The sequence below is a fragment of the Aythya fuligula genome, chromosome 1 (assembly GCF_009819795.1).
Source record: "Aythya fuligula isolate bAytFul2 chromosome 1, bAytFul2.pri, whole genome shotgun sequence".
In the NCBI taxonomy this organism is placed as follows: domain Eukaryota; kingdom Metazoa; phylum Chordata; class Aves; order Anseriformes; family Anatidae; genus Aythya; species Aythya fuligula.
Window position 1 is genome coordinate 104,338,606 of NC_045559.1, and position 143,568 is coordinate 104,482,173.

General features: G+C 38.7%; 6 protein-coding genes across 8 annotated transcripts; 4 read left to right on the forward strand and 2 right to left on the reverse strand.

Annotated features, from left to right (window-relative positions):
* The first annotated feature begins 16,037 nt into the window (after positions 1-16,037).
* LOC116493870 (heat shock transcription factor, Y-linked-like) lies at positions 16,038-17,756 on the forward strand. Its single transcript, XM_032195531.1, has 2 exons — positions 16,038-16,598; positions 17,079-17,756. The coding sequence occupies exons 1-2, from the start codon at positions 16,038-16,040 to the stop codon at positions 17,754-17,756; spliced, it is 1,239 nt and encodes a 412-aa protein (XP_032051422.1).
* A 6,274-nt stretch (positions 17,757-24,030) lies between these two features.
* CCT8 (chaperonin containing TCP1 subunit 8) lies at positions 24,031-33,965 on the forward strand. The gene is made up of 15 exons (XM_032202584.1): positions 24,031-24,163; positions 25,683-25,773; positions 26,313-26,392; positions 26,805-26,954; positions 27,225-27,405; positions 28,127-28,188; positions 28,506-28,643; positions 29,131-29,309; positions 29,999-30,065; positions 30,146-30,233; positions 30,338-30,453; positions 31,550-31,621; positions 31,815-31,979; positions 32,408-32,527; positions 33,736-33,965. Exons 1-15 carry the CDS (start codon positions 24,104-24,106, stop codon positions 33,811-33,813), a joined length of 1,647 nt encoding a protein of 548 aa, XP_032058475.1. The 5' UTR covers positions 24,031-24,103; the 3' UTR covers positions 33,814-33,965.
* A 2,815-nt stretch (positions 33,966-36,780) lies between these two features.
* USP16 (ubiquitin specific peptidase 16) lies at positions 36,781-56,914 on the reverse strand. Of its 3 annotated transcripts, none has more exons than XM_032204267.1 (18): positions 56,813-56,914; positions 54,046-54,144; positions 52,189-52,367; positions 51,401-51,504; positions 48,898-49,001; positions 47,676-47,854; positions 46,626-46,718; positions 45,907-46,037; positions 45,440-45,527; positions 43,512-43,590; positions 42,499-42,590; positions 41,641-41,697; positions 40,646-40,816; positions 39,548-40,217; positions 38,736-38,830; positions 37,664-37,750; positions 37,207-37,363; positions 36,781-37,095 (listed from the first exon to the last, which is right to left on the reverse strand). In XM_032204267.1, exons 2-18 carry the CDS (start codon positions 54,104-54,106, stop codon positions 36,971-36,973), a joined length of 2,472 nt encoding a protein of 823 aa, XP_032060158.1. In that variant the 5' UTR covers positions 54,107-54,144; positions 56,813-56,914; the 3' UTR covers positions 36,781-36,970. The 3 variants fall into 3 exon arrangements, with proteins under 3 accessions (XP_032060158.1, XP_032060142.1, XP_032060150.1); XM_032204251.1 differs by having other exon boundaries at positions 47,676-47,857; XM_032204259.1 differs by lacking the exon at positions 56,813-56,914 and adding an exon at positions 56,440-56,512 and having other exon boundaries at positions 47,676-47,857.
* A 240-nt stretch (positions 56,915-57,154) lies between these two features.
* RWDD2B (RWD domain containing 2B) lies at positions 57,155-60,351 on the forward strand. Its single transcript, XM_032195708.1, has 4 exons — positions 57,155-57,517; positions 57,634-57,701; positions 58,349-58,714; positions 59,439-60,351. Exons 1-4 carry the CDS (start codon positions 57,311-57,313, stop codon positions 59,674-59,676), a joined length of 879 nt encoding a protein of 292 aa, XP_032051599.1. The 5' UTR covers positions 57,155-57,310; the 3' UTR covers positions 59,677-60,351.
* Positions 60,352-60,485: 134 nt separating this feature from the next.
* On the forward strand, positions 60,486-88,377 carry LTN1 (listerin E3 ubiquitin protein ligase 1). The gene is made up of 30 exons (XM_032186231.1): positions 60,486-60,544; positions 61,646-61,849; positions 62,183-62,281; positions 63,812-64,042; positions 64,669-64,721; positions 65,056-65,236; positions 65,914-66,087; positions 67,181-67,371; positions 68,439-68,586; positions 68,952-69,740; positions 70,339-70,380; positions 70,882-71,074; positions 71,811-72,050; positions 72,248-72,404; positions 72,639-72,789; positions 73,477-73,678; positions 74,586-74,745; positions 74,938-75,042; positions 75,318-75,460; positions 77,322-77,457; positions 78,398-78,542; positions 80,191-80,404; positions 80,698-80,935; positions 82,417-82,491; positions 83,466-83,652; positions 84,109-84,280; positions 84,981-85,201; positions 85,649-85,843; positions 86,436-86,603; positions 87,352-88,377. Exons 1-30 carry the CDS (start codon positions 60,503-60,505, stop codon positions 87,412-87,414), a joined length of 5,319 nt encoding a protein of 1,772 aa, XP_032042122.1. The 5' UTR covers positions 60,486-60,502; the 3' UTR covers positions 87,415-88,377.
* A 1,957-nt stretch (positions 88,378-90,334) lies between these two features.
* Positions 90,335-94,751, reverse strand: N6AMT1 (N-6 adenine-specific DNA methyltransferase 1). The gene is made up of 6 exons (XM_032207833.1): positions 94,588-94,751; positions 93,861-93,947; positions 93,139-93,229; positions 92,315-92,398; positions 91,456-91,597; positions 90,335-90,771 (listed from the first exon to the last, which is right to left on the reverse strand). The coding sequence occupies exons 1-6, from the start codon at positions 94,728-94,730 to the stop codon at positions 90,662-90,664; spliced, it is 657 nt and encodes a 218-aa protein (XP_032063724.1). The 5' UTR covers positions 94,731-94,751; the 3' UTR covers positions 90,335-90,661.
* Between the last annotated feature and the right edge of the window lie 48,817 nt (positions 94,752-143,568).

The window sequence follows — 143,568 nt, forward strand, 5'->3', positions numbered from 1 at the left end:
ATTTGGAGCTGTGAATTTCTCTTTCTACTGATACATGAAAGATATCAGGAATTATTCCCTATTCTGTATTACTAATCTTTAAGACACACACAAAAAAATTGAACTGATATCTTTTGGGCATAGACAAATAAAGGTCAAATAACTGCTCCAGTGTATGTTTTTGGTCTCAGGAAAAGATTTCTGGAGTTGACCGAAATATTCTATTTTGAAGTACACTGCATCAGACTAAATAACTTTTACCTTTTTGGCATTATTGATTTCTTATTTTTCCCCCGGACACCCACTTTATGAGAAACATCTGAGACATCTCACTATTTTAAAAAATCAACAGAACTACTAATCCAAAATTCTTTAATCATATTTCCTTTCTGTATCTCCCAATACAAGGTAAAGGGGAAGAAAAAAAAAAAAAAAAAAGAGAGAGAGAGAGAGAAAGATTCTAAATGATAAGAATATCCTTGAAACAAGGCTGTTCCCTATTCTGCATCAGTTCTCCTGATACCTGCTATCACAAGTGGTCTTCCACATAACAGTATACTTCACAATTCATATCATAGTCTAAGAAATTAAAGTATTCTGCCAGAGGATTTAAATTTGCCACAGCACATTGGCAGGAATAAATCTGTTGTCCTATCCCAGTCACATATTCTGTGGTCTTCAATATCTTTAAATTACCTCTCTTAACTACCTGCTATGTGAGGGCAAAAATCAATAGCTCTTCAGTAAGTAATGGCGAATTCTATCATAACACAAGTGTTTGCATTTTATTCTAATTCACATAATTCACCAAAAAAAAAAATAAATAAATAAATAAAAGGGAAAAAAAATAAAAAGCAAAGAAATCTCATCTTTATCCACAGTCATTACCATGCTATCTGGTTTCTTATCGTACATTTGTACCTTTACTCAATTGTGTGCAGAATCCTCAAGCTCTTCATCACAAAAAAAAACAAACAAACAAAAAAGCAATCAGACAGAAAAGAGAGGGGTGGAAGCATTCTGTGTGCAAACAAGGTGATGCAGGAAACACAGCCTGACTGCCCCCCATCCCACCTGCCTCCTCCACACATGATGAACAGGATCTCTGCAGACAGAGATGAGTGTGAGTGGGCAACCTGGAATTTAATGAGATTTAATGAGCAGCCCTCTTGATCGTGGCAATTGCCTATAGCACTGGCTGCTGCTCCTGCTTCATAAAAAGCCTGTAGCAGAACTCAGATAATCTAAGTGTTGTTACAGCTCTATCAGTTTAGTTCAGTTTTCACACCTGTTGCCTTACCTCACTTAGTGGAGTGTCTGCACTTGTATAATCCAGGGCCAGCCACTGCCTTGGCTTGTCGTTGCCTTTATGGAGTAAAGCTTCAATAAAAGAAAAGGCTGCACCTGCTGCATAGCAACAAACTGACAAGGTCTGAGAAGCTGAGACAGCTGTCAGGGCAACATGCTGCTACCTGCACTTCCCATAGGCTTTGCCGTCCCAAAAGATCGCCCTTTTCCGCTTTTCTCCACAATTCCGTTTTCCTTCCTCTCCTTTCCAGTGGCGAGGGATTATGATGCTGTCATGCTTCAGGGTGGAAAAAATCCTTCTGTCACAGGCATTATTAAGCAGCAAACTGTGGCGAGCCCAAGATTTTTAATTCATTAGTCCTGGCAAACCTAAAATACAAACAGACTTGCTTCATAGGACAGGAATGTTTTCAGCATGACCCAATCAGTGTCTGTGTCTATTCCAGCAAACTGGCAAAGATAGCATGACTCCAGTCAGCAAAAATGTCTGTGGCTCCAATCAGCTTGGGGTGACATTGCCAACTTGGACCGGCTACAAGCGAACTATCAAATGATAGCAGCAACTATCAGAGCGAGCAGCAAGGGATGGGCTCGGTGTTTTAGGCTCGGTTCATGCTGGCTTTGGTAAAGCGAGGCTCGGCTCATAACAGGCGATAGCAGGGCCGCTTTGGAGAGGCAATGGGCGAATTTCAGAATGCATACGCTGTGAAAGCAGATGTATTTATAGATGAACTGATGAGGATGGTGATAACTGAAGCTGACTAATTCAGAGACTGCACTGAACTCAGAGATTTCCTGACTAACTAGGTTTCCTAGTGTGATTTCTGACAGCATTTCTCAGCCTTGAAACCACAGGCAAGTAATTAATAGAGAAATCTTGAACTACCACAAAAAAGAACTTCTTCAGCTTGAACATTTATTTTCTGTAGCTGTATCCGGCACAAGTCCTGCATATGTGACTTTTTTATTTTGATTGACTGCTATCACAGACATTAAAACAAATGGAGAAAAATGGAAAACAGTTACAAAATGGTTAGACATAGTATCTTTATATTTACTGTTCTGTGATTGAAAAAGGGGTTCATCTTTTTTTTTTTTTTAAATATATATAATTCAAAATATGTTTTGAAGATCTATTTTTTTTTTAATTCCATATGGAAAAGTTTTATCTACCCTAAATCTCCTGTACAGGGACACTGCTAGATTCTTCCGTTGGCTCAGCCAAGATAGCACAAGGTTGCAGGACAGATTGACAAGTAAAGGTTGTCTGAAGTCAAATTTTCATCCTCACCTTCTCACCCTTCCTCACCTTCTGGCCCCAGCCCAGGATTGGTCTAATCAGTGCAAATCTCAGGAACCCAGCAGTTGCCCTTGTGGCCTCAAAAGACCTTTTTCATACTTTGAAATGACTAAACTGCAAAGATATTCTACCCACACCGCCTTTCCGCCAGCAATGACCCGGGAGGGCATCAGACAGCTACACCATTAACTAGGTATCTGGTGAGGCCAGCTTTTTAACTGCACTGTGAACTCAGAACAAGTTATAGGCTCTGGCCCAAAAAGTTACTCAAAAGCAGGCATTTTCTCTTCTCTTCATGTGTTTGTGAGAAAAAAAAAAAAAAAAAAAAGAAAAAAAAAAAAAAAAGAAAAAAAAAAGAGTGTTCCTCCCTGTATGTCTCCTTTGGAAGGGGAAGGAAAGAGATTTGTCTCCAATCACAGCCACTATTGCTGATAACATTCTACAGCTCAATACCGTCAGCAGTTGATGTTGATCTCTAACTCTAGGTCCAACTATGGTGAAAGTGTTTGTTTGAAGATACAGAAAATCCTGGCTCCACTGAAGTTAGTAAAAAATATTTTGCTTCTGTTTCCACGTAGCCAGGGTTTCCCTCAAATCATATATCCTCTTCTCCCTTGTGTGGACAGATGGTATTTAGATGGTATGAGAGTCTTCATTACATGCCATGACAGTAAAGCCTAAAAAAAGGCTCTCGATGTAAAACCTTAAGGCGTGCAAAATCTTCAATAGCCATAACAGCGAGGGTCTTGGATAGAAATGATGGCTGAATAGTTCAGGAGTGTTTTTTCCAGATGGCTCTGACACTCCACATTTCCAGGCTGACACTTCAGTTGTACTGAGTTTAAACAGTATATGCATTCAGAAATTGAGTTCATAATCATTTGTATCCATTGTGCATATATTTTTTACACATCAGTGTTTCTAGTTAAATCTGTATTATTATACACACTTTACCCCCCAAAAAAAAGAAAAAAAAAGAAAAAAGAAAGATGGAATCACCTGTGCTTCACTTAATATGTGCACTCCTCTTCTAAGGAGGCTGCTGCTTCCAAAGATTATGAACCATGAGCTAAGATACCAAAACTGCACAAACCAAAAAGCCCCTGATTTGCATTTAAATATCAGTTCCGTGCTTTACACAATGATTAGTCACCTGTATGGAAGGTAGTGTATTTTAAAACTGAGACCATTATGGCATTCTGTATATTGAACATTAAATCTGAAACATCGGGATAAATGATTTGACTGTAACTATTTTATCATCTGTTTACTATTGGGGCTATGGTAGTAAAAATAACAATATGGATTTAAGCAACATATTTCAAAAAGTTTTCTAAATAACTTTATAGCAATAAACTAGGGAAGAGCTCTGTTTTAAGCAAGGGGGAAATTGAAGTCCAGAGTACTTCACTACTGTGATTTGCTGAAGCTAGTAGTCGAAGACATTGTAAATTTGGGGAAGACATAAATCCCACTTGTTCACTCCATAGGCTAATTATGCATCTAAGAAAATTATTCTCCCATTTATCACAAAACAAAAAATACTTTTTTATAACAGGCTGCTCATACACCTTATAGGTATCCTTGTGAAAATTACAGGATGTTGATAACTCCTTTATTTTTTTATTATTTTTTATTTTTTAGGATCACAGTCTGCCCCATTTCCTTTCCAGAATACTCTTAGTCACTGGATGTTTGGTACCCAAGCAATTTTTTTTTTTTTAATTATCACATTATGAAACTGGTGATAAACTAGAGGAGGATATCATGCTTTATTCATCAAAAACACCTTGAAAAAGTGTGTGCTAAATTAGGAACACTGGAACTTGTTGATATTCTGTAGCAGAAACATGCAAATTTGTAACAACTTTTAGGGTGAAGTATAAGTTATTCTACAGATGTAAAAAAAGCCAATATCTGCTATCTAATAAAACACCTGTTGCCTTACTTTTTTTAGTTGTGCTACTCTCAATTCATCTCAGTTTCCTAGTATAAGTGGTATTTTAGTAACATATGACTTCATTCATGCTAAAATGGTGTTTCACAGATTGTCAGTCACTATTTAAAAATATACTTTAAATATTCCAACATATGGAAGATGTTCCAAGGAGAAATAAAAAAAAAAAAAAAAGCTTTCCCTATAATTGTACATAGAGTGAAATTTCCATTTTAATAATTCCCCTGAGTACTAACAGAATCACATTTTTGACAATTTCTGATTTTGTTGCAGATTATTTTTGCAGAAAAAAAAAAAAAATGTTAAAACAAACCACTGCAGGAGGCATTTGATCCACTTTACTCACATTGAGGCTGATCAGGGTGAAGCTGCTCCATGCCATAGAAAATTGACTTTAAAGGCATAAACATTGGTGAGCTACATCCTTCAGCTTCACATTACCTGTAGAATTTCCAAAAACACCTAGATTGTAAAGCTCAGAATTTGCCAGATATTAAAATCTAGATGGTATATTCCATTTGTCTGTCATGGTAATTTAAAAAGTGCCTTCACACCAGCCACAAAAATAAGTTATTTGTTGATCCAATCTCATATTGCAGTCAGTCCATAAAGATAAGCATCTCAAGTCTGCATGAAACTGAGTACAGAAAAGTTTTTTTCTTCAGCCGGTTTCATCCTCGGTGAGATCAGAACATCCAATATGATGAATTCAAACTACAATTTTTCCAGACAGAAATCCAAAGGCAGAGGTCAATACTTCTCTTTTGTCTTTTGGATGATAGAAAGGTATGGATAAAATATACATTACTTAGTTTCATCTCATTCACAACCTTATATCCCAAGTTCTAATGACTGGAGCAGCCAACAGATTACTTCATTATTCTTCTTAGATACTGCCTCCAGTCTCCTTGCCTGGGTAATATTTTAACATGGGTAAAATAACATACTTTCCCCCAAGCTCTACAATCATAAATGTCTGAACCCTGTCAGATAAAATTAATTAATTAAAAACAACCTGATGCAGACATTGAACAGTGGCAAAAAATAGCACATAAATGTTATAATTAATGGGAAATAGATGTGCAGTAGCTGAATTCAGTTATATAGGGTCATACCGATCTAATGAAGGAGATTGTTCCAGAGAAATTTAAAAAATTGGCTTAGTCGAGGTGATGTGGAATTACAGGAGCTGACTCAACATTTTTTCACCTGCTTGATGACCATCTGGAAATAACAGCATCTTGAATCATTTGACAGTCTGACTGGTGAAAAGCTCTGTCTCTTCCACAGCAACCTCTAGAGAAAAATTGTGGGAAGCTAATGCTGATGACAGGAAGAAAACTTAAGCCTTTGAGATAGGATGCTGCTTTGGCATCCTCTCATATCTCTTGGGTGGAAAATAAGATGAAAGCTGAAGTTAGAAATATTATTGGAAAAGGATCACTGTTGTCAGAAATCAACAGGTGCAAACTTGTACACTTCACTCACATCAGCACAGAGATTCAAATAACCTTTAGAAATTAAATACAGGAAGAATGGTGGCAGGTCATCTCAACAGGGAATGATGGAGGATATAGAAAGACAGGGTGCAATGCACTAGGAGATCACCAGCCAAATGTTCAAAGCTATCACTGGCTAGTTCTGGCTAGCTGGAAACACCAGCACTTTCTTGAAAGCACTAAAACCAAAATACATCAATTTTGTTTATTGATTTTGTCACTAAACCGCATCCAACTGTCCTAGTACAGAAAGATAATTCTCTCGCAGCCACATACAAATGTAGTCGCTCCATTTCAATTGGACTTGCCATGTCCCAAGGGAAAGTTTAGTCTACCTTGCATAAGATCTTACTGGAAGGGAATACTGCAAGACATTACAGCCTCACTTGTAGATGATGGCTGAGGTTGTCATACTCTTATGGATATAGGCATAAGACTTTTAAGCCAAACACTTTTTCATCAAACTTTCCTGTTACCAGGAAGAAATCAGCCTCCAGAAGAGCCTGTGGCAAAATTCTCACCTGCAAACATGGAGGAGAAATTAAGAAACAATACACGCTAGAATGCTTATTAGCAAAACTTCTTCATTATGAAGCACTGCTTACAAACCAAAGTCTTGAAAGTCCTCACACCTCCTCTAGATATTTATTTTCCCTCTCTCCTTGAAGAGAAAGCATATGGCACTATAACCAGCAAGAGTAGAACAGACAGTTCTGCAGTGGTGTGCATGTATCAGGCCCAGGACTATCACACAATGACAGGATGCATGTGCATGAATTTATCTTGATCTATAGAATGAGCTACACTAAACAGGATATCATTATTGTTACAAAGTCAAACACTTTCAGGCTTATGAACAGCCTGCCTATTCACATATGGTTCAAAACCCTTGTGTATCTGTGGTATGATCTTTAACAATGGATGCTTACACCACTTCCCCCCAGCAACCCAAATTCAGCCAAAATGCTTTGCCCCAATTAAAGGTATTATATTTTTAAATTGGCACATCAAGAAAAAAAAAAAAAAAAAAGTGTTTGCTGTGGCAGATGAATTGCAGAAGACACATTCACAGACCAGCTTGCCCAGGGATGGCTCTTGCCCAGAAAACAAGGCTGTTTGTACTGAGACACTAGCAAGGCAAAGTGGGGCAAGGACAGTAAACCGCTTCTTTATCTTTTGGGGAAAAAGGTACTTGAATGTCATTCTTCCTAAAAGATGACCCTTGTGCCTGAGGCTGACTCTAAGTGAAGGACCAACCACAACCATTTTCTCATTATTAATGCCATACTCTTCCTCTTATCACCAATTATTTATAATGAACAAGCAGATATTCTTTTGATTTAATATAGAGGATTAAGCCAGTGATATTAATACTTCAGAATATTCCCATATTAAGACACCTACACAATACTAAGTATAAGTATACTGCCAGGAAAACTTGGCACTACCTTATTAACATTAGTCAAGATGACATATTGCTTCTAGAAATGACATAATATTAATATTTCTCACATGAAAGAAATGTGCTGGATCTATCATCAGTTTCTCTTTCTCTCTCTCTCTAAGATTAACAAAATACCCAAATTGCTCATATGACTGTGAGTACTCCACAGGTGAGAATGCCAATGGTGAGAATGCACTTTAATTAAAACGTGTCTACTACAGGATTTTTGACAGATTGGCAGTAATGACCCCCAAACATATTGTTTACCTTTAAATCCCACAATTTCAGACAACAGAGAATAATCACTGATTTGGTAGTTATTCATTTACACCTACCTCTTATTACAAATAGAAGCCGACGTTTATGGAGAGATACCTGCTCTTCAATGCTGCCCCTTAGAGGACACATTCGAGAAATTCATCCATTCCCTGTAAAAGAGACTATGAAGACAAGACAGACAGAACTGTATCGAGACTACGTAATGCTGCACCATTTGAAACCTACTAATTATTAACCTATTAACCACTATGGCATATTAACACTCAAAACTCCTTAATCACTTTTAGAAATTGCCTTTTCTGCAGCTGTGTTTATCAAAAAACAAGCTTGATTCCCTGTATCACTTTTGTGCAAGTCCTTTAATAGTATCCCAGTTTTAACTTCATGATTTTCTTCATATGGTCATCCACAATAATCCAGTAATAAAATGAAATTTCCAAGCTAAACATGTACTGAGTCTTTTTTCTTTTCTTTTCTTTTCTTTTCTTTTCTTTTCTTTTCTTTTCTTTTCTTTTCTTTTCTTTTCTTTTCTTTTCTTTTCTTTTCTTTTCTTTTCTCCTCTTCTTTTCTTTTCTTTTCTTTTCTTTTCTTTTCTTTTCTTTTCTTTTCTTTTCTTTTCTTTTCTTTTCTTTTCTTTTCTTTTCTTTTCTTTTCTTTTCTTTTCTTTTCTTTTCTTTTCTCCTTTCCTTTCCTTTCCTTTCCTTTCCTTTCCTTTCCTTTCCTTTCCTTTCCTTTCCTTTCCTTTCCTTTCCTTTCCTTTCCTTTCCTTTCCTTTCCTTTCCTTTCCTTTCCTTTCCTTTCCTTTCCTTTCCTTTCCTTTCCTTTCCTTTCCTTTCCTTCCCTTCCCTTCCCTTCCCTTCCCTTCCCTTCCCTTCCCTTCCCTTCCCTTCCCTTCCCTTCCCTTCCCTTCCCTTCCCTTCCCTTCCCTTCCCGTCCCTTCCCTTCCCTTCCCTTCCCTTCCCGTCCCTTCCCGTCCCTTCCCGTCCCTTCCCTTTCCTCTTTTCACTTTTTTCCTTTTCCTTTTCCTTTTCCTTTCTTTTTCTTTTTCTTTTCTTTTTCTTTTTCTTTTTCTTTTTCCTTTTTCTTTTTCTTTTCCTTTTCCTTTTTCTTTTCCTTTTTCTTCTTCTTTTTCTTCTTCTTCTTTTTCTTTTTCTTCTTCTTCTTCTTCTTCTTCTTCTTCTTCTTCTTCTTCTTCTTCTTCTTCTTCTTCTTCTTCTTCTTCTTCTTCTTCTTCTTCTTCTTCTTCTTCTTCTTCTTTTTCTCCCTTCCTTTTATTAAGGTTTGTTGGTGGTACCAACTAATTGTTTTAATACCATGAACTATGCACAGGCTGCCACAGCTCCTGCTTGAGCTCTCTAAATCCTGATTCTCTTGTGAAAGTGACAGCAATGCCACTTTAGCAGGGAGGCAGAAGGGAATACTCATCTCTAAATTATCTGAAATAGGGGCTCCTGATTAAAATGTTTAATATTCTCATCTTGCAGAATGCATGATCTCTATCCATGTGTGACGCTTCATCATACCTTGAATACATATAGAAGAGCACAGTGAGATCTTAATATCTGGTAGCCATCCATTTCAGATGAAACATTACGAAACCCAAGACCGCAGTCTCATGTATTCTCTGATAGCATCAGAAGAAAAGCTGTAAGGTATGTGGTGTAGCACATTTGAGAGGACAAATTGCTCATTCCAGGTTACAGCTTAGATCATCAATCTGTCTACCATTTGAGTATTATGCCTTCAAATATAGTGCAAAACTAAAAAATTGCTATTGAAATACATAAAATGAAAATTACTCCTGTTCTATTCTTTTGGCTCCTCCAGTTTTACAGCCATAAATAAAATGACACTGATTTAAAAGCCCACATTTCTTGAAATGTTAAATCTAGCACAAGAGTGTTCTTTAGTAGTACCAGACCATTTCCATTACCACAGCTTAGTGGTTGATGAGATTGCAATTTTAAAACATTACTTTCAAGAGTTACAAAAAATATGGAATATAGACATGACAGAGTGGTTTTGAATTTTAAAAATGCAAAAGAGTAAGAAAAACAAACTTGCTTCATATATTTATTACCTTAAAACCATATTTACAAGACAAATTATGTCATTATTGCCATAGCAATTACAAAATACTGATTTTTTAAAAATATTATCTACTTTCACTTGCTGAGAATAATCTTTTTTTAACATTCTGAATATCCAAATATTAATTGTTTTTTGCTATTCATCTTTGCATTGCCACTTACAGTTCTCACCATAAACTCATTTACTCCTCCTAAAACCAAGAAAGACACCAAAATTTTAAGTGGTAAGCTTCTATGAGACTGTATGGTGACAAAGGATTCATTCTTTAATGGATTAAAGGGATAAATATTGAAAGTATTTATCTGGAATCCTTTAGCACAGGCATCTAGTGATAAGGCACAAGAAATTATTTTTATTTGTTTTTACAGTAAAAATGGCATCCTGAAAAACATACACTGTGTCTTACTATTCCTGTTTGGACTGTGATTCCAGTATGTAAAATCAATTATTGGATCTCAAATTCATAATGTTTCATAAGTCTCACCAGAATAGCACATTTTCTGTCATAGTTCATGCCAGTGATTCATGTCATAGTACATGCCAGTGATTACAGAAACTCAAGACTGAAGAGAAATTGCTGGTTAGACTGTATCATAGAGGATTGGAGACATGGAAACATAATGAAGTACCCCAGTAAGTGTGAGAGTTCAAACTTCAGGACTCTGAAGGCTTGAAAACCAGACATCAGACTGTCTGTGAGAGCAAAGGAAGTTATACTTGTGTCTTCAAAAGCACTGTAGATGGAATCACATACTGCTGAATGAATACTTGAGGCTTTCCATCTTTTCCACAGATTCCTTGCTGAACCCTATTCCACTGTATTTTTCTGAGTTCATGCACAAAGCAAGTTTAGTTGTCAAATGTCTTCTTTTATTTACAAAGAAAATGAAGCTTAAATGAAGCAAAAAGGTAGGACCATGGTTTGGAGTCCTGTAGGCACCACCTTCTGTGAAGGTGGTGTCTTCTGGGCCAACCTACCAAAGCCTTTGTAAGTGATCAAACAAGCTAATTGCTTTCTCAGACCTTCTGCAGGTGTTGGGAAAGATGACTTCCTCCTAAAGCATGGCATGCTGATGTTCAAAGTAAAAGAGAAAGCGGTGGTATGGCTTGCTGCCGTATATTGTCCTACTTCAAGCACTGGTTTAATGTCTTCTGTTGTTTCTTTGCCAGTTGGCTGACAACAAGGACATCTGTTAGTGGATCAAAATAACCAGTGTGAAGCTTTAACATATGTTTTGGACCATTTTTACACAAGAGAATGATTAACAGAGAATCTGTTGTGAATCTCACATGTGGCTTACTGATGCCCAGATTTTAGTCCATAGAATTCAGAACCTAGACCATAAAGATTCATAACAAACTTTTAGACGTTCATTTCACTGTATTATATTTAAAAATAAATAAATGATAGAAATGAAGAAGCTCAAATGCATCACAGATAAAATCAAGAGTTGGTAGGATATGCAATATCGGGAATGAAAAGAAGTTGTGACAATTATTATTCAAAAGTAAAAAAAAAAAAAAAAAAAAAAAAAAAAAAAAGGCAGAGATTTCTTTATTGCTTGATTATGGTTTCAAGAACCTTAACACCAACAGAGGATTCAGAATTAAATCTGGATGATAGCCAACATGGAAAACTACTGACACTGCTGAGTTGGGGATGTGTTTTCACCACCTTTGCCTTGTGACTTCAATGTCTAGAAACATAATTTTGTTTTCCTAAGCCTAGTTCTCTAGTTCTCATGTCACCCATTCATTGTGTAGTACACAAAGCTTCCAGAGACCAAATGCTTAATAAATACACAGAAATCCATACGAAAAAAAGTAATGCAGTGTTTTGGTAGCTTTACATATTGTCACAGCACAGTACAAACACTGGTTACTGCTGATCAGATGTACACTAGGGAGATTTTCTGGTTAAGTAAACCACCAGAACAATAATTTTGTGAACTATTACTTTTCTTTTAGATAGATTGAAGCACCGGACAATTGGCAACATTATGAAGTTCCAGAAAGGCAAATGCCAGGAGCTGCACCTTGGACAGAGAAGCACTGGCCACAAGCACAGCCTGGGAGAGGAGCGGCTGAGGAGTGGCTCAGCAGAAAGAGACCTGGGGGTGCCGGTCGACAGCTGGCTCAGCGTGAGCCAACAGTGTGCCCTGGCAGACAGGAGGGCAGACTGAATTTTGGGGTGTGTTACACACGGCACAGCCAGCCGCTCAAAAGGGGCGATTCTCCCGCTATAGTTAGTGCTGGTGCAGCCTCACCTTGAATGCTCTGTGCCGTTCTGCTTCCGCAATATAAAAAGGATGTTAAGATCCTTGAAAGTATCCAGAGGAGGGCAACGAAGCTGGCAGAAGGGCTGGCAGGCATGTCCTGTGAGGGACAGGTTCCTTGCAATCAAAGCCATTCTATGATTCCATGGTTTAGAGACAGCTGGGCAAGGAGCCTTCCTGAACCTGAGTTCTGGAGAATTTATGGATTTCTAAATGGGTATATTTGGATGATGTGTAGTCAAGAAACCTGAGATTAAGCCCAAATAAGAATGGGGGCAACACAAGAAACAAAATTTGCAGTTACTTGGACAACGTCTTTAAAATTGTTTGGGAGAGAAACAAAGTATTAAAAAAAATGGAAAAACCTTTGTCCCAGTCCTAAGAATCTAGTACTGTTTTAGACCATCCTTAGAAAATTCCAGATTGGTGAAGGCATGACACAATGAAGAAAGATTACAGACCTCAGTGGTCCAAGCACCAGCAAATTTAAGTTCTGGTCTTGATCTCAGAATCTACATTTTTCTACTTAGTGTCTGCAGAGCTGAAAGAAATGCAGATCAGGTGTAATAGTAATTTGTTTCTACAAGTCTACAAACAGTTCTGATTTCATTTACTCTAAACGACTTCTTTAGGGTGTGATTTCTGCATAAGTCTTTAGCTATTAGCTGAAAGCTCATGTTCTGGGGTAAGAATACACAAATGGTAAGAAAATTTTGCTTTCCTGTCTAGCTTGCTCCAACAAGTGAGATAAGCCCAGGATACTAGCAGTGCTTAGCCCAGGAGCTTTGCACTAATGACATAAGAAGTATCCATTAGAGTGCTCCTTTTCATTATGTGACAGGTGAGATAAGCAAAATCTGGGAAAAGCTGATGTAACTACTGCTGCTGTTACATACAGAATAATGTTCATCCATATTCCTCAAACCTATTTGTTTCACACTTCTGTTTGTCGGGTACAAGCATGATTCTCTGCAAAATAAGTATGGTCCTCAGGCTTCCCTCAACATGGCACTCACATTTTTTCATTGGCCAAACATCAATGTTGTTTGACAAACACAATCAGATGTAGTTACACTCACAGTTTCACCAAATACTTTTCTATTCCTTATTTTTCCTTATTTTTCCAATTGCTTATGTTCCCACTGCTGAATAAGTAAACAGAAATTAAGCCCTTTAACAGTCTGTCCTTTGTATGAACTTCCCAAGACATTGTTAAATCTTACCATCCCAGAATTTGACAAACATGTGCCTACGGATAAGCTGGGGATTTCCATGTGTACAGTAATAGATTTTGGCTGATGAAAGGACAGCCAACTGCCAATGGCCAACCCTCTGACCTTTGGATGGTCCTTTAGCATGGCAATATCTGTGCAGAATATAAATGGTGTATATGAATAGCTAAAAAAAGATCAAGGCCAACTCAAAGTCATGCTTAGGCACCGAGTCCCAAGTAACTCCTGATTATAACAGAAGAGGTGCTTCAGTGACAGTTTAATACAAATTAATATATGTATGTATATATTCATAATAATGCACATACATTTAGCACATACATATATTCTAGCTTTAGTGGTATTCTAAATTAAAAAATAAAATTAAAAAAAAAAAAAAAAGGAACCAGTACAAGCTTCATTGAAGGCATTGTACCAACAAGGCAGTTCCTGAAATAACTGAAGGTAAAGTAAAGCAGCAATGCCACAGAGAGACTCTGCCTTGTCTCCCTTCAGATCTCCTCATGCCAGCCCAAGATTTTGCACACCCATGTAAGGGAGTAGGAAAGCTGAAAGCTGACCAAACTTGATTGGGGTTAGCTTTAGTGGAGATCAGTTCTCAGTTGCTTCACTGCCTGGGTGATCAAAAAATAGGCAAGAGAGGATTTGAGTGGAGGAGAAGGGGAATGCAGAGGTGAAAGAAGCAGATAGACATGGGACTGCCTTTTTGGCCACTGTCCTTCAAAATAATGGACCTGGAGTGTGAAATCATTGACCAGCAGTGACTTCCTTTAGGAACCTGAAATACTATGAATGTAAACAAGCACTGAATAAATTTTCTTCTCCAAACAAAAGCAGCACTTAGGAAAATGCCTAAACTGAAATTAACTGGACTGCTGAAGTGGTAAGTAAGAAAAGAGGTTTTCACCTCCAGGTTGCTTACGTAATTCCAGAGCTGATCTAATAAGAAGCACCATGCAATGGTGCAGCTGTGGGCCTGCATGAGCTGACTTTGCTTTTTGCTGTAGTTCCAACATGACACAAGCTACACTTCCTGTATATAATCATAAAATCACAGAATATCCTGAGTTGGAAGCGACGCACAAGAATCATCAAGTCCAATTCTTGGCTCCACACAGGACCACCCAAAATTTAGACCATGTGTCTGAGAGCATTGTCCAAACGCTTCTTGTACTCTGTAGGCTCAGTGCTGTGCCCACTGTCCTGGGGAGCCTGTCCCAGTGCCCAACCACCCTCTGGGTGCAGGCCCTTTCCCTAACCCCCAGCCTGACCCTGCCCTGTCCCAGCTCCATGCCGTCCCCTCGGGTCCTGTCGCTGTCCCCAGAGAGCAGAGCTCAGCGCCTGCCCCTCCACTCCCCTCGTGAGGGAGCTGCAGGCTGCCATGAGGCCTCCCCTCAGCCTGCTCTGCTCGGGGCTGAGCAAACCAGGGGACCTCAGCCTCTCCTCGTACGTTTTGCCCTCTAGACCTTTTACCATTTTCCTAGCTTCCTTTGGACACTCTGTAACAGCTCTATGTACTTGGTATTTTGTGGCACCCAAAACTGCACACAGTGCTTGAGATGAAGCCACATCAGTGCAGAGCAGAGCAGGACAATCCTTTCCCTCAACTGGCTAGTAATGCTGTGCCTGATGCACCCCAGGGTATGGGTGGCCCTCCTGGCTGCAGGGTATGCTGTTGATACATATTCAACTTGCCACTGACCACAGTGCCCAGATCCCTTTCTGCAGGGCTGCTCATCCCCCACTCCGTATGCATAGGCAATGTTGCCCCAACCTACATGTAGGTGAAGAATCTGTCGCTTGTCCCTGTTAAACTTCATACATCAGTGATTGCCTGGCACTCTGACCTGTCAAGATCTCCCCACAAGGCCTGTCTATACAGAAGGGAGTTCACATCTCCTCATATTTAGTATGATTTGCAAACTTAGTATTTATTCCAGTCCTGCATCCAGACACTACCTCTACATCGAACCTTTCCTTTACAAAAAAGGACCCATTTGCCCCTGTAGAGAGGGGTGTGATTTAAAAGTCTTGGAGAACATCACTGATTTTGTTGAGTTGCTTTCCAAACTCCTAAAATATCAAATCAAAGCATAGGAACCAAATCAAAGAAACAAGGGGTTGTACATCTACTATTTTATGTCATCAGCAAAATCTGTATAGGTTTTATTCTGGTTGCACCTGCACAGCAGCCTCTGGGAGACTGCTGACCTTGAGGAGCATCGCCTGGGTATACGGCTATTCCCTTGCAGAAGCGGTGCTGTGGAAATCACAGAGCATTTTCAAGGAGTGGCAGGAAACTAGGTAGAGATTGCTACATTCTTTAGTTAACATTGCCTGGGAAACTGATTTCCCTCCCCAGCTGGAAAACATAGAGGGACATCAAGGAGGCCAGAAGGGAGCTATCACACGGGGAAGGGGAAGCAAGGTCTAGGTAAGAAGTGATCCCCTTTAAACACAGATTTAAGTGCTTCTTTTGAGTCGAAACACCCGTGGTACAGCACCAGCAACAAGTGCTGGACAGCAACATCTGCTCTGGCTGTTCCACTGTGATGTCACTGTGGTGACTGCGGGTGTCACGGTGATGTTCAAGCATCCCACCAGAACGCCCAGACAGAACAGCTGGGTCTCACTTGCTGACTGGCAGGACGAAGACTGAGCTGGCCACTGAAATGGCTTCAGGCGGAAGTTTCAGTGAAGATGAGACAAAAGAAATTAAAAGGGAGCCGCTTCCAGCAGAAACTTCACCCGTTTCTGCTCCAGACAAGCTGGGTGAATCCTCAGAGTCCCCTTCTGCTGAGACTCTGGGACAGGATCGAGGAGCGGCTTCTGATGGTGCTGCAGCATCAATAGAGGGAGGAAAGGATTGCCCAGCTTCCACTGATAACTGTGAGAGCAGACCCGGTAGTTCTTCTGAGGAGTGTGCTGTCAAAGCCAATGTCTTCTCCTTCCTCAGTTTCCCAAAGAAACTGTGGCAACTAGTTGAAAGCAACGAGTTTAAGACCATTTGGTGGGGTCACTGTGGAAACTGTATTGTGATCGATGAGGAAATGTTTAAAGTAGAAGTGCTGGGAAGGACCGGGCCTCAGAAAATTTTTGAGACTGAGAGTATGAAGAGTTTCATTCGTCAACTTAACCTGTACGGATTCACCAAAATGCAATGGGACTTCCAAAGATCTGCCTCGCTTCCCGAATTCCTGGCAGAAGAAGATGCATTTTCTGCTCATAGGAAGGTACATCACTTGCTCCACACATGAACCAACACTCACGATATCCTAGTGGGAGATAGGGGTGATTAAATAAAATAGGCCTTGGCAATAGAGGAGGTGAGGACGACAGTAAATGTTCTAAACTTAATGTCTTTCTCAGGCAGGTGTCGAGGTATTTTTCAGGTGGCATTGATGAGTGGTAGAAATGTGTATACAATATATTTGGGTTATACTCAATGAGCTTATATTAATGGAATGGAAATATAAATAAATTGGGCTATGAGGAGTCTACTCAGTTTAATATATTTGCAAGATCTCTTGCTGTGCAGTATCTGAATACTTGTTTCAACTGTAGGATGCATATTAGCAGTGTAGTGTTACCTATATGTTAATTCTACCCAGAAGCATCTGTCAGGTCATGGTACCTGGGTTTCTCAATCAATTATTTTTTATTATTTTTGGAAAATGTTAGCAAATAACTTTCCTCCTTTGCATTTATTTTAGTTACTCCTCTACCACAACCCCAACTTCAAGAGATATTCTCCCCACCTGCTCGTCAACTGCAAGCGCCGTGCCGCCCTGAAGAGGAAAGCCACGGCTGCCCCTGCAACACAGGCAGATCTGTATGAAAACTGCCCCAGCAGCAGCTCAGGCATCCAGCATGGGCGGGGAGCAGATGCTGGGCAGGAGAAGGACGTGATGGAAAAAGCTGCAGAAGAAGACACGCAGACAGCAGACCCCACAGGGTCCCCTCTCCCAAAGCGCCAGGCAAAAGCCACCCCCCAGGCTAGCGGTGCCCATCCAGCCTCATGCATGGATGCTCCCTCCCTGCCAGGCCCCGCTGCAGAGGCAGCAGGCAGGGACAATCAACAGCCTCCGGCCTCCCCCGAGCTGCCACCACGCAGCAGCCAGAGCTCATCTGCCTCTCCTACTCCCACACGGTACCACTTTCTGCCTCTCATGGGACCCGGCTTGGCACCAATGCACCGAAACGCGGCAGCTGCGCGGTTTCCCTGGGCTGCCATACCTCCCTTCCGTCCATTTGCAATTCCCGGGCTGGCAGCAGCCTCTGCCACGGCCATGCCAAATCCACGCAACTGGCAGCCCTCAGCAGCCCCACACTGCCCAACTTGCACCTGCAGCTCAGACAAGACAGCTGCAGGCGATGGGCTGGCACCCTAGCGCAGGACCCACTAGTGATAGCAGGGAGAGTGGCACCCAGTTACAGGTTCATAGTTGTTCATAGTTGTTCACAGTTCACAGGCTGATTGTTTTGAAAATAATTGTTTGCATAATAAACCTTTTACAGTTCTCCTGTGTCTTTTTCTTCTTATTATATCCATTTTTATGGTGTAATCTCAGATTGAGTTTGCATTTCATTCCTCAGAAGGAAGGACAAGCAACTGTTCTGACATCAATGTGATGGTTTTCTGTAACAGTCAAGCTCTAGGTACTTAGCTGTAGAGAGTAAAAGACTGGGTAATGTTGGCATGCTGCATGCACCGAGGATGCTCTTCCTACTGATGGCTTCTGAGGGCAAGTTGAGAAAGTCTAATTACAATTAAATAACAGCATTTTAATTATAGAAGACTCAGAAAGGGAATGTCACCTTCATAGCAGGATGAATGCTTACAAGGGAAACACCCTACATTGCCAGGCAGTAACAACCTGTGCTTAAATTTCTGAGCTAACATTCATGAAGGTGCTGAGAAATCAAGTGCTTTGGAGAGGCATCCCTGAAAAGCAAGAGAACAGAGTTCAGAAATGATGAAAAGATATATATTTAAAATATTTGTATTTATAGAAATGTTGGACCACTCGGTGGATAAGGAACTGGCTGGATGGTTGCACTTGAAGAATTGCAGTCAATGTCCAAGTGGAGAACAGTCATGAGTGGTGTTCCTCAGGGACCAGTATTGGGACCACTGCTTTTTAATGTCTTTCTTAGTGTCATGGGCAGTGGGATCAAGTGCACCCGCAGCAAGTTTGCCAATGACACCAAGCTGAGTGGTGTGGTCGACATGCTGGAGGGAAGGGATGCCATTTATAGGGACCCGGCTCAAGAGGTGGACCTGTGAGAACCTCATGGAGTTCAACAAGGCCAAGTGCAAGGCCCTGCACCTGGGCCCCGGGTGAAGGATGGATTGAGAGCAGCCCTGAGGAGAAGGCCCTGGGGCTGTTGGTTTGATAAGAAGCTCAGCATGAGCCAGCAGTGTGGGTTTGAGGCACAGAAAGCCAGCTGTATCCTGGGCTGCATCAAAAGCAGAGTGGCCAGCAGGGTGTGGGAGATGATTGTCTCCCTCTTCTCTGCTCTCATGAGATCCCACCTGGAGCCCTGTGCTCAGCTCTGGGGCCCCCAGCACAAGAAGGACATGAAAGTATTACAATGGGTCCAGAGGAGGGCCCCAAGGATGGATGGACCAAGGGGCTGGAGCACCTCTCCTGTGAAAACACACTGAGGCAGTTGGGGTTGTTCAGCCTGAAGAACAGAAGGCTCTGGGGAGACCTTACAGTGACCTTCCAGTGCCTAAAGGGGGCCTGCAGGAAAGCTGGGGAGGGACTCTTTGTCAGGGAGTGCAGTGACAGAACAAGGGGTAATGGTTTTAAAATAAAAGAGGGTTGATTTAAACGAGATATAAGGAGGAAATTCTATACTGTGAGGGTGGTGAGGCCCTGGCACAGGCTGCCCTGAGAAGCTGTGGGTGCCCCAACCCTGGAGGTGCTCAAGGCCAGGCTGGATGGGGCTTTGGGCAGCCTGGTCTGGTGGGAGGTGTCCCTGCCCATGGCAGGGTGGGGTTTGTTCATCATTATAAAAGAACTGATATTGTTGTGGCTCATTGGGAAGTAATAACATTTATTTGTAGCAGGAATGGGAAAATAATTGAATTTTATCTACTGAAACTTGGTAATGCTTTAATTCAAATGAGTAGAGAATAAAATACAACCTAATTACAAGCTTTAGAAGATTAACATGTAGAGCTTAGTCACTTCGGATATCTAAGGTGGGCAATCTTAAAGGACTTGATTTTCCACAGTTCTGTGCGAGGCTGGGAGCCCTCAGCCTGCTCTGCTCTGGGCTGGAGAAACCAAGGGACCTCAGCCGCTCCTCATATGTCTTGCCCTCCAGACCCTTCACCATCTTTGACACCTCCTTTTTCACCTCCTTTAGACATTCTCTAATAGTTTTATGTCCATCTTATATTGAGGTGCCCAGCACTGCACACAGTACTTGAGGGAAGGCCATGCCAGTGCACAGTTATTAAGGAATTGATTTTACATAACTTAGCAGCAATTCAGGATTTATTTTATACTTTTACAGTAAATAACAAGGTTAGATTGCATTTTTAACAGTGCTTAAACAGCATTAAATCATTGTCCAACTTACCACAATGATTTCGACAGGATTTGCTACAATAGGAACAGCGACTTCTATAAGTCCCTCTATATTCATAGCCAGCTCCCACACAGCCATTGTATATAAGCAGGATAAAGAGCTGGTGTGTAGTAAAGAATAAATATTTTAGGTTTGGTTGCAGAAGGGTGATGCACAGCTTGATCTTTCTTTGAAAATTTGTCCTTGACTTAGATTGGCATGAGAAGCAAATAAACTGTGGAAGAACACAGAACAGAGAAATGAAAAGTGAGTTCAGAGCTCTGTCCTGTCTTTCTTAACCTACTCAACTTTCAGACACAAAGACAGAAAATAATCACTAACTTACATCTCAAGACTACATGCATTTGAAAAGTTGCATAGGTAGAAATTCTGTTACCAGATAGGCTTTCCTTTCCTGTCAATAGGCTGTGACAAAGCTTTTTCCTGGAAGCATCTATTATTGTGTACATTTATACTCAAAGAAAAAAACCCTGTGTTCATAAAAGAACCTTTAGGAGCCTGAGAATATTTAGAAGCTGCTTCTCCTACATGGTTCCAGATTCTCTTGAGTGTGCACAGATTAGTCATAACTGTTCTAAGATCATTAATAACTTTTGTCACAGTTCAACAGCAGCTGTCATCTTGTACATTGGGGAAAGTGTGTTTTTCCTGTAAAGTAGTAATTGCTTTTATGCTGGCAGGCATTCTTTCTAAATTTTTCCTGAAGAATACTGAATGAAAAAAAAAAAAAAAAAAAAAGTAAATAATAGAAAAAAAGTTTCTAAGCAGAGTTGTTTAGGATAATAGCTAGTGCTGCTAAAGCTATTACAGTAAGTTCAAGAAAAAATCAGGAAGTGGCATATATATATTTTATATAGGAGAAGAAAAGTAAAGGAAACACCCATTTTTTAAAAAAATTATTTGGTTTTTGTTTGTTTTGTTTTGAAAAGTTTAGAAAGTATTACTGGGAGGAATTAAAATAGAAAAGTCATTTCTATATAGAGAATTTTCCACTGAATGAAATAAAAGTTTATATTTTGAGCAACTATTTTCATTTGCTTAAGCAACCTGTAAACCTTTTCTCCAGTTTAGAAATTTTCTAAGACTCCTTTTCTGAATTAGTGTTAGAGATGTGTTTGTTTTTTAATGTATAAAATTCCGTTTAATCTTGTTTTCAAGATAACATAAACAAGATTGATTATTTTTGTAGAATTTACTGATGATTTATATTCTTATCTAATATTTTAATAGATAGAACTTAATGCCTTTTATTTATTTATTTTTAATATATTTGGAAAGACAACACCCTTTCCCTACTAGATGGCAGAGTTTAAGTTCCTTTGTGAGAAAATTCTCCTGACTTCCCCTTGTGACTATCATTCACTTTCAAATGTTTTTGGTTTCTGAGCTGCTACTGTATTTATTTGCCTGATATCAGTATGGTCTTTTCCAGGAGTGATTTTTCTTTTCTTTTTCCCTCTACTTGCTATTCCTCTCCTCTTTTATATATGTGCCTCATAATTAAAAGTTTTATTCTTTCCTTCAAAAGTTTTCTTCTCAACTGGTAAGTTTTCCAATTGGTTCTCAAAAAATTGTCTTATAAATCAGTGATGAAATGTCTTTCATTCAAAAACTTAAGCAAATAAGACTAAGATGATGGCATGGAGAATGTAAACTATATGTTAAAAAATGACAAATTTTGAAGTGCTGATGAATCAATAGAGACTTGTCTGAGGTCATTCAGGGTGTTAGTCACAGAGAACTGAAATGCATCCTGTCGTTACTGATCTGCCATCTAACCACTTGAACCATCTTTATCCTGTGCCCTAAAATGGATGTCTCTAACTAGATGCACACAACTATTGATAATAATGCCCCTGACTTCAGTCTCGTAACTATGAAAAGTCTTCTGCATTGACTTAGTAGCAAGCGCCTCCTCTGAACTCCAGGGCTAAGAATATCTTACAGAAGTTGCTTTATAAAGTGCAATTCCTGGTATCTTGGCTGCAGAACAAGAATACATTCATTTCCTTATTCCCTAGCTGCACTGTGGTGTAGATAAACTGAAAAGGGGAAGAAAGCAATACATGGGGTGATGAACCTTTTGCCAAACCTGAGCATTTTCTTTTGCAGTGCCCACATCCCTTGCTCCAACACTCAGGGCTGAATAGATCCCCTCTACTGATTCAAGTGGCATCTACCTTTAAGTACTTCTAGAAAAACTGCATGCAGATTTTTGGAAGCTGATTCATGGGGTGCTTTATGTAGTGTTTTTTTTTTTTGTTTGTTTGTTTTTTGTTTTTTTTTTTTTACTGTGTCATGATGTGTTACAAGTTAAGAGTGACTAAGTTTTAAGAATTACAGAATGGTGAAACTAAATGAAGTTTGTTCTCTTGAGGTTGCTTAAACAGCGTGTATCAAGTGATGTCATTAACCTGCAGATGGTCTATCTGTGCTGCAGAGGTGGAGCAACTCTGTCTCTGCTGGGTTACAGGCTCAGATACTGTGTGACCTAAAGGCAGCCGTTATTAATTCTAAGGCCTTGAAGTTCTCACCTTGAAAAAGCACATTTGATTTTCTGTGGCAGCAACTTAATAAAATTTATCGAACATAAAGCAGCTCCATACAGAAGCAGCTCCATTGTCTCTTGTCTGGACCTCAGCTACTTGTAGAGATGTCAAGGTGAGCTTCCATAGTACTCCTCAGCATGTCCTGTAGCACACACACTACCTGGGATTACCCTGGATGATGAGGACTTGACTGTATACAGCCTTCCTATCAATACATTTCCCTTTCTTTTGAACAAGTCAGGTGTGTACCAAGCCAAATACTAGAATGGAGTCAGCAAATCTGTATGACCAATTTTTTCCCTCAGTGGCAATGATAGGTCTTAATTGTTTCTGGGATATGCCTCGCTGAATGTGCTCAGTGTATGCTGAACTCAGCAGTGAGAGAAAGATTCTGAAGGAGCCACCGCCCCAGTACTGTGCATCACTTCACAATGTGGACAACATTCCCTAGGAAAATCCACTGCCACGAAGCACCCATGTGTAGTGGGTTTATGTGGCAAGGTTTGGCAGTGGGGGACTGCTGGGGTGGCTTCTGTGAGAAGAATTCAGCAGCTGCCCCACGCTAGGTAAGGGCCAGTTTCAGTCAGCTCTGAAGGGACTGGCCAGAGATTAGCCAGTAGGTGATGTTGTTTGAGCCTCTGTGAGAGCAGATTTAAGAAAGGGGAACAAAAAATCTGCACAACAGTAGCTGGGAGAGAGAGGTGAGAAGCAGCCCTGCAGCCCCCAAGCTCAGTGCAGGAGGGCAGGAGGTGCTGCAGGCAGGCAGCAGCAGTTCCCCTGCGGCCTGTGCAGGGAGAGGCCCCTGGTGGAGCAAGCTGTCCCCCTGCAGCCCATGGGTCCCACATGGAGCAGATCTCCACGCTGCAGCCCCCCCATGGGTGGAGGAGCCCCCGGTGGAGCAGGGGCAGAGCGACCATGAAGGAATGGCGGAGATGAAGTGTCAGGGACTGACCACAGCCACTATTCCCCAATTCCCTGCACTGCTGGGGGATGGAGTGTCTTTAGTTTGCTTTCTTTGTTTCTCACTTCTGTAGCTTGTTAGCAATAGGCAGTAAATTTTACAAATCTCCCTATGCCGAGTCTGTTTTGCCCATGACGATAATTGTTGGGTGATCTCCCTGTCCTCTTTCTCTGTATTTTCTTCCCCTTTCCCTTTGAGGAGGGGGAGTGAGAGAGCGGCTGTGGTGGAGCTCGGCTGCCCAGTTGTGCAAAACCACCACACCTCAGCAAACAGGTGGACTGGAAATAGCACGGTGAACCAAGATATGCTCTGCTGTATTTAATAATAGGACGAATTGGGCCCTTTTAACCAAACGAACGCAACACAGACTTTAAAAATTATAAAAGCGAGGTGAACCAGCTTTCTTTTAATTTTGTTTTAATTTACAAAGGCAACGCACGGAGCACACGCCGGCCCGTAACAAACCCCCCCCCAATCCCTCCCCTCACAGCACCGCCATGACGGGGGCCGAGCACGCCCGGCCCCTCCCCGCGCCCATCGCGCAGGCGCCTGGCCCCGCTCCCGTGCTGCCCGTGGCGGCGGTTCCCGTCCCGAGCCGTGCTGTGCTGTGCCAAGCGGAGCGGCCATGGCGCTGCACGTCCCCAAGGCCCCGGGCTTCGCCCAGATGCTCAAGGAGGGCGCCAAGGTACGGGCGGGAGCCGCTGCCGGCCGTTAACGGCCGCACCGGGGCTGAGGGGGCGGGAGGAAGGGAAAGGGGGAGGGGGGCGTCTCGGCGTGGCGGCGCGGGGAAGGTTCTGGAAGGGCGGGGCGGAGCGGCGGCATGGCGGGCCGGGCCGGGCCGGGCCGGGTGTCCCCCTGCCACCAGCATCACCCCAAGCCGTGTCCCCAGGCACCGCGTCCAACCTCTCCTTGAGCACCCCCGGGACGGTGGCTCCACCACCTCCCCGGGCAGCCCGTCCCAGTGCCCGGCTGCTCCTTCTGAGCAGAAATGGCTCCTCACTGCCACCCGAAGCGTCTGGAAATGGGCTTAGGGAGGCGTTTTGGCAGGGGAGGTTCTGTAGGGGGTGCTCAGCGAACGTAAATTGGACCCTGCAGTATTATTACGTGTATTTTTTGAGTATTTTTTTTGTTATTGGGCCTGCAGGAGAAATACCCCTGTCAGTGCTGTAAAGCAACATGATGTTTTACCATATATAGCATTAATATAACGTCGGTCCTGATAGTAGTCAAGGACTGTGCCCGATTGAGCAGATGCTCTCTACAAAAGAGTGAGCAGAAAGGAATTAGTGGTTTTTTTTTTTTTTTTTTTTTGTGGAGGGAAAAGGGGAGGAAAATCCGGTAGCTGCTGCTGAATGGAAAGCGAAGTTAAGCACCTCGGTCCTCTCTTTGTTCCTTTCAAAATCTTCCTTGGAGACTAGGAATGGCCAATTTCAAGTGTGGGGAGGGAGTAGGGAAGCAGAATGGCATAAATGCTAATCCTCAAAAGAACCAAGGCAAAGGCAAGGCCACAGTGTTTGGGGCTACGTCCTACCAAATGAGGAGGCAGCTGGTGTTCAGAGATGCTTGTTTTGTATTTAGAGAGTAAGTGTTGTTAGAGAGCATCTTTCTCTTTCCTATCATAGGATACAAATACGGTGTGTCTGTTTTTTAAGTAAGGCCCTTTTGGGGAATCTGTTCTTACAAATGAAAACTGGACGATCAGCTTCTCAAACACAAATCTTTTCTGAATCATTCTACTTCCGAATTTTCAAACCACGTGTTTGAATGTAGAACCAAGTTAAATGATTTGGTGGAATACAGAGTTGCGAGTAAAGAAGCAGGTACAAAACCTTCATCCTCTCCCTCCATCACCAAACTAGTACTGGTTATATTCTACCTACTTTTGGTATGCTACTGACATTTTTTAGAGCAGTTAGAGATGCAAACTGTTAAAAACTGAGTCGCTTTTAAAGTGTTTTGTTCAAAAACGTGTGCTTGCTGAGCTGACTAGTGGAGTAGGATGACATGCTGGTTCTTGTCTCCTTGTCTTTGGTTAAAGTTTAGTTTGCTTTTAAACTTTTTTTTTGTGAAATACACTAAGTTGATCTGAAACTTTCTTGCACCTGCTAGGTTACTGCTGATTGGCTGAGAAGTGAGTAGTTCATCATCTTTTTTGTTAGAAAGTGTAATTCTGACCAGAACATTTAAAACTTTTTTTTTTTTAGCATTATTCTGGACTAGAAGAAGCTGTCTATAAGAACATCCAGGCATGCAAAGAACTTGCTCAAACCACCCGTACGGCTTATGGACCAAATGGTAAGTAAATTCTAAAACTATTGTAGTGATTTTGATCAAAATGGTATGTTTGAAGGCAAATCCTGCCTTGACCAAAAATCATCCATTCCTTTCTTGAGAAAATACTTAGGACTTGCTACAGACACCCCAGATACAGTCATTGCATCTGTGTTGCTGGTTGGGGACAGTTACTGTGTCCTCTTTTCTGTCTTACTGCTAAATGGAAGACCTACAAAAATTAAAGACATTAACTTGGTAGATAGTCATGATAAGCGTAATAATATTGTGTCCTGACAGATACACCGAGGCAAATTGTGTTCTTCAGGATTGATTAATTAAATTCACAATATTTATGAAGAGAAAACTGCTTATTCAGAACTGAATGTGTTCTACTTAATGTAACACACTTCTAAATGTTATTTCACAAAAATGTATTAGATTCTTAAGTTGTAAGCAGTGGTAATGTTTTGATGTGTGGGATAAACCCGAAAGCTATGGAAGCGGTATTTCTGTGCAAAACAATCCTTGCCTAATAACTAATTTTGTTTTTCCCCCCTCAGGAATGAACAAAATGGTTATTAATCATCTGGAGAAGCTTTTTGTTACGAATGATGCTGCTACTATCTTGAGAGAGCTGGAGGTGAGTGAGTGAAATAGCTGTTGTGTTAAAAACACAGCTGGAAGGCTTAATTTCGGTCTTCTCTCATGTTGCAGAATGTGATAGTGAAACCTTTGCATGCTGTAAATGTAGCTCAGAATCAGGAAGAAATATGTCTGATTTATGTTGTAGGGGAGCTGTTCAGGTCTTCATGATTTTTTTTCCATAGATACTTGTACTCTTGCTTATTACAGAAATTACCTAATTAAATTAATTGTACTGACTTCTTTTTCATACTTGGTGCATACAGTGTATCTTTAGATAGAACTTGAAGTAAGAGTGCTTCTACTGGATGCATGGTAAAACCTGAAGCTGCAGTCTAGGTGGGATGTTAGTGACTAAGAGGTGCAACTCTTTTTTTTTTTTTTTTTTTTTTTTTTTTTTTTTTTTAAAGGTCCAGCATCCGGCTGCAAAAATGCTTGTGATGGCTTCCCATATGCAAGAGCAAGAAGTTGGAGATGGAACCAACTTCGTCCTTGTTTTTGCTGGGGTCCTTCTGGAGTTAGCAGAAGACCTTCTGAGGATGGGATTATCAGTGTCAGAGGTAAATTCTGTTATTGCAGTTTATGAAGCTTGAGTTCAGGTTGCTATTACTCAGTATTCATGGGTCATAGTACTGTGAATAGTTGCTTTCTTCCAAATAATTTTTAGTCCGAGGTGTACAAAGAAGAACAATATATGCTTTCCTGCTTGTGATGGCTTGCTTTCCTTGCAAGCTTTTTCATTTGTTTATGTTTTAAGTCCCTTTTAAATGGATGTAGAAGCAGTTTGAATGTGTACCTAGGTAAAATAGTGTCTGTTGTTTGCTGAACAGGTGATTGAAGGATACGAAAAAGCTTGCAAGAAAGCCCTGGAAATTCTTCCAGACTTGGTGTGCTGTTCTGCAAAGAACCTTAGAGATGTCGAAGAAGTGGCATCTTTGTTGCATACTTCAGTAATGAGCAAACAGTATGGCAACGAAAGTTTCTTGTCCAAGCTCATTGCTCAGGCCTGTGGTAAGTGGATAAGAACACTTCTGTGCATGCATCTAGAAAACTGAGTGGGTTTGCTTATGATTAACATCTTCATACAAGAAAACATGGTTATTTTATCAGGTTAAATTGGTGACATAGATTAGCCTCTGAAGGTAGTGTAGCCTTCTTTCTCATGTCAAACGCTTCATTGATGTAGCTGAGAAAAATCCTGTGCTCTCTACTAAACATTTATAGAAATAGGTTACTACTTTCATCTTCCAAGCAGAAAAACATCCTTTTTGGTCATTAAGAGGATCATTACACTCCAGAAAAGTTGTTGCTAGTCTCAGCTACAGAACAATGAAGGCAAGATTGCAATTGTATTGAGCTGTTGGTTTCTCTCTGTAAAGAAAAAAAATTAGCATCTGGTTTAAGTGCTTTCTGAAATACTGTGGGTCAAGCTTCACTCTTGAAATACGAATGTGTAAATGGATGTTTGAACTTTTTTCAGGCCTGACATTATATTAATGTTGCTTTCTGATTATTACATTTTAAAAACAATTTAAAACGGTAAATTAGAGAGAAAAGGAAATTTATTTGGTGCAAGTTATCAGCAGATTATTTTTACCTTAAACTACGTGGGCAGTTCAAACCATAAAATTCTAGTGCTTAAGAAAAACTCTAGGCAGTATTTATGGTGTCATAGTTTTTACTCTATTCATTAAGCAACAAAAATACATTATTTTATTTTCCTCCCAAACAGTTTCTATTCTTCCTGAGTCTGGTCATTTCAACGTTGATAATATCAGAGTGTGCAAGATTGTGGTAAGTTGGGCATAGCTAGCTTTACTGTTATCTAAAAAATTTAATGAAAGGAGTTTAATTTTTAGATCTTTAAACTTTTGAAAGTGCCTTTTCATATGTCGTGTACCTTACTTTTGACCACCAACTGATCTTAAGATGGGAACCTGTAAGACACTGTTTGATGTTGCTAAATCAGCTTAAGATTTCTCTTGGTGTGATGATGAAGGTTGCCAGGCTCAGATGGATGTAGGGACTGCGTTTTATAAAGGGTACTGCAGCTTCCTGGCAGTAAATGGTCAGTAATATGACTTTCACCCGTTCCATCTTTCTTCTGCCAGGGTGCTGGTATCTCTGCTTCATCAGTGCTGCATGGTATGGTTTTTAAAAAAGAAACTGAAGGAGATGTTACTTCTGTCAAAGATGCAAAAATAGCTGTGTATTCCTGCCCTTTTGATTGTATGATAACTGAAACTAAGGTATGTAGGAGCTTAAAATAAGTTATGTATCTATATGTGCTTATATGTGGTTCTTAATCTCTTATTTTTAGCTTTAACTATAAATATTTTTGACACTTGGTGATTAAGATATATTTGATAAGATTGATTTCATTAGTTTAAAAAAGTTCATAGAAGACTTCTGAAGCTAATTTTGCTTTACGGGATTTTTGGAGGTGTGGGTGCTATTTTTATTTTTACTTTTTTTAAGACCAGCTATGTGCTATGATGTCTGTATCTTACGATTCTCTACAAATGCTAGAATTGCCTGTTTGTTTTTTTTTGTTTGTTTGTTTGCTTGCTTGTTTTTACTTTTAACGTGTTTTACTGACATTGCCTGAGAAGGGTTGGCGGTATAATCAAATGGGATCACTTGAGGTTTATGGATAGGTTGGGAGATAAAATGGTTTGCCAAAAACTTTTAGGCATGTAGATAACACCTTACTGATAAATGTATGTGTTCTACTAGGGCACTGTACTTATAAAGAATGCGGAGGAGCTGATGAACTTCAGTAAAGGAGAAGAAAATCTGATGGATTTGCAAGTCAAAGCTATTGCTGACAGTGGTGCAAACGTAGTAGTAACGGGTGGCAAAGTGGCAGACATGGCACTTCATTATGCCAACAAATACAATCTTATGTTAGTCAGGTAAGTACTGGAAGAGCATAAAACACTTGGTCTACCAGGTTTATAAAGTTGGCATATTGTTTCTTGCCTCTCAAATGACTTAAAATACCCAGTATTGCTGACTGGCTTTCTAGTAGATCAAAACCTGAGCTGGCAAGTGGTGGTTTCATAGGTTATGTTTTTTGATAGTGTTTCACCTCTATGTGGAAACCAAATGGGGAGTAATTTCATATGATACTGTTACTTTGGTATAAGGGTCTTTACAGCTTAACTGAAATGAACTGTGTAAAAATTTGTTGATTATGTGGCCACAAAGATTCATTGTACGGTAAGGGTTCTCCCTGGTCACAGTTGTCATGTGATACCTTAGCTATGGTGAGGTGCCTGTTTTCCCTATGTATCACCATTGCATTGATGGATGGAATAACTAATTCTTAATACTTTTCAGTTACTTCTGTGGACCTTAAATCTTTTTGCGTGTAATTAAGACATATTTGAATAGCTTTGGTAACTTCCATGTATTTGGGCTGCTTGTTTTAAAATTATTACAGAAATCATTGTATAGAGTCTTTTTAATTTGATGCAGTAATTTTTGATGGGTGTCTTTAGTTACAAAATGCTTGCTGAGTTAAGGAGAGAATGCTTATTCATGTGTATTAACATCTGTTCTGGAAACTCATGAATAGAAAAACTGTTCCTGTTTTTTAAAGGTTGAACTCAAAGTGGGATCTGAGAAGACTCTGCAAAACTGTTGGTGCAACAGCCCTACCCAGACTGGTATGGAGTTCTTAAATGAGGAGCAAGTGGGAGGGAACTGATGACCACGTTCATCTCTTGACCGTTCTTTTTCTTTTCAGACCCCTCCAACTCTAGAAGAAATGGGTCACTGCGACAGTGTATATTTGTCAGAGGTTGGAGATACTCAAGTTGTTGTATTTAAGCATGGTACGTATGTTCTATAGAAATCCTAATACCACTGTTCTGCAAGTATGAAACACGTATTTTTATATCCGAAAACAGTTCAGTAATGAGCATCTGTCTCTTAACAGAAAAGGAGGATGGTGCTGTTTCTACTATACTCATTCGTGGATCGACAGACAATCTGATGGATGATATAGAGAGAGCAGTGGATGATGGTGTAAATACATTCAAAGTACTTACAAGGGTAAGTAACCAGAACGTTTCAGTTACCAAAACTGAGATATGGACCAGTTAGAGGCAAAATCCATGCTTGCTTTGGGCTTATTCATTGTAGGGCTGTAACAGGTGCTTAAAATGTCAGTTCTGAGAGTTCCTGATATGTAGGAGAAGCTGTGTAGGGAAGATGGCTGCAGATGTCCTCGTGAGCACAGTGTGCATAACATGGTGCTCATCATGCACTGAATTCATTTTTTCAGGAATGAGGCAAATCCTTGAAGACAGATTAGTTGTACTGCTTTCTAGTGGCAGTCAGCTCTTTGACCTCTTGATAAGGCTTTTGTTTCAGTGTTCCTTGAAAACTAGGCATCAAAGAAAAGCTAGATGGCTTGTTTGTCTCTGGGAATCAGGAGAAAGCGACTAATTGCAAATAATATTTCTGGTTCATTGGTGACAAGACACACTTTTTCCACATACCACAGATATATCTTATAAGTAGAAAAACTTAGGTTTTTTTTTTTTTTTTGAGGGAGAAAGGAAATGTTTGAGTACTTACTAGGAAGGTGGCATGCAAAAAAAGAAAAGTAGAACTCTTGTCACTCTATGTATCAACAGATGCGCATTGATACGGAGTATGGAAACACATTAATTGTTCATTTTTGTTTGTCTCCTGAAGTTGCCTGAAGATAGGCATTAAGATGATTGTCTGTTTAAAAGACTGGGTGTTTTTAAGTGAATGCTGATTTGCCAAAGGATATTCAAAATTCTGAATTGTTTCTAAAGCAAAAAAAGTATCCTTGTGATACCTGCTGATATATTAAATCTTGTTTACAGCAGATTAGTCTCATTCATGTTGTCTCCAAACTACTTAACAGTTAATAGAAAAGATTCAAAAAAAAAAAAATCAACTCTTAGCTTATGAGTAATAGAAGTGACTTTTACAAATAGAAAATACCTGCTTTATTTTGATTTTTGATATTCTTCTTTTTACAAAAGAAGCTAATTTTTTTTCAGAGACATTTGGAAGGAATAAATAAATTCTGTTAAACTGATAAAGTGTTCTAAAAAGAAAAACGAACATGATACTTCAAGCAAAGCTTCATTTTAGTGTGGTTTGTTTGCAGGATAAACGTCTCGTTCCTGGAGGTGGTGCAACAGAGATTGAATTAGCCAAGCAGATCACATCTTATGGAGAGGTACAGCAAATTTTTTTTTAACTTTATCTATAAGTGTAGTTGCATATATTTTAATTTATATAGATACACATACTTTTATACAAAGGTACGTATGTATATTAGTGCATATAAATCAGTAGTAAAATGTGAAAAAGGTACTTTCCTATCTTGCTGTTTCTTTCAAATGCTTACGTGGTTTTCAACTTCACTTTAGACTTGTCCTGGGCTTGACCAGTATGCCATCAAGAAGTTTGCTGAAGCTTTTGAAGCCATTCCTCGGGCACTGGCAGAAAACTCTGGCATAAAGGCTAACGAAGTCATTTCCAAACTTTATGCTGTGCATCAGGAAGGCAACAAAAATGTTGGCTTTGATATTGAGGTAAGTAGTTCCTCACATTATTTGCTGCTCAGCAGTACCGGGTTATATTTAAAAGTACTTCTATTGCAGTAAGTATTTATAGCTTAATTCAAATCATTGAAGCTCTGTGTTTCACAGAGCTAGAAAAATACTTCTATTAGAATTCTAATACTGAAGGGTTTTTTTTATCAGCAGGCAGTTAAAGTGAATATAGTATAGCAGCCTCATGTACGAGGTGGAGAGAGATACTCAACTAGTATGTTACAGAACAGATCTTTTGTTTACTTATTTTGACTTCCTGCTAATGGATTAGAAATGAAAATCTTGTAAAGAGAGAAAACAAGATGAGAAAAGTGGTACTTTGTTGTAACCTTCAAAACCTAATAACTTGTTAAGTAGAAACCTGAGAAAACTTAAAAATAAATAAATGAATTCCTCCTGTCTGATAGGCTGAATCCGCTGCTGTGAAGGATATGTTGGAAGCTGGTATATTAGACACATACCTTGGAAAATCCTGGGGTATCAAGCTGGCTACAAACGCAGCAGTAACTGTCCTACGGGTCGATCAGGTAAGGGTAGAAATAATTTGGGTGATAAACTGAAACCTCTGCTTTAACTGAAGGTGCGGAACACTTGCAAAACATGTGAATGGTCTGGGAATACTAGGCATAAAAATCGATGTTGGGATCTTAGTTTAGAACTAAGACGACCAGGAAGTAGTTTTCCTTGGGAGCTCATATTCCAAAATATGAGTTCAATACTGCTGCTTCCATACCAAGTGCTGTAATGTTCATTTTTAAAGATTTGACAATGATAATTGATACCCACGAGCAGAAAGGAACCTTCTGTAGGAACAAGGCTTATCACAACAAAACCTTCTCACGTATATTGGTTTGTTTTATTTTTAATATGAAAAATCCCACTTAAGTAAAATGGGGGTTATAATCTTAATGGCAAAAAGCTTTACATATTTTGTGGAATTCCAGTGAAAGTGTATTTGCATGTAAAATTTCTGTAGATTATTATGGCAAAAACAGCAGGCGGTCCAAAAGCTCCTAAACAACAAGGACATTGGGATAAGGATGACTGGAAAGATGAGCCTGAGAAGTAGTATGCAGTAAGCTGGTTCTGTAGCAGTGATCAGTGTGTGAGCGCATGCATGACAATCACGTGTGGCAGATCTGCGTTTTCCTTGAGGGCACATAACACTGCTGGTCTTGTGCTGATTGCTACGTTTCTTACCGGTGCCACTGCAAGTTAATCTTGTTCCTAAAACCGAACTTTCATTGCAGTTTGTTTCATTGTACTCACAAGTTCAGTTTGAGCTTTACTTTGTCACTGTAATGAGTGCAGAAATGAGCCTCTAACAAGGTAGGATTAGTGGGCTAATTAGGCCTTAGAAGTGTGATGTCTAGGCTGGAGTTCAGAACAACAGCTCTGATAATTCTGCTTTCTGCTGTATGCACCCTGTGCAGCAGTCACTGGCTGGTTTATTTAAGCACTCACCTTTTCTTAGACTAACTGAAGTCACAATTTGCATGCAAAAATGAGGTAAAAGTCCTTTGTATATCAGGGCTCAGTTTCTGCCATTTTCAATAAAAAAAAATGACTTGTGAATCTCTCAACCAGATGTATAATATTAATCCCTGGTTTAGGTTCAGAGCAAGGACACTGCATGAGTCAGTGATTGTTTTCAGTCAGCATCAATGACTATAAATAAGATGTGGGGGGAAGTGATTCTAACCTTATCTTTTTCTCCTTCCCTATCACCTTCAAGATCATTATGGCAAAACCAGCAGGTGGCCCTAAGCCTCCATCAGGAAAGAAAGACTGGGATGAAGACCAAAATGACTGAACAATTTAACTGTGCTTCTGAAGTTACGTGATTGAGAGTTTTGTAAGGTTCCGCTTGGGGCCTGTCATGATGGTTTGGTCCCTTTAAGTTATGAACTGCGTCCACTAGGGTGAAGAACTTTGAACACTTCAATAAATGTACTTACTGTTAAAGTGTTTGCTGTCGCTTTATTTGGACTTGGAATGACATGTTTAGTCCTAGTATGCGAATGTGCAGGGATGTGCTGTGTCGGGATGAAGTGGGTGAGTGGGGTGGGGTGACCTTAGCTGGCTGCTAGCCACCCACCCAGTTGCTCTCTTATTCCCCCTTTCTCCACAAGATAGGGGAAGAAAAGATAAAAAGCTTGTGGGGGCATCACTGAGAGTTACAGTCTTGGAAATTATGTGATGAGGGGAGTGGTGATAAACTAAAACATCTTTCCCCTACCCCATCTCTCTTCTTCCTGAGTTTAACTTCATTCTGCACTCGTCTGCCTACCTGGGGTGGAGAGGATGAGGAGTGGGAGGTTAAGGTTGTAGAATGGCTTGGGGTGGAAGGGACCTTAAAGCTCATCTACTTCCAACCCCCCTGCTATAGGCAGGGATTCCATGCACTGGATCAGGTTGTTCAGGGCCCCAACCAGCCTGACCTCGAACACCCCCAGGGATGGGGCATCTACAGCTTCTCTGGGCAGCCTGTTCCAGTGCCTCACCACTCTCATGGTAAAGAATTTCCTCCTTGTATCTAATCTAACTCTACCCTTTTTTAGTTTAAGACCATTCCCCCTTGACCTATCATTACTTATCCCAGTACAGAGTCCTTCTCTTTTTTATAAGATCTGTTTAAGTACTGAAAGGTTGTAATGAGGCTTCCCCAGAGCCTTCTGTTCTCCAGGATGAACAGCTGCAGCTCTTTCAGCCTTTCTTCACAGGAGAGGTGCTCCAGCCCTCTGATAATCTTTGTGGCCCTCTGGACCTGCTCTAACAGCTCCATGTCCTTGTGCTGGGGGCCCCAGATATGGACGCAGCACTCCAGGTGGGGCCTCACAAGGGCAGAGCAGAGGGGGACAATCACCTACTTGGACCTGCTGGTCCCTCCTCTGTTGATGCAGCACAGGACACAGTTGGCCTTCTGGGCTGTAGGCACACACTGCTGGCTTATGTTGAGGTTTTTGTCCACCAGAACCCCCAAGTCCTTCTCCACTGGGCTTCTATCAATGAGTTCCTCTCCCAGTCTGTGCTCATCTCTGGGATTGCCCCAACCCAGCTGCAGCACCTTGCACTTGGATTTGTTGAACCTAACGCGGTTCACATGGGCCCACTTCTCCAGCCTATCCAGGGCCCTGTGGATGGCATCTCTTCCTTGGGTCAGCCCCATACATTTATTCTGTTACCCTACTCCCCACCCTTTTCTGCTGCTCTAGGATCCCTCCCATGGGTAACAGCTGTTCAGGAGCTGTTCAGGAGTTTATGGACCTTGATGAAAAATTGCTCCAGCATAGGTCCCTCTCCACTGAAGGCAGTTTCTTCAGGGCACATCTGTCTGCTCCAGAGCCTGGGCACCTCCTCTCCCCAGGGTGTCCATAGGGCCACTCCCCTCACCGCCCCCTGCCCTGCAGTTTGCCCTCCCTTCCCCAGGCTGCCCCCAGGTGAGGTGCGGGGCCTGGCCGTGCTGGGGCAGCCCTGGCATCACCTCACACAGTGGCTCCTGTTACCTGAGCTGGGTACAGGGGGTGAGTGACCATAAGCTTGTTGCAGGGAACAGACATCATCTATAAAAAACATACCTCACTGGGATCTTTACCAGTATTTGACTGTGAAAAGTCAAACGAGTTTCGAAGTAATTAAGAAGAGCAGCCAGGCTGTAGTCTGTGCCTAAGTTCACTGTTACATCATGCATCTGTTGCATCCTCGCACTTTAAGAGGCTCCAAACTCTCAAAATTTTTGTCAGTCTGACACTGGTGAAATGCATCTCATCCTAATAGCCTTAAAAATAAGAGCAGAGAGGGTTAGCTGTTGAGAACTGTCAAGTGCATCATTTGCAGAGCACTGGAACTCTTGCATACACTTAAGGGGAAAAGCTGAAGCCCTGTGTTAAGATTCCTTGTGGAAAGCAAACAGCTCATGTATCTCAGTCACTTTAAAGAACTGTGCTTGAAATTCAAGCCACTTCAATAATTAATCCTTTTATTACTTGCCAGTACTACTCCATTTCACAGCCAGGAGGGAGTGGAAGGCTAAATCAAGTCCCAAACTATCGTATGCCTAAATAAGGCTGCTGTACAACATCTACACTACTGCTTGCTTTATGGCCTGTAGCTGGCATGGTTGAAAAACTCAGCAAGTTTTCTGAAGGATTGGCATACTGATGAGTCAGCTGCACAAGTGCTGCTGCTGCTGACTTTAAGGGTAACGAGAACACATAAGGATACTCATTTTCTTAGTAAGGGTGTTGTGAAAAATTCATTGAATGAAAACAGCTGCTGCCTTAGCACAGGCAGCCAGAATTTTATTTATGTGAAACATTGCATGAAGCCTAGCCTGTGGAGAGGAGAACTTAAAAACCTCTAAGTCACTGGAGGACCAGCATTCTTAACTCTCCAGCACAAAAGGGCTGAACTGGAACACCTGTACTGAGAGGGAGAAAGAGCCAAGTTCTTAGCCCCATCAAAATACCAGTGAGATTCCTATATACAGAATTCCAAGTTTGCAAATTGAGGGTTCCCACATGGGAAATAAACCAACAGCAGAAAGATGGCCGATAATGCATTTGTCTCAGCTCTGTGAGGTGTAGAAAGAAAGAAGTGTGTTCTAAGTGTAAGAGGCTCTAAAATACATACAGATGTAACTGATCCAACTAGTTCAAAATTATTACTGGTCACTGTAAAGTGAAAGAATTGCTGAAATGTATGGCACTTGAAAGAGACTAAGAAAGCAGCAGTTGCTTGCCTGTAACAACACAAACATTACTCACTAGAAACTTGAAGCTGTAATTTTGAAAAAAGACTTTTATTTAAAAGTAGTGAAAACATTGGAAAAAGTATAAGTTAACCATTTGTCAGTGTGTTTAAGAAGCACAAAGTATATTCTTGTAGTTAGCCCCAACATGTTAACATGATTTGCAAGTTCCTGCCTTCTTTCAGGCTGTTTAAGATGGATACAAGAAGGTTTCTCTGATTTAGAGCAGTCGCTCATAGAACAGGAGATAGGCTTGTGAACTCAGCACTTTTGATAGAGACACAGCTTGTACGTGGGTATCACTGATGTGGAACCACTGTCCTTTTACTGGTTCAGTTTCTAAAGCTGTCAAAGTAACAATTTAGGAGATAAAGTTATTACTAGGAACTGAAGTACTTAATCCTGTTACTGTTTGGCAGTAAGAAGTAATTTGTGAAAATACTTGTAATTATTTACCTTCAGGAGATTGTCCTTTAAGGACAAGATCAGAGAGATGTTTGTTCATATTTCTCATTTTAGCATAAGCAGTGTAGTGCCCAGACCTCATTGTTCCACTGTGCTCAACAACTCCATAGAGAGAGTATAATACTTTTGTACTCCCTTCGGCCACATTCTGTAAAAGTGAAAGTTATGGTAGGTCAGTCAGGGACTGGATTCTAAACAGGCTAGAAAGTAAACACTTCTATTTGTTTGCCAGTGAAAGGGAAGTTGTCATTACAGGTCCATGCAAGGTGCTACAACTATAATCAATGGAAATACACTGACAGGTTCGAGTACAAGTTGCACTTCGAAGTTAAATTGTATTAGCACACAATAACGTGATGAGTGTTCTACACAGATTCTGCTAAGCAGCTTAACTGTGAAAGCATATTAAAACATGGGAAAGGAAAATTTGACTGTTTTTTCCACTTACTTTACATTTAACTGTGCAGAAAGGAGCCAAGTCAATCACTTCTGGAAACTTGATATGCCTGTTAACCTTCCGTAGATTAAATCCAGCCTTAAACAGACATAAAGGAGGGGAAAAATCCATAATGTTAAGTGTAGCACATTAAAACCACCAGGTACTATGTACTCATGAAACTATGAGGACATCTCTTGCTTTTCGGATACTGTAGCATGCCTGATGATCTAATTTTAGATTGCCAAAACTGACAAAACTTCTACTCTCACCTTATTCAAATAATCTTCCAGTAACAAACTGGAAAAGCAAAGTAAGAGATGACAAATGTTTTTTCCTTAGTTGTATGAGTCTCTTGAAATATCCTACACATTTAATTTTCTCTGTGGAATGCTTTTCATCTACTAAGTTACCTCCCTTATTTTATTTATTTAAAGCATTTCAGTCAAAATACTTAATGGCTTTAAACTGAGAAAAGGCAATGCTGTCTCCTAATCCTATTTATTTCCTATTTTTCTTCTTGAAAAGTTAAAGCCCTAAATTTAAAAATTTCTAGGAATTTGAGGAAAAAGGTAAGTCACTTTACTTTGGTGCCTATAAATAAGACTTCAGTTGTATTGTTTTCCATTCAACTGGCCTTTTTGTTAAATTCATTTAGTAAGGAATCCTATTCTATCTGTATGGAAATGCAAGAGTTAGGAATGGATGTAGTTGCAGGAAACAATGCTAACATACTACTTAATACAGTAAGTAGTAATCACAGTGAAGGAATACATTTCAAGTAAGCTCACAAAAAATGTTGCCTCAATTACTACTAGAACATTTTTTTTCCCTGGAAAAAAACACCCCAGTCCCTACCATCAAAAAAAGAAAACACAAAAACCTACCAAACAAAAACAACCCTGCACACAACTACCTCCCAAATGCTGAGGGAAAAAAAAAAAAAAAAAAAAAAAAAAAAAAAGAAGAAAAAAGCAGGCTTATAGGAAAATGGAAACATGCTAACATTAGATTTAAGTTAAGCTATATGCATATATACGTATTAGACACACACATTTTTTTTTAATAACAACCTGTTTGTTACCTGTTGAAATCTCTTTAAGTGAAGAGTTAAAATTGGAGGAGCAAGAGAGATTAGCATTTGCTTTTTGGCATTAGTATAAACATACTTCTTTTCACCTGCAGAACAGAAAAACCATCAATTAATATCTAAAGAAATGTTACAGCAATAATTTATTTTCACTATTTATACTGTTACAATGTCATCCACTATAGTGAATGAGAAACTGAACATTCCCCTTTGACACAATGAAATGTGAAACTGCCATCCTGCAGCTCCCATATCACAAAAGTAGCTGCTCACATCATGTCTAAGCAGCATCAGCAAAAGCAGGATGAATTCTCATATGCTCTCTACAACTCAGAAACTGCATGTAGCTTTCTTCCACTGGTCTTCTGAGCAAACATCAACATGATTTCCCTATGACTGTTACAAGAGAATTTTCATATTTGAGAAAGGAACAGAAGTCATCTGGTAAATAACCACTTCCTACATTCATCCACAAAATGAATTTCTAGATTGCAATGATCACGCTACCCCAAAACCCAAAACAAACCCACTCCTCTCTGACCACTCTTCTTTTCTAGTCCTCCATTATTCTGTATGCAAGCTTGTGAGCCCATTATTCTGCTCAATTAAGAATTTGTATTAGCATGTGTGGAAGAGGTTCTCACAACCTGCACAATAAATACTGCTCTGATCAAAGCTAAGTTTTAAGTTACATAAATGCTGTTTTAGGAACAGCCCCATCAACCACCCAAGCACTAGATATGAACCCATATAAGAGCAGATTACTAAATTTGTTAAAAACAAAAAAAAAAGATAATTTATCATACTTTTCATGTTCTTTGGTCCACAATGTCTCTGTGTACATACATCACAGAGTAGTTTATTCTTCTCACTAAGTTTCTCATTATGGGTGAATTGATACAAACAGTGATGTATTGAACCTTCTTCTGGGTTCAGGTCTTCCCTGTTTGCAAGAGTACAAAATGCCATTTCAGAATCTTCTGTCAGTACTTCACATGTCTTGGCTGGAACAGTTTGAAGGTCATTTAAGATGCTCATATCGGATTCAACATTATCATTCAAGTGTATTTTTGAAAAGTCAGTAGCAAGCCCTTCCTCATCTTTGTTTTCATCATCCTCATCCTTCAAAGATAGGTTGTCAAGGCCATTGACAAGCTTCACAGGAGAATCTAAAACTTCTGTGGGGAGATCCGTGAGAGACTCCTTTTCTGCACACTCTTGTTCTGGTTTTCCTGTATTTTCAAGCATGTTTTGAACTTCTCTTTCAGTTCCCTCTATACTTAAGTCTTTGTGAGTTAAGCAGTGATCTTTGCAATCATTTGATGATTCCTCTTCTTGCTTCACATCAGGAGTTTCAGAGTTAATATCTGCCTCTCTTTCCTGGTTATATTCTACATCTTTTTCTGACTGTTCAGTAGCACAGATATCTGTCAACTGAAGTACTTTTCCTTGGAGCTTCTGCTGGCGGCGCTGGCTCTGCAAATTGATAGGTATAATGTATACGCATATAAAAAGTTTCAATGATATTTAGCATTTCCAGCCATTTCTTTATCAAATTATTTGTTGTATGTCATAGGTGTCAAAGGGGGAAGTTATCTATGATTTCATAATCTGAGGTCATCAGTTTAACTAACATTGAATTTATCCTTGCTCAGATATAGCCCCCACTACACCTCTGAATATTATCTTATTCCTATCATGGCAACTATTATCAGAGCATGTAACTTCTCCATAGCTATGACATACATACAACTGATCGTCGTGGTTGTGCATTTGACAGAGGAAAAATTCTAAGCCATCCCTTCCTCCTCTATCTCAACTGAGGAAGCAAAAAGAAATTTTTATTTTTTACCATAAGTTGCAAGTACGTTATTAATATAAGTAAAATATTTATCAAAACCAACCTTGGCTTGTTTTTTGGCCAGTTTCTTTGTTTTTTTCTGAAGGTGCTTACTTGTACCAAGGGGCTCATCTCTCTGTTTAATGTAACAGCCATCATTTTTATCCTCTTCTTCATCTTCAGATTCCTTCTCTTTGTTTTTTTTAGCATTTCTCTCATTTGTATTTTTTATTTTCTACACACAAATAAAAAAAAAACAAATATTAAAAAAAAAAATAACCACAGAAATAGATATGTTACTGTTCTGAATAACAACACAGAATTTCAGAGAAAACTGCAGGGACGTTATCTGAGTTTTCGGCTCAAAATGCAACATTTCACTGATTGTAACATACGCCTAACACATTGATGCCAGCTACCCTAATGCCCAAGAGGGGCATTTCACTCCAGGAGGACTCCACGTGAAACAATGACTTGCAGCATGAAACAGTATCAAAAAGTATGCCTATCAAGGCTGAATTCTGAACATATAAAAGGACATTTATATCTGTTAGAGGCAAAGGTAATCTAATTAAATTCACTGAGGAGTAGTATTTCATTCAAGTGAAGACATTTTCAGTTCAACTATGTGCCGCATAATTTGTAGTACTGTCCTTTATTTGCTTCTGTTAAAGCAGAATTTGTTCATTGCAGACGACATGAACCCTTTAGTTGAGGGGATTTTATTTCAAAAAGCATTCCTTAGTTCTTGTGTGAGCAGTGCTACAGGGCAAATCTGACATATTATATATGCAGATTGCCAGTATGAAACCCAGAGAAATCAATTTTTTGAGTGTCAGTTTTTGAGATCAATCATGTAAACCAAAACAGATCAACTTACACGAATAACTCTCCTGAAAATCTTATTTTCTACCTTTTGGGGACAAGTTTATTATTTTAACTTCTGAAACGCACATTTAGAAAGCTGCATACATTAATTCCCTCCTGATTATAGAATAAAGGTCATTTTATTTGCTTATATGAAAACAAGTCAGAAATAAAACACGTACAGTTTCTTACCTGATCATCTGGTACAGGAAGTGACAAATCAAGGAAAGATTCATGGACCAAGGACACCTTTAAATGAACATTAAACAGTCCAATTTAATTTTTTGTAATTGGCTGGCTTGCTGTCAATAGGCTTATCTGTACATATCCTCGTTTGCATTCAAAGCATTCTTCTACTTGTGTGTACAAATGTAAAACAAAGCTGTTGGTAAATGTATATAATTACTCATGACCAAAATCTACCAGTCACATTACTCCAGAAGTAAGAAATGGTTTCCCAAGTTTTGGTTTTCTTATAACCTAGCACATGGGAACCCAATTTAGTGCCTATGGGATTGATTCTGTGATCAGCTGGGATATTCATCTAGCCCACTCACTAATATCTGTAATTAGTTTGTTCTCAGGATGCATTATCCCTGCAGTGCCTTCTTCCTTATCTATTTCCTCACAATCCCACAATCATTCCCATGTGAAAAATGGAGACCTAATAGTCTGAGGGAAAAAGAGAGTTCCTAGCAGCACTCTGCTTAAACAGAACAATTCATCCTCTTTACAGTTGGCACCACTGGAAGGTGTTCACCAGGAATCTGAGTAATTTTTTTTTTTGGCAGAGGCAGATTGCTGATGTTGCTGCCCTCTTTTTTTTGGAACTCTTTTGAAAGGAACTGGAAGATTTTCTTCCTTTATGCTATAAAGGAAGATTCCAGCCAAACCATGCCCCTCTTCAAAAAGCATGTAGCTAGTCAACTCAGAAACATTAACTGAAGCAACTCTCTCTAACTCCAGTTATTTCTACAAATAGTTACTCTGGAGTTCTGTGGATTACATAAAAACATGCTCTTGGGTATTTAAGGCAGGCAGTTTACTTACTGTTCTGCATTCCTCACACATAATTGTACTGGTTAATTCTCCACCAAAGATTCGATCTATGAAACTTTTCATTCCCTTTTTCTTCTCATATTCTGAAAATTGACAAAGTATATAGTAAAGTTAGTAACATTGCATATAATATATAATTTAATGATAACATACCAAATTAAAAATGCAGTATGTAAAACATACATAGCATGTGTCAGTGCCTGTTCTAGTTTACTTAGGAAGTACAGCAAGATTCTTAATTTAAGATCCTTTTATATATTAAAGGAATGGGTGTGAAGACACATTTACAGAAGACACTTTGACTGAACTGACAACTTCACTGCTTTCTCAAGTCAAATGCATTTTTTATTTTCTTAGAACTACTATATCCCAGTAGGAGTTCCTGTTTTCTCCCCAGATTTAACTCAGACAATTGTCTGAAGCTAAAGAAAAAAATAAAAGCAACAGCTTTCATCGATATAAGTGCTCTACAAACACAATTTCCTCAAGTTATCTCTCCCGTGTAGCACATACTCTGCACTTAAGCTTGCTCTTCATCTTCTAACCCGAAGTCATGTTGAAAAGTTTAAACATTCTTCTGTTCAGTGTTGTGTTTGTTTTTTTTTAACAGCAATAAAAATCCAAACTTGTTTTTGATAGCACTGATGAGTAATAATGAGCTATAAGGATTGAGCAAGTCATTACATTCATGTGCTAATATCTTAACTTCTTTCACAGTATTTGAATAATTAAAAACTACCCAAACATCTTTTAATGTATAATGACTGTAGAATCAACTCTCTTTTACTCTATTACAAAAGAAATGCCACTGAAGTCAGTAAAACCTTTAAATAGACTATTTAACATTTACAAGCCTTATGTTCTAGATACATACATATTCAAGATGTAGCATAAATCTGCTTATTAAATATGTATCTTTTAGTCATAACTGTTACCACTAGTTTGCCTACTTGAATGAAAAGAAAAATGTACAGTTATCACATCATCACTGACATGCATTTTACCTTTAATTTTTGTTTTCAGTTCTTCTTCATTTTGTTTGTTAGAATCGGTCAGGGCCTTCAGTATTCCAACACTTACTCGCTGAAATTTTCAGAACAAATTGACATTGCACAATTTCTTAAACTAATTCAGTTAGCTTTACAAAACGATTCATATGGAGAAAGAAAATCTTTACTAATTAAGAAAATCAATACAAACAACACAACTGCCTACAAAGATGCAGCAGTTCTCACGTTTTGATATTTAAAAAAAAGCCAACCAATCAATAAATACACCATAATATTACAATTAGTGTTTAAGAAATATTTTAACATCTTTACGTTAAAAGACTTCCAACATCTTTGTTGTCAACATGGACAGTGGGATGAAGTGTACCCTCCTCAGCAAGTTTACTGATGACACCAAGCTGTGTGGTACAGTCGACAAGCAGGAGGGAAGGGACGCCAGCCAGAGGGATCTGCACAGGCTTGAGAGGTGGGCATGTGGAAACCTCATGAGGTTCAACAAGGCCAAATGCAAAGTCCTGCATCTGGGCTGGGGCAATCCCAAGCACAAACACAGGCTGGGTGAAGAATGGATTGGAAGCAGCCCTGAGAAGGGCTTGGGGATACTGGTGGACGAGAAGCTTGACGTGAGCCAGCAATGTGCACTTGCAGCCCAGAAAGCCAACCGTATTCTAGGTATCCATCAAAAGCCAGCAGGGAGAGGGAGGTTATTCTCCTCTCCTCTGCTCCACTCTTATGAGACCCCACCTGGAGCACTGTGGTTCAGCTCTGGGACCCCAGCAGCAGAAGGACATGGACCTGTTACAATGAGTCCAGAGGAGGGCCATGAGGATAATCAGAGAACTGGAGGAATACTCTCCTGTGAAGACAGGCTGAGGGAGCTGGGCATGTTCAGCCTGCAGAAGAGAAGGCTCCAGGGAGACCTTACAGCAACCTTTCTAAAGGGGGCCTACGGGAAAGCTGGGGAAGGACTCTTGATCAGGGAGTACAGATACTCTTGATCAGGGACTGCAGTGATAGGACAAGGAGTAATGGATTTAAACTACAAAAAAAAAAAAAAAAAAAAAAAAGTTTAGATAAGATATTAGGAAGTTCTTTACTATGAGGGTAGGTGGTGAGGCATTGGACCAGGTTGCCCAGAGAAGGTAAGGTCTCCCTGGAGCCTTCTCTGTGAATCCCTGGAAGTATTCAACACCTGCTTGGATGGGCTTTGGGCAACCTGGTGTGGTGGGAGGTGTCCCTGTCCATAGCAAGGGGCAGGGATGAAATACTTCTTAAAATTAGATCTGGACAATTAAAAAAAAAACAAACAAACAAACAAAAAAAAAACACACAAACAAGAACACCATGGGATTCCCACAAGTGTTCTTTTAGACTTTGCAGAAAAGAACACAAAAAGGATGTGATTTAGGATGACTGCACACACTCCAACTTAGTATTTCTGTAGATTTGGACAAGTCAATCTACTTCCTGAAGGTCAACAGACATTTATATGAAAAATGTAAAATCAACCAAAGACCCTTTAGAGCAAACAAAACCGAACCTTTATACATGATTTTACTGGAAGAGCATAGAGAATAGCCAGTATATTGCTTTCCAGAAATGCAGAAAACACCATAGCTTTTGAAACTTATGCAACAAGGGCAATCTTTAAGAGATACAGGCCAAGAACAAATTTCTTTCTTTGAATATTCTTTTGTAAAATTAAAATCACAATACTTGTGGTTGCTCCTTTGCAACTACTCAGAGGTTGTCACATGCTACACCTCTGTTGTAATATGCTACAAGTGCTTATGGGCAGCACAAAGCACTCTACAAGGGGTTGACTTCTCTGAGACAGAATGCTTTTTCTCCCCTCAGATGGGGAGAAAGTCTTGGTCTGGGGTAGGAGGAAAGGTATAGGCAACTGTGGAATTACCACTCACTTGGATTTCTTCTGCTCTCATGCCATCAAGTAAGTAACGAAGCAATTCTTGACTGTCTTGCTGCTGATAACCTTTAAATCGTATTGCTCTGTTAATTGAAATGTAAATCGATAAATGAAAAGCATAATTGACCTTAGAGATAGACAAAGTAAGAAACAATTCATTCCAAACATACAGGAACAAAGTCTCAAGCATTCATGTATACAAGAGCAACAAATGTAGTACAGTAGTTTCTAAAAATGTAAGGCTAGACAATCTGAGCATATCACTGGGTATCTTTCATTTTACTTCTATTCACTTATATTTTGGCTCTATCCTTTTTTTTTTTTTCCAAAACTTTTTACTTATTATGGAAATTTTACATGCTGTGATGTAAGATCAAGAAAAAGAAGAAAACTGACCTTTGTTTAAGCAACTAACATTTTTTTTCCATACTCACTATACCATGCAATTATACAGATACTCACTTTTTACAAACCTGAGCAAAAAGTTCCTTAGGGGTAACCACCCCTTTCTTTGTCTCTTGCATTTCTGTCAGGAACTGATGCATGGCTAACGTCAAAGGACCTGGCGGCTCTAGTTTTATTAGCTGAGGTTCCTGTTTTAAACAAAAGCAATAGAATTGTTTGACCTTAATTTGATGGTAGATCCTTCTAGAATTAAGTTTTTCCTTGTCTGAAATTCCAAACTGACTAAATTCCAAAATTGCAGTACGTTAAACTAACAAAAAACAAACAAAAAATGGTTTCTCATCACACAATATCAAAACACTGGGCTAAGAGTCCTTAACTATTTCTTGCTTTTAGTCAGGAAAATACTACAATTTCTTAGAATGCACAACCCTTCTTTCCCAGCCAAATCTCTATTGTAATGATACATGCATTATTTAAGTTAGTGCTGAAGACATCCTCTAGTTTCCTACATTGCATTTAGATAAATTACACTATATCAAAAGTTACGTATTTTCATCACTTTAGAACTGAGAGGGCACTACTGACTTCAGTAGTAGCTCTATTAAATTCAATGGTGAAATTCCCATCAATTTTACATTTTAAACACTAACAATGTAAAACATTTTAAGCTAAACAGCTTTAAAATACAGAGTATTGTTTGTTTCTTTAACAGAATTGGGGAAAAAAAAAAAAAAACAACAAAAAAAACACTATGGAGGCTGAAGCTTATATACCATAGATAACTCAGGTGACTCAATTTTAACTGTCGTGTCAGGCATTTTAGCTTCTTTGAGCAGCTCCCTCAGGACTGGAGTTTGTGATAAGTTCTGTAGAAGAAAAAAGACAGACAAAAGGATTGGTAGCCAGGGAACAAGATGATGGGCAAAGGAGCTCCATTTGCCATGAAATTTGTGGCAACCAGATTAACGGCAAGTTATTTTCGCCAAACAGGACTAGAATGGTAACTTCTACCATGGACACAACTTTGGAAATTCTAACAATGCTTAACAGCTAAAGATAAATTACATAGAGCTGATGGGACTTGCAACTATCCTGTTTGTGTATTACTTTAGGTTGCAGAAACCCTAAACGTACTACTATCTGGTTTTAAGTCAAAAGGTAAAAGGTAACTATTTCCTTGGTTTAAAACATGTTAACAAGTAAAAATGAATTGTATTTAGTGAAACCTGCAAGTACAATGGGAAATTTGCTCAAGTAAAGCTTCAGTATCAAGAATGCATTTGCTGAATGAATACATACAAAAAAAGGAAGCTCATTTTATCCAAACAATTCTTGACTCACATCCAAGACACACAAGATGGCAATGCAATATGCTCATGCAGTTAATATTGACCTCTATTTGATTTTCCTGTTGCTGAGAGAGAGTATTTTGTTTCAGTAAATGCCCATAGTCTTTGGTTATTAATCTCGCACATTCTAAGAGGTCGATGAGGGTGATGAACCAGACTGTATTTTTATTTTTTTTACTAAATTAGGAAGTTGGCATGCTTAATCTCTATAAAGAAAAGATGCTGTCCCTCAAAGACAAGGCAATTGGTTACATCTTCACTTAGTGCAAGTCTGAACCTGCAGCTCCATTCCTTCATACTGTTGTGGGCCAACACACTATTTTTAAAACGAACCCATCATTCTTGGCAGATAAAAATCATATTCGACTTGTGCCATTGTACAGTAAAGAAGGCGCTTTTTTTTTTTTGCGTTTTTTTTGTAACTCCTTTTTTGTTCTGCTTAATTATTTTTAAAAGCAGCAGTAACTACTGTACCTGCATCACTGCATTAAAGAAACACGTATTCCCCAGGTTACTAAGTCCTTTAACAGTCACTTCTGAGTTAGTATTTGAAGCAGAATTCTCTTCTTTGAGAGAGACTTCTTTTTCTTGCTCATTTCTGTTGTCTTTTTCTACCTTTTTATTTCCAAAGTCTTTATTCTCTTGCTGTTTTTCTGCTGGAACAATCGAACAAACATATATTAACCCAGAAACAAGGAACGGGATAGGAAAAAGTTGTTACAGGCAGCAGCAATCTATAATGTTTAAAGTTTAAACATATTAAAATTAATTCTGTAATTGTATAGCTGCAACACTACTGGTTTAATTTCTTAACTCCTAGCACTTAGTCTAAAACAAGCCAACAAACATTTGAAACCATTTCAGAGCAGCATAGAATTTAAACATAACACTTAGTTCGCAAGCCATTAATGCCAACAATTTCTGAAACTCAGCATGTGTTATCTAAGATTTCATTCTTGTTGCACCATCCTCTATGTTAGGGGTTTCTACAATATCCAATAAGATGACATCTGAGATAATATCCCTTAACATGGCCTTATTGTCTGAAATTAAACACGCAGGTTTCCCACTGTCAAAGAACTCTGATGTTCACTGCTTTCATCTAAACAGATGAAACTGGGAGGTCCATGCTCTTCAAGACACATTAGATATTTACCCCTTATTAACTTGTTGTACAGCTCTAGAATTCAATGACCTGTTAACAAAACCATAAATGAACTCTAGGTAGTTTTCAGAGTAACACCTGTAGTGGTTCTACCAGTTTAACAGTCTAGCCTTGATAATCTTTCCAATGTACATGGCTGTGAGCCAAGATTGACTTAAGACAATGTAATAACAGCTCAGAGAAAACAAGGAGAATGGGCAATGCAATCTTTGCAGGTGAACAAGAAAACAGCTGGAAGGTTTTCTGCTCACAGAACAGGCAAATGTCATACTTATTTTTTTCTCCTCTTATTCCTGTATTTCTGGTTTCTAAAAGATATGGGTACACTAAACAAAATCCTGGTCAGATTAAGTGGGCTAGGATGTTATGATTTCAGAACTCTGACAAAGAAAAACATAAAGGAATAAATTTGCTTTTTAATGGACCATAAAGTGCTCCAGAAACTAATTGATTTACATTCTTGATTTACAGAACTGTCTGCTGCATTAAAGGGACTTTCTGACTTACTGTCTATATACTATAGTCACTTACCTGAACGTGACGAGTCATGACAAACTTGTTTTTTAACATATTCCACCATCTGGCCCAACCGTGTTGAAGTACTATATGGAACTTCATTATCACATATGTAGCACCTGTATCAGCCCACCCACCCCCAAAAGAGAAAAATAATTAGTTCTATTTTTTCTATTACAATTCCTCAACTATTTACTTGTTTGATGAAATTTATTACACAAAGTTATAAAATTACAAGGTTTGTTTTGTGTGTGTGGTTTTCTGTTTTTTTAAATTTTGAATTCTTACAGAAGTGTTCAATTTACTTCTCATTAAGAAAGTAAGTTAAAAATTATCTTCATTGAACAATTTCAGTGATTGAAAGCGATGACCTGCAAACATAAATTAGACCCTTAAAAGATGTTCTTACAAACCTATGCTACATGCAAAAGTAGCTGGGCAACGTTTGCCTACATAAAGAAACTGAGATATCAACCCCATAGGAAACTATTTGCCAATTTTATAGCATGGAAAAAAAAAATCTGTTTATTCTAGCCAACAAAGTGTTCACTATACTTAAACTGGAAAAGAGTGCTCCATTAGTCCTGAATGCCTTTTTTAAAGTTTTATTTTGCTCTTTTGTTGCAGATATAAACCTGTTAATCTTTTTACAGAGAAAGAAAACAGATAGTTAGACCACTAATTTGTTTTAAACAAAATTGTGAGAGAAGCTGCGGTAATAAAGGCTTGAGTAAGAGTTAAATTCTGCCAGAACGCATACAGCATAAGGAGAGTTGTATGTACCAATTTTGTAGTTCTGCCCAATCAACTCTTTGAAGAGGTCACAAAAGGTTTTGAAGAGAACACAAATACTTCTGCACTTTGAAACACATCAATTACAGTTATTAGGCACAAATGCATTTAGCAGATCTCAGGATCACCGTAAGTCAGACTAGTTTCTGATCTTAAAAGCAGCAGAAGTCTGCAGTAAATTGCTTTCCTGTATCTCTAGCATCCTCACTATTTGCTGAGAATATTCCTGCTTTTTCATGTCTCAATGAGAGAAAAACAAAACAAAACAAAAACTGGCACTACCTGTAGAATCCTTGAGTAGGTATTTATTCTTTTTTTTTTTTTTTTTTTTAAATAATTAACAAGACTGACATTCTTGCTCCTGGAGTAACATACAATAGTTACTTCCATGGGAAATTTTTAAACAAAATAAATAAAAAAAATAGTTGAAAGTTGAAAGGTTAAAGACTTGAAATTATCAAGAGATTGATAATGATGCCTATTTGACCAATGGGTGAAAGGCATACTGAAAACATTGCACTTGTCATAAACCCAAAATAGCACAACTTAATGAATTACTAGAACTCTCCTCTTTCTTTCCATGCTCAAAACCATTTCTTTAGCAGTTTACAGGTATTATTCAAGTACAATTTCAATCATGTATGCACACACACTGCAGACATTTACTCATACATCTGTAGAATTAATAAATTCTGATTAAAACTGCTTTTTTGTACTAATCACCAGGGTGAAATATAGTTCTGGACTGTAGTACTGATTTATAACAATAATTTACACCCCATATACCATCCTGTGAATAACCTCTTGGACAAATCTGTACAAATGAAAAATTCTAGAAGGAAGCAAAATACCTTGCTTAAATAACTTCCTCTCATTCACAAGTAAGTTGATTTAAAGACTACAGAGATTTTAGAACTGAGAAAATTAAGTGTTTAGAACCCATATTTTTAAAGCTGATTTAAAAATCACAAAAATAAATTAACTAATTCATTAGCAATATATATTTCTAGCAATGTCCATTTCTGTTCCAGAGTACAATGGAAACACTAGTCATCACACATACGTGTGAAACATTATCTCTTTATTTGATCATGTTATATAAAATGAACAAACAGTAGGTTTAGAAAGAGGTGACTTTAAGCAAAATCAAAACTATGTCAGATACAATATTTCTGCATGGCATCGTTTAGAATATTAAGGTTCTCCCTTCCATAGTAACACTATTTATTTTCAGAGAAGAAAATACTATCAGGGAGATAGAATTTATATTGACAGATCCACTGGCACCTTGTAATTCTACAGCTGTGCTTCTTAGCTATATCTATGGTATGAAGAGGTCATAATTACCGGGGAAAAAAAATGAATCAAGTTTTTCATTAAGCGTGCATCAAGAAAGGGCTTCCCCCAGGGCAAAAGTTAAGATTTAGAGCTACATAACATGCTTCCATTTGTCAGTAATCTGATCAAGCAAAAGCAGTAAAATACTAAACCAACATTATTTACTACTTGGTCAATTTCAGGTTCAATTATGAAAGTTTTCTAGTTACAATTTTTACAGAAGAGTAATATTTATTCAGCAGATCTTAACAAAGACTGCTGGGATTTTTGTGTGTGGAATGATTTATATACATTTCTAGAGTTAACTCCCAGAAATCACATAGAAAACACAAATTATATCCCAACCTCTGTTGCCTTCTATGTGTTAACTGTTGCCTGACAAACTCACCACACACTCCAGTTGTCCAAACTGAGAACCAAACAATGGGGATCTGATCTTGGCGTTGTGTAATGCTTTAAAGCATGCTGTTCTGGAGAATTTCTGCCACAGCCCTATAATGTTGATAACCAGAAGTGTCACAAAATCCAGTTGACTATCAATGAAACATATATAGTCAGTGTATAAAGTATTTAAATGAAAACTGTTTTAATTATGTTCAATTAATTAGAATAAATAGATGGCTCTATTTCAAGACAGTTATTTCTGCAGAGAGAAAAGTACCTCACTGGGTGCAAAATAACCATAAAGTCGCCTGAGCACTGAAAATCTAATTTACAAATTTCACTTTGAACCGCTTGAAGAATGCAACAGGAAAAAAACAAACAAACAACAAAAATAAAACCTCTTCAGCATGCAGTTCTAACTTTAATAAAATACTGTTAGCACAAGATAATACTGGAAAATAAAAAATTAGGAGCATTAACAGAAATTAATATTTTCTTAGAGAAATAATTTGGACTTTCTAGGAAAGTAAGTCTCAAGACTGTATTTTCACCTTAAGTCTGCTAAATGCCTTTGTGCCAAGCTTCTAAGTACTGCATTTCTAAGTACTTCACTTGCAATTCAGAGCTGACATTTTTCATAACACTAAAGTATATCAAATCATTCATGTAACACCACCTTTAAAATAACAATAATAAAAAGATGTAACAGTTTAGCAGTTTTAACTCTGTTGCTCTGCTATATTAGGAGGCACTGGAAGATATGAATAGAAATAACAAGAAAACAAGAGATACCCTGTGGCCACATTTTAGACATAACCATATGGAAGGGCTTTCGTCCGTCTCCTCCTCAGAATTCTCTTGTGTCTTATTGTCTGCCTTACAGTCCTGGCAAACGTGCCATTCCACGTTCACAAGGGCCTTTTTCAGATGACCTTGTTCCAGTCCTTTACGAATATGCCTGCACGTAGGTTCTACAAAATAAAAAGCACAAGAATGCTCTAGCTACCGTAACAAATGTAGACGTGTCTAGACTTCAAAGACACAGGCTGAAAACCAGAAGCTATGATGACCTTTAGCAAACACACCAGAAAACTTTTCAGAAAACATTTTGTTCCCACACCTCTGAGGGAGCAACCACAGCCCACTGCTATGGTTTGCAGTCTCCAAGGCAGCTCCCAGCTACCTACAGAAGTGGAGATTATGTTTCCAGCTGAGCTGTCTCTGTGAAATTATGCTGCAGAGTATGGTAGAAAAGAATAGCAGAATCATCCTATCGATACCGCTATCACTTTGCATTACAATCTTACACCCTACTTAGGGCTGCATCTTCTGGGCCTGCATCTATTTAACCAAACTCTGCTGAGAATATTTGCTGCTAAGAGAAAATACCAGAAGTTTATTTTTAATTTTCCTTGTTTTCATTTTTTGTTGGTTACACTGACACTTGAGAAGGAAGAAAAGCCATCTGTAAGCTTAAGTACTATGCTGAGAAATCAAGAGTGATAGACAACAGACACGGCAAGCTGATTCAGGTTCTTCAAAACAACTAATGAGGAATATATTTCAAAGACTTCTGATTTTTTTTTATTTTTTTTTTTTTTAAATACAGCGTAGGTTCAGATGTTTATTATCAGCAGCCTACCATTCTTCACTATTTGCAGTTACATATGTCTACATTTCCAAATACAAGGTCAAATATTTGACAGTATGAATAGTTATCTCAAAGTCAAGAAGCGCAGAGTAAAGAAACCCATGCTATTAGGAAAGCATCATGTGTACTTAGTATGTTAAGATCATATTTTTGTCAAACTTTTATTGAGAAGAATTACTTAGTTGTTTATGTAATTAAACAGTCTTAAGCCTTAGGGCTACAGAGGTGTTTTTATTGATTAGCCAGAGACAGCATAACAGCTCTGAATCTGTCTTTGTTGAGGACTGTATGCACAACTACAGCCTCAAGATGCTAAACTTTTCTTCACATGAGCTAAAACAAGTGTAAGCTTTGTACCTACAGTTCCATTTCTGACCAAGCATACAGGATTTTATCTCAGTACAAACACCAGCTGGTAAGAGCCAAATGCAGATATTTAGATGCATTATTTAAGCTGTTAAAAACAAGCAAACAAAACCCACAGGCTTCATCTTCAACACTGTGTTTCTTAAACAAAGGTTTATATCTTGGCTGCTACTCTACAGTGGAGTTACAATACTTTCCATTTCCAGCTTTACGGGACTTTATAAGGGTAAGCTAGCCTGTTATTAGCCAAAGAAGTGATAGGGCATCAGCAGTTGCATCATAACTGATTTTTTTTCTGGAGAAAGATAAGGAACAGTCATAGCAGACTATTTGTCTTTTTGACACAGAAGCTAACACAAGACCAGGACAAAAAGACCTAAGAACAGGATAACATCTGAGTAATAGTTTCCAAGGTCTTATTATTATTTTATAGCATACTTACAAAAGCAGCAACACTAAAGATTCTTAAAGGACTTCATTTATGTGAACCCACACTCTATAACCACATAGTGAAGCTACCTGGTGTAAAGGTATTCTAATATCAAAGACTTCACAAGCCTTCTTTGAGGTCAGAACAAAGATCTATTTTTTTTTTTCCTGTCGGACTACAAGACTTCTCTGAAGAAACATACCCAGCATATCCAGAGACTCATCAGACTGTGCAGTTTTGCCTTTGATGCGTTTCTTTCCCATATTTGCAGCCCTTGATTTTCTTTAAATAGAAGAGTGACCTAGCAAGGAAAAATAGGAAATTGGAAATTACATTTTGGTTTGACTTAATAGTTGCTAAACAATAAATTATTTCCATGGCTGAGATGGCCCTTGAAATGAATTAACTTGTTTGACATTTTCAAAAGAAATTAATTTAATTATACTTTAACATGAAGCAACTGTAACTGTGGTAGAGACAAGATGCCAGTGTGAATTACACAAAAAAAAAAGCCTTAAGACCTTAAATCAAAAGCAACTGCCTTGTTCCTCTTGTGCACTAAGTTATATATCGAAAATCCTATATACTTTTAAGACTAACTAAAAACAGAGGGATTTTAGGAAATGGAATTGGGTTTGCCCTTATTAAATCTTCAAGTTTTTTTCTTGCATTTACAATCTTTCAGTTTTCTTTACTGCAAATTCCTTCAATCTTTTTAAAAGCCTGATGCATGCGAGTACTCTTAACACATTTAAAAATCCAAAACCAATGTGAGTTCCAAATTTTAAGTTTTCTTTTTTGGGGGAAAATTTATCATTGCCTTCCCACCATAACTAGCAAATAGGGGGGCTGGTATTTGGTATGATTGTAAACCTTTCTAGACAAGAGTGACATTTGAACAGAGCCCTAGGCCAAGTGATTCCCTTCAAAAACTTGGCTACTACACACACAGCAGGATACTCCACCCCCCACCTCCGCCCTGGTGAGGCCCCACTTGGAGTCCTGCATCCAGGCCTGGGGCCCCCAGCACAAGAAGGATGTGGACCCTATTAGAATGGATCCGGAGGAGGGCCACAAAGATGATCAAAGGGCTGGAGCACCTCTCCTGTGAGGACAGTTTAAGAGAGCTGGGGCTGTTCAGCCTGGTGAAGAGAAAGCTCTGGGGTGACCTTATGGTCTGTATAGTGGCCTTCCAGTCTAGCAGCCTCCCCCCTAAAGAAGGCCTACAGAAAAGCTGGGGAGGGGCTCTTTGTTAAGGAGTATAGCAACAGAATGAAGGGTAATGGTTTTAAACTAGAAAAGGGTAAATTTAGATGAGATACAAGGAAGAAATTCTTTACCATGAGGGTGCTGAGGCACTGGCACAGGCTGCCCAGAGAAGCTGTAGATGCCCCATCCCTAGAAGTGTTCAACACCTGCTTGGATGGGGCTTTGGGCAACCTGGTCTGGTGGGAGGTGTCCCTGCCCATGGCAGGGGTGGGTTGGAATCAGATGATCTTTTAGGTCCCTTCCAACCCAAACCATTCTGTGATTTTTATCTTTTAGTCTGCATTCTTTAAGGCTCTGTGACTTATTTCACAAATATTAGAATTGGCATTTGCAATACACTGAAAACATGAAACCTAAAAAGGTTCAAAATTGAGTGTGTGCAGTTTTATGCAGCCTTCGCAGACCTGCCTAACTCTGTTCTCCACCCCTCAAGTCAGCTTCATGTAAATGTGTCAGCACGCCACTTAATCTGACTTGTAACATCCATCCTTTCAAAACCATTTCTTACCTTGAACTCAGCACCACACCTGCCCCAGCTGAACAGCTGCCTGCTTGGAGCTGTCACAGCTAAAAACTGAAGCCAACCCATAGGGATCAAAGACCAAGTAAGCCTGTAAGAGTTTAGACATGATACCCACAAAGAGCTTTTTGTAGGAAGAACCTTTTCAGAGGCGTGCTTTTAGAAGAGGTGACCCAGTTAAATGACAGCCAGGCAGCCACTTCAATAGCAGAAGTAACACCTTTTACAACTGAGCATTTAATTTGTTTGGAAAGAGAAATGACAGCTCATCCAATAAACTCCCTCTACAGCCTGTCATTCCACACAAGCTACAAAACTCAATCTTTTACAAGCTACTCTAAAGCATTAATCATAGAATGGCTTGGGTTGGAAGGGACATTAAAGATCATATAGTTCCAACCCCCCTGCCATGGGCAGGGACACCTCCACCAGACCAGGCTGCCCAAAGCCCCATCCAGCCTGGCCTTGAACACCTCCAGGGATGGGGCAACCACAGCTTCTCTGGGCAGCCTGTGCCAGGGCCTCACCACCCTCTGAGTGAATGATTTCCTCCTAACCTCTAATCCAAATCTCCCCTCTTTTAGTTTAAAACCATTCCCCCTCATCTCGTCATTAACAGATTGATCAGAGTCGCTCTCCATCTCCTTTAAAAGGCCCCTTTAAGTACAGAAAGGTTGCCAGAGCTCCGCCCGGAGCCTTCGCTCCTGCAGGCTGCCCAGCCCCAGCCCCCAGCCCTCCCGAGCAGCACGGCAGGGCAGCACCAGCACTCGGCGCTGTTCACTTCACCCACGCCGCGCGAGGACAGACCCGTCCGACAGGCTCCTCTCCAGCCTCTTCCACGAAAGCAGCCTACGCAGGGGGAAGCACGGCAGGGCTTTAATTTCGCTCCCAATTTCATGCCCAGCAGCGCGCACCCTGACGCACCGCTCCCCCCCCCCCCCGCCGCCCACGTGCTGCCCGGTCCCGCCGCGCAACCTGCCCCGCCCCGCCCGCTTCTGATTGGCTGCCGCCCGCCTCAGCGCCTTAACTGACAGGCGCCGCAGCCAATAGAAAAAGCCGCCCCCCCCCCCAGCCGTGAGGCAGCCCGGCCGTGAGCGGAGCGCCGCGGAAGCGAGCCGAGGGGGAACGGCTGCGCTGGGGGAAGCTCCGCGGGCACGGCCGGGCGCCTTCCGCCGCTCACCTGCAGGCGGCGCGGCTGTGCGAGCGGCTGGGCGGCGCATGGTGGCCGGGGGCGGCCCGGCTCCTTCACCTCAGCGCCGGGCAACGGTCACCGGCTGCCGCGCCTACTTCCGGTGCGCTGCATGCTGGGAGCGCGAGGGAACGGCGGGGCGGAGGGGATAGGCGGGGAAAGGGCAGCGCATGCGTGGAGGCGGCGGGTGAAGCGGGGAGGCGGTGCCGCGAGGGGGCGGGGAAAGTGGGCGGAATAGGCGGCGCATGCGCAGTTGTGGGCGGTGAAGCTGCAGCGCCCTGAGCATGGAGGCGGTTCTGGCGGGGGAGGGCGAGGAGGCGGGTTAATGGCGGAGCGTTATGGCGGCGCCCCGGGCTGCCGCCCTGACCCCGAGCCTTTAACGCCCCCCGGTGGGGTTAGGTGTAGGTGCACGATGAGCTCCTTCCCGCGGTAGAGCCGCTCTTCTCTCCTCTCCCCCTGCTTTCTTTTTCACTGTAGGAAGCCGCAGAAATGGCCAGCCGCGAGGAAGCCGAGGTGCAGGTGTCGGAGCTGGAGCTGCTCTCCAGCATGTTTCCCCGCCAGGAGGAGTTCCTCGTCACCGACCCGCTGGCTCTGGCAGAGCTGCAGCTCGCCGCCGCAAGCGAGGCCGCGGAGATGCCCTCTTCAAAAGTCCAGTTCACCCTCAACGTAAAGCCCGAGGTCCCCGGTGCCTCGATGGTATCGTAAAGATGTTCGTTTGGGTGCTTTGGGGGTTGGATTTTTAATTCTCATCCTAAAAATAACATTGGGGGCATTTTAGGGTTTCCTCCAACTTAACATTTCATCGTTTTTAGGTGGAATTCTCTATGGTCTGTGCTTTACCGTTTAAATATCCAACTGTTCCACCAGAAATTACGGTGAGGTATGTAATGAAAATATACAGATATAACACCCAAATCAGTCTTTTTTGGTTAGTTTGCTGTTAAATTAAGCCAGAAGGACAATGATGCTGAAGAAAAACCTACAAGGATATGATTTCTTCAGTTGCTTCAGAAATAACTGAGAAAAAAAGTGAAAAGCGAAGAGTGCCATTTTCTGTACAAAGGGGTCAGATGTAGCTGTTGTTCCTAGGTTTGATGCTCAAGAAGTCTGGTGTCAATTCTGACAAGGCTTAACACTACTTAAAAGAGTAACAAGTTACCCAGTGGTCTTATTCTTCCCTTGTCAAAATGCTGTTACTCTCTGGCTATTTTTCAGGGAACTTTTCTTTTTAAAGAGGTACTTTCTATCATTCTACATTATATAAATTTAGTTCAGTCACCATGCTTACTTCTTATGTGCCTTTATTTTGATTCTCATGTACAGACTGGTAGTACTATATGCGTACTCACGAGGTAGCACAATGAATGTTATTTATGATCTTTTTGTAGCTAATTTGACTTAAGTATCAACAGTAAGTGCATGTGGCCTGATTTTCTCTTTTTTGGCAGCTTGAAGTAAACCGTTTGAATAACACAATAAATCATAAGCATATTACAGCTACACTTTTTACTTTTTTTTTTTTTTTAGGTCACCATTATTAAGCCGCTCTCAGCAGATTCAGCTGAACTCAGATCTAAAAGCATATTTAATGCAAAACTGCAGTGGTGAGCCTTGCATGTTGAGTGCAAGAGAATGGGTTAAAGACCATGCATCTGCTTACGTTGACAGAGAGCTTTCATCCTCCTCAGTGACGACATCAAATGCCTCGCAGTCAGAGGACGTCATTTTCACTAGATTGTGGATCTACAGTCACCACATTTACAACAAGCAAAAAAGAAAGAATATTATTGAATGGGCAAAGGAGCTCTCTCTGTCAGGGTTTTCTATGCCTGGGAAACCAGGCGTTGTTTGTGTAGAAGGTCTACAAAGTAACTGTGAAGAGTTCTGGTCAAGGTTAGTTTTCCTTTACGCTTAAATTCCGTTAGTAGTTTAATGTGTTTTTATGTGTTGTGTACGTGGCCAGAAGGCGGGATGCTCAACCACCTTCCAGCCTTTAAAGGTCTGCAAAGAAGTGTTTTTTTTTGTTTTTTTTTTTAATCATAATGTTTTTGCAACTCAGAATAGTCACTGTACTGCTCGATACAGCAGTCAGAGTTACTAATTCTTGCACATTTATTTCTGTTCTATCTTCCTCTTTATGTCAGTGGTATAGCCATGGACTACAGTAACCCAGGCTTGTTGGATATTTATGTGTTTATATTGCCTTACATTCATATTTTATTCTACTCACATCGTTTATGTTTCTGTGTGGTGGAAACTAACTAAGCATTAGTGTTTGATTGTAACAGCTAAGAGTGTGACAATGCATGATGAGAACATGAGAATTAGTACAGGCAAGGCAGAAATGAAGAATGAAATTGAAATTGTATCTTCATCAATTATTTTGTGACGAAAAGCATTAATGTTTTTGACAGAGATAAAATGAAACAAGCTGCTGCTTATGGGAATATTTGGAATGTGGGTAGCATTCCTGTGACCAGCTAGGGAACCATTATCTCTGTCCAAAAATTTGTGTACAAATTAACTGTATTGATTTTGTGATAATAGCTATTTCATAGTATTTGCTAAAACAGTCTGTGTTTTATGGATAGATTTATAGTTCTCTGCTTGCTTTCAGAGTAAGAAGACTAACGTGGAAAAGAATACTAATTCGGCACAGAGAAGATGTTTCTTTGGAAGGTGGAGGACATGCTGAGATCCAGAAGCAAAGAAAGTTTTCCACTTTGGAAGAAAAATGTTTTGATGCACATGGTCCCAGAGGAAATCATATGGATTTGGGGCAGCTATATCAATTTTTAGAACAAAAAGGATGTGCTGACATCTTTCAAATGTACTTTGGGGTTGAAGGGCATTAGGTTACCATAGGTGCAAGTGCCTACATTTGTAAGTTAATCCTCGTAACAGATTCCTTAGCTGTTCTGCAGCTGTTGATCAGAGAGGGAATTGATTATCTTTGCTTGATATGACGAATCCAGTTTTCTATGAAAACAAATATTCAGTTCAATCTGAGTAATGAAAGTGACTGAATGAATGCTTTATTGCAAGGCCTGATTTTAAAGGAATTTAGGGGACGTAGCTAATTACAAGGAACGAAAATAAGTTTGATAATATGCTGGGCAGAGCTACAGAACGTGGGGTTTTAGGGAATGAGTATGTGAATAGGAATTGAGAAAAATGAAGTGTGGACATCTGAGGAGAGGAAATGTGATGTTTACACAATGTTATTGTTTACACACACTACATGAAGACTTTAGTAACAATCTTTTATTGTTCTTTCTACCTGGAAGTATATTAAGTGATGAGGTTAATACGTTTAATATAAAAATGAAACAGGAGCACCTTATTCATGCAAATAGGATGCGGTAGGACGCCTTCTCTAAGTAAGGCATGAGACTTTTTTTGTAGGTAAGCGTGTGTATGGGTGAGGGATGCTGCCGTGTATCCACTACCTCTGTCTGCTCCTGGCACAGTAGGGGCTGGGCTCCCTGGAGGTGCCCTCCAGCGTAATAAAGAATACCCCGCTGCGTTCAGGACCGTGCTGTGTTTTGTTATGTTTTTGTACCGGTCTCGACACCCCCCTGTGCGATATTCGCCGATACCTCACGCAGTCCCGCCCCTTCGCCTCGCCCCGTGACGCAGCGCCGCTCCCCGCCCCGCGCCGACGGAAGCGCCGGCGCCATCATGGGGGGCAAGAACAAGCAGCGCACCAAGGGCAACCTGCGGGTGAGCGCCGCGACATGGCGGCACCGGGGGCGGGCCCCGGCCTCAGGGGTGCCCTCGGGCCGTGCCGGGCCCCTGGGGGGGCTGTGGCCGTCCTGGGGGAGCTGCTCCGTAGCGGGGGAGAGAGGGGCGTCCTCGGTGCTGGGGCTTCTCCCGCGGTTAAAATGGGTTAAAAAAGAAAAAAAAAAGAAAAAAAAAAAAAAAAAGGGCACGTAGTCAGCTGGGAACGTGGCTTACGTGCCTCGAGGAAGTGGGAATATGCGGTGAGCTTCGGCAAGTTGGTGTTAATTAACAAAAAATGTCGGATCTGTGGCTGTCACTGAGAATTTAGTGGGTGTTTGGAGCGTAAGGAATGACAGAACCGTAAGGCGTCGTTCGGTCCCAGGACAGACTTCCAAAGAGGCCACTCATATGATGAGCAAGGAGTTGCTGAACTGGGACAAACTGTGTTATATATTGAATTTCAAAGCACTCCCTGTGATGATGATGGGGTTGCAATATGCTGTGTGTGTTACACACATACCCTTTTGCTCCATTCCTCTGAATTCTGCGTGGCCGTTCAGAATCACAGAATCATTAGGGTTGGAAAAGACCTCCAAGATCATCTGCTCCAACCACCCCCATACCACCAGTGTCACCTGCTTTGTATCATGCTTTGAAGCATGTTTTAATTGTCCCTCGTGACAACATGAGCATTCCTTGGGAGCTGTGTTGCAGTACACAATAACACAAGAAAAACTGGAAAAGTAGTGAAGGAGGATAAATAGTTTCTTAATAAACTGTTAACTTAGGGAAGGTCTTTTCTATTATACCTTTTCTGAATGTGTATAAAAGTAGCTTCTCATAAAGTATTTGTGTGTTAAAGTCATGACAAAAAAATGGAATGCTGATTCTACAGAGAAGACTAATTTTCTAGGTTAAACTTCTGCCTTTAAAGTATGGATGGCCTTTTTTGAGAAACTTTGTTTTAAATAGGTAGTTAATTATGTAACGTAATGATTTACATTATGTATTCACTAATCATTATTTTGAATGCCTGATGCACACAAAATTAGATAAAGTGACTGACATGTATAACTGATGTATGTCCCTGTTTTTTGTCAGCCTTCTAGCAGCGGCCAAGCTGCAGAGCTCCTCGCCAAAGAACGTGGAACAGTGCCTGGGTTTATTGGCTTTGGAACATCTCAGAGTGATCTCGGATATGTGCCTGCAGTTCAAGGAGCAGAGGAAATAGACAGCCTGGTGGATGCTGATTTTCGAATGGTGTTGCGAAAACTCTCTAAAAGAGATGTCATAACAAAATTAAAAGTGGGTGTATTCTTTGTCCCCCATAAAAAAGTATCTGTGTTGGAAGAGCATTGCTTTTTTCTTAAGTATGGCAAAGGAATCTACCATGGTAGCCAGTTGTATGTTTGTACCAGTAAATTTACTAGAGTTGCAGTACAGAAGGTACCTTGAAGGACTTAAAAGGTCTGTCAGGCACTGCTGACAGAGCATTCATAAAATTAACTCTATGGATAACCAATTGCCAGAAATGAATTGATTTTGGAAAATAGAGGCACTGTCTAGTAGAATCTGGTAAACTAGAGAATGTATATGTCTGACACTTCTTATATCGTGTTGTTGATATCTTGGTTTTAGGCTATGCAGGAGTTTGGGACGATGTGCAAAGAAAGAGAAGCCGAAGTGGTTAAAGGTGTTCTTCCGTACTGGCCAAGAATTTATTGTAAAATCTCACTAGTAAGTATTAAAAGTATCTAAATTAAGAACTTCTCTGGATATTTCCTGTGAAAACCTGTAATGTGGTCCTACTGATATATCTAACTTTGTTGGAATTGCTGGCTTATTCTAGAAGAAGAAGAAAAAAAAAAAAGAAGAAACAGAAAAGTTTTTTCTTTGTTATTGAGATGTTTCCATACAGTGGAACCTTGAACTGTTGATGCCTGGGTTGTATTTGCTGTTTCTTGGGCCTTCATCTTAAAAGGATTACAAAATATTTCTTCTCTTGAAAAGTTCTTTTATGGAGATACCAGAACAGATAAAGAGAATGTGCTGTTTTGTTTAGAAAATTATATATTTTTTTGATCTAAGATTAATAGCTGGCCAGACTTGTTATTAAATATATATATATGTAGCCAGCTAATTTTCTGATACAATATTTAATACATCTGCAAACTATCTGGACTGACTACTGTTCTAAACAAGATAGTGAACAAAATACATCACTATTCTGAAAATTAAAGCAATTTATAATGTTTCTTTTGGGAGCCAAGAGCTTAGAAAGTCATGATGTTGTAAATACATGCACAAATAATGGATAGCTGCAAATAAGTAATGCACAGTTTATGTAAGCTTATGTTTTTTTTAATTCAAAAAGCATCTTCAAGAATTTCTGTTTTTTCTTCCTTTTTTTTTTTTATTTTCTTTCTGTTAAATGTTTATATAAAATGGAGATAGCAGCTGTAGTTATGGATATCAGGAAAAGGTTACAGTTCTGGATGTGCAATTGTCCTGGTTTCAGTTAGGACAGAGTTAATTTTCTTCCTAGTAGCTGGTAGAATGCTATGTTTTGGCTTAGGATGAGAAGAGTGCTGATAACACCCCGATGTTTTAATTGTTGCAGAGCAGTGCTTATACCAAGCCAAGGACTTTTCAGCTTCTCACTCTGTCCTGCCAACAGGCAGGCTGGGGGTGCAGCAGGAGCTGGGAGGGGACAGACCCAGGACAGGTGACCCAAACTAGCCAAAGGGGTATTCCATACCATCTGATGTCATGCTAAACAATATATAGGGGTGGCTAGCTGGGGTGGGGGGGCTGGCTGCTTGGGGTTAGGCTGGGCATCGGTCAGCAGGTGGTGAGCAATTGCATTGTGCATCACTTGTTTGTACACATTAGTAGTAGTAGTACTATTATCATCATTATTGTTATTATTATTATTATTGTTGTTATTATTATTTTCCTGTCTTAATAAACTGTCTCTATCTCAACTCACAGGCTTCACTTTCCCATTTCTCTCCCCCATCCCAGAGAGGGAGGGGGGAAACGGCTGCGTGGTGTTTAGCTGCTGACCGGGTTAAACCACAACAGCAATATATTGGGAATATGTTGGTGCTAAGCTAGGACTCTTCTCTTTACATAGGGATGCTCACATATTTTCAAACTGCATAGCTTGATTCATTGCAAAAGTGGCTGAACTGAGAGACAGCTTTTTTTGTCATTTCTGCTTTGAAGTGCTTGGCATCAAAAATACATTTCTTTTTGCTTTAACAGGATCACGATCGCCGTGTTCGAGAAGCAACTCAGCAGTCTTTTGAGCAACTGATTCTTAAAGTGAAAAAACACTTGGCACCTTACTTAAAAAGTATCATGGGATACTGGCTGATTGCTCAGTGTGACACTTACTCCCCTGCTGCTTCTGCTGCAAAAGTAGCTTTTGAAAAAGCTTTTCCTTCAAGCAAACAACCCGAAGCCTTAGCATTCTGTAAAGATGAAATTCTTAATGTAAGTTAGTATGTCTTTAAAGCTTTGTATGAGTATATATCAACTTTTAATAGAAGTTTAAAACTCATCCTGCCCCCACCTATTCATGGTTAAATTTCAGTAAGGTAATTTTTTATTTCCATGTAATGATGCTTGGTCATCAGATAATGTTGCAGGCAGATGTAATAATGACGCAAGAGCTGTTAATCTGCAATAGTAGGTGATTAAAGAGTGCTGAACACTGTTTCAGAAAGCCTCTACAAGCGATGTTCTTACCAGGGTTAATGCTCTTCTGCCAATCATACATGAAACTGAATTAAAAAAGGTGAAATTTTGCATTGCTGACCCATCATATGCAAACATAACCATTGTGTTTTGTCTCAGTTTGGCTTCTTTTTGCCAGAAGCGTGTCACCATGGGACTGCAACTTACAAAGTATTACGAAGTTTTGATTCAACCAGTGCAGTACCACAGCTACTGTGTTTAACAGGGGTCCATTAAATTGTGTCCTTTCTCAGTAGCATATCTAAAATATGTTTAAGAGGCTTGGGTTCTGAATGTAGAGCTGTTTCTGAATAACTTACAAACTATATTATTCACATGAATGTATGCATGTATATTTATATATTTCTTTTTCTCCCCTCCAGGTTCTTCAAGATCACCTTCTAAAGGAAACACCTGATACACTCAGCGATCCCCAGTATGTTAGCCTGCTTTAATGTGTGTGGTTTAGGTCTTGGTCTGTATTGGGTTCATTCTTGAGGCAGTGGATTTAGTTCTGTTTCAAAAGACAGAATAATTACGTGAGTCCAGATCCCAGTAACTTTCTGTGGGACTTAACATTCACAAAAGCACTTATACTATCAATCATCCAATTCTTTTTTAATATCTTTTAGAAACAATATTTATGAATAGCTGGAAGACAGGATGACTTGAAACACTTTCTAACACTTTATAAAGTAATTTGGTACCCTTAGAACCTATGGAAAGCCTGTTGATTAATTTAAAATTTGCTTTTGTTTTATTTTTCTTAGAACTGTACCAGAGGAAGAAAGAGAAGCCAAATTTTTCCGGATTTTGACCTGTTCGTTGTTAGCTTTAAAAAAATTACTTAGCATGCTGCCAAAGAAAGAGATGCAGTCATTGGAGGAAAAATTAATGTCACTTCTGTCTCAAAACAAATTTTGGAAATATGGCAAACACAGCACACCACAGGTAATTTTGTTTTAATTACTTATTTTGTTGGGTTTTAGTTGAAGATCATGCATTTTATCTAAGCAGGTTCTTGGAGATCAAAAGATTCCTTTTGATCTCCAAGAATGATCTTTGCAGTCTGCTGGTTTATGTTAGAAATAATCTTCAGATTTCTAGGTCTTAAGTAGACAATGTTGTTTTAAAATCTGTCTAATACGCTAATCTGTTATTTCAGTGTCACAATCATCTTCTTAGCAGTCTGCAGTCCTTTCAAATTCACATAGAAGAAAAAAAATTAGTCTACTGCATGTGGTCATCGTGCTTTTAGATTTTCATTTTTTTAACTGTTTTATCTTGCTACTGCCAAGACCAATAGCTACATAGAGTGCTGAATTTATTCTGGTAGTTATTTATTAAAATGTTTTAAGGTACTTTTGGCAAAACGTACCTTTCCAGACGTACGTTATAAAATGAAATGTTTAATGTGTTTTATCACCAAACAAATTAATTTAAAATTTTAAACAGGCTTATCAAGTATTTTTTTCATTTTCGTTAATATTCAAACCTTTGCTGATGTGCTAAAATACAAGGCTGCCTGTTGTAAGTTACTCTAACTTCAAAAGGAATGTTATAAATCTATGCGTAGTAGCAACATCTTGTCACTTCCCTAACATTTTTATTTTTCTCTTCCCTGTCAGGTTCGTTCAGCTTTCTTTGAGCTGGCTTCTGCTTTCTGCCAATACTTGCCTGAGTTGGTGAAAGGTGAAGCACCAAGAGTTTGTCCTGCTGTTCTTCTCAGCATTGACGACAGTGATGCAGTGGTGTGTCCTGCTCTTTGGGAAGCTGTACTTTATGTTATTGCCACTGTTGAGGTAATATAATAAACCTGAGGGGCAGGTGTTTTATTGGAATGTCACACTTAACTTTTGAGTGAGCACGAGAGTTCTTTGTGAAGGAAGAATGAGGAAGAACAGAAGACTGTGTTTTCTTCTTAATTATTAGCATGAATTTATCAATGGGACACACTCCTTCCTCCTCCTTAGAGTATCAGTCTAACTTTCCTATATTGTTTTTTTTTTTTTTTTAATATATTTTTTTCATAATATTTTCCATCCTATCCAGTATAGGTTGTTTGATAAATATAATTAAATGACCCTTAATCCCTTGGATTAAAAATTGTTAAAACCTTTTTTTTTTTGTTTAAAGGTTACAAAAACGATCCTGAGTCCTTTTTTTTTTGGTTTCCTGTTCTAATTTGGTGTTTGGTTCCATAACTTTTTAAAGTAAAATACCAGATTTAGTTAATTTCATAGCAGGACAAGCAGTGTTCCTCATAGACTGATATGTTTTGAGAGTTTAATGTTGCAGATACTTTGTAACTGCTGGTATAAACTGTAACAATTTGTGGAAAAACAAATCTTTGTTCATTGGGTTTGTTATAAATATAGGTATCTTGTACGGTGATAGATCAGATGACAAAAATCTTTGGGGTATGGGAGGAAAATGCTGAAGTATTTTTGTAACCATCAGAAGATTATTTTGGAAGTTTTGAAGTTAATGATGCTTCTTAAGTTAGGATTTTGAAATCATTGCTTATGCTCAATTACAAGAACTGAGAACTGGATACAGAAGCGTTTATGATAATGATTTTTGTGAAGCATTCTTAAATACAGTATGATTAAAGAGAAGTCTCCAATTGCAGTTTGCTAAGAAAATTTCATAGATTTTAAACAATACTGGAACAGTTTTATTGCACTAACTTCTTAATATTCGCAAGCTGAAATAGGGAGAATGTAATTTTTAAAAATACCTGTATTCCTTGAATACTTGAAAGTCAATCGAAATTTTACAGTAACTTTCTTCAGCTACAGTTTAGGGAGGTAGATTAAATGTCTAGGTAGGGAGTCAAGGGAGGGAGTCAATGTACTCTCATTTAATTTACAACAACTATGTTTCTTTCCACAGGACTGTTGGAGTCATGTAAATGCCAAAAAGGGAGTTCTACCAAAGCTATGGACAGTACTTCGAGAAGGTGGACGAGGCCTTGCTACTGTTATCTACCCAAATCTTTTGCCATTCATTAGCAAGGTACCTCCTGGCATCACAGAACCAAAGCTGGAATATTTCAGAACTTTTTTCAGCTCTATAATTCAAGGGTATGAACCACAAACTGTATTTGTTTATTGTCGGTCTCTTTCATGTTTGGAAACAGAAATAATCTTTTAAGCATTTATATCCTTTGACTTGGTATGTCAAGGATATTGACATATCGGTATATGTCAATCATTTGATATTGACTAAATATGCATGCATCACTTATTTTTGTGGAAAAAACTCTTTTCATTATGATATTTGAAAACTGTAGTTTCAAAATATTTTTATCCAAAGATAAGTCAATCCTTTGTGGCTGTCCCTGTCGTCTTAAACCTTCAACCTTCTTTTTTATCTATTCCTTGCCAAAAACATAAAACTTTGACGAGCAAAGATAAGAATGTTTATTCCATAACTTTAAAAATGGAAAATGAATTTAAAGTTGAGTGACTTTCGAGATACCAGGCACCTCTCACCAGTGCAGAGGTCTCACTTTTTATTACAGAGGTTAGTGAGGATTAGCATCGTGGTTGTGAAATTTACTGTATGCAGGAACTTGAATTCTCATGATACAGATTTTAAAAGATTTGAACTGCTATCATATTTTGCCTTTAAAATGTGAAAACCAACTTCCTATCAAATGTAATTTAAATATTACATATTTATGCATTATATACGCAAGCATATATACATCATTTTCTGAAAGACTAAAATACAACTTATTTAAACAAAATTCAGTTCTTGATTTTTGCGATGGTCATTAGCAAAGTTCTTGGAGAAAGTAGTTATGTAAGGATTGGTTTTGAATACCATATAGAAAATTGCAGATGAGTTTTGACAAATAGCTGAAACAGTAGACAGTATACCTGAGTGGGCTAGTTTCCTCAAGTTAAATAGTTCCCTTCCTGCACTGAATGCTAAAACAAAATGAAAAAGTTATCCTAATATAGTTTATATGACATGCCTGGACGTACTGTTTTTAACTCTTCGAACATGTATTTTCATATTGGTGTTATCTGGATAAAAGCAACATACTCAAGGTTACCTTGTGCACTGAAGTGCACAGGTACTGGGCTTCTCAGAAGCACAGATAACTGAGTGTCTTCCCCCAACCAATGTTACCTTTCAACAGGTTGTCGAGTGAGCGAGCAATAGCCAGTCCTTCAGAAAGTTCAGCAATTATATCTGCATTTATGGAATGTCTGCGCTTTGCCATACTACAGAAAGTAGACGAAGAAGATGAACAAAGACAAATTCATCAAATGCTAATAAATGACCAGGTATTCATTAAAATATTGTTGTGTATACATTTAATAAAATGAAGTTAAGGAAAGGTAAACATACGTTTCTGTGAGAACTTACTTCTCTGTTGAAAGCCTCACTGGATGTAATGGAAGAAAATAACGCTGAAGTTGTTCAATGTTTTCCTTGCTATAAAATCAGCCATACCTCTGCACAGTTTAAATTACATGGAAAAAAGAAAAAAATTGAGCATCCTGTTTATTATGTATATAAGCATGATTATTTCTGAGGCTTTTGGCACTGGTTCCAGAAAGTCTTTAAGAATTTTAGTATTTCCTGGGATTATAAAGAACATAATGCTTATCTAGTTGGATCAATGTTCTTTATTTTTTTGCCTTTGTAGCTAATTCCTATCATAGATGCTGTACTTCAGGAGCCCAGGTTGCAAAATGGGCCATTATTTTATCAAATAGCAGAAACACTGAGCTCCTGGGAAGCTAAAGCTGAAGTCTCCAGTGATGATGGTACAGAAGAAGTTTTCCAGAAACTGTTGTCAAATTTTTGGGACCATCTTTTAAAATTGTGTGTGCTTCATGTTGATAAGTTGGATGCTGATGAGAAACCGTTGTTTGCCATATCTGGTATGCTAGAAGTTCTTCAGAATCCAAAGACTGCTACAAAATCAAACAACAGAAAATCTGTAAAAATCAAATTTAAAGATGAGGATGAATCTGAAAGGAACACAGAGAATGGAAAGCTCACAGAAGTGAGAAAGAATAGTGACTCTGAAATTCAGGCTTACTTACAGCATAGTTCAGTTCTAAGGAAGGAACCTCTAGAAAACTTAGTCTGTAACCTTTCTGAACTGAGTATTGTGTATGTCAATGAGCATAAGTCAGAGCAGCATTTGAAATTCCTTTCTGCCCTACTGAGTTCTTTTTCTTCAGACAGAGTTTTTCAAGTACTTTTAGAGCAGGGAAATGACACAAGCTGTACTCCTGCTGAATCCCAAGGAGAAACAAAAGTTCATCATGAAAATCCATCTGTACAATTTCTATATATGAACTTAATAACTTGGCTGAAAGAAGACTGGAGGAAAGACACACAGTTTCTGGTTGATATTCTGTACAGTGTGCTTAATTGTTGCAGCAGTAATGATGAAAGGAAAGTCATTCTTGATGACTTAACAAAGGTATTGTATATATTTTTTTACTAGATTTTATAGAAGTTTCTATTGTGGACTGTGATTGATTAATCGTCTTATTTTGGGGATGTGGAATGGAAGGTATTCTACATGAATTTGGATAAGTTCAGCCTAATGAAGGTAGACTTAGAAAAGGGTTGACATTACAGTGTTGGAGTGAAAGCGTATGAGATATTTGTCTCATATATATATATATATTTACAAATATATAAATAACATCAAATTATCTATTCTTATCTGCTTCTTTATATAGTGTGCTTTTATATCAGTTGTCAGCAACCTTTCTCTTAAGTACAATCCTTTATTGGTCTATGTGGTGGAGAGAGACTTGAGAGGCAAAATAACTAATCAACTAATCATTCTAGTGGGAGGTGGGTAGCCATGGCAAGGGGGTTGGAATTAGGTGGACTTTAAGGTCCCTTCCAACCCAAACCATTCTGTGATTCAGTAAGTTCCTGCAACTTAGTAACTCGTGCTTATCTTCTGCAGAAAATGAAGTTGTAAAACAAGCAAACTAAAATAAAAATATTAAATGCTTCCAATTCAGCAAAGAATTTCTGTTTATGCAATTCTGTTTTCCTTCCAGATGGATATGAAATGGATTATTTTTCTTCAGATAATTCAGAAGGTACCTCTTCTTTATTGTTTTGCATGGTTTTGAATATTTCTGTGGTATTAACTTTGCTTATATCGGTTAGACTGATCTTTTTTTTTCCTTTTTTTTTTTTTTTAAAGTAATGATAAAATCATTTAATAATAATTTCATTGTGTTGTTTTAACCCTATTTAAGTCTGAGGTTATATCATCTATATCATCTGTATTAATCATCTAATCATCATTCTCCCTTGACTATCAGTGTGTGTGTCTTAGCTTTGAAAATGGGTATGTATGCTCATGTATATTTTTTAGAAAGCCATAAAATAGTGGCAGATTAGGTATCCGTCACTATTTTGGGGGGGGGGGGGAAGGAATCATCACAGACCTAGAGACAAAACTTTCTGTGATGTGATTCCCATTCTGCCTTTTTAGGTTTCATGTATTATTTCTGATGCCTGGATATTAATGCTATGCTTAGTAATACAAGTTAATAACCTCAAAAGATTATTAGAATGACTTTCCTGTTATTCAGGCATGTTCAAATACAACAAAACTTTCCTTAGTCTCTGACTGGCTGAAAGGAGATACGCTTGGAGAAAGACTTGTAATGCTGGCAGATGATCTGTGTCACCTGGGTTTAAAACCCATACCAGCCTCAACACAATCAGCCTCTTCAGAAAGGTGGACCATCCTGAGCTTGGTGTTGTCACAACACTTTAAAAATGGTAAGCATATTTATTCTTTGGGCTTCATGAAATGTAAATACTGCACTTCTGTTTTGCAGAACATCAGAAGGAACTTGGGATCTTCCAGAGTAGTTAATTTGCAACATCTATTCCTCCTCCTATTTTTTTTTAACCTGAGCCAAAAATCATGCCTAGTTTAGTTTCATAAGCACCATGTGCATCACGATCATCACATTATTTTTTTTGTCTCTGTAGGCAAACAAAGGTCAATGTATAAAGAACAGATTCAGATTTGCAAGTTTGAAAAATTGAGGAGAACTTCAGTAGATGCATTTATTAGCTGATGTGCTGTAAAATAATACTGGCTTTTAAACCATACTATCTAAAATTTACCTTCAAAAATAGAATATAAAAAGTGGTGGTTATGGACTCATGTGTGCATTGGTTTGCTTGTTAAAATGGATTGCCAGAAATTAGAAATACATGAAAGGGATAGAGGTATCACTCTGTATTTGCTCTATTGACTTGCCTTGTGTTTAAGTTGATTTAGAGAAAGGATATTTGGTTATTTGGACCTTTGGCTATGTGATCTGAAATGGCTGTTGAATAAGAACGAGAGTTTAGGCATACTTTAGACTGAAACTACTTTGTTGCTTGATTTTTATATTCAATATTAGTAAATAAAAAAGAAATACGTGCATATTAACATGATGTCTTTGAGTGATTATGTTTGTCACATTACCAAAGCACATTATCCTTTTCCAATCTCCAATAGAATCTTTGATTGGTGAAACTTACGTTGAAAGGATTATTGATAAACTTCAGGCAGCTCTGTCTAAAGCTAGAGACCTTTCAGAAGCTGGAAATACTGAACCTTCAGTGTCTTTCATCTGCGATGTAGCCTCAAGCTTTTTCAGCTCAGTGAAAGGGTGTTTACTGATGCCATCCTCAGAAGACTTGCTGCTTACCATCTTCCAACTGTGTGCTCAGAGGCAGGATGCTACACACTTAACAGGTAATTTGAAAAAAAAAGTTGTATTTCTGACCACCATGGGTTGAAAATTGTTGCACAGCTGGAAACCTACATATTTGCCCGTATGACAGTTATCATACGTAATTGTATAGAAAAGAGAATTCTCTTCTTGCTCTAGTACCTTTAGACTAGTGATTGTTGCTGTAGGATATATTTTTTATTTTTTTTTTCTATAATAGATTTACTTGTATGTAAGTTAAAACACACTTGGATGTCTGGTGTAAAGTCACTTGTCCATCAACTTCGGAGTATGCAGAAACAGAGCAGCAGCTTTTTGCTTAAATCTGCACTGTGGATCAAGAATCAAATTCAGTCTTCCACTTTGGATGTTAAAAGGTAATTGTAATGTACACGTCCATTTTGTAATACACTGTTCTCCAAAACAAACCAAGATCAATGCTATACTTTCCTATATTTAATTGGCATCTGCATTATTTATTTTTTCAGACTGTCAGAGGTGAGAACTGTGGCTAATAGCATAATTAAAACAGCATGTTAATAGCGTTGTATATGATATAAAGGAGCAGGATTTTACTGCATAGTGCCAAACTTGTTTTCCCTTTTTCTCAGCCTTCAGGTTTTGATCTCTGCGGTTAGTGACTTGCTGTCTATGCTTCTGGAAGCTGACAGACAGTCGGGATGTCTGGTGGGAGCTTACGTTGAGCATGTTACACCCAACAGAACTGAGTGGGTGAAATTGCGCGAGTCTCTTTCTGCTGAGGTACGGAAGTGATAATTGACTTTCACAATGTAGTCACTTACCTGTTTCCAAGTCTCTGTCCCTGATATAGCACCGCAGTTATGATTATACATGTGTCTGTTGAGTGTTTCTTTTCAGCCTCTACCCATGCTGGAGGACAAAATCTGTATTTGTATGGGCCCGTTTCTCCCACTACTGCAGAAAATCATTCCAGTGTGAAATTATCCTTTTCTTTGTGGAATACCAGCAACTTGCTTTACAACTCAGAAATCTTGTCCGACAGAATGTACCCCAGGAAGATGTTCTATCTTTAAGTTAATTATTCTGTATGATTCTTTTTTTGCAAGACACTAATATCTGCCGAAGAACATGATATGCTGAGTGTAAACAAAATGCTGACATGAATAGATTGGGAGAAAAATAATTTCCTGTCTAACTGCCGATCTTCAGTAACCCTACTACTTTTTGTAATATTGTATAGAGTTCTAAAGGTACACATTTATTTCTGAAGCAACAATGCAGTTTTAAGTTACTGCTGTGCATTTATTTTCTTTATATACTGGAGCGGGTGATCCTCACCATTACGCTTTTGGTGTTAATTTGTATCTTTCATGGTTATTTTTAATAATTCTGAATTTTAACTACTACTACTATGTATCGTTAAAATGGCAATTATTTGTTCATACGCTTTTTATGTACATATTACAGTGGATGCACAAACCTCTTTTGGAAGGAAGGCTGAGTATGAATTGTGAGCATTTGGGATCCTGTGTTAAACTATCTGGCACAACTAAACTTCCGGGGCATCTGTGTACTTCAGCCTTATTAAGTAAAATGGTGATGCTTGTATTGGAAAATGGTATGGTCCATGGAAATGATGATGCAGAAAGAAAGAAAACTGACAATATAAGTAAGTTACAGTGATAAAACTTAAAGAATTTTTGATTTCATACTAGTTCTAAATCTACATTAATTGATAATTAGAAATGAATAGGTAAATTTTGGCATATAACTATCAGAAATCATTCTTGTTCCATTCATGTGTTTTGTTTTTTTTTTTCTTTAGTTCTCCTTTTAAAGTATGAGTTTGTGTAGCGCTTATACTTTTAGGGCCTTTTGCTGTTACATACATGCTGTCTCAACAGAACTTTAATTTTAAAGAAGCTTAAATTTACAGTGAACTTCAGAGTTGTTCATTGCTAAAGCATGTATGGTACATTGGAATGAATGAGCAGCAGGAACTGTGTCCATGCTGACAAATAACAGCCGTGAGTATTTAGCTATAACATAAAGATATTTTGAGGCAGCAGTTTTTCTTAATTCAACAAGGTGGAATTTCATTTCTTTTTATTTGAGAATGCTCAGATTAGAGCGAGCATCTTCCAATTAAAAATTCTACCTCCAGAAGTCTCACTGTGAAGAACAGTGTAGTTGGTCAGTGGAGGTCTTTGTAAGCTGATGGAAAAGAAAAAAAACTCTATGCTAGCTCTTAGCATCAGATTAATTTATTATTATTTTTTTAATTTAGATCTTGATTGCCTTGTCTGCAAGAAATGTATATTAAAAAAAATAAAAAGAGAGGATTTAGGGTTTAAAATTTCCTGAACTTCTAGAATAGATTATTGTAACTTTTTCTTTGTATTTTATGGTGCAATTGCAGATACCCAGTTCATGCTCTGAAGTACCTGAAGTTGTGTGTAAATGTCATCTTCTTAATGCATTAAAAATATATTAAAACAAAACATAACAAAAAAAAATCTGAAACTTCTTGCATATTCACTGAGTATATTCAGTAGTTATATTTGCTGTTTAATTAGTTGCAGAGCTGTTGTATTCGTTACAATGGATTGAAGAATTGGAGAATCCTCCTTACCTGCTTCTGGAATATCTTCATATGTTAGAAGAAATGCGTATTACATATCAGAAGTTCAGTACGCTTAGTAATACAGCTGACCTTCAGCAAACAATATTTGATAGGTATGTAAGAGCAAGTAAAACCTCAATTGAAATACAACCCTGAATTGAAATACAATTTATGTCTTTGTATTTTGCCTTGTATAAAGTGCTACCATATTTCCTTTTGTATGTTGATTGATGCTTCATAAAACAGTTTTGTTGTGAAACACTGTTAACCTGCAGTTATTAAACAGGGTCTTTGTTCTTTTGAAGGTCAGAGGAACATGGAAGACTCTGGTCCTTAACCATGGCCAAACTGATTCGTGCAGAAAGTGCGGTATCCTGCGAGATGAAACATCTTTTTAAGACAAGCGAAGGGTATATAAATGCTGTTGCCTATGACCTTTTATGCAAAGTTTATATTGCGAATATTAATGATGATAAATTATACTGATTCTAATGAATGACATCTGAAGACCGAAAATTTGGTAGTATATGTATGTGTTATGTAAAAGTGAAACACTGTAATGTATGGGGTTAGTTGCATCACAGAATATTAGATGGTTCTGTGTTCATTATGAGCCAGTTAACATTTTGTTTACTAGTTAAACTTTTGGGTATGTTTATTTTTGATATTCTGTTTGCATGAATAGGTTTCTGCCATTAACAGAGGGCAGATTGCATACACTTCAATGCTTATCAACCTTTTTAACGGAGGAAGAAAAGAAAGAACTGGTCTTCCACTGCGTGGCCAAACTTATGACATGTGCACAGACAGAGCTCTCCAGTACTGATGGTCAGTAGGTTTTCTACCTTAGCCCACTTCATGAGAATTTAAGAATGTCACTTTGTAATAATGTTTACTTTTAGCTAAGATGCATTAATTTTAAGTGTAGAAATTTTACTAGAATGAAATGTCTTTTCATTTTGCATATTTCTTTTAGGCTGTTTGTCATAGTAGTTTTCTGTCTTACTAAGGAAGTACAGGCTATGCTGCTGGGTCCAAAATTAGAACTTAAAAGATAGATCAAAGAAGAAGTGAGGCAGTATCAAAATACTTTTAGCAATATCAGTCTATCTGATTTAGACATATTTGTAAATATCAAAGTTTTCAATTATTTAGGCGTTACATAGCATGCATATTATTTCTGCTGTCTACTGGTAGTGTTGTGATTGATTTTAGACACTTCAGCATCCAAACTTTTTCGAAGTTCTTGTATAATTTTTGAACAGTTCGTCCAGTGCATGGGATAATACAGTATGCTCAGTCAGAGCTCTTGTGCATGCACTTTTAACAGCTTTTGAAAAATTACTTAATGAGGTGATTGAAACGTGTTACAACATTGCTTTGAATGTCCCTTAGAAAAAATGCTAATTTTCACAAACTCACTGCTTTTCAAGCTCAGTCTTTGGAAATAATTATACAAAGTCCTTCTACATTCTTATTATGCAGTTAAACAAAACCATGCACACCTTATCTTCTCTCAGTACTGCTTTCATGGTTTCATGAACATACTTCATAAGTCTTATAAAAACCTGAAAATTTGCTTGTTTTCTAAACAGAACCATACTTAAATTGAATAAACTATGGTTGTTTTAAACTGTTGACATCTGTCCCTTGGCAGTGTCCCCACGTTTTCAGATGAGCTCTTTCAAGTGAATGTCCTCAGAATGTGAAAATTTTTCAGCATTAGTTTTATGCAGCAATTGAGAGGAATCTTGATTCTTAAATACAGTTTCCCTAGCACTTGTTCTTCAGACTTAGTTTGTTAAGCTGTCCTGGCTCTATGAATGAGCCAGTGAACCAACCAAATGGGGCCTTGAAACTTTAAAGAGAAAATAGGAAGAAGAATCCTCACTGCTCCCTTGCTACTCTGTTCTTTGTAGAGTATTCTTGTTTGTAACTCTGGTCTGCATTTTCCTTTCTGCTGCTTCTCATTTTCCTAGGGGTTCCTGAACAGACAATATATACGCAATTTTTCCCATTAAGTGTGACGTAGGATGTGGGCTCACCATTCAAGGTTTAGTTTTTTTTCAGATCAGGAAAGTGCTGGTAAATTTCTTGTAAATCATTGCTGCTTAAGTGAAGTGTGTGGTTTCTTGCTATGCATATGTGGTACTTTAACTCAGTTCCATGTTATTGTGCCTGTAAGAAACATTCTTGTTCTCCAAGAAATCTGGGTGCATGCAGTTTTCCTTAAAAATGGAAAACAATGCTAACGCAACAGTAGTATTTCAATGTGAAAGTAAAAGCTGTCACTCTTGCAACAGTATTGGAATTCACACCTTGCATTTACATTTACTTAATCATCTGTCCAAATTATTGTTTGGGATACTACATTTTTAATAGCACAATTAAATTTAAATATTACCAGGTATTTTTCCTTTTAATTGTGTAAACCATGTATGACTCTTGTAGGAGTTTTTGGTTTAGTGGCTTGATTTTTTTTTTTAATTTTTTTTTAGTTTGGGTTGGATGCAGTAATTTTGATTTAACAAGGGCATCTGTGGGCTAAGTGTTGAAAGAAAAAAGCTTAGCTATTATCCAAACTATGTCATGATATTACTATTAAAGTATCCAATCAGTTGACACACATTCTAATATTTACCTGCCCTGATAATTAAGACCTACTGAGGATGTTTTTATTATGTCATAGGAGCATTTGGGTGTCTTTCCATTTTGAATTCCTGCTTAAATGACAGCAGTATTGATTGCGATCATCTGTTACCTGGGATATTAAAAATCATAATGTCTTGGAAAAACGATAATGAAGACAACTTTCTCTTTAGCTGGTGGGTACAACTTTGAGACCATTTGATAATTTTTTTTCCAGTTTGTAAAGAGTTTATAAACAAAGGGTGGTCATTAACTCAAAATCAAATTGCAAGTTAAAACTGTCACCTGATGCTTTAATATTATATTTTCAAGCCTTTGTAGAACTGCATCCCTCAGTTTAATATACCTGTCTCTAAGTATCTAGTTAGTTTATTGAAAGGAATTATATGAAGATAAATAGGTGTAAGAAAGTTGGTCTGACATTAAACCTGTAATCAAGGCTGGGAAACCAGGAGCTCGTTTATGCATCTAGATGGTAACTATTTTCCAAAGCATGCGGAACCGACCAGCTTCGCAGGTGCAGCTGCATATTCAGTTCAAAATTCTGATGCCTTATTTAGATAGCAAAAAGAAAACTTGGGTACCAAACTGAAGTGTTTTTTGTTTGTTTGTTTGTTTGTTTGTTTGTTTTAAATTTTGCACCTGAAATTGTAGCTTGGAAAGCTACACTTCCAACAAGGAGTAAAATTACACTTACGTTTGTTTGAGTGAAGTGAGAAAAACCCAAGCAACACAGTCGGAGAATAATATACAGTACTGGGGCATTTGAGGGCTTTTATTTTAAGTCAGTTTTTAATTAAAAAAATAAACTATTTTTGTTGCATTGATTAAGTTAAAATTGCTAATTTTCACTGCTAATTGTAAGTGTTACAATTTTAGGAATCTGTTAATATAACATGCAAATGAGCACGTAGCTCTGATAGTCTGTTTTGTACCTGTTGACTGACTTATTTAGGATTGGTAGCTAAGGTGGGATCCTAGCTCTGAAATAGTGTCAATAGCACCTAGGGCAGAGAGACTGGTATTAATTTGTCCTAAGAGAAGCAAAGGCAAGAAAATAAATACTTGTGGTTACAACATGACAATATGTTAGCTTCAGCTGTATTTTTATTTCAGCAATCTGAAAGAAACAAGTGCTGAGTTGCTGGGTTTCAACATAGAGATGATCCGTTACCTTCCCTTGTTGCTGAAGTATTCCACAGCTCCTTTGGCTGATAATGAATGGGACTTTATCATGTGCTCCATGCTGGCTTGGTTAGAGGTAAGATGAAAGAGACTATTACTAACCATTGCATTGCAGTTCTTAACACAATCTCCTAATGCCTTCTGAAGGATCTAGACTAATTTTGGCTAGGGCAAGGGGGAAGGAATGAAGGAGGAATTACAAAAACAAACAAACAAAAAAAACAGGCTAGGAAATAACTCCATTTTTATTATCTTAGTGGGCTCTCTGATCAGCGTTTTATCCTCAGATTTTGAAAGCTGTATGTTAATAGTTCATCTGTTTATATGAATATCTGTACAAAATGGGAGGGTGGATATCTGGATGATGCAGTGAAACATTGTAGAAGCTATGACATATAGCAGTTAAGTTTGAACAAAGATGCATGAAGATTGCCAAGAAGAATGGAAATCGGGATGTCTTAATGACAATTGTCTTAACAGTTGTAACTTTTGGCAACCTGGTCTGGTGGAAGGTGTCCGTGCCCATAACAGGGGGAATGGAACTAGGGTCCTGAAGGGTCCCTTCCAACCCAAACCATTCTGTGATTCTATGAACTTTGTTTCATCTAGTGTGTGTTAATTTCCCAGTACTTTGAAGTAAGGATCATTTCAAAGATAACTTGATCTCAACCCCAAAATGGAACTAAGAATATATATACTTTACATACCACATGAGTGCCTATGTCACATTTTCAGTACTGATACAGCTAACTTTTTAGATTATTCCCTGGATGTGGCAGGAACACAGTCATCTCAGTTTAGCAAATATTTGACATAGTGTTAAAAAGAATTGTGCAAAATTCTAATTTTTTTTTTCATTGAGCTTTGGCAAAGCTCATGCGTGGTTTAAAAGCACAAACAATACTAAATCTCTTCTTTGAGGTTTGCTGCTATAGAGAAGGATGAAATAAGGCTCTGGTTGTAAGACAGCCAGATCTTCTGTTTCCAAAATCAAATTAGCAAGACAGTGGAAAATATCACCAGGGTGTGGAAACTTTCATGTGGCCTTTCTTGGTCTCAAGATTAATCTTACCTGTGCAGTATGTGCCTCAAAACTTTATTTTCCTAAGTTTTTTTGTGAAAGAACTTTTATGAAAAATTTGTTGCATAGATCAATTGCTTATGAATATTTGTAAGATTTAATGATACTCCTCTTTTTTTTTTGGGGGGGAGGGGGGGTGAGGGGGAATTATAAAAATTAAAAGGAGCTGCTTTAGGAGAATATTCCCCTGATAATCACTTCAATAACTTCCAGTTTCCAATAATGCATTGTTAATTTCTTTTTACAATTTGGAAATACAGACATTAGGGAGAGAAAAGTGAGCTCACTTCATGTGCAGTTTTGGCTCACTTGGCTCTACAAGTGTAACAGATTGTCTGCAGTTGCATACATTTCTATTCAAATCCACTTGGTGGCAGTTTCTGTCTGTCATTCTAAAGAAGGTCACATAAGGGAAGCAATCTAGAATTTGAAACATTGGTGGGACTTAGAAATTCATTTCAGCATGTCTTACTAAGGTACAGATTATGTTTTCAAACCTATTTTTTTCAAATAGTTATAAAATAGTCTTTGCAGCTTAGTCTTCTGTGAAATTACACTTTTGGATATAGATGAGGAATGCGAAAAAAACATTTCAAAGCACATTTGTGATTAAGAAATATTCCTCTTATTTTTTTTCTCCTAGACAACATGTGAAAACCATTCGCTTTATCATATCCCACTTGTGCAGATTTTTGCTTGTGTCAGCTGTGACCTGGCATCTGCCCTTAGTGCTTACTTTGAAGCTGCAGCTCCTGAGACTACTGAAAACCTTCCTGTGAACTTGATCAGTGAATGGAAAGAATTCTTTTCTGAAGGAATTCACAATTTGCTGTTACCTTTGTTGGTGAAAGTCACAGGCGAGTATATGGTAACTGGCAAGGAGGCTATTAGTTAGTGATACATACCAGCCTGTTCTGAAATAGAACTTGCTGGGCCATTTTTTTCAATTTCTAGGAATATTATCTTAACATAGTTCATTAAAAAATAGTACTTTCCTGAAAACATGTTAATTGGTGAAGGAATTATATTCTTTGGCTCTTATTATTAGATGAATTCTTCTAAACACGATGTGAGTTGTTTCTAATTATGCTTGTCTATGATATCATCTGCACCTTCTGCATCACAGCTTACCTGTCTCTGTTTTAAATAGGAGAAACCAAAACTGCAGCTGAAGGCTCTTTTCAGAACTCTGTATTAACATCTTTGGGCGAAGCTCTAACTTACATCTCGAAGGACCAGTTGTTAAACCATAAATTGCCAGCGAAGTTTGTTGCAGGCCAGAAAACAAACCTGCCAGATAAACTACAGACTCTGTTAAACACACTGTGTCCGTTGTTGCTGTTCTGGGCTAGACCTGTACAGATTTCTGTCTACCACATGTTGTATAAGTAAGAATCAACAAATTTCTTGCTCTCTTCATCTCCTTCCCCTGTTGTTTTTTTTTTCTTTTTTTTTTTTTTCTCCAATATATTGTAGAACATGTACTTGTTTAGTAAAGTTATGTGTCAGTATGGGAGAAAATGCTTAACCGGGCAACTTGTGTTCTGGATCAGAGTATAGGCTCTAAAGCTATGAATGCTAAATTTATTTATAAAAGCAGATTAAATATATACTGAGAAATTTTACTGCAGTACAGGAAAATACAATTTTATTTTCTGTATCATAGTTACATAGATATCACTGTGGTAACTAGAATACTATTTCTTTAGCACCTATTTTAATGCTCATAAATCCTGAAATGTAAACTGAAACATTACAAGTTTCTGGTAACCACAGTATCATTAAACAGCATGACCATTTCATTTTCACTAATTTAGGTAAGAAAGTGAAAAAAAAAAAAGTGTGGTATTCTTGTGAACTTTTTTGGATATCTTTGGATATGGAAAAAATACAGAATTTGAAAAACAGGATGCATTTGACTTCTCAAAATGCAGACTGCAGAGCAGCTGACTTGAGCATAAGAAGCAACCATTGTACTTGTTACATCTTAATGCCTCAGTATAGCTTTGTTTTGAGATGGGGAAATTTATTTTAGCATGACTGGGGATGGTTAAAAGGTTTGGAGAAGAGCTGAGCAGGGCTACAAGCTCTTTGGCTGCTGTCAATCTGTAACCAGCTGTCGTGGTTTAACCCGGCCGGCAGCTAAACACCACGCAGCTGTTCGCTCACCCTCCCCCCTCCCTCTCTGGGACGGGGGAGAGAAATGGAAAGTGAAGCCCGTGAGTTGAGATAAAGACAGTTTAATAAGACAGGAAAATAATAATAATAATAATAATAATACAATGATGATAATAGTACTACTACTACTAATATGTACAAACAAGTGATGCACAATGCAATTGCTCACCACCCGCTGACCGATGCCCAGCCTAACCCCGAGCAGTCCGGCCCCCTCCCCCCGGCTAGCCACCCCTATATATTGTTTAGCATGACGTCAGATGGTATGGAATACCCCTTTGGCTAGTTCGGGTCACCTGTCCTGGGTCTGTCCCCTCCCAGCTCCTGCTGCACCCCCAGCCTGCCTGTTGGCAGGACAGAGCAAAGGCTGAGATGTCCTTGGCTTGGTATAAGCACTGCTCTGCAACAATTAAAACATCGGGGTGTTATCAGCACTCTTCTCATCCTAAGCCAAAACACAGCATTCCACCAGCTACTAGGAAGAAAATTAATTCTGTTCTAACTGAAACCAGGACACCAGCTTTGCATGACATGTCTCTTAAAGATTCCTTACTTTACAAAAAGGTGTTGATAAGTATTTCCCTGATTATATTGATTATCAGGAATGTTGACATTAATAGTCAAAGAACTGTACATTACTCACATACTACGAACATAGTAAAAATTAAATTTATTTTCTGTATTTCTGTAGATTAATGCCTGAATTGCCTAAATTTGATGATGAAGATCTCAAATCCTATGGTGATGAAGAGGAAGAATCAGCATTGTGTGTATTTTTTCCTCTTTTTTTTTTTTTTACTATCGTTTTCCCTGTTTTTACTGTCTGTTAGAAAAGTTGGTTTGCAGCAGAGTAGTGTCTGTCAGAAGATGTTAAAAGAAAAAAATAAGATAATTATGACAGTAGGGGTATAAATATTGAATATATAAAATAAATTCGATTAAATCTGCCTTTGTACTAAAACTGGAAATAACATTTTTAATGTTTAATAGTTTAATAGTTTTCTGGATACAGTTACTAAAGTAACTGGAGCATTTATGTTCCATTGTACATTATCAAGAGTTCTTATATGGGACTGCTGTATTGAGAATATTTCCAGTTGCACAAGTAACTTCAGTTTCCTGGATTATTCCTTTTAGACAAATTTATCCATGAATTAAATTAAATGCGAAGACCTCCAAAACTGACCTGGGTGTTTTATACATCTTGAATCTGATAAAGCCAAAAGTCTGAAGAGGGAATACAATAATTGATTTAAACAAAAACAAATAAAAAACTTCAGCCCAGCAATTAATAGCATGTTTTACTACAGAGCTGCAAAAGATGTTATAATGCATTGCTAAAACCCACACCCAACACATTCAACGATTAGGAGATCCATTGTTCAATTGCTCTGTTGTTGGTGGCTTGACAAAGAAGAAATTGAAGCGTTCCCTGACATGGGTTAAATCAGCTCAGTCATAGACCAAACTCACATTTTCAGACTGGGATCAGCATTCAGCTTATATTCTTCTTCTGAGAGGTAAAGAGACCAACGGTCTGTTTTGGGAAAAAAAAAAAACTGGTAAAATTGCCACTGGTGTGGCAATCTGAAAGTACATTTTTCCTGTAATAAAAAATCTCCTTAGATGTTCTACATAGATGCTTTTACTAAAAGGTTGCTAGGAAGGCTGTGAATATAAATTCAGTTAATGCTCTACTGAAGTTTTGAGTTTACAATGCCAGATGATGTCTTTCCATAGATCGCCTCCAGCTGCTCTTATGTCTGTCCTTGCCACTCAAGAGGTCTTACTAGAAAACATCCTAGAATGCATTCCAGTCGGAGAATTTGCAGTTATTCAGCCCTTGAGTGATGAGTTCTGCCTTGTTCTTGGATATCTTCTCACTTGGAAGTTAACGTTAACTTTCTTCAAAGCGGCTTCTTCTCAGGTATATACTCAGAGCATTTTCCTTTAAAGTGAATTTCTTAAAACACTCACATGGTTTGAGCCTTGAGGTTTCATTCAGACTTTTTATTCTTTTAATTATGCGTCTTCCTACCTCCATTTTTTGTGGAATTAGTGGGATTCTGGAAACATCAATAGATCTAGGTTTCTGTATGCTACAGTTAGGGATGGCAGTATTAGAGATGATAAAAATTTAACATTCATTAATAGATGTTTCTTTTTGCCATTTTCAAACAACTTGCTATACTGTATGCATTTCTAGTTGCTCAGAAGTTTGCAGAGAGCTAAATCGCTCTTCTAAACACAAATTCCAAATCTCAGGATCGCTCTTCCTCCCTACGGACACGTGTTTGTATTATTTGCAGAGAAAACTATTTTTTATTAAGTCTCATCTGCTTTTTGTGTTTTCTTTTCTTTTTTTTTTTTTTAACACTATTAGCTACGAGTTCTCTATTCACAATACCTTAGAAGAACAAAAAGCTTGAATAAACTGCTTTATCACTTGTTCAGGCTTATGCCTGAAAACCCTGTCTTTTCTGGGCCAATATCAGAAGTTGCGAATAAGGATACAAAAACCTTCTTTACTGAAGAGCTTCATTTAGACGTTAAAGGTTAGTAAAGAATGGCGTTTGTGCATTTGAAAGAGTTTTGATACTGTTGAGGCTTAAATATGCTTTTCTGTTTAAAAAAATAAATTGAAAATGCTTCATTTAAAATGCTATTTTATGTACTCTTATAAACGTTCATACACCTTTTAATATACCTGCAAAGATACTGAGTTTTCATTTTTTAATTTTGTGCTTGAATAGCATCATGTGTTGCAGAACTGTTTATCTGGATGACAGTAAGAAAGGTAGAAATAGGGTAGTTTGGGGAATTACTAACACAGCTTCCCAAGAGAAGGATGTTGCTTATCTGTTTATATACTTCCATAGAACACTGCAAACCTCACATGTGCTTCAAACATCTGCTTCATCACTCTGAAGTGAGCAATTTGGAATTTCTAGAAAGTAAAATTATTCTTGGCTTCTGGTAGTCCACCTAGAGTTCATCTATAAATTAGAAGATGCATTTCCAGCTATGAGATGTTAGTCTAAGAAACAGGAGTCATAGAGAAAGGTGGAATCAAACAATCAGTTATAGTAACAAAGTTAGAAGGAGCAGGTAAATGAATTTCCTATTACCACACATATTGTTGTGTGTATATATATATATATATTTTTTTTTTGTGTGTGTGTGTGTATGATGTGAAAGAAGCAATATTTGTGACTGTGTTAAGAGTATTGCAACATCCTTTTATTTCTCTCACAGGAACAGGAGCCCTGTCATCCCAAATTCCACACTTAGCTTGTACTGTGTATCATATAACTTTGAAAGACCTGCCAGCCATGGTTAGGCTTTGGTGGAATAGCTGTGAGAAACGTGTCTTCAGTGTTGTAGATAAATTTACAAGCAAGTATGTCAGCAGTGTGCTTTCTTCACAGGAAATATCTTCAGTTCAAACTAGTACACAGTTATTTAATGGCATGACGGTTAGTGAAACTTCTTGTTCTTTTTTTTATTTTTTTTTTGCAGATTTGTAGAGAAATGTTGATTCTCAGAGCAAGACTGTATGACAGTATTTTATATGATTGCACTTTTGTTCTACATGACTGATGAGATTGTAATTTAGCTTTCTATCTACATGTATATAGTCAGTTGGTATATATTAGAATAAATTGGAAAAAAAGGGTTTTAAGAATGTTGGAAAAGTAGAGGAAGTAAATGCAAGATTGTTTGGTTCATTAAAAAATATAATCAGCCACTAGATTGGAAAAATGGCTGGTAATTTCTTTTCAGATTGCCAAAGTACGAGAAAATTTCTACTTTCTTTTAGACCAGGAAAACACTTTTCTCAGAGAATTATTTAATGTAAGGCTAGAAATGGTGTGTAAATCTCTCTGGGTGGGAGATTTTTAATACTTGCATTTTTTTCATAGGTGAAAGCTCGGTCTGCTGCACGGGAAGTCATTGCTACCTATTCAGTTGATGATATATTTATTGAACTAATAATACAGCTTCCAACAAATTACCCACTGGGGTCCATAACAGTTGAGAGTGGAAAGAGAGTTGGCGTGGCTGTTCAGCAATGGCGCAATTGGATGCTACAGTTAAGCACGTATCTAACGCATCAAGTGAGTTTAGAGAAAGCCCCTAGTTTTGAAAACCTAGTCCTGATAAAAAAAAAAAAAATATTCCTAGTAATATAATATTTAGATTTATGTAATGACTCTCATCAGGTTTCAAATGTGACTTTATAGATTTGATCACTCTTATCATCTGCTTTCTCCAGGTGCTAAAACAAAGAGGTAGGTAAAATTACCTGCCTAGTAAATCCTGATAAATCCACAGCCAAAGATGAGAATCTAGATCTCATAAGGGATGGGCCAGTGTTCATCCTATGCCATTCCAGCTATACTTTGGAAAAGAAACACAGCGTGTGAAATTCTAAAAGTTTGGTGGTTGCTAAGTTGCACATTTTTGCCTAGAACAAAACAAAGAAAATGTTGAATGAAATTTTTGAAATTAGCAGTGCATTCCTTTTGTTGTGAGAATTACTTGCATTTCTAAAGACTAAACTACTATCTGTAGAACATGAGTTGACTGATAAATTACTATAATTTAAGATTTTAAAGTATAGAGGCTTTGTTTATGTGCTTGTGAATAACAGTAAGAATACTCTGAAGGAATTCTATAGTATATTAATAACCCTTTTTTCTCTGCTAGAATGGAAGTATTATGGAAGGCTTATCATTGTGGAAAAATAATGTGGATAAACGTTTTGAGGGTGTAGAAGATTGCATGATCTGTTTTTCAGTCATTCATGGTTCCAACTATTCTCTTCCCAAAAAAGCTTGCAGAACATGTAAGAAAAAGTTCCATTCAGCTTGCTTGGTAAGTACCTACACTAAATCCTTCTAAATAGGATTCATTCATTAATGATTTGAACTAGGTACTTCTAGTGAAATGCCATCAGTTTCCCATTTTGTTGTTGGATTATCTGGGATTAAGTGAACTCCTAATAATTTGCATGGATTTTGTACTAAGCTGCAAAGGCATGTAATGAGAGAGGAGTTTCTACAGTAAACAGATAATAACTGTTTTGTGTTCGAAGACTTCAGCCATTACATCTATGTAGGGTGTAGCAAGAGCATATTGATGTTAGCAGCTCAGATATGGGAACAGAAATATTCAAATTTAATTTACACAGAATGCTTTTTGGTAAATCCTACTGATCTGGATAATTTACAGTTAAATATATTCAAGTCATCATAGGCTCTGGGTGTGTGGTTACTGAGTATGCTGGTACAGGTTGGCATCTGTATTGCCATACAATAGAGGAATTCATGCTGCTCTGAAAGCATTACTTCTGTTTAAAATTAGACCAGACAAGAATTTCTTTGTTTTTCTTTCGTTTGTTCAGTATAAAACTTTTGTACTTTGTGTACACACACACACACAAATTCACAAGGGGAAAGGATTTTTAATTGTTCTTTTTTTGTTTGTTTGTTTGTTTTTTAAAGCATAATGAATATTTTGATATTTAAGTTTATTGGCAAGTAACGTTTATTACTAGTGATAAATCAATGTTCTTGGTAGTCAATTTGCATTCATGTATTAAGCACTCATATTTCTCTTTCAGTACAAATGGTTCACATCCAGCAACAAATCCACCTGTCCGCTTTGTCGAGAGACATTTTTCTGAAATAAAATGGTCTGCCTTATTTCTGTGAGCTAAGTCATAAATGAAGAGGGGACAATAAACTGTATGTTGAAAGAAGCGAACTACTTGGAAATAATGTCAGTTACTTTAAATTCTTGACTAGTGGGATATGACACATATTTACCTCTGGACTGTTTTTTGTAAAAGTTTGAAGATTCTTCTTTGATATAAAGAAATATATGAGAATAATTTATTTTAATTTGTATATTTTTAAGGTATTAAGGTATGTTAAAAATTCAAAAGTAATGTAGAGTTATGTCTGAAAAGCGGTGTTTAAGCCACAACATAGTTGATTAAAACCTCTTATTTTAGGTATACTCTAACATGGTGGTATGTGCTTAAGCCAGATCATGCCTCTTAATGTAACAGGTGAATTTAACATAGGTGGTATAAAGACTTGACTTTTTGCTCTTATATGTTAAGGCATGGAATTAGGGTGATAACTTTCTGTTAAAATGTGAAATTTAAACATAGCATGCTCTAAATCAATGTTTAGAAATTGAGCTTTAACCATCTTATAGTCTCAAAAAACCTGAGCCATCCAGCACCCTAAAAGTGTGAGTACTCTGAAGCCTAAGTGAGTAGAGAGAGCCCAATCATTCCTGCATGACAATGAAAACTGCTACCTATGTAGTGCAGACTGGCCTTAAATAAGACATACACACTGATCAGTTCTTGCATTTCCATTATTGCAATTAATGTCTTCATTAGTTGGCACATAAAATACCACTGAATTTACCCTCTACTTCCAGTGTCCCATAATAAGGACTCTGTGAATGGTAGATATATCAGAATTTAACATTGTCTTCATTCCACTAGTCTTTTTTTCTTTTTCTTTTTTTTTAAAAAAAAGCAGCAGTAGCATCCTAATATGTTCTAACTTGGATAGTATTGTTCTGTGGTGGATTTCTTTGAAAAGTCAATAAAGGGGGAGGAAAAAATTAATTTTGTCTGTCTTTGTAGTCCCTGGATTGCTTTCTCTTCCTCTGACAGAATTCCAGAAATTAATAGTACATATCAAACTACATCTTAAAATTGTCTTTTGACTTTTTTGTTTTTTGATTACATCTTAAAATTGTCCTTTGATGTTGTGACCTTTGTACAGCACCCTAACTTGTTATCCTTCTAGAATTGTCTTAAGGATGAGCAGCAGTATAGATATAACACCAAAACCACAATTATTCGTAAAAGCAAAATCCTTTCCTTATAGTAAGGGAGAACTGAACAAAACGAGAAGTGTTGCTTAGCAAAGGGTCTACTGTCGACTATAAAATGTGATAGAGTTAGGGGGCTGCTGAACTGAAATGTAACTTTTTATAATTGACAAGTTGGTAAGTTGCAAGAACACAAACTGCTTAAATTCTTCACTGGAAAAATAGACTATGGAAACATTTCATATACAGATGTCCACAAGGTTACATCTCTTTCTCACCTTTGGCAGTCCTTGGACAAGATATTCTGAAATAAGAATCAAAGACTTGAGTCTGGCCTCACTTTGGTCAATAAAACTCACTTTGTTAAACTTAGTTTCAAGTAGTAGGGAATCTGGTTTATAACAAATATCAAGCAACAGCATTTATATGACTGAAACTGCTTTCTAAACCCTCCTCCTGTGTACACATATTCACGTTCATACGCATTTATATAAAAACATACTGTCAATGTTACTGAAAGGGATGTACTAGCTCTGCTTGAAATGCTGAATTGCAGTGTTTGGCACTAATCTTCTGAGTTGGAAAATGGTGACCTTAGGATGTGAAACAATAACCAGTGCATATCTTCTGCTATCCAATACTTTTTCTATATACTTCAGGCTAGTGTAAGGAATAATCTTTATGCCAGAAAAGCATCAACGTGTGACCTGTATCAGTCAAAAGCAGCTTTTTGCATTACTTTGCAGTATGGTATCTCAAATCCTCAGATGATCCAGCTATTCTTGCAGTCAAGTGTTTCTTCTAAGAGGCCCTGCACTATATTTCTTGCATGTTGTTCTGCCTGTCTATAACTTTTTTTTTTTTTTTTTAAAATCTCCCCCATGAGTTTTTTGGGTGGTCAGTTCCAAACATGGAAAAACTTTTAATGTTTGTGCAGGCTGGGCAAGTAGAGAGTCATATGTTTAGTTCTGAAGTCTTAAGTGGAATAGTCTTTCCAATGCCCCAGCACTCTACACAAAAACTTGTGACTAGTTCCCATGAAAAGAGAGAGCTGATTGTTTAAATTTCTGTTGCCACAAAACGTTAACAAACAGTTTCTTTGAAAGCATTCTCCAAGACGGTGTTAGCAGCGCTGTGTGCCTACAGTGGCTCTAGCTCTAGCTTTGTGTTGCATGTGAGCAGTGTCTTCCTCCTGGGACTGTGCCCGCCTCACACCATAATGCCCCTGGGGTAATGCTGAACACTTTGTGGGCACTTCAGGGGGGGGAAGCTGCAGAGGAAAGCTTTTTGTAAGGATCTGGCGTTCAGGAACTAGATTCCTATTTTGTATAATGATTTTCAGAGAGGACTCATTTTACTTCTCCACATAATATTTATTGTTTTCAGGTATCCAGGAACTAGCCTTCTTAATAGCATCTCATATGTTTTTTTTTCCTCAATACCTTTTCACAGATGAGAACTCCACATCTCTACAGTGGTACAGACCCTCGTTGTAAAGTGGCATAGAAGGGAGAACAAGCAACCTGTACATCAGGAGAGCAGTAGCCTACTTTTTTTCAGCTCTAGAGATGCACTTACTGCATCTTTCAGTTCAGAAGTATGTGGTTTCTCTACTACAGAAACAAACTCAGTAACTGTGCTTTAGACTTGCAAAAGGAAAGTGCTTCAGGCGACATCAAAACGAGTAGCACCAAATATTTAAACCCAGCACAGGTATAGAGTTAACTATTAAAACAGGAAGCATTACATCAAGTACTTTATTTTAATAAGCAACAAAGACAAATATACAAATTCTTATTTACAGAGGGAAAAAGTGGTGAAGTGCAAAATGTGATGGGGTAGGGTATTTCACAGTTCACCTGCAACTGTCCTGTGGAGATCCAGAGGACAACTGTAACTCTGACAGCATATAAAAGCTGGTTGACCTCTAGAATAGAAAGAAATACAGAGTCATGATCAGTTTCACTGCGGTAATCAGGAAGTCAGGATACACCTTAAGAGTGTGAGAAATGATTTGACAGCTTCAGTGGTCTGTATTCAACTTCCTGTATGCCTTGTATACGTAGTAAGAACAGTTATCCAGGTTTCCTAAATTTGAGGATAGTAAGCATCTCTTGTCCTGCTTGTCTGGAAAGTGCTCGTGTGCCTTCTAAGCCGTGCTTCTTCATTGTTTCCAGAATTTCATCTGTAGTTGAAAGCACAGTGTTATAATAATGCAGAAATCAGCTATAAAAGGCAATGCTAAAATGTCTGCAAAACATAGGCTGCAAAGATTATAATTTATCATTTTACTCTTTCAGACAGTATTTTTTATGCAAAGTAGTCTTCCATCCAGAAGAAACAAAGTTTATACTAACTGCAGTTCCATATTTTGGTATTATCACAATGAAAAGTTCAATTATGAAGCTAATTTGCAGGAAAAAATGAAATTCATAGCACCTTCTCCCAAAAGCTGCCTAATCAATCAAAACAGTGAAAGAATAATCATTGTCCTTGAAGCCACCTCATAATATACAGCCCATTAAGCATTAGATCAGAGGAGCAATTCCGAATTCCTTTTCTACGCAGGTCAGAAATAAATGACATCTCATTTCCAGCTGAAGGCTTTTTTTACCTATAAGTTTACAACACTGTTCTCTTTTGTAAGAAAGGGTTGGCCAGGCTCCATTACCTAGTTAGAAGATTTCGGACTTTGAAACTTTCAATCTTAGGTAATATGCTATTGCCGCATTAAATTAAAATTACATTGGGTACTTCTTTGCTCATGTTGACTGAGGTCTGATAACCTCCAGAACATTGTTGTGATCAACAACTTGATGAATAGTGTTAAATCTAGTTTGGCACAAAAGGGTCAAAGGAGAGCAATTACCTGGATTATTTTCTTTAATTGTGACCAAGTAGAATAATCCTCCTGGTGAAAGCAAGTCTGCCGCTAGTGGAAAAACTCTGTCCATTACTTCTCTGCCCCTTTTGCCACCAGCCCAGGATGCCTCTATTCCATGGCTTTTCACCTAGGAAGAATGAAAGCAAAGGCCATCTTACTCAATACAGAATAATACTAGTGTCAGTGGTACTTAGAAGAGAAACATCATCATGATCTCTGTGCTCAGGAATCTGCCATTAGAACTCTGACAACTTTGATTCAGCAGATTGGTTTATGAAGCAAAATTCCTTCAGAACTACTCCACGCAAGATGAATGCATTGCTTTTGTTTCAAGTTCTATTTATAACGCTTAGTTGGAAGAGACGTGTTTTGTCACATGCTTTACGTGTATTTTCTTGTAATCTTGTATGATCTCATTTGCCAAGTGAAAGATGGCCATTGAACCCTTTGAGTATCAGAATCAGACTCACAAACACAGAATCTGAGGAAGCAGAAGAAAAACAAAAATGCTAAGATATTTTTATAGAAGGTTTCCAAGGGAAAATGCATGTCTAACAAGTCTTGATGGAGAAACTACCTCCAGCAATCTTTATTCCCACGTAGTCTTACTATCAGTTCTGATAAATCATTTTCACTAAAACAGTTGTTACAACTTGTACAGTTATTGAATGGTTCCACAAAACCATTTACTATTTTGAAACAAACAACAAACCTACACTGCAAATTAAGAAAAGGTCACTGAACAACTACAAGCTGAGTTTTTGTACCACAGCTTATTTGATTTGCCATCTTCTCTGACAGCAGAATTATTTTTATTGTGGATTTAAAATCTATTTTTTCCTACCTCTTCAGAGGGTGTTACCACATATGGTGGATTAAAGAGCAGTAGATCAACCTTCCCATTTAATCTCGGTGACAATCCATTGACCTACAGATGAAATTAATAATAACAAAAACAAAGGAAACATTTCCATTAAAAAAAAAAAGTTACATAGTCTTGCATATTCTTCTATTAATTTAAACTGCAACACAGACCAACCTAAACAATAACAACAAAACAATACAGTGTGTTGCATTAAGTTACAAAACTTCAGCATTCATGAGGTAATAATGGAAATTCAGACCTACAAATGACCTAGGAGTAACCAGAAAGTATTTAATATATATTTTTTTAAATTCTGAACAGTTAGTTTTATATAAGAGAATAAACTGAATTTGAAGCCAATCTTCTGTAATACAACTACATCACCACTCTAGAAAACAAGCTATTTGTCCATCTGTCTGTGCTACATGAGCCCGGTAATACTGGATTAGTTAAAAGTACATGTAGATCCTTGGCTATTTTGTTTACTTCTTGAGTGCAATGCACTGTCAACTTTGGTTTGGTTCCAAACACTTCAGCCTGACTCAGGAACTTTCTAAGTGTGAGAGAAGCAGAACAATTCAAACAGTCTTAAGACAATGTTACATGAAATGTAGAAGAGCGAGAGACACGTATTGCAGACATAAAGGTATTATTTTATTCTTGCACTTTGGCCTTTCATCATTTTTTTCATCTGTACTTATCAAGAGAATATTTGTTCTTTTGGACTTTATGGTTACTTTTCAGTGTGTCTAAAAAGTAAAATGGAAATTATGAAGAAGGCATTACTGAAACATCTGTCTTACCAAGTCAGTAACGACTGGCTGAAGGTGAACATTGTTGAGCAGAGCTGTCTCCAGTGTACAGTAAGCTGCCATCGGATTGATATCTGTACATCTTAAATAAAAATATTAGAAAATGGAAGTTAACAGCTACTCAACCTGGAAGTTTAACACTGCAAACTATATGCTAACACAATATTGGTGAGTACCCTTTACTTTGCAAGTAATAGCTAAAAACAGACAGGAAAATACAATGTATCAGCAGTTACACCACTCAACACTGCCCTGGAAATTCTGTAATGACTTTCTGAAACCTGAAGTATGTGAAAACAAACATTTAACAGGATGTTTACCTTTTCAATGCCAGCTCTGTGTAAGTACGTATGCATACAGTTGCTAATAAAATTTAGTTACTGCCAACAATCAGGTAACTAGTATGTCATCAGAACTCAGTAAGATTACTCATTGGCTAAGATTTAGGATTCAACACGGTAAACACAAGTGTAAGCTCAGTAATTTGTCTAAGAAATGGAAAAACTGAATTTAACCACATCACTGTTTACTTGTTACAGAACCTGAGGAAAATAGTTTAGACTCCCTTCACTTTGATTTTCTGTATCTGTAGAACTGAGCTCACATTTCTTGAAATATAGCTTTTGACTGTGCAATGGAAAAATATGTATTTTGAGGACAAAATATTCTTTGTTATTGCATGCAACAGCTTCAGTAAGCGTTGCTGTACTTACAAGTAGAGTGCGCCGGATCCAATAATGGAAGCTAGAAACGTTGAAACCACACCGGATCCTGACCCTATCTCAAGGCAGATGGCAATTCTAAAGACAGAAAATTCTGGGTGAGTGTTTTTTTTTGTACCATATAAACCTGCTGCCAAGGTGCCCTTCTCCCAAACATGCAATACTTGCTGGGCCCTAAAAGCCCACCTTGTGTGGTCTGCTTCACAGCAACTGCCAGCTCTACATGTGCCTATATAACTGATTCCTGTTTATCACAGGGCAATTTAAGAAGAAGTTCTTTACCGAAAGGGTTGTTAGACATTGGAACAGGCTGCCCAGGGAAGTGGTGGAGTCACCATCCCTGGAGGTCTTCAAAAGACGTTTAGATGTAGAGCTTAGGGAAATGGTTTAGTGGGGACTGTTAGCGTTAGGTCAGAGGTTGGACTCGATGACCTTGAGGTCTCTTCCAACCTAGAAAATTCTGTGATTCTGTGATTTGGGAAACGTGCCAGTTTTCCTGTGCCTAATACTACAATTTCCACGAACTACACCACATCCACAGCCCAGGCTGCATTCCTACGGCACCCAGAGCAGATTCACCCCTCCGGGCAGCCGGTGCCAGCGCCCCCCCCCCAATCATGACTGAACATCAAGCCCCGCCCCCTTCCACCAGGCCACGCCCCCTGCCCTCCCATTGGCTGTTCCCCCCCCCCCGCGCTTCCCGCCACGCCGCGGCTACCCGGCGTCCCGCAGTCGCGCCGCGTCGCTCTCCAGCGCGTCGAGCAGCAGGAAGGTGTCCTCGGCCGGCGCGTACACCTCCCCGAACCGCCACACGTGCTCGTACCGCGGCGTGGGCACCGCGGGCACCGCCGGCACCGCCATCGGCGCGCATGCGCGGACCCCCCTCCCCTCCTCTTCCCTCCCGGACCGCCCTGAGGAAGCGGATGTGGGAGAGGGGGCGGGGAGCCGTCCGGAGCCAATGGGATGGCGGCGGCGGCTTCGCCCCGCCCCTAGCGCGGGGCTGGTGGCCGTTGGGAACGCCTCAACGGCCGCGGTGGTCACGTGGCCTCGGGGGGGGGGGGGGAGAAGCAGTGCCCGTTGGGCTGCTTCATGGCTGACAGCCCGGCGTGCGGGGCAGCTCCGTGGCGTTACAGCGTTCTGTGGCTCGCCTTCAGCACCCACAAATAAAACCAGCACCCTGCTCGTTACCCTGAGTCAGTGCTTCCCCAGGCAGCCAACGGAACTTATGGGGAGTCATAATTAATACATTAGCCGTACACAGAATCACAGAATTTCTAGGTTGGAAGAGACCTCAAGATCATCGAGTCCAACCTCTGACCTAACACTAGCAGTCCCCACTAAACCATATCCCTAAGCTCTACATCTAAACGTCTTTTGAAGACTTCCAGGGATGGTGACTTCACCACTTCCCTGGGCAGCCTGATCCAATGTCTAACAACCTTTTCGGTAAAGAAGTTCTTCCTAACATCCAACCTAAAACTCCCCTGGTGCAACTTAAGCCCATTCCCCCTCGTCCTGTCACCAGGCACATGGGAGAACAAACCAACCCCCCCCCTCGCTACAGCCTCCTTTAAGGTACCTGTAGAGAGCGATAAGGTCGCCCCTGAGCCTCCTTTTCTCCAGGCTGACACACACAGCAGTGTGGTCACCTGGTACTTAGCGTCTCTGCTCTGTGTCCCCTCCGTGGGGGTGAATCAGCGCAATCAGCCAGAAATCCATAACCAGAGATCCAGCGTTGAGTTTATAATTCAAGGATCGTTGTTGTCCTAGCACAGAAATGAAATCATCAGCCTTCATCTTAAAAGAGTTTAGGTTGCTTGCACCACTGCTGAGCACAGAAAGCCAGGTCTAAGAATTCAAAAGTTCAAGCATGTTTTCAGAGTAAATTTATTCCTGGACCTGATCTTGTATTACCTTTTAACTTGAAATGTTCTCTTCACTTAATTTATTCCCCCCAAATATATTTATGAAATATTGTCATAACCCATCCCAACCTTCATTTTGCCAACACAAGTAACTGTTGTTGCCTCCTAGTTTATCTCCCAGTCATGCTCTGTCCCAAATTCATTCTGGTAAATTATTCCTTCTTTCAACATGGTGTCTGCAGATAGGCTAAATGAGATTCTAGCCTGTGAGAAGATACTAATAGCGTCCTTTCAGTGCAAAGTCCTTGACTGATGCCTGGTAAAATTATCACATTTGTGTCAAAAATAGAACATGATAACAGAGATTAACATTAACCTGTTTCTTCTTCCTAAATTCTCTTCATTAGCAGGGAAAGACAGGTTGCTTCAGGGAGCAGTAATGAGCAGGAGCCTGACTGGAGATGGTTTTGGGGTTTTTAATGCAAAAGGAAAATCAGCAGATGCTCCTTCGTTTCATCCGTCTTCCCAATGATTTGCTTCTGCTCCAGAAGAATAACTAGTTATAAAACAGATTAAGTTTACATAAAATTCCATTACTTTGGCAAAATGAAATCATGGTAAGCAGCAGAATTTTGCATTCTGTCCTTATTAGGGAAATTAATTCTTTGGATATATATCTTTTTAAATCTCTACAGGTGGTCAGGCTTTGGAGTGCAGTAGAAGGAATGACTTCACCATCTTCAGCTGTATGAATTGTTGGTTTTGGCTGTTTCATAGCTCATGAAAACTGGTTAATTATTATTGTTTGTTTTAATACTTATAAGTCCTTCTGGGTGAATTTTATAAAACATTTATTTTTATTGCTTATATAACTACCTAAAGTGTTTTTCTTGGTAGACAACTGTACTGTTTTTGCCAAAACAGATTCTATTTCAATTTGGGGAAATTGTTGGAAAGTTAATAGTCCCATTTTCAATGGTGCCCATGCCATGTTATTAAACTAAGCTTTATGGAGATGAAAAATTGTTCTTGACAGGAATCATAACCATTTGTTTACCCTAACTGAGCTATATGGCCCTGTCCCATTTGGAATTCAGTGCCGGTTCTCTCACACAGCAAGGTTTAACCCATAACTTCCAACCCATAACTTCCCAGCTGCCTGTCAGCCCTCAGAGACCCATAACTTCCCAGCTGCCTGTCAGCCCTCAGAGACCTCCATCATAAACTTTTCAAACATTTTGTGGCTGCGTCTGGCCCTCTGTGTCCTGGAAAAGATGTAGACCTGTGCCGGACCTGTGAATACTCTTTTTTTTTTTTTTTTTTTTTTTTTTTTCTGTGCACTTGAGGCAGTGGTGCCAGCAGAAGCTGCAATGAGAGAGCAGCTAAGAGTAGTCTGTAAGAAACCGCTTTACCTATGGAGTCCAGCAGGCAACTACATCATACAACCTCTTCTGTAAACTGAGCAAATGTCTTCGTAGAAGTAGACAGGTTTCTTACTGTCAGCATTCCTAGTGAAAGGCTGTTACAACACTTCAGTGCCATGATGATTAGAAACCTTGTAATTCTCAGCCTTAATGTGGTGGTGATAGGCTTTATACTCACTCATTCTTCTAGCAACTGTGTCAGCTTAAACAGGTCCTTTCACAGTTTTTGTTTGATGGATTAGTAGATGAAAAAAGGCTCTCATCAGCCTTTGTTTTGCTTCACTATGTAAGACGTGCTCTTAAAAGTTTCCTGTTATAAAACATTCTCTTCATTTCTCTTACCATGTTTTTTGTCTTTCTGCCTGTGGATTCAAGTCTGAATCGTGAACGTGACTTCACCCTGAACGTGACTTCTACAAAACATTCCCAGTAATGACTTAGTGGTGTTTTGCAAAATGAACTGGTTTCTTTATCTGTCCCAGAACACCACAGGATCATGTTTGCATTCTCCTCAGAAAAGTGGTTTCTTACCATTTTGTGCTCATCTGTTTTTCCTTAGGCTTTTCCTCAATGTTTTCCAGATATAAAGTTGACTATAAAGAATTCTGTAGCATTTTATTATTTTTCCTAGTCTGCTCTGCATGTCTGTTGCTTGTGTTCTGGTTGTCTTGCTCCTGTGCGTGTTGTCTCCTGACTTCATGCCCTTATCAGAGTGGTGGCAAGGATAGTGATAAAAACACTAAAGTAAATTCAGCCCCAAGACTGATCTTTCAGGAAGCCACCTTTAGCGACTTCCTTTTAACTTGATACTGCCCCTTTTCAGTATGATGTATGAGTAGCTCATCTGTTTTCAGTTCCTTGTTCATGTTTCCTCTGCCAATGCTATCATCTCCAGCTTAGTATATACTTTTCCACATAACACCACATCAGAAGTTGAATGGGAGTCTGAGTAGATTCATTGTATTTAATTTTTCTTGCTTAGAAATGGAGACAGACACTGTAGTAATGTAGCAAGATATACTGCTGTTGCCATCATGGCCAAAATCATCACCTGTCCTCTTGTTTTTAATCTCTATCCCAGCTTAGTGGTACACTGCTTCTTTATTTCTTGTCTTTTTGAAAATGTGTGCAAAACTTTTTGCTCTGTTTTAATACCTTCATTAAGATTATTTCAAATTGATTTCAACAATTCTTATTGTAGACAGTATTTCCTAGCTTCTAAGGCATAGTTTTTACTGATCAATCTCACCCCCCCCCCCTTACTTTTTGACACTGCATATTAATAATATCTTTCTTGAGACAATTATTTAACCAGTTAGGTCTGAATCATATTCCTGCACATATACATTCCCCAGTCTTTGGACAATTATTATTTTTATCCCCCTCAGATTACGTTCATTTGCCTTTCTAATTGCATTACTGAGTTCCCTGGCCATACCAAAGGCCACACGCTGGAGTTTATACTCCGATTAATCTTCTCCACAGATACTGTTACATGAGTCAGTTTTTTTTTTTTTTTTTTTTTTTTTTTTTTTTTTTTTTTTTACATACTGCTCTTTCTTTTGTATTTCTGTAGTGAGTAGATGATTGAATCTTTGTTTGCTTCCTTACTTCCCTACTGACTGATGAAAATTCTTGCCCTTACATCATGACATTGCTTCAATACACCATGGCATGGTAATGTTTAATCACAGCTGTGGAATTTCTAAATGTACTATGAAAGGTCCAGAGATGACATACTAGAGAGTAAGAATGATGGTTACTTGTTTGTAGCCCTTCCTGAAAAAAAATCCCAGAGTGCATACTAAACTTAACAAACCAATTATGAACTATTATATTGAAGGAATTACATCACTCATCGTTGAAATGCAGCTATCTCAGGGAGAAGGCAAGAAACATTTTAATAGTGTACACAAGTATTTCAACACTTCAGGAGAGAAAATGAATAATACCATAATCAATTGAGCAGAAAGAGAAGGTTTAGGTAAGTAGTTATATATAATTATTTTAACTGGATTTAAGCCAGAAATCAAGGAAAAATCTGTTGCTAATGCAAAATAAATAAATAGACTTGGGATTTTGAAGTCACAAACTATCAAGTCCTTTGATTTACATTACATCTTAAAATACAACACCTCAAGCAATAGAGCTGTAGTGGAGCTTTCTTTTATAACTGAGTTACTAGTGTTGCCTCCTTTAGCGGTTAGGAATAATGTTTGATCTCCCCAAGAGACAGATTGGCTTCTTCAGCTATTTTAAGGGCATTTAAGGGCATTTCTGCCTTCCCCCCCATCCCCCATTTTAGACTATTAGTGTTGAAAGGAAAATAAGACTAAGGATTTTTTTTTTTTTTTTAGCACTGGTAGCTAAAAAACAATCCAGCAAGATAAGAAATTCACTTACTTCCTGCCTGCCAAACAGTGAGGTGCAGGATCATGACTGGCTCCATCATTTTGTCTCTCAGGACTCTGAATGAAGAATTCAGAAAGAAAAGGAGGAAATAATGTGCAGTTACATGTCAATATACTCATATTCCTTCATGATTATTATAAAAGAATGGGAGTTCTTTTAAAACAGTTAATAATAACATGGATTACTCTAGCCCCCATGTTAGTCCGTCAGCAGTAATCATGGTAGTTTAAAAAGCAACTTGTATTCCTAGTACATTTTTATCTGGAATCATCACCTACAGGAAAATTAAGAGGTTCATTTAGCATCTCTTGCAAATAGCAAAACTGTAACACAGTCATGCTCAGTAGGCAAGGAATTTACCAAAGAAATAGCAATTTTGAATGCGTGAATGTATGCATACATAAAACAGACTTTAAAAAAAATTACATTATTAATGAAATGTGTACATCTGCAGGGAACAATGTGACACAGGAGAAAATCATACCTGCTAGAAGGTTATTTCTTCCAAGGCTGTATACAATAGAAAAGAATCTTTAGACTACATATTCAGCGAGCACATTTCAGAATGAATCAGTTGTCACTCTTCAGATCAGTTGCTGTCATAGAGAAATCAGTGAAAATCTGTTTAACAAATACAAGAGATTAGCATTTAACAAAGCTAATATATGTGCATAAAAATACCTTAGGTTATAATAGGAAAGAAAAAAATCAGAAATATTGTAATACTGTTATATATTGGTGTTTAAATATATGAACACATATATAGTATGTATACTATTATATATACAGCTTTGTTATGTGATGTATATCTATACACATATAACGTGTATTTTTTTTAAAACAGCTCATAAATGGTTGATAGAAAGCTGTTGAAACTAGGGAAGAACTGACTTTCTGGAGAATATATTAGGATGCTTGAGAAGGGAAGAGTAAGAATAAGATGTGATTGAAGCTTATAAAACTGAATGCTGAAAATACATAGCACAGACTGAAGAAATAGGAACTTTAAGCGAGTTCTCAAGAACACATAAAACTCACAAGTAAGAAAGACTTTTTTTTTTCCACAGCATATAATTAAATAATAGAGCTAATTTTCAAAATATGTACTTGAAGCCAACAGTTTGAAGCAATTTAAGGAACAGGTATTTAAAACACCAACCCTTTTGCTTCAAGGCTTGCAGCCATCCACAAATGGTTATTTAGAATAAGATATATTAAACAGTCAGGTTATTAAAAAAATAAGCACAATTATGCACTTGGCTTTAATTCTGATGGGGTTATTCTACATTAAGAATGACTACTGAGAATTGTTTATAGAAAAAGAACATTTTCTGTTGATTCAACGAAGGAGGTTGCACCAGGAACATTGGAAAAAACTCACTGAGCAAGGTGGTTTAATTTGAACTGAGTTATCTTAGTTATCCTAAGTTATTCTTGGTTATCCAAAGGATATTCAAACATTGTGAGAAAGTTTGAGGTGATATTTTTTAATCTTGCTCTTTCTGTAAAAGGCTTTTGACTTAATTACCAGGTGAAGGAGTGACTTTAGTGGGGAGGAGATCTCTGGTCCCACCTACTGCCCTGAGCCGACCCAGCTCTGGAAGCAGACCAGGCTGCTCAGGGTGTTCACCAGGCCAGACTTGAAACCCTCTGAAGATGGAGCCTGGACAACCTCACTGTCAAACTGCTCCACTGCCTGACTCTCCTCAGGGTGGAAGCTTTTTTCCTTTATACCCAGCTCAAGCCTCTCTTGTTTCAACCTGTGGCCATTGTTTTTCATCCTTCGAGCACAGAACTGGTCCCCCCAGTTAGCTGTCACCTAAAAACTTGCTTGAGTGTCCTTTATTATACAACACACTTGTTAAAACATCAGGAAAAATACCCACCCTGTAGAAGATTGTACCTTCCTCTGGCTGATACTGCTGGTACTGATTACATTGTAACCAATCTTAGATTAACAGGCTGCAATTCTTGCATTTCTAAATGTTATTTTTCTTTTTATCTTTTTGTTTGGATGTATCATGAACATTTTGCCAGCACAGTCTTATCCATATTATTTTCTGGACAATGTAATGTGTTCAGATAGTCAGCGCGACTGTTATGAAACAAAACAAAATCTGCATGTAATTACATTTTGGGTGGCAGTTTTCCCTGTGTGTATTTTAATATGAAAATCTAATAAAGAGAGATTAAAAAGGATTTTCATTTCAAAACAACCTTGAAATGTCTTTCATAATGACTCCATTACACTAATGGTTCAAAATGGGGAGTTTAGGCAGCTGTCTACCAAAATTCTGAGTGTTGTTGCAAGCTTAATAGGTACTAGATAGAACATTTCATCAGGCACATCAGAGGAAAGATTTTCACGAGGGTTATGCAAATAAAGCATCTTGACAGACCATAGGAAAAAAAAACAAAACATTAATGTGCAAAATATGTTGTCTCTATAGCTGTACATACTGTAGATGATTGAGTATACATCATAGAAAATAAGGTCATAGGTCTTTGTATAAGGCTATTTTAGTAGAATTATTTGTGAAGTCACAAAATGTTCAGTCAAAAAAATAGAATCAGAATTTAGCCCATAATGAAGGACTTCATCACAGCACGAGACAATCAAGACAAGACTGCCACTAAAATATTCTAACTTAATGCTAAGGACTATGGATTTGACTCCACACTTGCAATAGCTTTCTACAGAAACAAACATCTGCTAACACTTCATGCATTATAACACAATCCTGTATTTCATGGATTTTGCAGGTTTTCAATTAACCTTAAATTTATTTAAACACATTTCCTTTTTTAATTATTCTTATTTTTATTTTTTAAGGAGAAGTAAAAGGAGAAAAAAAAGACAGAAAGAAGAAACTAATATAGAAAGTGGGAAGGAGCCTGAAGATTAGCTTCTTTCTGGCTGAAAGAGCCTGATCTGCAGTCAAAATGTGAGATATGAGGATTTTTTTTTTTTTTTTTTTTTTTTTTTTGGGGGGGGGGGGTGTCATAAGGCTACATAATGTAACATTTTCGTTGGACTGCACTCAAACTGGGTCTTTGTCCAGCAACAACAGTCTCCTTAAGCTGTCCATTTTTTTTTTCCACGTGCACACCTGTTAATATATTTTAAAGGAAATGCTAAAAATATGTTACAAGTAGAGACATAACATATGTCAGTAAGAATAAATGAGGTGATTTAGAATTGTATTAAAAATCTTCAAGGTACCTGGCTGGTAAGCCATGCTCTAAAGCATTGCATATTGACCTCATCTGGAAACAGGATGTAGCCAAGCAAGACAAATGGCTACAACTGATCCTTGTTATTCCTATTCTTTGTGTAGCATGCTACACCTTGGCTTTGGTCTTTCACTGTGGAGCTAACATTTGTACGAAATGTTGGAAAGCATTTTGTGGTCTATGGTGCACTGGGGCAAATGTAGTCAAAGCTCTGCAGGTCTGTGCCTGTTGCACAGTTGCTTGTAAACTTGAGGGACTAAACTCAAAGCCCCATTTGGTCCCTTTCAACAGGGAATCTCCAGCTGGGAGAGAAGAGGAAAATAAGAGTGGGGATTTAAAACTGCAAAGGCTGAGAAGTTGAGAAGGAACTTACAGGGACACATTTTCTAGCAAGAGGAAAAGTTTTAAAGCACTTGGCAAACTCCACATTGAAACAGGGAAGTTATTTGCTTTAGAAAGATCCATGTATTTTTTTGTATGGTGTAAGATAAACGATGATTTATTTTCTTTTTTTGCGGAGTCTTTGTGTTTTCTTCAACTGCCACCTATATTGTTAATAATTCCGAATATGCCAGGAGAGAGGTATTTAGGCACATTTGATCTCCTAGGGTACCTTTGTTGCCTAAAGACAAGGCCTGGTAGCATCTGCTTTTTGGAGACGTATTTTCAGAAAGCATGGGGAAGTTTGCAGTCCTGAAGCAGGCCAACAACAGAGCTGATGGCTGCATCCTACCTAATTGTGGAGAATTTAAAGACTTCTAAGTGCCCCCCAAATGCACACAGACATACAAATTAGCAGAGTATCTACAGAAGTGGTACAGAAAATGATACAAAAATGGCAGTGTTAATTTAAATTCTAGACTGCCATAAATGCAAATGTGAATAGTAGTTATACATCAAAATTGTCATCAAGTTTTTCACCTAAAGGGAATAGTGCACATCTTGAAGTAAATGTTCCCTAAATTATAGGCACTCTGTAGTTATCTATAATACCCTCACTTTACAAAGAATAGTGTTTTGAAACATCACTTTCAAAACTGTAATAAACTTAACAGATGTTTAATCAAACAATGTTGAGACATATTAATAAGCTCTGTGAGATAAAATTAGGGATGGGAAACAAAACCTGTAAATGGATACATACGCAAGCTCACTATTTAATAGGTCTACAACAATTGCACATCTAAGAAAAAATGTTATAAATCCTTTCTGCCTGTCATAGCTCAGTACATATATTAAAGAAACCAAGACTAATCAAACTCTGAAAGATGGGCTGGTGGTCTGATTACCTAATTCACCTGACTATAATTAATTCTTCTAAAATATGCTAGACATTACAGTTAAAACTATCAAATAAAAATCCACTTGGCCACATTTTTTTCATTTACAGCTTAAAATAACAATACTGACCTTGGTATGAGATAAATTCTTGAGATTAATGACCAGCTTGGGTTAATGATCCTTGGCTGTGCTGCTGACCTTCATCTCCTCCCAGCCAGTCATTAATCCTCAGGAAATTTACTGCACCTTGATAGTTATTACTTAGATAGCCCACGTGTAAACCTCAGGAACCGTGGCAAATATGTAAGTGGTATTTCACTCACAGAACTCTTACAGCAGAAAACAATGCAAAAACAGCTTCCAAACTTCTAAGAAGGAGAATGGCAAATCATATTACTTCGGTCAAAGTATTAATAAGAACCTTGCATTCATTGTGTGCTGTTTTCTCTGTATGAGTCCTGGAGCAATTATTGAAGAATACTGCCGAACATGAAAAATGTAGTATTTGGCATCGACTGTCTAGTTCAGGCATTTCTAAAACAGCGATCAAGTTTGTTTTTAAAGGCCAAATACAATATTTGACCTTGATGTAATTCTTCAAAGTACCATTCATTCTTCTTTCACTGGAAATACTGCAAAACAAAACAATGCATTTATAAACGTATAAAATGAGTAAGAAGGAATTCAGGTATTTGCTCCTCAGTTATTTTTCCCTGTCCACCTGTCACATAGTTAATTCCTGCACTTAGCTACAGTTTATAGATGGAGATATTTGAGGCAGAGAGAAGATGTGATTTGTCTAAGACCTTACAAATATCCCCATATGTAGTTATAAGTGGAAGATTAGATTTTTTTTTTTCTAGTTAATGCTGATGTGAGTGTTCATTCCTGAAGACCATTTTGCCCTTTCTTTCTGTGCTAAGGATCATGTTCCTGATGACAATGTGAAAAACTGAGCTGCCTTTCCTAGCACAAAGAACATCAGAGTTCCAGGTTTAGTAACAAATAGGAAGGAGGAAAAAAAAAGAAAGTGATACAACATTCCTTTCTAGAGCTTCTTGAATAGGTGGTTCTGGAAAAACAAAGAAACAAGCAAAACCAAAAACCAGTACTGTGACTGAAATTGAAGACATAAATACTTCATGACGTCAAAAGCTTTCCTGTTAGTTTTGGATCTAGCTGGGCTTCCTTTTCCCCCAAGAAACGAATGCACTGCTCCCATGGCAGAGGTGACATGGTTGGGCCCGATGGTGTCACAAGCCTGGTGTCACAAGCCCAGGATGCCCAAGCACAGTCCCTGCCACTGCATCCTTCTGCCACTGGCACAGAGATGTAATTGGCAAAGAAGTGCAGTAGCCCCAGGCTGTGTGTCTCCTGCTGAAATAACTTGTAAATAGATAACTGGGTGCAACGCAGTGTGGCAGGTAAAGATAAACACAAAATTTATCCTGCTGCTAATGCCACAGTAAGAAGTCATACCTGGGGAGGGAGGTTTGTTCTCTATCTACAAATTTCTCTGTGGCAGGAGGAGCAGGAAAAAAACAAATTCTGCAGTCAGCTGACTGAGGATGAATCCATCTGGTAGCAGTCAGGGGCCAGGTGTGCCAAGGGCCACTGCAGCTGGGAGAGTTATGGGCTCCCTGCAGGCCTTTTGAAGCTACCTACTCTGCACTTAGAGCCAATGAGACACCCATTGGAATTAGAAAAACAACAACAACAAACACCTGTGTTCTTAACCCTTAGGTATTACTGATATGTTTGTAAAGGGTTTTGCAAAGGAGACAGAATCTTATTCAATTTGTAATTGCACATCGACTTACAATATATTTCATTCTTTTTGCCTTTCTTGTTTCATTTGTCTACCTAACTAGGCCATGCATTGCCTACCAGCAGCGTTCTGGCTAAAGAAAACTAGATGAGAAGCCTTGGAGAACAGTGGTACACCTAGAAAGATAACCTTTGAAAGACATTTTTTTCCCCATAAGCAATTGATTTCAATGTCTTCCCAGGACTCCTAGGTCTGCCAGTCTGAAAGGAAAAAGCAAAACCAAACCAAACCAAAACAAAAAAACAAAACTAGGAATAGAAATAAACCAGCTACTAAATGTTTTATTTCCACTGCAGTTTCTGGCTCTGTGCAGATGTGGACTTAACAAGCAAAGGAGTGGTTTTCCCAAGAGAAGCAAAAGCATCAAAATGCAGTTACTTTATAAGGACTGTTGTTACAGCAAAAACATTTTTTAATGAGGAGGAGAAGTCATATTTCTTCACACACTATATATAACTTTATAAACCCTTCCTTTGAACTATTTGCATGCAACGTAAGCTGCATCCAAAGTTAACATTTTATTAAAAGTTTCCCTTCCATGTTTTCATAATACACAACTTAAAACCATATGACTTTTCTCAAGGTCTAGGAGAACTTTACCGAGATAAAACGAGAAGAACTTCAGAAGTTAGTCAAAAGTCTGATTTTAATGCAAATGTGGTGCCTTGTAATAGAGTGGAAGAAAGAAGGGAAAAGATCAAGAACTGACAGAGTTTATATCTGCAGGCCCTGTGACCTGATGAGGTAAGGATAAAAATCTTCCGTCAGTGGCAAGATGTTCAGAAAAAGAGATGGATTCTACTAAGGATGTGTTTTCCGAGGACAGCAGTGGATGCTGGTGGGTCAGCTATGTGGCAGCTGGTTGCTGTAACAAGGGACAAAAAGCAGAAGATCTGCAGAAGTCAGACAGCCTGACTGCTGGAAAAAAAAGGAGGAGTGAGTGGATGAATGAACAAAGAAATAGACAAATAGATACACTCCATCTCAAATAAACTGCAGCACCATTGCAGTATACCAAACAGCTTGATGCACATAGTGGATCACCAGATAAGATGCAGATTTTCTTCCAGGGAGACTGAAATGTGCAAGTAGCAAAACCTAGTTGTCTCATCTGTTCCATAACATAAACAGAAATGCTTTTTTCTCCATATCTTCTTTGGCCTCATGACATTTCACTAATATAAAGCTTATCTATTTTTTTTATTCAAGTATTTTTTTTCTGATGTCACACTGACATTATAATATGAATGACATTTTTAGAAATGTCAGTGATACAGACAATAAATGTTAATGACTTCTCTAAAAGTCAAAATTATGCATGTCTTGTCACCTTTTCAATACTTTTCCATCTCTGTCCCAACATCCCATATCTGAAGCAAACGTACTCAAATATTTGGTCATTAATTACTAGCAGCTAGCTTGAAAAGACTTATAGAAATGAAGAGCTATTTAGACAAGCAGACGATGTACTATATACTTTTGGTATCACAACAAAGATTTCTTTCTTTCCTCCTTGCATAAAAGGAATATACGAATGAAGAGCTTTGGTTATTAAATACATGCAACATCGATACATTTATTACTGACAGAAGTAGCTCAGTGCCAACTGAGATTTTCCAAAGTCCTTACTTACAAAGGACTTAAGGACTGATTCATGTAATTATGCATTAATGGCAGCAATTTGATGAAGTTTATTAAAAGTACATTAAAGGAAGAAGATGCAGAAGATAGAATAACTGTGGTTTTAATAGACTAAAAAACAAACAATCCAATATATTTTCCCACGAGAAAATACAGTAAATGATCTTGCAATTAGACAACAAAAATATAATACATAGTGTTAGGACATTGAATTAAAATCACCTAAATGAAATTAAATTTTATATACCTTAACTTTTGAATGCTTCATTTCATAACCTTAGTTTTATTTTAGTGTAGTTAAATTGCATAATGCAAATTATAAGGAAGAGAAGAATTTTAAAGGAAGAAGAGAGTGTTTGTATATAAGTTACTATTTATGTGTGTACATATACATATGTAAATTATAAAAAGTCACCAAAAACCTGCCATAAAGGTAATGGATATCCCTGCACTAGCAGTAGTTAGTCTGAAGATCTTCATGTTGATATTTTTCTTCTTTGTTACTGGTGATGTTTTACTGCTTCTGAAAGCCTGCTCCAAACAGTACAGATAGATTTCATATTCTCCCTATTATAGTCTTGTTTATTATTCTTTGCTGTGAGGAATTCACAGAACAAGAAAGCAAAAATATGGCAGGAAAGAAGATACAAAGGAATAAAAGAGAATCTCACCTGACATCTGAGTGTTAAAGCTGCGTTAATACTAGCAATTTATTCTGGAACTGTAGTGTGTTTTTACAATGACCTGATTGCCTCCATTTTACCATGCATTGATGCAGCTTGTGGAGAAGTTTCAGTCTGTGTGAAGGGCATCACTTTAGAGGAATCTAAACTGGAAGCTTCTCATCAGCATCATGCCAGACCTTGATGGGGATACCATAAGCTGGGGTGTAGGCTGCATCCATTTGGGAGATCCTCCAGGATTCCCGCTCCCTGCTCATGTCCACTACTGTCCTGTGCCAGTGCTCCTGGGAAATGTGCATATTTCTGTACATTTTGTACCTTTCACTTGCTAAGGTGATGGGGTGGGAGGGGAGTGCTTGAGGGTTATGGAGTAGTTGGGGCATTGGGCTTATAGCTCTGGAGAAGTGATGCACATCGCAAGTCTGGCTGCAAAGACTCGCTTGCCTTTAGAAATAGCCCCCTGGGAAGGACCGAGCTGATGTGGCCCTACCAGATATCTCTTTGCAGATGCTGCGCTGAGGCCTCCTCCTTGCCCTGAATGCTCTGGGTGATGGCTAGGGGAATGGTGCCATGCCCAGAAGTGAAGTGCAGCTCCATTCCTGCCTAAGGCATGTGAAAGACATGCTCGGGCTGAAGGGTCTTTGAGTGTTCAGTGGTCATCAGCTGAGGAAGGGCAGCCAGTCATGGCAATGCTCTTCTCCACTACCACCTGCATTCCCAAAAGCACAAGTTACATGGCCATCCACCTTCAGTGCCAAGCACAGCAGGGGTGCAGGCCTGCCCCTGGATATCTTTGCCCCAGGCCCTCCATGGAGACTCAGCATGACACTGAGCTCACCCCTTGGCTCTGAAGGACTGGAGGCTTGCAGGAGCACAGCAGTCCATGTGCAGGCTTGCTATCATTCCTGGTTTCAGCAGGCAATCCTTGGATGAGTCCTGGCAAGGGTTATGTCTTCCCTTGATTTTTTGGGCCATCAATGATGGGCTGTCACTGCCTGTGGGGCCCTGGGCCCACCATGCTGTCTCCTCCACTGCTGTGGGGAGATGGGTGGGAAGCAGCTGCCAGCAGGTGCTGCAGTTAGCTAGCTGCATGTTATCCCTGGAGAGGCAGCCCGTGGTGGTCAGCACCACCCTGATAGCCAGTAAGATCAGGCCATGCATTGGACTGGATGGGCAGTAGCATGGCACAGCTATCCAGTAAGATGCCCCCACTTTGTCTGAAGGCACCACCAACTCACTGGATCAAATCCCTGTCTCTGGCTAGGTACAAGAGGAGACGCCTGGACAAGAGCATAAGAACAGGACAAACATGAAGAGACATTGCTAATACATCTTCTCATCTTCCCATACCTACAAGTGATGAAAGGAACTGTAGTTTTCTGACGCCCAAAATTGCCTGCCTGAGCAGCATCCATCCAGAATACCTAAACCAGCCTTTCCCTTCTGATGGTGGGGGAGGAGGACTATTGCAGCTCTGGCACAGGGAAGGGCAGCTTTGGGCTCTCTCTGGATGACCGTCTGCAAATGTTGGTGTATGGGAGCTGTAGAGTGGGGAGGGAGAAATAAGGGGAGGGTTGCACATCCTGCTGAAGACATCCAAAGATGTGTGGAGTATTTGACACAGTCTTGGAGAGGCCTGTAGCATTAGGGCCTGTACAAGGGCCTGACTCATTTTCTGGTGAAGCAGTAGCAAAGATCCTTAAACCTACTATAATCTAAACCATTAAACCTACGATAATCACTTCCATCAATATGAGGGGATTAGGCAGTCCATTCCCTCATCTACAACAGAATCAACAGCATCATGGTTGTTCTTGACAGATACCTATGTGGTGTGTCCTTAAAATATCAATGATGTAGACTCAGTAATCTATTACAGGCAATCTATTACAAGGCAAATAATAGGCAATCTATTACACTTTCACGTTGTCCTTAAAATTAGAAAGCTCTTTTCAGAATGCCTACTCTAAGTATCTTTCATTTGAATCTAAGTCTGACTCCTTATTGTCTTCACCAAAGACACCAAGAAAAGAAATTACTCCTTGCAATCAAAGTTCGTTATCATGTCTGTCACTTACATTACCTACCTTTGAGTTATCTGTTCAGGATTACATATAAATATATATTTAAATATATTGTCTTTAAATAAATAAACACTGAAAAGCATTTTACTCAAAGGTTACGTGTTAAAATCTACAGCAAGGACTGTACAAAAGCTCCTTTGCAAATACAACTATTATGTAGCGCTTAATTACTTGCTACCAATTTGAATAAATGCTGCAGTTAAATATGGTCACACCCGATTCACAACATATGTGCCAGAACAAGAGAAAAACAATTAGTCCTTCTGTTCTATTCAAATCACATTTACTGTGGAGAAAAAAAGTTTCTTTCTCCATGCAGGAAGAGTTCTAAAAGGGATTCTTTTTCTCTCTAGCTATGCCAACATTCCTTTCACATTAGGAAACTTGAACAGATTTAAGGCCTCATTCAAAGCACAGTTTGTAGTACAAACATGCTACAGTTGTCAACACACAATGCACAAACACATGGGCAAAAATAGACAGCGGAGCGGACGCGAGCCCTTATTGCTAAACTGCTTGTGGGAGGGGGGAATAAAACTATTTTTATAAACAGCCAGCCAAGCTCTTCGAATTCTCAAAAAGTCTATATTTGGAGTAATTATATGACTATGTTACATCTTGGCTAATTGTAGCAGTCATGTTAAATGATTAAATTATTCAGCCATTTCCCTTTGTGTGAGAAATGGCCCCAGATGGTCACCCTCATCCATTTCATACCAGCACAGTGCAGCAGCACTGCTTATTAAGAGCATATGGGGGAAATATTTTAAGTGCAGTGTAAGTAGCTTTATACTATAGTTCATTTTAAAGAAATAAACAAACTGCAGTAATGCCTTGAATTTTTTATTCCACAAAAGTTCTATAAAATTCTTGTTATATCCGGGCCCTTACAAAATAATTTGAGAAGCTGGCAAAAGAAAGAAGTGTTATAAAAACAAATCACTGTTCTGTATGATTCACAACATAAAAAGTGGTTAAACTAATGTTACCTATAGGATTTAAGGTATACACTCAATAAAAAAAGTTCATTCTCTATAAAATACAGTTTACCTCAGCACACTTTTGCTTCATCTGCTTGGATTCCACAGGTTAGATTTATAACACAACCAAGGAGACAAGAGTTATTATTGAAATTCCACCTGTCCCCAGTGGTATGTACCCGAAAACTATGCCAAGTCTAGCATGATGTCAAAATGAATTCCCTCACACAAGAGCAGAATTAGCCTAAGTGCAACCATTTGATATTATCCAGACACTCTTAGAAAAGGGAGAACAGCTAAACTGGGCTGAATTTTGATCAGGGAAAATATTATGCAAAAATGAGGTGCTAAGTTTTGTTCTGAATATTCATCTCTGACAAATATTTAATCAGTCTTCTCATTTAGTGCTTAAGTGCAATGGTGAACTGTTTGTGCAATGGGGTGACAGTAATGTATATACAAAGCTATCTTATTGCATCCTAATCAAACAGTACCATAACCTCTAAATGTTTATGCAAAGCATTAAAGACAATATTCATGGAAGAGCACCTGGAAGCTTAACATCAAAAAATGACAGAATAAAACCATAATCACACAGTATTATTGCAATGCCAGTCCCAAGCTGGTATTCAAAGAAAACAAAAATCTCTTTTCTTTATTCATCCATTGGTGGCCATGTGTACTACAGTATTCATGTATGCTATTTTTTCCATAGCATGTCTGAAATAGGAACCATTTGAAACACAGTTCTGGATTAGATTTTCCAAGTTTCCTTACATTTATCCTTAAAAAACAAACAAAAAAGCAAACAAACAAACAAACAAACAAAAAAACAAAAAAAACCCCAACACGTTATCTACATATAAGTTGGCAGAGAGGGGAGTTTGAAATTGAGTGTTTTTTTTGTTTTGTTTTGTTTTGTTTTGTTTTGTTTTGAAGAACTATTTGGAATTTGGTGTCTTTAAAAGTATTATTTCCTGTAACTGGATGTTTAATTTCAAGAAGATGATCCGTAAAGACTGCAGACTTAGAAAGTCATCCCCTAAGGCCCCCTGAGGAGGTGAAACTAGCCTTCCCTGGGAAGAGGTCTCTCTGCATGGGTGAAGGGACACTGAAGGAATTAATTACAAGGGTAACGTGGGTGTACGTGGTGAAACTGCTTTGTGTGTGTGAGAGACCTTGCAGAGGGAATATCAAGAGCAGGAACGGAAATACATCAGGATGAGATTTGAGTTAGGAGGTTCAGTAGAAAGTGTGAATAGATCTTGAAGAGGATACAACCTCTCTAATGGTAATTAAGGGAACAGCGAGAGTGCCAACCATTAGCACAAGAGTCTACAGTACTCTTTAGTGGCAGTTGTTCCTGATATTAATGGAGAAACAGGTAACTAATTCAAGGAAAAGCTGTAAATAGCATGGTGTGCACAAATATTTTGCAAGACACAAAAGATTGTCACCACTGAGTGATTTAATGGATGACTTCTGTAGCCTATTGTTTTGTATTCAATTGCTGAATCATCGTTTTTAGTGTCCATGAGGTTTATTAAGGTCAATATTTCTTTCTGGTGTTTTATTGCAATTGAATTAATTAATGTAATCCTTAATAACAGATTTTGAATGGCTATTTTTTTGCCCTGAAAAAGACATTTAGGTGAGGATTCTTAGTATCAGCTTGGGCAGATTTGTCAAAAAGACACAGAACAAAAATAGAAAAAAAAAAAAAAGAAAAGGAAGAAAAAGCTCCAGTATTCCTTGGCAGATGAATCTATAAAGGCAAAGTGTATCTGATGGTTGTAAACAACTTTTAGTGTTCTTTTAATGCACAGATTGGCAGAACACTGTTGTTCCTTGAGAACATAAAATACATATGTGTAAATATTGGAAACATATTGTAATTAAAAATGATGCTTTATTAATAGGTGGTTTGTGGGCTATGTGATTCTCCACCCCTGCAAATTACAAATAGTACAAACAGCCATGCTTCGTGAACTGAAACGGTACCAAGAAATTCAACATAAGTACAATCCATGACATATTCAAATTGGGAAAAAACATCTGTGTGGATAAGTGTATAAACATGAAAATATATGAGATTTTGAACTGAAACTCCAAGAATCTTTATTTCTAAAAATGCAAGTTTCAGATTGAAATCTACATAATTTCCTTAGTAGCATTGTACATGCAATCGTACTTTAAAACTTCTTATGAAGGCTCTGGTGAGACTTAATGTTCTGAGGGACCTGCCTTTGTAAGATTTAACATTCCTAACACAATGCCATTACCCAGGCAGTAGAAGGTGCTCTTGTAACAGCAAAAGAGGTTCCTTCATTTGACCAGTTAGAGCTTAAAATTATTCTGCCCCTCATGTAGCCCAGTATTTCAAAAGCAATGGAGCCAAATGATTGCACAACCTAATTGTTTTTAATCAAGCAAGATCAGTTGAAGGTTTAGAAATTTTATATATTATACATACATATACACACACACACATACATAAATTCAAACAGTTTCAGTTGGTCTCTTGGGTGTTTTAAGACAAAGATTTCTAAATTGTGTAAATACATCCAATTATTGTTAGGATTGCATGTGTTTTTATGTATGAGGAATGGTGTGAGGGACTTGGCTCAGAACAAGTAAATAAATGTCAGTATCACACACGTACTTCATGCAATACTAGTGTTGACATAGACCCTATGGTTTCAGTACGTAACAGAGGCAAGTTTGCAGGATTTCATCACTTTGCCTGGGAGAACAAGTAATTGGATAATAGTTTTCCACGCATTTATTCCAGGTCTTAACCTCAGATAGATCTTTCCATAGAATTTAAACACTGGTTCAGTCCTTTTCCTTAAGCACCACCCAATATTCTGGTACAGTCTGGCTCTACATGACCACTTCCAGCACTTCCACCATTCCCTTACTCTCCTGAGAGTTCAAGTATTCAATAAATTCTTCAACAGAGTAACTTCGTGGTCTGGGGACTTACCCCCACTGCATTTGCTCACTTTCTCAAATCCTGTATCTCCAGCAGCTGTCTTGTCCCACGTGCTAGGAAGTTCTGACAGCTCTAATGGTGAAGAATATTTCACTTTTAAATAGAGGAGAAAAGGTAACTTCTACTATGTTTAGTTCTTCTGTGTATCCATTAGGAGTGATCAGTGTGAAATAACTTTCACTGTTTCACAGGGTCAGCTGTAACTGCTTTAAAATCTGTGTCTTCAGTCTTCAACAGTAAGAGCTGTGTTTTGGTGGTTAACAATAATGGAGGAAAACTCAACCATTTTTTAGTTGTTTTAATACCATATCTGGTTGCTGAGAGCATATTTATATCCAAGCATTGCTTCAGCTCTACAAAATAGCCACAGCTTTCCAAGTAATTTATATCTCTAGGTAAAAGGAAGCAGGCAATTGTGAAAAGAGCTTGTGACTGAACAGTTGTTGAAGCTTTCTGGTTCTGATAGTTGGGACATGGTTTCTGACACTCAGAGAATGATGTTTGTGGAGGAGAAACAGCTAAGTAACACATCTTAAGTTAGCCAGAACATTTAAAAAATGTTAACATTTTCTTTAGACTTTAATGGAAGAATTTCAGTTCATTCCTCCAAGATCTAAAACAACTTACAGCTGTTACTTTCTGGAGGAAGATGCCTCCGGTATTCCAATTCCGACTATACACAGGAAATACTCATATATTTTCATTCACATCTTAGTACCAGTACACAAAACTACCATTATTATTTGTCTCCCTCCACTTTTTTTTTTTTTTTTTTTTTGGGGGGGGGAGGAAGTGGGGAGGGGTGTGGGATTTTAATAGTTCATGATGCTTCCCTGTGTGAAGAAAGTACAGTGACATTTTATTAAGTTTCAGTCTGCCAGAAGGTTTTAGTGTTAACTTGATACACGTGAAATTCAAGCTAAAATGAATTCTTCTAATTTTGTACCAGAAAGAAAATGCTGTGAACTGCAATTTTATGGGCTTAGCAGATAATCAGAGCACCCTGAGTATTAGGCCTAGGATGTACTGGTTGGGGTGACTACATTTGTATTCACCTGTGTAGCTAAATGCAGCCTCATTTTCGGGGGGTGTTCAGGCACCTGTAATGAGGCAGACCTGCAAGGGGTCAGAGAAGTGTGAAAGCCTGAGCATTTTATGGTAACTGCAGATGCTTATGAAAACTTTGGCAGCAACATTTCATTTTTGGCCTGAGGTGTTTATTTGATTACAATTAATTGGAAACATAGTTTTGTTAAGAAAATATTTACACAAGTTTTTAAGTAAAACCAGTACCTACCTGCAGAATGGAGCTAGCTTTCTGGTCTACTCGTGGCCTTTCCCATTAAATGTATTTTAAAAGGAAGAGTAATCTACTTACCAAGTTTTAACAATCTTGAATAAGATCTCTTAAATTTCTTGTAATATGAGCAAGTGCTAGTGAGACTACATTAACTGCTAGTGAAACTACAATAATTGCATGATCCTATATTGGCTTGTTATCTTGTTCCATTGTAAATTAAGGCATTTGAATGCAGTAGACGTGGAAATAGGCCACCAAAAGGAGTCACACAGGCACAAATATGTGCAGTTCAGAAAAAAAAATGAGTAAGGAAATCAGCAGTAGGTAAATTTTATCATATGCAGTGAAATCCCACACCCTGAACTGGTGGCCACTGCCAGCTGGAAAATTGTTGTACCAGTGACTTGCATCATATATGCTGTGGTGATGAATCTGGCCTGAAAATACATGGTAGACTGTCAGCCTCTTCCCCAAGCTCTGTGTGTCTCTATTACTGTCTATTTTCCTGCTTGCTTACCTTTCTTTTTTTTTTTTTTTTTTTTTTTTGTTAGTGAATATGAGAGGAGTAGTAAAGCCATCTTTTCTTGCAACTTCTTCAAAATAGCCTTACAAATCTTGTAAAAGTGACAGAAGAGTCAGTGAAGAAGTTATTTTTGATCTATTTTTTCCCTGAAATTTAAGAACTTCACATTCTTAGAATCAAAACAAAATTTTAGCTTGCCCCAAATTGCACTTAAACTGATACTCTTTCCTGTTTGAGTAGCACCATCACAAAATCTATTTCAAGATCACTTATTTAATCAGGAATAATGATTAGAATAGCTTTTATAGCTGTCCTTTACAATGGAGATCAAAGTATCTTGAGTATCTTTTAAAGCTGTGTCTCCTGATGGAGATCCAAACCCTCTGCGGGTTAGCAGAATGACAATTCAAAAGTATATGTTCTTAAAAAAAGCCCAAACTCTGCAAATATTAAGTGAAATTCATGAATTTGTTAATGATTTTTCAGAAGCAAAAAAGAAACTGATATTCTGAAGTCAAGACCTCTAAAAATAATCATCCATTTCAGTGTTGCAGTTTCTGCATATAATCAACTAGAGACAGTTTAAATACAGGATATTTTCATGGAATGTCTAACAAACACTCTTGAAAGTGTCACAATTTGTCCATTCATAACTGACAATGTCTTAGAATCCGGGTTTACTAATGGAATCATCTCTACATATAATGAAAGAGACTCTATACATTTCTATCAACCTTTTCTTTCTGATTTCCTGAGGGATTTAATTTCAAATAGTAAATGTAACAAGAAACAATTAAATAAAAAACATTAACTTGGTTTTTGGTATTGACATTATTTAATTTGGAAAGAAAGTCTTCAGTAGACTAGTATAGAGCTATTCAGTATAGAGCTATTTCATGCAATGAAAAAGTATCCTGAGGGGTATTATCCTTTTGCACTGCAGGGTAGTACGTTCAAGGCATACTTTCTTTTTATGCAGGGGAAGTTGGTACAGTAATTCTAAGCATTCAAAGTACTTTCATTTTCTTAAGTGCTTGCACAGTCTTCATAAATATAGTACTTGACCTCTTCTAGTATGTAGTGTATAAATGATATCCCTTTAGGCAGGGAAGGACTATTGCTCATTTATAATGATAGGGAAATTCAGGCTCAAAGAGATGGACAGCCTTTGTTCAGGTTGCTGAAGAGATCTGTGACAGAGCAGGGAAATGAAATGACTTCAGATCAAAGATTATGACATAGATGTACCTACTTTCTAAATTCACTGGTTTTGTTTCCTGGTTTGGGCTTCATATGCACTCCTCCTGCATCTCTCTTATATAAAGAAAGCAATTTACAGAAGAAGACACCAAACACAAAAAATATTATAGATTTTAAATTATTTTTATGAAAGAACATTTTAACAATGGAGAAAATGTTACCTACCTTCTTACTGCTGTAAAATAACTGAATTTTCATCAGGCATAGGAATAAAGGGGGAAAAAAACAAACCAAACCAAACCAAAACCAAAACCAAAACAAAAACAAAAACAAAAAACACCTTAAAAGATACAGAAACCTTTAGCCCATTAAAGTGAAAACTACAAAAATTACAGAACTGTAAAAAGTTTTGATGAAGAACATGCAAGTCATTGCTGCTGACAAACGCAGAAACAGTAACATTTAAAAAGTAACCCACAGTTATTTCATGTTATATCTACAATACAAGGTAAAACATCATTTCCTAAGCAACTTAGAGCTAGAACATCCATTGCTATCAAACAGAAAACAGTTATATTTTCTTCAATATCATTTTTTTTTTTTTTTTTTTTTTTTTTAGGGAAATATTGCCAGCTGTGCTGTGAAAGTAATGAATAGTGCCTTGCTAAAAAATATAAAACTATCAGCTCACTGAAACCATTGCTCCTTCATACCTGAGATTATTCCTCTTTGAATTAACTGGAAGAATAGAAGGTCCTTATTTCAGACCCTGTTTTAAGTCTTATGTCTGCAAAAGTGTTTAGTTTTAAACGCTGAAAATTCAGATAATCTAAATTAAATAGGATTCTTTATTCAGGTGGTCAGATCAGTCTGTTAAAAATGGCTTTTAACTTTTTAGCTCATCAGTGCAGATCCACCTAATTTTCTGTTCAAGAATAAGAATCCTCAGTCTAATTTTTTTTTTTTTTTTTTTTTTTTTTTGTCTCCTGTAGGTGGTTTTCACAAGGATCCATATAGTCTATACCCCCCTTTTTGATAGTGGCGTATTTTTCAACATGTCCTGTGTGCTCTAACAAATATTCAAATTCATAACATTACCCCGGAAACACTTTTGCAGTAACCCAATTCTGTCTCCTGAAAGTTGCAAGAAAGGTGAACGAAACATCAGATCCATTGTCAGTTTGGCACATCAGCAGACGTCTCTTTGGGATCACAAAAGAATGCTGCAACTCTGGAAAGGTGCAGCTCCATTGCCATGGGTAAAGGGGAGGCTGCTGACATGGCACTTAGACATGACAAAGAGAAACCTGAGAGAGTCTAGTTCCTCGGGAGAAAAGCTGCCAGCCAAAAGCATGCCTGCTCTGGCTTGTGGTGTGTTGAGAGCAGCCGCTTCATTTAATATGCATACTTTCTTCCCCATCCACTGCTGTCATGTTTATTGCTATCCATGCAAAGCCACTTGGAGATGAATCAATGGAAGTGGCAGAGTTTTTGGGGTCCAGTCCTGCTCTGTGGTTTTGAGGGAGGAAGAGCCAGTCTGTTAGCATTTATGTTCTAAATGGGATTCTCTATTTACAGCCTACCACAGTTGTCCTCATTAGCAATGGTATGCGCTACAGACTAAAAAGATGTGCCAACAAGTTTTTATAGAAGACTTTTAATGAAAAGGAAAAAAAAAAAAAAAAGCAAACAAAAAGGAAACAAAAAGGAAATTTAAAATGATATGATTACATGTCTAGTCAGTTGCTTCTTAACTGGAGCAAAGATCACCATATGACAAGGCAAAAGGATTCCAGATTCTACAGGTATTTCCCCCAAAGAGATATCACGTTCTTCTGCATAATGCAGGCATTTTCATTTTAATGTCTCTGGTCTTTAAAATAATGCAGTAACCCACACATCATCAAAGAGCAGCACCAGACACCCTCAGATGCTTTGCTTGGCAAAATGTTCAAACAGAGGAAATATGACAGGTAAAATAATAAATTCACCTGAAAAATTATTCCTGTCTCCTAAACTCATTACAACCGCACTCGTTACAAGTATAGACATTACACTAACATCTTACAGTGCTTGAAGTTATGTTCATGCTTAATTTAACATGAGATTATGCAAATGATTCACTTCTGTATGAACACAGCCTCTGCTGCTTTTAATGCAGGATGGGCAGTGACCAGTGTGTCCCCAAGCTCACAGCACAGTTTTCCTTTGTCCTTTCCCACATGTACTGTTTGCACAATTCGCTCCTTACATGGCCCTCACAGCCCATCAGCCATCCCTTTCCCCACAACAGATACCCGTCAGAGGACAGATCATCGTGAATGGAAAATAGCCAGCATGGTCTTTTTTCTTAGATGGATTTTTGGCAAACGAGCAGGCACTCTGGAGCATACATGAAGTTATGAAGTGCAACTGCCAAGTCACAAGGCATTTTCCTTTTCCCAATCAGCTCCTCTCAGCCCACTTTGAAGCAGAGATTTCAGGGCAGCTGCCTCATGATGTCTCTGTCCTCTGGAGCCATGTCACTTACGTTGTCATCTTTGCTGTGTTGTAGCTGATAGGTTGTGCTTGTGTTTCCACCATCCTCCTCCTGTTTTGGAAAATTATTTTTCATCTTGGTATTGGAGTGACCAGTGCATTTCTGGTGCTTCAGGTCTGCAGCCTGTTCTAGCAAGAGGGAGGGGAAGGAGCACTAGGCTGAGGTTTAATGAGAATTCATTACCCTTTGTAAACCAAACACAATGTTTTACATGAACAGACATAATTAATATAATGGTCAGGGGCAGACAGGAGCCAGGAGTGGTGCAGGCATTGTATAAGCTCCACACACATTGATGTCATAGATTCTCATCTCCACTGTTGACCTCATATTCAATTTTCTTTTGAATACAACCAGCCAGTCATGCTCTATTGGGCATTGCTTTTGCAGTGTGCAGTATGATCTCTGAGGACTTGGATGATATCTGTAAGATATCTCAGAAACAAAGCATTAGACCTTTCCATCTGGAAGTGCTGGATGTATGCTTTAAAGTCCTCTGATGTCTTGTGGAGTTCCAGGTTCACCATACCCCAGGTGTCCTTTCCAAACCTTGCTTTAAAGTGGACAGAGCATAAGAATTTTATTTTATTTTATTGGCTGAACATGGGTATGAGTTTATTTCAGGGCTTTGTAATCGGCTTGTTTCACAGAACACTGCATATGGCATGCAGCAAGTGATTGCAAAACGAATAATAAATTAACTTGTAAAAAATGTGACACTGGCTCGTGACAGATTTCCAAAGGAAAGTGTTGGAAGTAAGATATTATTTTGATTTTTAACACCTGCAAGAGAAAAACGATGTATCTCTCCAACATGCTCCTAACCTGATGCCACAGTTATATTTTGCTCACATTGCAAACATGCTTATCTTTAGGTTTAGGGTTTAGAGTTTAGGGTTTAACTTCTGATCAAGCTTTCAGGTGCCAATGCAATAACAATTTTAACTACAGCTTTTCTGTGTTGCTTCAGCAGACTTTTAATTTTCATATTGTGTTTCAGTTTATCATGTCCGTACAAGAAATATTCTTTATGAGTGTCTTAAAATCCCATCAGAATGCAGGTATGTCCTTTACATGCATTCAAATAAGAAAGAGTTTCTGACAGTCTGCAACGAGTCTGGAACCTTTATTTCTGACTGGGAAGCTAAAGTTTTTGCAAGCATGCTATGAAATACTTTTCCTAATTTCCCTACTCCTTTTCATCCAAACAATCAGCTTGTGGAAAACATCACGTAACTACTACATATAACATCTGAATTTAGGACTCCCATGATGCTGCAGAGACAGTGAATTAGTGGACTAATCTCTCTGCAAGAATACAGTAGATTTTCAGTTGTAATATATTAAAATATGTTTTTTATTCTAATATATATTTGTTGTCTTACATTCAAACTATTCCCAGAAAACAGAGCAGAATGTTGTAAATTCTCTTCTGATTTATGGAGCTTTAAATAATTTTCTTCTGTGGACCTTACCCTGTTGGTTGCATGGTCAACACATGTTAAACACTTGCTCTGTAAAAGCACTTTTAAGCTCACTGAACTCAGAAGAAAAATCCAAGAATATAAAAGAGGACAAAATAACAAGTAAGTTTAAAACAAAGTGAGTCCTTCTCTTTGTCTTAAAAATGATTTGTTAAAACAGAATGGATAACTTAAAAATGTACTTTTTGATATATTATCATTTAATTTTTTAACCTCTGAATTATAATTACTATAAATTAAAATCTTTCTTGCACACATGCATTTAACTAAATGTGACAAAGCCTTCAGAATCATTCTGTGGTAAACATGAAGGCACCAGGGGAGTCAGAAAAGACTTGGAGCATTGTTCTATTACAGAGATAGCTTCTCTGTTGAGGTGTCCACCTGAAAAGCAGACCTGAAGATGATTCCCTTCTTCTTGTCACAAGAGCTGCATCTACCCATGTTGAACACCAACAGTGCATGATATGAACACCATGTTTGACTCACATCCTTCATTTATGTACGTTTTCCAAGTTCAGTCAAAGCATTTGTGAGGGCTGTGAGATTATACAGGCTCAAAGAGAGACTGGACAGGTTCTTGGAGTCTCTATGAAACTAAATACAGTTGCTATCTGAAGGTGTTTCTGAGAAGCAAATCACAGCAGGCTGGGAATGTCTATCTATCTCTTCAGAGAGAAGAACATCTCTGTGTGCTGCTGTTTCTTGTGCTTTTTGCTAAAACTCCGTTTTTGCCTGCCATGGAGGACAGGATGCCATGGCAGAAGAACCCAGCACTGCCACTGTGTCTTTATAAATGCAGGCACTCAGACCTGTCTTTTAGGTGTCATTTAGGAAATACATATAATTTTATATTTATATAAATATAATATAATTTGCAGTGTTCATGGCCACAGTGACAGTAATCTGAAGATATTTTGGTCTTTCCTTGAAACAAAGTCATCAGAGATACTGGACCACTATCAGATAAACTTCAACATGTAATCTGTAATAAATGAGACATGACTTTTGTGGGAGAGACAGAAATGGCATCCACAGTCTTTGAAATCACATTAAATACATTATTGTTGTAAAGACAGTTAAGTTTTGTATTTCCTTAAGTTTAATACATATTTCTAGGTCCTAGAGTATTTCATATAACTCCTGATAGCTGTCAGTTATTTATGTGAAAGAATTTGGTGGTACTCTAGTCTTTGGGGGACATGTGTTTACGTCAGCACCTTCCCCTCATGCCTGTGATCATATGTCAAGGTTTTGGGAGATGTCAGGTTGGCTGAATAGGCGGTAAATGTTGTGCCAGGGTATGCTCATGAACTGGGAACCAGTGGAGTTACTGGTCCTTCCCCATGGTTATCGTGAAAGCCTTTCTCCCCAAGGGTCTCTGTCACTGTCACTAATCTTAAGCAGTGGCACAGTCAGGTAAACTCCACCCAAGATAAGGATCCAGGCTATTCTGGGTGTCCACTTGGGCTTTTATGGTTCTATCTGAATTTTTGAATTTGAATATTGCTGACTTGTGCATTATAGTTTTCATCTGCAAAATAGAGGTAGAATTATGTTACCTTGCCTGCTCCAGACGAGATGGTGAAATGTTTTCCTTCTTTTTTGTAATAAATGCTCTATTGCCAGGATTGTGCTTGTTATTTTAATTACCATATTTAGTTAAAGCAGGGACTTTCCTGTCCATGTACAGGCCTTTCCCCACTTCCCCCCCCCCCCCCCCCCCCCCTTAAAACAAATCTATTTATTTTCTCATCTTAAATTCTGTTTAAAAATGCCATTCATGTTTGTTAACTGTTGATTGCTTATCTTGGAAAACAAGCTTCAAAGACATCCAAAACAAATGTTTTTGTGCAACTCTTTAGACTGGGGATACAAAGTAAGTGACTTGTAGCCTTTAATTAATATAAAAAAATCACTATTTATTGAATTACAAATTTAATTGGCAGTGCAGTCAGAATTCCAGAAATAACTGAAGATTTAAATTCCTACAGAAATATGTTTCTAAGTTGTCCTGCCTGAAATCAGCAGGAAGAATGCTTTTGTTTATACAGCTTTTACAGTGATTCATCTACATATTTCTAAATAGAGCTGATCTGGGTTTCTGCTGAGAGGAAAGGTTCTCTGCAGACCTTGTCAAAAGCTGAACCTTCTCAGTCTATCTCAGTACAGATGCACAATAGGCAAGTCACAGCCTCCTGAAGCAAGCAGAGAAGAACAACCAGTGCTGTTCGTTTCACTGGAGTGTGAACTTACCTCCATGAATAGAAATGAGGGTGAGCGTACAACAGAGAGTACTAGCCTTGCTCTAAGAGGGTTTGACACCATGTTTGAGGGATTGTGTCAGTGTACAGTTCAGCCAGCCAAACAAAAGTCAGAAGTGAGCCTCATTTAGGTTGTACTGGACGTTAGGCTCTTCGATTTGTTTTTCAAACTAAAAGAATTTTGAAAGGGTTTTGTATGAAACTCAGCAGAATTGGAGCAGTGCATTCCTGTCTGGAACACCTCTAGCAGGAACTAAGGAAACAAAGGAGCTGGCTTGAGGAACTGGTGGAGATGGGCCTGCAGGCAGTGCTGTCCTCACATCTGATACCCAGGGCATGTGGAGGCTCGGTCACACCTCTGCCTCACAGGATTTGAACTTAGAACCCCTGCATGAGTAAGGTGATAGGTATCACAGGCAAACTCTTCTCTGGGTCATGCTGTTTGAGAAATTAGTTCCTTAGTTAGCAAAATTCAGCTGTCTCTCTATCCTTTTTGAGTCTTTAATACCTCACTAAAGGACACCCTCAGCATCAACTGCTCTGACCCGCTGATCTGCTCCTCCGGTGCTGCTTTACTTGCTAATGGCTGACATGCCCTGATCTTTAGACTGGCCTATGCTTTCTTCTAATTTTTCCCTAAATAGTTCTGCTCTCCTTCTATTTGGTTTAATTCTTGTCCTCTTTTGCTTTTGTCACTCCACCAAAGCAAGAGGATGACATCCTGTGAATAGCAGATCATGAAGTCACAACAGAAATTACACAGACTGGGATTTTCTAACATAAAATACTTCACCCCTGTGCATCCATGCTCAGCTAAAAGATTTTTACTCATTCTTGTTTCTGCTATTTCTTCTGGGAAATACTGATCTTACATTTGGGTTTTTCAGTTATTCCTAGTACTGTCTTTGAGAAACTGCTTGTTCGTCTCAGCGTTCGTGTACTGGGTGGGTGCTCTCCTCCTTCCTTTTGCCTGCAAGTTGTGCTGCATGTACTCCTACGCTGTTAGCACAGCTGTGTCAGGTGGAGTGGGCCAGTGCATAACAAAAGAAAAAGTGCAGCAGGGATGTGGTGAGAAGTTTTAGGATTTCTGAAGACATATTGAACATGCACCGGAGATGCCTGAAATGGTGTTTTGCTCTTGTAGCTGCCCTGTGAAAGTGCTTCAGCACCCAAGGCCCAGTCCAAGACTCAGTGCAAAGATGCACCAATGGTGTCAGTCGGTCGATTAGTGTAACAAATTTGAAACCAGGTTATGCCTAGGTATCAGTAGAATTTAGTAGTGGCACAGGCAGGAATTTGTGCAGGGGTGCAAGAAAGCAGCCTATAGAGATATTTCTGATGACAAAGGCAAAAACTCCAAATCAACTAAATAATGTCCCTAAGCCATTTCCTGTTATTTGCAAAAGTCCTATGACATCAAGTTGAAAATTAAGCACCTGCCAGGAAGTGCCAGTAATAAGATTTTCAGGCCAACCTCAATGCCTCTGAATTATGATTCAGTTCTACAAGTATGCTGGTCCCTGTCTCATTTACAGTGCAGACTGCAAAGCAATTTTGTATTTGACTTATGTGTATAAAAGAGGATTTGTTTTTGAAAATTAAGTGTTCATCTGACATAGATTAAATAAAAATCATACAATCCTACAGATGTAATAGTGTCTCAGAGAGATTTTGCCCTCAGTTTATTACAATATCTCCTGCTAAAGAGACGGTTTATTGCCTGTCCCAGTCTAGTAGCTTTCCCTTGCATTGCACAAAGGATCCAGTTCAGCAAACACGTTAACCACAGGCATAAGTTATTTTACTGATTTGGGGCCTTGGCAGACAATGCCCACCACAGTGTTTTTTCTGTTAAAAATATTTTCTGCTGGTGATTTTGATTTAGAGAGGCCTGAGATTCACATTAAATAGAAGACATCTATAAATTTTAATTAAATCTCTTTCCATACACCATTGTCAATGTTAACTTTTAGTATCTTTTCATAGCTCCTTTTCCATTGAATTTAAACTGCACATTTCTAAGGCAAAGTGCACCATCCAAAATATTTCCTTGACAACTGCAGCTAGCTGCTCTCAGAGAACAGAAGAGATACTCAGCACTGTGCTTGGAAAGCTTGTTTGTGCTGACCTACTAATGATGTGCAAGGAACATTGCAGCAGGCATTGCTGAAACCCCCAGTTGCAAATCAATGGAAACAGGTAAGTGTACCAATAACTGTTAAGATATCCAGTTACGTCTGCTACCAAAAAAGTGAAGAGTTTTATCATGGTGTCATATCTAATAGAAAGCAAAATATATTAAATGTCAGGATCTGCAAGTGATTAAAATTTAACACATTATTTCCATGAAACTGTCTCTTACAGGTGTCTGCTTGATACTTCATCAGGAATGTTAACATTGAAGATTTTAGTACCACTCCTTACTATCTGCATCTTATTTCATGGAATTTAATAAAATTCAGATCATCAAGGCAAGATGGCAGAGATGAATTTGAGCCTTTTGCTCAGTTGTGCCAGACACTGCAGACAGACCCAGCTGGTTTGCACCCCTAGCTGCAGAAGGGTGTTTTACTTTCCCAGAACAGTCGTGGCAAAAGTACTAGAGTTTTACCAAAGGTGGAGCTGTCTCAGGTTTTCTTCCTGACAGAGCCTAAACCAGATGCCTGGAGAAGAGTAGGAGAGTAGGCTACACACATATGGTACTTCTACCTAATATTTCTCCAGCCTCCAGATTTCTACATCAAATGCAGTTCCTATATATTTACAAATCCTTAACTGGGGCTTTCTGTTCAGTGTGTTTGCTGTATCTGCCCTTTGGTTCATGTAATTAGTATCTACAACATTCTGTAGAAAGCATGCACACAGCATGACAAAACATGTCCTTTGGTTTGTCCAGAACTTGGATCTTAAAAGGTTCATTAAATATTTTGTATTTTCTATACTGGTAGAGGAAGCAACCCCTCCATGTCATAATGTGATTTTGTAGACTTCACTTTCAGGCGTCTCTTTTCCAGACAGAAGATTCCCAGTTGACTGGAATGGAAAGTGTTCCTCCCTTTGATCATCCTTGCAGTGCTTTTCTGGTCAAGGGCAGCAATGTGTGACCCTAAGTGCTATCATCTGTGGATGCACTGTTGGCTGTGGAAATCATAAATCCTTTGTAAAACTACCAAGACTTGTTTGGTTCTAGGCTGCAGGAGAGATCCCTTGCTTTCATTCACAAAACATTGCATTTATCAGCTGTGCTGGTAGGTCTCTAGTCTCTCAGCTGTCTTTACCATAGCTACAGGGTTCAGCTCCAGGGCTGGAAGGAAAAAATTAAACCATATATGGTTAATCTTTATAGGTCACTTATGCGGGCATAAATTATTCAGAGCTGGAATTTGTCTAGGACAGCTGACTTTATCAGAGCTTGTCTCACAACAACAGTAAAAACAAACAAACAAAAAAAAAAACAACACACCATAATCTTTATCAGCCTTGAGGACTCAAAAACCTATATCTTTGCTAACTCATGTACCAGAGTAGTGCATCCTAGGATCAAGCTGAGACACACGGAACTTGGTCTAGTGAGTCATCAACACCCAGGAACAGTTTGAGAACTCCAAACAAAATGTTGACTGTGCTTGACCCCGTGTAGTTTGTACTAGATGAAATCCTGGTTTTGTGTGGCTAGAACAGATGAGTAACATTCTTCATTAGTTTACTGGCGCCTCCTTGAATTTGGAATTGTGCCCAGATGTATCAAGTCCCTAGAACTATTTGTTCAAATTGGCGAAGGTTTTGTCTTTTTTAACCATTAATCACTAAATTGTGAAAAATAAAGAGTGGGAGAAAGAGTGAGACCAGCGTATAGCCACAGACATAATAAATATTTTACCAAGAATATTAGATGAAATCTCATGTATCATTTGATAGTTATTTATCTTTAATGCACACCAGCTAAGAGAGTATTAAAGAATATTTGGTGGCAAGATTTGTCCACCATCAGGAAAACATTTTATAGAGCTACTACAACAGTCTAGATACTACACTAGGAATAATAATGACAGTGCTAATGCAGTACCTGAAGAACTCTGTCAGACAATGGTTTTAGGTGCATGGATGGAAAAGATAACAAATATGCCACATCAGAAAACATTTGAAAGCCAATTAAAATATTTCTCTTTTTCAAATAGTTTCAAATTTGGCAGTTAATTTTGTAAATGTTCCTTAACTTGAACAAAAATGTTTTCCATTAAAAAACAAAACAAAACAAAACATTATTCTTTTGCTCTTTGGTTGCGTAAGACAAAACCGAAACATCAATTTTATTGCTGAAATCTGTTTGAATTTATCTTGTGACTAATTGGACTTTGATTGAAGTACAATAAAGTATTAAGTGTCTGTCAGCTGAGTTCACTGGTTGCTTTTTCTTCTCAAAAGATGAGTTTTAAGCCTATCTGATCCAATATTTCAGGGTTCTTTAGTCTGAGGAACTACTGATACTGTAAATACTTGTAGTAGCACTTACAATTTGTAGTTATGCACAGAAGAAAACCACCACATAATATACCACATTGCTGTGATATTCATAAAAAATACCATGATTTGATCAGCTCATAGAAATCTGAACTCTTGGGATGGGAGCAGGGAATTCCATGTCCCCAAGACTGTTTGAAGTGTTCAAAATGTTTCTTTCTCTGAGCACCTGCCATAACATCTTGTGACTAAGCCCCTGATTTATCACTGATGGCAACTTATAATTTGCTTGCAATTAACATGAGCTGAAGTGTGTGTGCTCTGTTTTCCTACCATTTGAGTAAGCACCCAAGTGAGCATAAAAGAAAAAGAAAAAAAAGAAAAATATAATTGACATACTATGTCTGTTAATACAAATAAATATTTATCTCTTCCAGCCCTCCCCTGCCCTTAATGACATAAAATTGAAGTGCTCCTAATGGAGGAGTTGGTGTCAGGGTCAATACAGATTTGGGGGTAAAGCTTGTGCTTTATTTTATCATTTTATATATTTTTTAAACATTATGGTTTATTTTCCTGACTTTCTCATGGGTTTGCTGTTGTGCCAGTAGGAAAACTGTACATGACCTATTCAAATGCAGTTATCACCACCTCTGTCTACTATTGCTTTCCATCTTTGCTGGGTTTTCAGATGAGCTGCTGCCCTAAAACCTCAGCCATGCAGAAAAACAACAACCAACCAACCAACCAACAACAAACAGCAAAACAAACAAACAAATACTCTGCCCCCAAACTTGCAGCTGTGAAGGTGTGAATTTATTCTGTAACACTGAAAGAATAAATTGAACATATTTATGTACAATCACAGTCTTTCTTACTCTGTTTCTTTACCAGAAGGGAGAGGAAAAAAAAAAAAAAAAGGTGAATGCAATATACACACTGGAAGACTTTCTACACTAGTGCGGTCATATTCTGAAAAATAACACAGAAAAGATGGCAAGATATGGCCTCATGTCTATGTAACAGCAGCTTTTATGGAATTTTGTTGAGTTTACAAGGCATATTTGTCCACCTGCCAGCTCAGCAGACTTCTGACATTCTTGAAATCCAAGCTGAATTCTCCTTGACTTCTGCATTATCACCATAAATTTCCAGCAGCCAAACCATGTCTTGTTTTGCATTTATGCAAGCACACGTTCTTCAAATTCTGTTTCTAGTTAATATTTTTCACTCTCTGTCTTCCAGAGGCTGTCTGGAGAGACAGGGGATTATAGGCTTGCATTTGGTATGTATTGATTCATGATACAGAACAGAAAATTGTTAGTACATGATGGAGAACAGAAAAACATGTTGATACATGATGCAAAGCAGAATCTAACTCATTCTTTCTTAACAGATGTGGCTTTGCAGTACTTACAAAGGGTAGAAATTAGAATAAGTATCTACTCCAGGAAAAAGAAAAATATCATGACTAAATATAAGCAGAAATATATTCATTTACAGATTAACTTTCTAAATCCTGTTATATGCTGGAGATGACACCATGTGTATTTTAGAATGTAAGGTAGGATGGTCCGGTGGTTAATGTAGCACTCAAGGGGGTTCAAGGCTCTCATTTGCTTTAATTTCACTTTAAGCAAGTCACTTAACTTCTTTATGATTCACTTCCCTGCTTCTCAGAAATGTTATGAAAATAAAAACAAGCAATATTTTGAGTAAACACATCTAAAATGGACTGCAATAACTAGGGTTGCTGATCTTCTTATATGGCTATATAATGGCAAATAATCTTTATTCTTTTTAGTTTTCCAGAAGAACCTACTAAAAGCATGATGATGATCATGTACAAATAGCTAAACTCATTAACACAGTGTCATGAAGTTGTTTGTCCTAGAAGTGTTTTCTTCCAGTTAGCAGTGTTTTCTTCCTGTGTGGCTGTTTTGATTTTTTCTAAACCTGCGCATGTTGCTTCTAAGAAAACACAGATAATTTTGAGGCTATGTGTACAGTTGTTCACTTGGTCACTCATTTAAAATGTGTTCCTAACAGCAAAGGAGATTACACAGTATCTCAAGTGACGTGCTTCCTGAAACTTCGTATTTCTGAAAATACTTCAGAGGTGAACAATTTATGCTGTTCAGTGTTGGTGGAAGTTGCATGGTTGTTTCAGATGACCTGTTGCACAGCAATAAGGCAGACAGTTAAAAGGAGACGTCTGCCTGGATTTAAGAAACGCTGACTTGCGCTAACCGTGTCATTAAGCCTTCTGCCAACATTGGCAGAAGTTTTTGTAGCACATGTGAAGGTGGATCCTGCAGCTCCTCCTTAAGGGATATGAGTTGTCCTTAGTAGCAGAAACTGAGCAGTCTTGTCAGAAAAATTGGTATGGGATGTGCCTACATCCTGTCAAGCACCTTGCTAACTGTCCCCTGCACTTTGCACTCCCTGTGTTTCGGCAGAATGATTTTGGCACAGATCTAGTCCTCTTCAGCCAGAAATCTGAAATCTCTTGATGCAACCATCACTTCTGTAGACTTACAAAAGAAAGTAACTTGTTAAAGTAATTCAGTTAACGCCTGTGGTGAAGCATAAAGAGTGGTGTAGTGCCTGTGGCATATGCTGAGACACCACTGCAACATTAAATGCAATCTCCCTTTTTACCTGACTTGTAGCCTGACTCTTCTGCTGGTTCATGGATAGACCTCAAACCTTCCAGGAATAAGGGTGAACGAAAAAAAAAAAAAAAAAAGAAAAAGGAAAAAAAAAGAATAACATTTCACACAATTTGAACACTTGCGTACATTTCTCAGATAAGATCCCCACCACCACCACCACTGTCTTGCTGCTACAGAAATTTCAGTAAACGGCCCATACCAACCCACACCCATGTATTATCAGCAAGATGCGTTTGGGGGCTGTAAGGTGGTAGGAATGTTTCAGGGCCACCAGAGATGAAGCATTAAGCCTTCAGCAGCACATGCTCCAGAAACTTTTCAGCGGCACAATGAGAGCCGTAAGGCTGTTGGCAGCTCAGCTCACAGTGAGTGCAAAGGCTTCAGTTTTCATCTATTGCTACTTACTGCTGACTGAAGCTTCACATCCTGGCCATCAGCTAATCAGCTGCTGTTTCCCAGAGATGTTTCCCAATCTATGCTGTCATGTTCACTAATACTATGTCTCTGGAACTCTCCATGGAGTCTGTATGTTTCATTTGCCTCCTGGCTTACACTGTTTTAATACATGAACAAATTATTTCAGATAGCAACCATCTCTTGTTCTCTGGGCAATACCTAACCCTGAAGTGTGTTGCTCAACTGCTGAATTTCCTGGGCACTGTGGTAAAGTGAAAAACAACTCATCCATTTTTAAATTATTCCTTTCAGAGATAAGTTCTGCATTCACTGGGGAGGAGAACATACAGAGTTCATTGTTCTTCAAGTGTTCTAAGTCATCTACTTTCACCTACTTTCATCTACTGAACTTTTCCTATTTCTATTTTATCACCTGCCTTGGCTCCTAAGCCTCATTCTGAGGAGACAGACAGAATTTGACACGTGTCTCTTCCTTGATGCTTTCACAGAATCACAGAAAATCTTAGACTGGGAGGAATCCCTGGACATCAACTGGACCAACCCTCTGTTGAAAACAGGACCTTTGTTTTGGTTATCAAGGGCCCTGTCAAGCCAAGTCTGGAGCAGTAAAGAGTGATTCCACCACTTCTTTGAGCAACTTTTTTTATTGTGCATTTGTTCTCATAGTGATTTTTTTTTTTTTTAATTTTACCTAGATGGCATATTTCCTGTAGTAACTTGTGCCCACTGCTTCTTGCCTTGTTGTGCATCCATGTGAAGTGCGTACTGCTCTGTACCTCTCTATTCCTCTCTAAAACTACCTTTTAGAATCATAGAGTCACAGAATCATCTAGGTTGGAAAAGACCTTCAAGATCATCAAGAACAACACTCAAACTGACCTACTGAGTCCCATCACTAAAACAAGTCCCTTAGTGCCCATATCTCTAAGTATCCTTAGGTGTTAGAAGTCTGAGATAATATTCCCCATGGACTTTCTCTAGGCTTGAAAGCCCAACTCCTTCAGCTCCTTCAGTCTTTCCTTTTGCATAAAGTGCTCCAGCATTCTAGTTATAAGTGATTGTTATCTACCAGGTTGTCTCTGAGTTTTCAATGTCTCTTTTGAGAGAGGAGAAAGCAAAATTGGGTGAAGTATTCCAGGTGTGGCCTGATGAATGTCACATGAGAACAATAATTGCATCCCTTGGCTTGCTGGATGTACTCTTGTTGGTATAGCCTGGGACACAGTTTGCCTTTGCTGAGATTGCAGACTGCAGTCTTCGCCTACGCTCAGTCTGCAGTCTGTCTGGACCCCCATAGCTTTTCCTACAGAGCTACTCCACATGCAGCAACTCACCAGCTTGGGCTGCTGGTTGGGGTTATTTCATCCCAGCTGCAAGACTTCACATTTGTCTTCAAACCTCAAGCATTTATCATTTTAACATCATGTTAAACAACAATCTTGTTGGCTCATTCTTCCAGCCTGTTAAAGTCTCTCTGTGTGGTGGCTCATCTCCTTCCAGCATATCTACCTCTGTTCTCAGTATGGTGTCATCCACAAACTTGGTGTGTGCACTTAATCCCATCATCCAGATAATTTATAACTGTGTTAAATAACATTGATTCCCACATAAACCCCCAAGGAATGCCATTTGTGACTGGCTGTCAGTCCAGTTTTGAGACATTAATTAGCCATCATGTTTTGAGCTTGGAATTTTAGCTCAGTTTCCATCCAACTTGTTTTGACCTATCCTTTGGATTTCAAAGAGATCAATGCTTTCAATACAATTATGGGCTGCAGAGTCTACTGGAAAAAGCAGACTGAACCTCCATGTCAGGAAAAGAAACTATGGAAAAACAGTACATTTAGGTGGGACATGTTGAAGTGCTAAGGAAGAGCAAAAATCTGAATAAAATCTGAATCAATAAAATGGAGGAGTGATAAAAGTGGGAGTTAGTAGCAGCATGCATATGTTGGTTGTGAAGGACAGAAGCTGGCAATTGGCAGAAAAATTTTTGCAGGCGTGAAGAGCTGAGTGGCAGTAAGTGGCTAAGTTTCCTTTGTAACAGAAAGTGGGGCCTTTGAGAGGTGGCAAACACAGAAGGAAAGTGGTAAGCACAGGAGTATAAAAATAAAGAAAAAAGGGATGATAAGGTGAGGGAAAGGAAGGAAAGAAATGAACACTAAAGAAATAAACAAAGGGGCTCAGTGGGTGAAACTAAAAGTGATAGGGCAGTACTGAGATTCACCAAATGAAGAGGATTGATGAAATGGTAAAAATAGTATTCCCAAGCTGTAAAATAATAGGGTAGTTTGAGTATTTAATTGCTTTACCACAGTGCAGCATTATCAGCTAATTCATGAAGTTCAAAACTGTCATATAAACCCACATAACTCTCCTGAGCTGTTCTGAAAACAGTTAGAAATTTTCATGTTTCATTGGTATGTCTGAAGATCTTTTTTGGCACCCACCATTTCCATGTACCAATGATAAATGGAGCAGCTTGCCAAGTAAATGCACCTATTTATCATCAACAGCTCTGTAAGAGTCCCCTATGTTTACCGGACTGCAATAAGAGCTAAAATTTTCAGCTGGAGCCCGCAGTACTGTTAGTATAAAACAAAACAGGGTGTGATCATGGATTTTTGGCTTAATTGAGCTCCCACTGAAGTTATTGGAAGATTTGCCATTGACGTCAATGGGAAGAGAATTGGGCCCATGATAGGAGCTGCAGTAGTAACAACAATGCATTTGACTTATATAGCTCTCTCTCTGCTTGCCAGAGGCCTTTGGGCACCGCATGTAAATGAATACAAAACAATAAAAGAGATTAAAATGTCTCTGATTCCTGCAGGATTAGAACAGACAAACAGTGAAAATCAAAGTATGCCTATATATGGGCCATTTCTTATGCAATGGCTCTGACTGTGTCATCACACAGTTTATGGCAGGTCATCACGTACTTGATCTCCACAGAACTGTTGTGGATTGATCCATGAAACTACTGCCTGCTTAGAATTTTCTTAGCATGCAAACAAGCACAGAAATGGATATTGATAAAAGAGAATATTTTTAGGCTTGCAAATCAGCCAGAATCAGTCAAATTCTTGGCCCCAACCATGTGTTGCTGAGTAGTGTCAGATGCTCACACATACACAAATTGACATTTACAAGGCATGCTGCACCGAGTGCCAAGTTCAGAAATAAATTGCCTCTTTTGATAGGTTCACCAGAGCCTCCTAAGTACACCAGAGCCTGCTAAGATTCATTTATTGTTTGCTACTGGAGGAACTGGAATGCTCCTGGACACAGAATGAAAATCCATTCAGTGCAGCGTAAGGGAAGCTGCACAAACTGAAGTACAATAACTCTGAAGCTGCAGTTTCATAGGGTAACATATTCGGCATGCTGCATGTGGAGGATTAGGTGCTTGGCTGTCATTAACGTCAATGTGGACTGCATTAATTAACTCCATGTGTATTCAGCTGAAAACCTACTCCAATAAATACCAATGCCACTTACCTGGGGAGCATAGAGGAGGCTGGATCTGACCCCTGGGGTTTTTCTTGTAATGGATACAGCCCTGAAAGGGCTGCACAGAGGTGATGCTGACTGCTGATGGATCTTCCCAGTAACACTTGTACTTCGGTGCTGAGGGAAGCTGAAGATCTTTGTTTTTCTTCTTCCTTTATCCAGGACCAATCTGAGCTTAACTTCTGCAAGTCCATGTGAGGGAAAGTCTGTACACATTTATAGTACAAGAAATAGGATATCTTCACCTGGTCATATGATTCATTGATCAAAAGAACAGCATGCTGACCTTCAGCCTGACCAGTATAATTCATAGGATCTCAAAGGAAACATATAGTTATTCCCCCAAGCAATACTTTATACAATAATAATGTATGACAAGTACTAGACACCACAGCCATGAGCTTACTTCTTAGAGCCTGCAAAGCCTATCTAAACATCTTCACGACGTTCCAAGAGTCAGTCTTTGTCAAATTCAGATTTATGAGGCTTTTTCTCTTCCCCAGACTGTCTTACCTCTTGGAGGTACAGGCACTGACTTTGCTGACAGGACCAGATCTCAACAGCATTGTCATTTCACAGATAAGTACGATGTGGGTCTGGACATTTAAAAATTATGTCCTCTACCATGTAGTGATGTAATATTTATCAACAGAGCTGAAGGAAAAGCTTTGCCACAGAGCGATCTAATTAGGTAAGATGTGGACTGTGGTGAGAAGCAGAGCAGAAGCCTTTTTAACAGCAATCACTCTGAAAAAGAGCTTGTGTGTCTCCATCTTGTCTGTGGTTTCAGACCAGAAGAAGATCTTGAATTGTTGTGGTGCTACCACAAGCAGTAATCATGTTGCTGTGATGATCTCCCATAAGTGAGAGAAAGTTTCTGTGGAGAAGTATGGTCCTCTGCTAGACTGATGGGAAAAACTGGACATGCTTTGGGGCACATAAGTCCCTTTTGGCTCAGAAGAATCTCAGCTAGGGTGCCTCACAGCTTGCCTGTTTATCCCAGTTTTATCAGTATGTCTAATAAAAGGTATCGCTTCATCCTGAAAACCCTGCTGTAGTTACATCTGTAGTTCCTAGCAGCTTCAGTAATATTTCAGAAGAATTTATTCCATTTAAAACTGACCTCTGCAGCTTCAAGCCCTACTATGAAGAAGCGTTGAGTGTGTGACTTGATCTGGGCTTCTGCAGTGACAGTGCTGACAGTTGTGGCTGGCATGGTTGCTCAGATTTGGAGAAGTTTAGGGATCTCAATACAGACTCATTGCTAAATGTCTCAAGAATTTCTTGCAACCATAATTAATGATAAGCTGGTGCCATCTACCATCATTTGACACCTCTAGATATGGTGAGTGCTGAAGGCCTGAAGGGAGGGTTGCTGTAATCACATACCTGTGTGCCAGCTGCCACTATTGGAACAAAGTGGTCCTGAAATTAGTTATCAGTTACACTGTCACTGCTCATATTTACTCTCTGTGGTTGTTACCAGCCATAAAATGTGTTGACCTGACAGACTGGAAGACTGAGCACTTTGCATCTATGCAGGCGTCTGTATTGCAAACACTGCCCGCTGCCTAGCAATAAAGTCAGGCGAATCTCTCAGTCTTTAGATAATGTGTATATTTTAAGGGACTATCAAGACAAATGGGAAATAAGCAACAGAATGACTTTGCCTTCTTCCCTCTATTATACTTGGTTTTAAAGGTAGGAGAAAACAAGTGCCAAGCAGGCACAGTTTCAGATGTGGTATTGAAGTGGCCACAGAAAATCCAAGAGCAGACCTGGCAGACCTCACACAGACAAGGTATTCTCTCACCCCCACGACCCTGCACCACTGTTTTTAAATAATCCAGTTTTATACACTTCCACTCTTTCAGAATCACCCTGTGGGAAAAAGAAGGGAGTATGTTGATGGAGCATCTTTCCCACCCTTTGTCTTTCCTGTGAGAGGACTTTGGACATTTCAGAGACAGAGGCTGGTGGAAATTTGTTTGAAGTGCAAGGAAGCTTGGAGGAGAGATGGCTTGAGAGCAGTGCGTCGGGGACAATGGGAACAGCCTGAGGCTGGGAGATGTGAACTCCCACTCTTGCCTATTGGTGCCTTAGTAACCGTAACCAAATAGTTCCCAGTTCATTTTTATTAGAAGGCTTTATGTGTTTAGGGATAAATGTTAAACTCTACAATTTGGTGTGAATGTCAGCTGTTGATGAAAAGCAGATCCCATCTGGGACAGAAAGGACACTGCATCCAGCCTGTGTTTGAGGTACATGAGTAGAGCTGTGTGGGAGAGATTCAGCTAAGTTTATTGCTCAAGTTCTGCTCGGGCCACTTCTTTGTAACTTCAGCCGAAGTCATTTGAGCTACTTGGGCGCGTGGCTCCATTCTGCCCTCAGAAATACCTCTCAGCACAGTGACATTAATTCCTCCCTTTTTATTCTCTCACGTTAAAAATAAATAGGGGAAAAAAAAAGTCCAGCTTTTATTAGCAGAGCATTCTGCTTTTGCTGGTGCCACTTGTCATCAGGGACTACACCCACACTCAGCTCCTGTGCAGGGGATGCCTGAAGGCATATGGTCAACATGCTTGTCCTGGGGTCAAACCTGCAAGGTCTTGTGAGCACTTTTAGGACATCTGTCCTTAACTTCAGGGACTGTCACCCAAGTGTCCTGGGTCAGGAGATAGGTCTCTTCGCTCCTTTTGCATCCTCCACAGGGTATTTATTGTATTAGTCGTTCTGAACTGTTCATAACAAGCAAGCCCTGTTTTCCTCAGTGTCTGTAAGAATTCACATGGTGGACACAGGGGACATTCAGCACTGTATCAAGTGTCATTAACTCAACTCAACTTTAACTCGACATTAACTTTAACTCAACGCTGCAGGCCTGAGAGCTGGTTTTTTTTTTTTTTTTTTTTTTTTTTTTTTCCTCCATGGAGCCATGTAAAACAGGGAGGAGAGGATTACTGTCTTTTCTTATGGCAGGTTTTGTCTTTCTTACTTTCCATTTTCACTCTGTTTTATTATTTGTGCTTGCTAACTCTTCCTTGCCCTTGAAGATTATTGGGCTTGATGCTCAAGGCCGGGTGCAATGGCAGCTTGGAGCAAGCCTGTACAGCAAAGTGGACCATAGTGCAAAGATCACAGAGCTCATCTTGAGCTCTTGTGGCTCTGGGTGGCCCAGTGGAGATGGAATAACTCAATGCCCAGAGCTGAGTAGCTGAGTACCCCAGCCCTCAATTCAGCAAGGGCAGGAGGCTGCACATGCTGCTGGCTTGGCTGCTGGTAGCTTGAGGATCTGCTGTGCTGGCTACCATGTCACAGTGCAGATATGCCCTTTGACCCTCTTTGTACACACTCCTTTATCCATCCTTTCTTGGACAGAACTCCAGCAGTCCTTCCTTGCCCTTGCTCCAACATTGTCTTTGAAAAGAAAAATCCTAAAATCCTAAAATTTTCCTAAGAAAAATCTTATGCTCTTGGCAGTCAGAGTGGATTATAAGTGGTGTGAGGATGGTGTAAGACTGTAGAAGATAAGATCTGTCAGATCTTCCAATTTTATTTGGGCAAAATCATATTCTGTAAGCAGTTACTGCTGGTCACTAGAGACTGATATAAGGGCACCCGTTAGCTGACCAAAAAAGGGCTGGTTTAGTGTTTCACAAACTTTAACCCAGACATTAAAAAACAAAAAAAGTAACAAGGATCCACAGTTATGTGTAATCTTCAAAATGGTATGAGTGCTGAGCCAATTTTACAATTTTTACTGCTAGATCCATCTTTTGAGTGACTGACTTTAAATACAGCTTTACCATTAGACTGAAACATTCAAATGGAGACCAGGTTAACAATTACATGCAGAAGCAGAAACTGAAATGAGAGTCAGTTTATCTATCACCTTAAATATCGGACCCTCTAATGTCTTGGGGGAGTCACATGTTATTTTGCTGAAAAAAAATAAATAAAATCTCACCATGCTATAATAACTTACGAGTTAATTCTTCTCAGGTGCATAGTTAAATGTTCTGCACAAGCCACAAGATGTCAGTCTGGCTACATGAAATTCAGCCACAACACTTCACACTGATTCATATGGTATGATTCTTAACTATAATATATCTGGTAACATAATCTCTTCATTTACCTGAGCAACTTGTCCTGCATTTTTTCCATATGCACATTTATGTACATAACCATAAGCCTCCTTTCTTTTTGCAATGACTCCTTCAGATAGGACAATATATTGAAGATAAAAAATTATGTCAGGGAATGTAATTTACCTCTTTTTAAAATGGTTTTTAATATCAGTGTCCTTGATCTTTACTTTTTGGCTACTGTTTTGCTGTGCTAACAGTTGCAAGGACACATACTGGCAGCAGGGATTAGATGTACTATTACGTACCATTTCCTTGAAGCAGACAGTGCAATAAAAATATTATGTATTAGACAAGTCATGGGTCACTTTCTCTCCCATTTCCCTATTTGATCCCTATGCTAGCATTTAAATTTTCCAGAGACCTTTGGTCCAACAATTAAATGTATATTTTTTGTTGCCATTGATACCCGGAGACCTGCAAGTGTTCAGGCCAGGGTGCCTGACCCCAGCAGTTTTGGGGCTGGATCTCAGTTTTGCAATCCTTTTTGACGTGATATTTCTTCTGTTCACATGCCTGTGTCAGATATGCCTCTAGGTCAACCCCTGCATCTTAATAGACTCCTGAAACTAGTATTAGGCACTGTGATTTGACCAGACACTAGAAGAAGCGTTTGGCTCTTAAGATAAAGCCGACTCAGTAGCTATTGCCCAGCTGCATCAAGAAGGCTATAGCTGCGAGTGTCTGGAAGACAGGATCTGGCCCATACTCTGCAAGTGAGACAGGGCTGAATCTTTCAAAAAACGCTAATCATCTTGAATGAGTGTCTTCAAATTACGGATCTTTTCAGGCTCATTCTTTACTTCAGACCAAAGCCTACCAAGTCCTTATACTGTACTAGCAACACCGAAACAATTTACTTTGAATATTAGCTGTACAGCAGGCGTTAGGGCCAGCAGCAAGAGTCCCCAGGAGAGTGTGTGGGTGGTTTTTCAACACACTAAGCAGCAGGGCAGAGGCAGGAGCATGGTGCTACAGCAGCTCAAGAAAAGCATCTGTGCAGGACAGCAGGTCGCAGCTCCTCTCCCTGCTGACTTCTGAATGCAGCAGGAGCCAAGAACTGCTGCTTTATAGGGAGGGGTGATACCACTGATTTGGGAAAGGTTGGTCTGGTCAGGCAGCTGTATACCACAGCAGCTTGGTATTCCCAGCTCTGCTACTCATTTTTCAGGAGCAAGTGGGCACATACACTGTGTTCACTATCTACAGACTGACTGTCACCTCTGAGCAACAGAGGGACAAGACATGCAGAAACAAGGTTAAGCCACCCACCACTCAGCATCTGGCAGTTCTGACTTGAGCTACAGCAGGTCTTAGAGACGTTAATATAAATGGTGCAGCTGAGTTTGAGCTGCTGCCTTCAAGGCAGAACCTGGTGTTCTGAAGTGCCTTATTTGCTCTTTGACAGCCAGTGAATATTCTCGGTTTAGTTTATTACTATTATTCTCAGTTTAGTTTATTGCTATAAAACAGCCTATTCTTTCCAAAACCACATTTTCATGTCTATTTTCTCTTCTTAACCCTGGACCTTTTCTTTGGCTAGGAAACGTCATTATGATTGTCCTAGACCACTCCTGGTCTAGCCGTGATTCTGACCCTGCAAACCCTATTAATTCTCTGCTTTACAATCCTCAGCCACGATAGATTGACTCTAAATGAGCTGAAGAGATTGACCACATGAACTAGTTGCCACGGTTTACTATATTATTCCCAGTCTGAGGAGATGCAGTGCGTGGCCAAGAGGTATTGCCTGCAACACACCTGGGTTAGACTCAATGACCATTCAGGCTGTGGTTTTACATCACAGAATGGGAGAAGTTTCAGGCAAGATCATGGTTTGTTGTGGTTGCTCATCACTGGAATGTGGTGGCTTGCTAAACTGACATACCTTTGTACACACTGCATGTTCTGTACCCTGATGGGTAAATAACCAAATGAAGTTTTAGCTGATATGTTTCCATAACTCAGAGCAGAACACACTTAGAGATGGGCATCACCACTGAAAAAGTGTATTATAACATGTTTTTAGAGTCCAACAAACTTTTGCATACAAGAAAATATGTTTGCATTTTTTTTTTTTTTTTTTAGTAATAGATGTTAAGGGATATATTCTATTAAAACTCAGTTTCAATGCTGTAACTATAATGGCACATAATTATAAAAAAAATCAGTATGCAAAAAAGACACATTCAGTATGTAGCAATTTTTAAACTACTCTCCTTTATCAGCATATTAAACATTTTCTAGCATATCAAATTGCTTTGGGTCTGACATGCATCTTCCATTAGCAAAGACAACAGAGAGGCGAGACAGAAAGCACAGTAGGCTGGAAAAAGCGTGAACATTAGACTCAAAAGGAGTAATATTTTGATCTTTTTTCTTATATTATTTGTGGAAAAAATATCTGATGGCCACAGAACCCTACTAACATTTAAGGGGATCATGTCTTACTAAGATTCACATGTGCCTGCTGGTTTAGAAACCCCACTGTTATCAAAAGGCTGTAGATGGCAGTAAAGGACCGCGAATAGCTCTTTAGAGGCTTGATGTAACAATTCATCCTTAAAATTGCTCGGTTTTAATCCAGTTTGCCATTTTTCAGGTAAGTTATTCACTCTTCATTATTTATGGTGAAACTTGGTGCAGTAATCAAGGTTTGCTGTTGTGTGCTCACTCTATTGACTGAATTGCAGATAACTTGCCCTCACACGACCATCTTCCTTCTAAGTTTATTCCAGCAAGCATAACAAGTGATAACAACTAAAGAGTGACATAGTTTAGTAGCAGATGTAAAGCAGAATTTATATATATATATATTTTTAAATTAGCACTTTGTGATATCGCTGATCACACATTTGTGTTTCTTGTGATAGTCACCCAATTCAGTGGAGCTAATATACGTTGCTTTAATAGAGCTTGTTGGGAGACTTTGAAAAGAACAGAGAACAGATATGTGCTCAGGTTCTGGCAAACCTTTAGGTTTCTTCCTAAAGCCTTCTGAGATGTGGCTTAGCTGTTCTGAACCTAAATCATACCTTACAAGAATGACTGAAAACAAATCTAGGTCCTGATCTTGCAGACATGTGTTTTAGTAGTCTGACTTGAGACACTGCTTAGGATTAGTCCCATGCAGAAAGTATTTATGGAGCTGATGCCTATGATGAAATATAAAAACCAGAAGGCCCTACTTCCAAATAATAAAATAAGATGCATAACATTTTTGCTACATAGAAAAAATTAATTACAGAGTTATAGTCATTTTGGGATTTGAGCGAGCTGAATTTGAATTCCTGTTCTTTTACAGACTTCCCCCGTGACCTTTGAACAAGGCAATTCGCTTGATCTGTAGCAGAAAGCAAGGATCTTCAAGGAGGGCTGCAGGAGCTGCAAAAGCCTTGGAGTACTTATTATTTGTTTCTAATGAGACGGGCCACAAGAGATAAATTCACTTTTTGTGCAAGAATCTGTGTGTGGTTTCAGATGTTTTGCCACTGCAAGCAGGATGATATACCATAGCTACTGCCATGCTTGAAATGAAAGACTGAGAAACTACAAAGGAGAACCTACACCCTCTATAAATGTTTTTGTGTCTGTGTGCATGTGTGTCTTCCTCTGTCAGTGAGGTTACATCATTAATACCAGGTGCTCTCCATTTCCTGAGGTGCTTACTGCAAACACTTAGGAAGACCAGAAACCTTGTGTGGCGAGCCAAGCACTGACTGTGCCTCCACCTACAAGAAACCACATAGTTCTTGACTGTAAATGGTGCTTGGAGAAGACTTGCTTTCACTGGGCTGGAAGATTGTTGTGAAGTGGAAGCCAGTATTGTGTGGTTTGGATGAGGCTCTTCTAAGATTAGCAGCAGATCAGTAGGTTTCTCCTTCGCCTCTTTCTGCTACAAGCAGAAGGAGGGACATCAGCCTGGGATGTAGGAGAGCTGGGCTTACATCCAGTGCTCTTCTACATTCGCCTTTCTGGCCCTGCGGCAGGGAGCTGGAGTGAGGTTAAGCACTTGAGCTGGGGCATCCTAGGAGCAGGACAGAGGAGGAAGAGGATGCCCTTGCCCAGGCAGGTTTGCTGTGGGTGTTACAGTAGCATCTTTGCCCACAGACCTCAAAGATGTTTCTCAGTAGAGCTCTGGGCAGGTAGCTGGAGGCAGTTGTGCTCAGTAAAACCCCTTTTAAGTGCCCCATGTTCCCTCCATCACCTCAGCTCTGCCAGGATAATCACACTTTCAGTTGATTTCCTTGATCATGAGACAGCAAGTCTGGGCTAGCCCATACCACTTTCCTTGAGCTGTGTGAGGGGGAAGTTACATGTGCAGTTATTTGGGTAGACCTGGGCAGGTGTTAGCTTTTGGCAAGGGGAAAAGGAGAGCAGCTGGGGACAGGAGTACTTTCACCTCACACAGATACAGCCAGGGTGGGAGATGTGGAAAAAGCCTCAGGCATGATTTTCACAAGCAGGAGGCACTTAACATCCATTTATTTTTGAGTTCCTGTAGGTCCAGATCTTAAATTCTTCCTCCTGATAAAGTGCAGATAGAGGAGTCTGCCTGTCTCACCAGGAGTGGTTGACAGCATTGATGTAAACTTTACTGAGGCAGTCAAACAACACATGCATGTGTCCTTGGATGTGTGACAGGTTGAAATGCACGTCTGTTTGGTTATTTTAGTCTAATTCAGAAGCCAAGTCAGAGTCAGAGTTACACTCAGCTCTGGGGTAGAGCTGGGAAGGCTGTGCTGTGG

Coding starts and splice junctions, on each gene's coding strand:
- LOC116493870 (XM_032195531.1), top strand. CDS start 16,038: ATGGCTTCAGGCGGAAGTTTCAGTGAAGATGAGACAAAAGAAATTAAA. Junction 16,599..17,078: donor CATTTTCTGCTCATAGGAAG/GTACATCACTTG, acceptor CATTTATTTTAG/TTACTCCTCTACCACAACCC.
- N6AMT1 (XM_032207833.1), bottom strand. CDS start 94,730: ATGGCGGTGCCGGCGGTGCCCGCGGTGCCCACGCCGCGGTACGAGCAC. Junction 92,399..93,138: donor AGCCAGTCGTTACTGACTTG/GTAAGACAGATG, acceptor TTTCATCTGTAG/GTCAATGGATTGTCACCGAG. Junction 90,772..91,455: donor AATTAAAGAAAATAATCCAG/GTAATTGCTCTC, acceptor TTTCAACTACAG/ATGAAATTCTGGAAACAATG.
- LTN1 (XM_032186231.1), top strand. CDS start 60,503: ATGGGGGGCAAGAACAAGCAGCGCACCAAGGGCAACCTGCGG. Junction 82,492..83,465: donor GAAGAGGAAGAATCAGCATT/GTGTGTATTTTT, acceptor GTCTTTCCATAG/ATCGCCTCCAGCTGCTCTTA. Junction 85,844..86,435: donor GCACGTATCTAACGCATCAA/GTGAGTTTAGAG, acceptor TTTCTCTGCTAG/AATGGAAGTATTATGGAAGG.
- RWDD2B (XM_032195708.1), top strand. CDS start 57,311: ATGGCCAGCCGCGAGGAAGCCGAGGTGCAGGTGTCGGAGCTGGAGCTG. Junction 57,702..58,348: donor CCACCAGAAATTACGGTGAG/GTATGTAATGAA, acceptor TTTTTTTTTTAG/GTCACCATTATTAAGCCGCT. Junction 58,715..59,438: donor TGTGAAGAGTTCTGGTCAAG/GTTAGTTTTCCT, acceptor GCTTGCTTTCAG/AGTAAGAAGACTAACGTGGA.
- CCT8 (XM_032202584.1), top strand. CDS start 24,104: ATGGCGCTGCACGTCCCCAAGGCCCCGGGCTTCGCCCAGATGCTCAAG. Junction 27,406..28,126: donor GCTCATTGCTCAGGCCTGTG/GTAAGTGGATAA, acceptor CCTCCCAAACAG/TTTCTATTCTTCCTGAGTCT. Junction 31,980..32,407: donor ATGTTGGCTTTGATATTGAG/GTAAGTAGTTCC, acceptor CCTGTCTGATAG/GCTGAATCCGCTGCTGTGAA.
- USP16 (XM_032204251.1), bottom strand. CDS start 54,106: ATGGGAAAGAAACGCATCAAAGGCAAAACTGCACAGTCTGATGAGTCT. Junction 51,505..52,188: donor GTCTAAAATGTGGCCACAGG/GTATCTCTTGTT, acceptor TCAACATTATAG/GGCTGTGGCAGAAATTCTCC. Junction 40,218..40,645: donor TGGCCAAAAAACAAGCCAAG/GTTGGTTTTGAT, acceptor ATCAATTTGCAG/AGCCAGCGCCGCCAGCAGAA.